The following is a 128,460-nucleotide window of genomic DNA, read 5'->3' on the forward strand; positions in this document are numbered from 1 at the left end:
CTCAATAATAAAAACATATTTCTCACTCATTTTCAAATAGTGGGAACAAAGTGTAACTTTTGGTATTTGCTACCCAGTAGTGCTTGGAAATAAAAAAAAAATTCATTCAGAAATATAACTGTGTAAAAAAGCCAATCTTATGAATCACGTTGAACTGATTACTAAAACACATCAATTTGGATAAAATTTTGAAATTGCATCATAAACCAACTGCCAAATACTTAGAGATTCCTGCATTCCTTAATATCAAAAGAACAGTCTGCTATATGCGAAGATATATTTCAACAGAACTTGTACCTTGGATATTCACTGGCTATTTTAATGCTAACATAAATTACTGAGGACATTCCATATTTTTATTAGGAACAGCATCTTGAGCATGTTTGCTATAACTGGAGATGGTGAAACTAATTCAAACAATAAACAGATCAGCTTTCTCAAAGAAAGCAGTGGGAGCTTCATAGCCCTAATATTTAAAGTCGGACTGAATAAAGCCATATAAAATGTGCTTTAGGGAACAAATCCTTCCCTGCCAACTGCATAGATTAGATGACATAATAGGTGTTTTAGTTCTCAAATTTCTGTTATTTCTATTAACATAAGAATCTACACAGTCGTTAGTCAAAGGTTATACTGAAGCTAACATTTTTCTGCACTCTGCTTCAGTCTTTGGGGGAGAGTAGGGGGGTGGGTTGTATGACTTTGGTCTTCCTGGTCTTGACTGTGAATGGAAGCAAAAGGATTAGAGTATCATTAGAGAAGTTGTTCTTTTCATATCTCTGCCTTGGCAGGATCCAAGAAAGCCTGGAATTATTCCAAGAAACCCATAGTCTTTTGAGATTTCCACATCGACGGCAGTTGGATAATAAGGAGGAGTTTATCCTTGCTGTGTAACATCTTTGATTTAAGGCTCTTAATGTGTTTTAAAAATATTAGTGCGTTAGCTTCAAAATACCTCTCTTTCCTGTTCTGCACATTTTCTGTGATCTCATGCAATTTTGGGTCAAGGGTTTTCCCTTAGAGCAGGAGGGACAGGAAAATAGGGCTCATGGTGCTGAAAGAAAGAGCAAGAGCAAGGGTGAAAAACACTTGTTTTCCAGCTCTTCAGGGAACTCTATTATCTTTTCTATGGTGTCTGCATATGAGAGAAGCTCCTTGTTCATTATTTATATGAATGTTGTATTAACTGCGATTAACTGGACTGGATCTCTCTGTAACTTTGAATTCTCCTTTACTAAGAAAATGACCCAGTCCAGTCCTTTGGTCTCTAGCTTCTAGTCCCTTAAAATACGTGTGGCTGGTTCATTATTTTGTTCTATACTAAAATCAGCTCCAAAAACTAGATGCTGATGCTTACTGTAATCCTCTGGCAGAAACTATTCCAACATTATTTTTACACCACTACAAAGCACATAGGTAATTTATACTGTATATACTGTACAGTATATTGTAAATGTTTACAAAGACCTGGTTTCCAGAAAATGTTTATACTGCTGTAATTTGTGGAATAAGAATAATCCTTATCAATAACTTCTGAGGTTTTTTTTCACTTACATGCAGTGTAATAAAGTATAGAAACAGCATGTTCTGCGGCTTCTAGCCATTATAAGTTTTTGGCAGAGACTCTTGTCCTCGTGAAAAGATACACTAACAAGTATTTTCTAGCAAAAAATAACCATCAGTGTAATGCCCTTACATGGCTTCTCTTTTCTTTCTTTTCTTTCCTTTTTTTGTTTTCCTTTCCTGGATGCTCAAAATATTCGGTTTTACCAAGTACAAGCAAATATGTCTTCATATTATGGTAATGCATTATTTTTTTCCTATTTGTGAGTTCTATCTTACTCTCTTTATCCTGTGGCTTCAATATAGTATGTTCTGAACAGGTATATTTGTGTTTTGCATGGGTATACCTGGTGTTTGCACCTTTTCAATTAGTGTCTGTAGAAAAGGTACCAAATTAGAATATACAAAGAGGAAGCAACTTACTCAGTAAACAAGAAAAAAATTATGTACCCGTGGGTAGCCTAGAAAGCAGTAGATTTTAGCTGCTTAGAAGCTTGTAAAAAGAGGATATTTTCTGCCTTTATTTGTAGTGGCCTTCAAATGGGTCCAAATTTTTATTATCTTTATACTGTGTGTAGGGAATAAACAGATGTATGGGAATCTTTGCCAGGTTTATGTTGAATTGTGCACTGCAATTACAATGAATGTACATTATATATCATTATTGCTAGTGATAGCTTAATTGTAAATTAATGTAGCGTATTAATTTAATGAATGACAGTTTATTCCTGTGGTGTAGGAGGAAGGTGGGCAGGGAAGAGACAATGCAGTCATCCTTTGCTTCTTGCTTTAGGAAAAGGCTGGAATGTAAAAACACAGTGCCAGAAGAAGACCCCGAAATCACGGTCTGTTTCTTGATTGCCCCTTGCCCTAATGGCAAAGTTTACTGCAACTTCTGCAAAGCTACATATAGTTCATAGCCATGGGCATCCTGTTGGTGATGTGGCTAAAGGTATTTTCTGCCTATGTGCTTGCTTCTACCTCTTCCTGTGTGGCTTTAATGGCTTTGGTAAATACCCAAAGATATTGCATAGTTGTGTGTTGGTTTAAACCATTGGTAGTTTTTTTAAATGGCAGTACCTTAGAAAAGCTAACTTGTAGATTGGAATGAGGAAGAGGTTGATGTAAAAAAGTAATAACCAAAAAAATTGGGCTGTGGGGGGAAGATCAAGAGGTCAGGAGCGTCTGCTCCTAGCCTGATAAGAAGCTATGAAAAAAGAATTTGAAGCAGTAAGCGAAGATATTTTTGAGGAGTATGCAGAACATTATGAATGGTGTAAAAAGTTCTTAGGAATTCAGCCTAATAAATTACACTGGTTTTGAGAACCATGGCACTTCCAGAAGATGGTGGAAAGGAAGATAAAATGTTAAAGCAGTACATCAAAAAATTTGGGCAGTAGGTGGCATTTTGTAAATTAAGGAAGCAGGAGAGACAGAACAGTAGATTAAGTAGGAGGAAAGCATGGAGAATCCAATTTAAAGACAGATAATACACATTTATTCAATAAGTAGATTGAAAGGAGGCAGAACCAAGTACATTAGAAATGCAAAAGAAAAGGAGCAAATGTCTTATATTTGAACAGTTGTCCAAATGTTTGTATTCAACCCCTTAATCGTACCAGAAGAAGGTGAATAAATACATTTTAGAAATTTCAGCAAGAAAAAAACCTGATTGAGAAACTAAATGAATTGGTAATACGTTATAGCACAGCATGCTCTGTAACATAGGTAGTTTGGCCATAACTAGATTGAGATGGGAAATTAGAAGAATGTTTATAGCCATCCCAGTAGTGGTAGTCTACATGTCTATTGCAATGATGGAGAAAAGCCTGACTGGTTTTAAGAACGGACTTGTGAAAAGGACCATTTGTTCTGGTACTTTCAACACCTGAAAACAAAAGCTTTTGATGGATAAGAACTATGGCATTTTTTATAATTTAGTCTACTAAACTTCATAACTTAAGGCAGTTCATTAATGAGGCATGCTTATTTATTTAAGTGAAAGGCCTTTTGTTTTACGTTGTTGTGTATCCAGTTTTGTTGTGTGCTGGGTTACACTCTCTAGGGAACATACCATATGAAAACCAATATTGCCTACGTATCTCAAGCTTTTTCTTAGAACTTTCTCTTTACTTTGTCCCTACTTTATCAAGAACTGGTTTAACACTAGCTTTGATTGTAGACTTCTGGAGAGGAAATGTTAGGTGAGAATTGACGTGCATTTAGTGATTAACATTTTCATCTCTAAGGATTACTTTTAGTTGGAATTAAAGTGTCATTTGCACAGTTTGGAAGGACATTCTCAGGGAAATCAGGTTGTGCCTCAACCAGGATCAAAAGGAGGCAATTTTTCACATAGCAGAAGAGCAGCAGCAGGTCAGGCATTGTTTGTTACTTTTCAGTGGAGTTAAGAGGGGAAGAGTGGAACTTCTCCTATTATCCCTGAAGAAATAGGAGTGATGAGCAGTGACTGTACAGCTGTCACCTGGCTTTAGGGCAATATTCCTTCAAGAGGAGAAAGCAGTGAAGGAGGTACAAGAGAAAGTTCAAAAGAAGACAATGAATTTTTTGCACATCCTAGAAAATAGAGAGCACAATAGGCAGCAAAGAAATTGAATTCTCTTCAGATCTGAGGCTGAATTAATTTTTAACTTGGTGAGGAAATTTTTTTTTCTGTTTTTCTCTGAAAAATCAGGAGTGAAAATCTAATTCATTCTGAGGTGGAATTAACTTATTCTGGAGGCAGACTGAAGAATTATATGTGCAAGTATTTGGGGTCTTGGCATTATGAAACATTGTACTGGAAATATGTTTTGTCAGACCTAATAGCTATAGAAAACTGCTGTTATGCTGCATTCTTCACTTTCTTGAGACAAGGCTAAAGACCGAAGAAGAAACACTGTAAATGGATATGGTGAAAGAAAGCACTGGCCCACCCCATAGATTAGCAGTGATTTATATTTTCAAAAAAAGTCATAGGTTTAAATCACCTGGTATAATATAAGAATGCTCATTTCTGCTTTCCTGATGTGTTAGTTCCTGCAGTTCCCACAGAGTACGTGGTACCTGTCTTGTCTCAGGTTAGTATACTGCGTATCTGTGTAACAAAGCCCATGATGAAACCTGTAGCTTGTCCAGTGCAGCAGCTCCACCAAGAAAACGTAATGAGTTAGCAAAGGCAATACGCCCTGTCTTGCACATTTAAGTAATAGACGGGTTTTACATGTTGTAAAGGCAGAGCTTTTAATTTGTCTCTGCGGAGGTGAGAAGGATGCATTGGAGCATGGCTTAGCACGCAGCAGGGGTCAGGGACTGGGATGAAGGTAGGTCTCTTGCCTCCGTATCTGGGAGTGGAGATTAGTGGAGGAGGGAGGGGAGGCTGACTCCAGCTAGAAGCAGCAGCAAAGAGGGAAAGTGAACTTCTTTTATGCAGTTTTTAAACAGCTTTTTCTATCAAACCATGCTGAATATCTTCCAGTATAATCCTGGCTATATCACAGCCATCTCGTGACCTTTGGTTTAAAAACCAGACTAGGATGACTTTTTGGGTTTCCAATTTGCCTGTGTGCACATAAATGCACTCAAAGCAAAAGACATCCTCGTTCATCCATGTAGCGGAACCATGTGTGTTGGGGCTAATCACAGTGTGGAGGGCTCAATAGCATTTGTTCATTAATCTGCTTGGAAATTATCTTCATTAAATAGGAGAATGAGAACAGGGTATGTCAGGAAGACATGACATTTAGAGTATTTCTTTCAATTTTTTTCCTGTCATAGACTTAATATTTCAATGTATTCTGTGTTTATAATATTTTGGCTTGCCCTTAAGAACCTATTAGCTAATGTCATTAAAAATTGATTTCCAAACCAGGAGAGAACAGTAAAGAACAATCCAAGCCAATATTCTGTTTCTTCCTGGATATTACAGGAATCTTGACTTCTGAAATGTTTAATTTTCCATTAAACAAGCTTACACTTCCAAGCATTCATTTTAATTCTTCAAAAGTTCTTCTTTTATGTACATAAAAAGGCAGATAATAGCAAAAATGACAGAAACTGTCTACCCACCTAAGTATGATAACTATGTTGATTTACTTTTTAAATTAATCTGAACGTGAAAACAGGATTTGGAAAGGCATTAAAAAGAGCTTATACTTTAAATATTTCTAACTTTTTGATGACTATGATGCCAATGAGGCAATAATGACAAAGTCATGAAAATTAACAAAGCCAAAAGAGGGACTGGGAAATGGTTTACATAAACCTTTGGAACTGTTATCCCAAAGTATTTTCTGAATTCTGCTCTCAAAAATTATTTTAAATTTGTTTTAAAAATATGAATTTTGATGATCTATATAGACAACTGCATAGGCTGCATTGGCATAAACCTGTGGTTTTCTGAGCTCTGCTGCTAGAGAGCAAAAACGGACTTATTGGTATGTTCTCTGATAAGAACTTAGCTGGCCATTGCAACACTACATTTAAAACTATATCACTTACTTTAATGTTCTTTTCTGGCAATCTAGTTTTATTCAGAGTTTGGAAACTTGAAATTCAGCAGGAAAGAGGGGAGAATACAAAGAACTTGAAAGTTTCATGTATAATACAGGTTCATCTAGAAATAATAACTTGACTAGTACAAGAAGTTTGGTTATGTTAGCCTTAATTAGTATCTTAACTTGTATACATAAACTTGTATGTAGCCTTAAATACTCTGTGTCTTCATTTATATATTGTGATCTCAGTGTAAAATTAGCCTGCCCAATGTAAAGCTAACCAGAAAAATGTAGTTTTTCTTCTAGTATCAAGCATAACTCATTTTCAGCTTCCCTATGTGTCTCTGCAAGGCATTATGTTGTGTTGTGGAGACATAACAAATTTTTTATTTTTAACAAGAAGCGTGTATGGAAATGTAGAAAAAGAAATATTTTCCATTACTTCATCTTTAAGTTTTGAAATTATTACTGTAATACTAGGAGACGTAAGTCAGGAATGTTGGATGATTACAAAAAAGAGCAAGCAAAAAAATTGCAAATCATAGAAACATGATTTACTGATCAAATATTTGTAAAAATTATGTCCATGGTGAACTACTATAACAGGTGCTTTCTAAGCATGGATATTTATAGATCATTGTACTATTATGAAAAAGCCCGCCCTCAATTTATTAATCTTGAAGATCATGCTTTACCATAAGAAGAAGAAATCCAACATTGTCTGTTACTACTTTTTGCACTCTGTTGCCATTTAGTAGGCTCAGTCCGAACTGAGACCCTTTTATGCTAAGTGGTGTGCTGATGGAGGCTTTGAGTGCACTTTGGTAGATTCATAAAAAGTTAAAAATATTAGAAATCTCATCAAAAGGAGAGGATGACTCGGGGATGGCTGTGGATGGATGTTCAGTGAGTTAAGGAGAGGGAAAGCCAGGCATGCAGTTGATGCTGGAGGTGGAGATCTGTTCATAGTTAAGAGTGGAGAAGGAGTCAAGCCGTGCTGTTTTTAAATGGAGAAGATCACTGCATACTGGTAGTGGGAGGGGGAAGAGACCTGGATTTTGGGAAAGGTTGAAGAAAGAGCTGGTGACTGTGAGTGGGAGAGTATGTAGGAAAAGGGACAAGTAGGAGCATTGGGCACAGTGTAAGCAAGTTAGGCTACGTTTACATTGCAAATTAAGTCTGGAAAATCTCGTTCCCTTACCTCCACACACCTTGCAATGGAGACATGGTTTCTCCAGCGCTATGTGTGCCCGTTGCTGCTCCGGGAGCTGCTGAGGTGTCCCACAAGCTCGTGCCAATGCAAGGGCTTGCAATGACTGCATGGTGACTTCTGGCAGCGTCAAAGCAGGTTTTGAGTGTTGCTGTTTCCGCTCCAAGGTCTTTCCGTGATGTTTCAAATTTCTGTGCTTCCCCTATGCTTTTTTTCCAAGCCGACGCCTTTGTTTCAGAAGTCTCTTCATAATTCCCCAGTTTATGTTTAATGTGGCTGATGGTTATCTTCCTCTTTAAAAAAGAGAAAGCACCCTTTTGGAAAGTATGGTGTATCCCATTCACACACACTATTTACACTCATGCTTGTATTTTAACTGATGGTATCTGGCCCTTTCACCATAGATGGACCCTGCAGACACCCCCACAGATGCAGATGAAGAGTCAGGATTTTAAATATAGGATGTCAGCACCAGAACTGAACTTGATGATGATTGGGTTGAATATGTAAATATATAAAACAATGCCAAAGGCAGAGGAACACTGAGAAGTTGAATAGGAATTTGTGGAAGTGAGAAAATGAGGATAATGAGAAACTTTACAGAGATGATGTGAAGCAAAAAAAAAACCCCAGAGAACAATCGATAGTAAAGAAGTTAAAATTAACAGAGGAAGAGAATGAGTAACAGAATAGAGTAACGTGGAAATGTAAAGAAAGATAAGCAAGTGATGAGGTGACAAAGAAATTAATGCGAATATGATTATTTGCAGTTTTACATGCTTACTCATCCCTTAATGCACTAAAACATAAATTGTGTTAATTACTCCATGTTGTCTGTAGGTAGACTACAGATAGAAACACTGGTAAAATATAATAAAATTTAATGTTAGCCTGATGGTCTATTTGGGATGCTGCTGGTGTGCTGTTTTGTACTATTCCCAGGCAAACTTTTCCAAGGTTAATGATGAATTCAAGAGACATTACAAGATCAGTTGTTGAGTCATTTTCCAAATGATGAGTGAGCTTTGTAATGTTTCTTGTTAAAAATATCTGACTTCTTAAGGTACTTCAGGGGATCTGAAAAATCCACTCAGGAAGCAGATCCTAGTGGGTGTGATTTGTTTTGTTTTTTTTTTTAATTTTGCAAAAATGAAGTAAAGCAATTTCCTGATCCCTAGAAATGTTGACATCCAGTTTCCTCCAGGCCTACAACTAGTATCTGAAACATTGTCCAACACAGAGAAATTGTCTGCTTTATTCTTCTGTACTGCCATTCTGCTTGTTGGAGCTCAAAGGTTTTCAGTCCATGTTCAGACCTTAAAGAATGCTTCTCTTGCCATGTCATGGTGGTTGTTATAGACTTTATGGGTAAATATTTTAGTTTTTGAGGAAATCAGTTTGGTTTTCTGGTGGTTATCAACTGAGAAGCATTTTGTGCTGAGCTGATCTTTTTAAAATTATTAATTCCCTAACTTTAGAAAACGCAGTTTTCAGCGCAAGAATAACAGGTCCTGTTAACCACTCATTGAAAAACTAATCATGTGTTTTCTTGGGGCTTTGGATAGACACGGACTGGAACTTTTGTTTTATGTTAAACAGGTAAAATGCATTGGTGTGAAACTAATGCATTGCAGTAACCTTCTCTATTGATAATGGACAATTACAAGGAATTGTTTAAACATTGTTGTGAACCAAATTAATAGCTTCCTTAATGCTAGAGAAAGGATTTCAGTGCTATAACATGCTTCATAAAAAGTAAAATTAAAATAATATTGTACCTGAATAACTGAGATGTTGTTTCTAAATAATTAGCAGTATTTTCTTGTTGTTTTGAACAAAAACAAATTACTGAGTGCTTGTAAAAATGCATATAGATTTTAAACAATTTTCAGCAAGACTGATCTAGCCAGAATGATTGCCCCTTCAGGGCCCAAATTAAAATGTACTGTTGCGTTACCAGGTCTCCCCTTTTACATTCCATCCTCTTGGAATGTAAAAAACAGCTTTAATGACTTTATTACCTGATGTAAAACCAGACTACATAAAGGTTTTGTTAGGAATCCTGAAGTCTATGTCTTAGTGCAGGCTAAGCTCCATTCTGTTCCTGGCTGATTCCACAACCTGACCTAGCTTTTTTGCATATTCTCTCAATATCTGTGCACTACAATGAGATATGCTGTAAAAAACATGCCCAGTTTGAAAAGTTTTTTTCCTCAATGTATGGAGGAATAGTTTGTCATCAACTTCTTAATAAGAACTTTTTCCATATGAACTTCTCTGGCTTTCACTCATGTCTTTGCTTGAGAAAACTAATCCAGTTCTTCAATATTTCCATTCAGGTGGTGTTTCCTAAATTTCTGGGGTTTATTTTTGTTTTACTTTCAGTCTGCAGTATGTCTACAGCTTTCTTCAAACTGTGATTCCTCCAAATGGGCAGATTATTCCAGCAATAAGTTGTTTAGGGCTTAGTTGATAGAAAAATTGTATGTCTTATTGTACACACAACTCTCTCTTCTGTCACCTCACCAAGACTTGCTTTTTTATGTTATCATCCATTCTTATTCATGTTATCAATCCCAATATAGTTTCCAGATAATTTTCTGCATTGCTGCTGCCTCATCAATTGTCTCCATCTCCTTTCTATAACATTTTTCAATTGTCTATATTAAGTATTATTTTGCATAATGAGGAACATTTCTCCAAATGAAACTTTTACCTAATCTCCTAGGTAGGTACTTGCAACTTTACCCATTCTGGTGGCTTTCACAAGCTCTTATCACTGAGCTTTATTTCTTCATCCAGGAGAATATGCAATAGATCTGAGCTGGTATCTTCTGATAACCAGCTTGAAATGTGCTCTTTCTCTGACGGTGAACCATAGCTGATTATTTATTCAACCAGATAGATCCTCATCTCATCAAAGTTATATTTCCTTACTTCCTTTATGAGAATGTCTCATTACAACAGCAGGAAAGACTTTATTAAAATCAATATATTACATAAACACTTCCTTCTTACACACTAGACCAGTTAGTTTAGCAAAGAAGAAAATTAAAGAGATTTGACATGATTGCTTTGGGCAAATTAATTTTGGCTGTATTTTATTACTTTTTTAACATGTACGCTCTTATAAATGGGTTTATTAACTATGAGATTTGTTCCTTTCTGTGAATCTCAGTTAAATGGATGGATGTATTTCCCAGGTTCTTCTTTACCTCCCCAAAGATAGGTACTATGTGCCTTTCCTCAGCCCTGTAATACCCCCTCCCTATTTGTTTGTGAAGCTATAACTAATGACTGAGAGCAAGATTCAGCTAGTTCCTTAAGTATGTAACGGTGAATTTCATCAGGCTTTGCCTATGTGAATCCGTGTTAGTTTAATTAGTTTTATGCCTCAGCCTTTCTGGTTTCATTCCCATTCATACTGTATTTCTTCTGTTCCTTCCTTTTTCCTTCCTTTTCCTATAACTGTGACCTCCAAAGAGTTCATCATTTTAAGCAAAATCTGTTTGCACTTTCCTGTCATAGCATATTTCTGTTATTATGCATAAAACTGAAATAATGACCCATCATCCCCTCTCCTTCTGTAAATATCTCTGCTTCTTGAAACAATTAGTTTTCCCCAACTCCTTCCTGTATACTTTGTGCTCTCTGCCATATTATTTTACAAAAAAACCCGCTCAGAGCTCTTGTCTCATTATCTTTGTGTGCTTTTGGTCCTCATCTTGGTAATTTTCTGTAAATTTGCTTCATTATTTGATCCCTGTGGTAGTCATTTAATAAAGCTACTTCTTCCAAAAGGCCCTGTATCTTTCCAGCCTTTTTACTTGACACCATTTCTCTACATATTTATTTCTGATATATAGTTATATCTTTTGGGCCATTAGCTTCAGCTGAAAGTAAGAGTTAGAATGCTTGCTCTGCCACTGATTTCTTCACTGCTCTGAGGACTGTGTCTGGCAGTGTCATCCGTGACCATGGATGAGCAGCAGCAAGCAGAGAACTGATTACGTGCCTCAGGCAGAAGAACAATTTTTGACCCCTATCTTTCACTGACTCCTCCTAGCAGAAGAGTGAGGTGTGAATTCTCTCACCAGCAGGAATCACTTCTCTTAATAGGAGATTTGGGATCTTGATGGATAGAAGACTTGCAATAAAGGCAGAATGCTGTCTGGCATGTGAGTAGGCAGTGGCTGTTCTTATGCAACTGCTGATGTAGCTGCAGTCTTCACTATTTAGCTAATTTCCTCAATCCATGCACTATGTTCATCTTGTTGATGAAGTCCCTTGTTCCAGGAAGTTTCACACTCAAACCATGCCCTCCTGTCGTTCTCCTGAACTATGGAGGGACTTCGTTGGCAGACATCCCCCAGACTGAGTGGTGCTTCTGCCCAGCTTTCTTTGGCAGGAATACAGAGTCTAGTTATTAGCACCAGGGTGGATGTCCCCAGTGTCAAGATCATTTTGTGGGCCAAGGCTTACCAGATGCAGACTGAAGAGGAGATGGTGGTGTTGACATAATTTTGCTTTCCACCGATTCTCGTTCTTCTCCTCTGTAGCATCTGAAATAGCAACGGAAAGACCTACTTCTGTGACTATTACCAATAGGTGAATTCAGCAGGCCAATTCAGTTTGTCTCCCAGCTTCATTAGAGTACTTCTACACAGCCAGATTGGTATGACATCAAGACTGTAGTAAAGACCGTAGTAACGCCTAATAGTACCTTATAGCACACGTTACGAACTAGTACATGTTAAAGCTTGCCTACCAGGTTGAGAAACTAGATCAGAGCTGCAGGACTGTGTATAAGCAAAAAGGTAGAACCAGGGCTCTAGTCAAAAGATTGGGAAGACTACATGGTCATTACTGTGTCTTAGCTGTTAAGAATCAGCTCCCAGAGGAAGCGCAGTAGCAGCAACTTCTCCTTCGTTCTAGTGCAGTCAAAGAAATCAGTCTAAATAATTGCCAAAGGAGGCTGAAAATAATCTGACTTGGCACTGAAAGAACTGCTCACATGGGCAATAAAGCCATGAGATACCACCTCTCATTTAAAGATGGAATGTGACTCCAACTCAACTTAGCATGGGCTAACACACCAAATGCAAATTTATATCTATTGTGCTGGTAAATAAGCTGTGAACAAATTCAGGAATGAAAACAAAATTAATTAACCATGCTGAAAACTCTCTAGAGAAGTGTCCAGTTTAGTTTCTCTTATGAAAGTAAGTGAAATCCTAAACAGTAGACAAACAGCATGGATTACATACATTACAAATTCTTCTCGTTTAAATGTTTAAAAGCACACCCGCTGTTCTACAAGGGTTCATTTAAAGTAAGGGTTTTTTTCATACAATAAACTCTCCTTATTTTGTATAGTGAAAAATCACAGAGTAAATAGTGACTAGATGAATTGAATTGCTATCATCACTGTCCCAAGATGTTGTATAGATGCTGAACAGATCCATTAATGTGGTATTTTTTAGACTGCAGCACAGATGTTTGAAACTTCCATGTGAAGCAGCCTTCTGAGATTGCCAAGTATGCACTTACAGAAACTTGCAAACTGGTTTGGTAAAAGGGATTGATTTCATTATATCCATATTTTTTCCTGATTATCCTTTGATGGCATTTCTTTACTAAGTAAAGATGTGATCCTGCAAATAATTGTGCCCGTGGGTAGTCATAAGTCTAATGAAATCAATGAAACTGCACATAAGAAAACACTGTACTTGACAGTTAGGATTTCACAGTATCAGCCTGTAGAAGGTAAACAAACAATCTACCCAACACTGATTTGGATTGAACACAAAGTTATTTTTAATTCCATTCTCCTACTACTGAAAAGTAAAACATTAAGACTTCTGTACTACATGGAGTGATGACCAAATTGCATTTACATAAAAAGAATCGTATTTGTAAGAAGTTAGAATGTAAAGAAAATGTCAGCAACCTGGACATAATCGTAAACTTTTCTCTTTAAGGGAATTTAGTCAAAAGTTTGAGTAAGTGTGGTATACAAAACTGTTGTTTATTCAGTTCTCAAGATAATATTTCTTTAATGCTATTATTTTAATTTTAAAGCTCTATCATGTAACTTCAGAGAAGCTGTCCAACTGCTGAGGCAGATGCTACATATCTCTCAAGATTGATGCTGCTCTCTGTGAAGACCAGTTGAGAAACAGTCCATACACTATGGTTAATGTTATCTTTATCATTTACATGGTACAGTACTTCAATATCAGATGATGTACTGCAGAAGGAAACTGGATATTACGGTTTCACAGTATGCAGGAAATTTAAAAAATGGAAAATGGATTTAGAGATTGTTTGCTGCTCCAAGTGCAAGATTCAGTTATTTCAGATACCCTTTTTGCAACTGAACAAAGCAGGCAAATGACAATTAGGAATGGTTTAATGATCATATATTCATTTCTTTATTTTTACATAAATACTGTTTTTTTTTAATTTATGCATTAATGGGTTTTGCAAACAAGAAGGGTTTACTGTATTTACCTATGTTGACTTCATGCTTCATAGAGTACATATAGTTACTCACAATAAATCTCTGCTTCAAATTCAGTGACATTTATTAGATAAATCATATCTTTTAGGAAAAAAAATGGTAAAATGATCAGTGGTAGAGGTTCTAGCATACTTTTTGTAGATTAATGCTTAATTACTTTCATTGTTAAGACAACTCTAGTGTTATTTTCTCTAATTTAAGCTTCATTCGATCCACTTCTATAACCTTTCTAGATTGAAATACTTACCTTTCTAAGTTTTTGTCCCTTACTTAGGTATTGTAGAGTGTGTGCTAGGAACTCTTGAAACTGGCACTATTTCTATATAGATAGAACTCTAGAAGTTTTACTGTAAGGCATTCAATCCCTATGTTAATGGCTTTTCTCTCCGGTTTTATGTTCAGTTTTCAAAATATTTCTTGAATTGTAAACACCTGTATGGACTGCAGTACTCCAATGCTGATCTCACCAGTGCCAAACACAGAGGTATATCACTTCTACATCTACTTAAGATTCCCTTATTGTACCTCCAAAATTGTAATTTACTCCTTTTAGGTACAGTGTTCAGATAACTCATATTTGGCTGGTTATCCCTCATGATACCTATGTAAGATTACATGTGTATATGTATCTTTATCTGTTTATTTAAGAGCCCCCCCCCAAAAAGTTAAATTTATGACATTCAGTCACTCAAATATGACTTAGTTCAAATTATCTGACCTGATATAAAGATACCTAATCACTGGATCAGAAGGTATGCTGGGCTTAGCCTCATAGTGTCTTCTTTTTATATTTTACCACTTTATATTAAATATCTGCAAGGATAGAAACCAATTCCAGTTTTATGGCTCCCATGCTAACATCTTAATTACTGAGTTAAATAACTGTTTTCAAACTTAGCCCAGTGACTATTTCAGTACTCAGGCAAGGAGTGACTGAAGATCTACTTTATGATTGTCTCATGGCATGGCAATTAGGACACTTCCACAAGGTATCAGAGACCCCTTCCATAAATCAGACAGAGGGTAGATTTGGACAATTGCAAACCGTAATGATCAGGTGTGGATTAAACTGCATTGATTGTCCTCAGTACTTTGTGAAATCTTCTATAATTTCAATTATGGTAATATTTTAATTATATTTTATTAATTAAAATAATTAAAATTAATTTATTAATTAAAAGCAAATACATGCTTATCAATTAACAATTCCAGTTCAAGTTATTATCCAGCCTTCTGACACTAGGTGACAGTCAACAGAGATTTGTTACACACAGTGTTATTGGATTCCCCTATGTAGTTTCTTGTTGCCTACCTTGGTACCCTCCAAAGGGTCTAGGTTTTATTTCAATACTGTACCATGCTTAAAAGGAGTATTCTTCTTAATCATCAGATTTGCAAGGCAACAGAGAGACTTTCCACTCCAAACCACATGGATCATGTCTCTCTGAAGTTCCCTGCACCAGACATTCTTAATTTCCTGCTTACAAGGATCCTTCTGTCTCTGGGCCTCAGCTTTTCAAATGTTACCTCTTTTTTGTCACCATGGGGTATCTCAAAACTCCGTAAGGTTTCACCGCAAAGACCATGAAAGATATATTTATTCCTCCTATTGCTCAGTCTGTTACTGATCTGGTTCCCTTGGAAAAGAACTTTCAGGAGGAGGGATAGCAGATGCCAGCGTATTTGTCAGCACCAGCTGAGCCAGCCATCCTTTAATCATACTCTTTTATCCCAGATGATTACAAATCCTTTCAAGATCTTATGAGAAAAGTTGTTTGACATGTATGTGGAAGCAGTCCAGGAAAATCATTACAGTGTTGGATATATTGCACACAGCTGTGCCTAGATGCGTAGCTTTAACCATCAGTGAAGAATTGTTGGACATGGCCAAATTTCTTTGGCAAACAGTAGATTCTTTACCACGAATCTCCAAGAGAGCAGATTGTCATTAGTGTGGGCCTTCATGTGAGCAGCTCTTTACTTGTCCTTTGCTGGACTTTCTGGTGGTAGAAGCAGTGGGCAAAAAAGTCTGAACAGCAATAGTTTTAATCTCTTCCATATGTAAAAGTCCAACTTTAGTTGTTTTATGAACTCCAACACAGGATTCCCAGACCCTCTTTAGAGACTAATTTCATTAGGGCCTGAGGGAGTTTTAAGTCCTTTATTGACGATGCTCAGATTATAAACAGAATATCACTGAAGGCACTTTGTGCTGATTCAGTAGATTCTCACATCCATTGCAAAAAGTATCAGGCATTCTTCAGCATTTGAGACAGTTCTTTGAGGATTGCAGTTTTTACTGAAAAAATTTATGAAGCTTTACAACTTGCCTTAAAGATTCCAGTGTAATGGTAAGGATATCGGAAGTCAGATCTCCACCATCAAGAGGCAATTGGGAACATGGTATCAGAAATATCTTAGGTAGGCTCTGCATCTGTCCTTGTGTAAGAAATGCTTCAGTCCCTTAATCATCTCTGTGGCCCTTCGCTGGACTCATGGAGTAGTCTTATTCCATTGGTGTGAAAGTATCAAGCACCTACTCAGGTTAGTAACATAAATACCAGTTCCCGTGGGCTGTTCCATTGTGTCAGTTACCAGGTATTAACTATATCAATGATACAGTTCTGTATGAAATGTTTCTGGCAAAGTGATAAACAACTCTTACAAGGACTGTTAATTACAGAACAATTTTATGAAAATCCAGAATGTTTTGGTATTTTATATATATTTCCGAGATATATATATATATATCCAAAACCTGGATTTTGACCAGACAGATCCAAATTGCATCAAGAAATACCATGTATGCAACATCAGATCCGAACAGGGACATACTGTGTTTGGCATACCTTTTTGCAAATATGCAAACAATGTTTTGTGGTGAGTAAAACTTCTCTCTTAGGTCCCAAACCTCTGTCTGACAGCATGAAACAGGTTATTGCAGCTTCAGAAATCTAGATTTACTTTTTTGTAGCTCTAGCCCAATGTTTCTACTGAGCTGTGAGAATTATTAGTATAGGATTTTCAAAGGTGCAAAGGAAAAACATTCCTTACGGAACTTTGAAAATGTTTCCTTAAAATTAATTGTAGAACGATGAATTTCAAGGTGCTGAAAAACATTTCAGGATCTAATACTGGCATCAGATACAAGATACAAGATACAAGATGTGAGGAAGCAGATACAAGAGAGCCAGCAGTCTTTTGTAATGAAAACCTGGGAGGCATAGGAATTCTGAGGTTTTAAAATTTTTCTTTAGTCTTGACAGATCTACTGGAGGCAGTTGAAGAAATGTTCACAGTCATTATTTGTAGATATTTGATTATAAACATGTGGATAGCCATATGGAAAACATGAACAAGGTATAAGAGTGGTGCGCTGTTGACCATGAGTGAGGAGAATGAAACTACAGAAAATTGAAAGTGGAGCAGTAAATATGTTCATATAAAGGAGCTACTTGCTCAGCCCTCATTTAACCTCTGAGACCTCTAGGATTACCTCAGTTAGAGTCATACTCTTAAAATAGCAGAGGAAGCTGACAGGAGATTTCTGTGAGGACCTTCTGACTATTGAATTTAGTTCACAGTTCCTTCCAAAATAAGCCTCTACTGGCTACCCCTCAGCAATTCCTACAAAACTTTGTGTCACTGGCAGCAAATAATGGTGGTAAAGCAGCTTTACAAAGAAACTGTAGACCTTTAGAACATCTTCAGAAGGTGAACTTCATATACATGTATGTATTATTGAGAATAATAGATTATTTTTATCACTGTATTTTAATTTAAAACGCATCAAATCATACCTAAAAGAAGTAATCTCAGTCTGGAGTTACGGTTAGAGTTGGTTAGGAAAATGTGTAGTCTTTCTTTTCGGAGATTTGTTTTTCCTTTTGAATACCTCTCAACACAAAGAAATACCCTCACTTTTTGTTGCCCTTTCTGGGAAGGGCATCTCAAAACATTTTTCTTATTTAAGCTGGAGTCACAATATGGAAATCTTTGACAATATCTGACCTCGGGCAAAGTGTTTCTTGATGGGGTAAGTGAATAAGTAAAGAAATATATAAAAAAATTTCTTATATTTAAAGTATTATCTGTTATCTTTTCCTTGATGGTTTCTTATCCATGAGTTTTAAGTACTACACAGATATAATTAAGTTGCTTTTCTTTTCACTATTAATGGAACGTTATGCAAAGTACAGTGATTTCTGGCTGTGATAAACAGTGATTGAAGTGGACGGGAAAAATCTTGGCTCATTTAAGGGGTATACAGGCTGCTGTCTCTATTCTGCTTTAGAGATGAGTGCTCTGTCTTCTAGTCAAAATATTTCACAATAAAAATTTAACAGGCTGGAGAGCATTTCCAGAAACAAACTGTTAATGTGAGTATGAGCTAGAATAGCACAGGAAAACAAGCTGTGAAGAAATGACGTTTAAAGGGAAATGAAAAATATCTTAACTAAACAAATTTATATCCTGTGAATGCCATTTCTTGAATGGGAGGTCATAGTCTACTAAGACAATGATGCACCATCTGCAGCCCTAATAGGAGCCAAATACTATGGCTGTGCTCTGTTCAGTGCTAATGCAGTGTTTTTAGCATGTGCTGTAGCAGGTGGTTCCAGGAGGAGACAGGGGAGAGTGAGCATTTCGGAGGGAGAATAAACTTTTACATGCAGACAGGCCTCTGGGCCGTAATACAATTCAAGTGGGAAATAAAGACAATAAAGATACAAATGTAGTAGAAATAATGGAAATTGCAAAACGCAGTTGGGCAAAAGTTGCCTGACACTTTGATTGTAAAGACCTGTTTCTTTCATTTATAACCTTGTCAAACCTACACTAAAATTTTCCATGCTAGGTGTCTTTCCCAGGCTGGTATTTTTTTTTCTGAAGCTAGGCAAAAAATATTGTTTTCCACTGGAACAAAATCCTGGTGATTTTACATTAGAGCAGCTCTTGGCTTCCCTCGCTCTTGAAATGTGACAGAGAGGTCATTTTGTCTTCTGCATTATACCTTTCACTGACTGCATGAAGTTTTATCTCAAATCGATAGTAATAACCTTCTACTAAATTTGAGTTTTAATAGACTGGGTTTTAGCTTTCTAGGGTTGTTAAGCACAGTCCTCAGGGGGTTCTGTCCAACTCAGAGAGTCTGTGTTGTCACAGCTCCTCTGTGTTGTTGGGTTTGAAATGACAAAGCAGCTATGCTAGGGGACTTTCCAGGATGGTCACATTGTTCTCCAGAGTGCTTTTGTTAGCAATTTTGCTATGAGATTCCTGGTTCCTGCATACTTGAAGCTCAGAGTAAAAATTCAAGGTTGTCAAAATGATTAAAGCTACAAGTGCTATATAAAACTGAGTAAGAATCTGCTCAGTAAAGCAAATCAAAAGCCCTCATACATCCTGGGTTTTATTTACATTTATTTACATTCGTGTGAAAAAAATAAAGGGAAAAATATCTTTATTTTGATGCCAGCACAATTTCAGCATGTATTCGGGTTGCTTTCTTCCTGACAGCTCCGTGTACAATACAGTGCAGTTAGTCCAGAAGGCAGAAAGTTGAAATGCTGGCCCAGTTTTTGGGCCATATTTTTCTTCTTTGATACCCTACAAGCGAAGTCCTGCCATGCACATCTTTCATAAAGCAGTAGTTACCTAGTTACTTTTGCTGCAGAAGCAAACTTCTCTCCTTTTTTATTTTCTTTTTAGAAACCTTTGTAGAAATAGGACAAAGTGAAACATAAACCAGTGCTATTAAACATTTCCACGATCTGTTCTGGCCATGCCAAAAAGGGTATTACAAAATTTGCTGTTAAAGAGAAACAAAAGAAAAACATTAAATTTATCTAGGGATTTCTGCTGAACAATGAAAATATCATACATTCTCAGGGAGTACGTGAATCAGAAATATATGGTGAAATACTTGATTCTGCTTTTAGTATTTGTTTTAGTTATGCTTCTCTCTGCACTAGCTCATAAAGCTTGTTCTCTCTCTTGATCACTACTGCAAAGAAAACTTCTAAAATCTATTTTACTATGAGAATGCAGTACCATCATCTAGGGAACAAGAGTGCATAAACAGTGTCATTGCTTGGCAAAGTCACTTACTATCCTACCCCCACTTCACTTGGTAATATTTGGTATGATGTGACCATCTGAGTTTTCTCAGATGAGAAGGTTTATAGCATGCAGGGAGCAAAAAGCTCATGGGAAAATTCCTTTTGTAACCTTTTCGCTGTTATTTTTCTTGACTGTTAGTTCTCTATTCTCATTTGTGTAAAATGTGTCTGCTGTAGTACAACTGTTAATTACTTAGCTGCTGTCTTGATATGAAAGTAGAGTAGGATTATTCATAAAATTACTTCAATACAGTTTCTGACTGATGAAAAAAGGGAACTTGGATCTCTTTTAAAAAAATCTAATAATAAAAAAGGGATATGAACTTAAGATATTTTAGCCCTGGAATCTGGGAATTCATTTCTGTCTGACACAGAACTGGTGATCAGCCTACAGTTTGTTTAGATCATGCTACTTTTTTGATTAAAAAAGAAAGATTTCATTTTCCTTCCTCCCAATAAAGTTATCTTAAACCACATTCTATAAAAAGGGTTTGATAGACTGACGTATGTAATTCTGTGAAACTGTGTATTTTAAAGAGAAATCACAAAGCTTTTGAAGTTTGGGCTGTTGCTTGCCATCTTTATATTGTGTTTATTATTCAGATTTGAGTGTGCCCAGGGTATTTTAGGATTCTGATAGAGTCTGAAAAAGGAGGGCAAAACATTTATTTTGTGGGTTCGAAATAACACTTCAGTAGAACTGTAATTTTGTTTAAAGCTGCTGATTGCTCAGGTCAAGGAATACTCGAAAAATAGTGAATGAACAGTTGTGGAGTGTGAGCTGTCCGCTATCTCTAAGTCTTATCTGTCTGGGTTAAGGTTGTGACCTAAAAACTGAATAACCTGAAAAAGTGCCTGAAACTCTATTCTTTGCTTCTTATTCTGTGTTAACCATGGATGTTCATGTTCAATGGTCAGTTTGTTATCGAGATATTCCGTGCAAGCATTGATCGTGTCCCCAGATATGCTTTTAGAAATAAGGGCTATCATTTACTACTTTATGAACAAAATTATAATAAACAAAGTAAAAAGTAGTTATTTTCCGACTTTAAAATTATTTTCTAAAGAGTGGCATTCTTCTGCCTTCACTGTTTTTATTTAAGATTTGCTCATGAGTGGGTGAAAGATTGCAAATAGTTCATATAACATTTGTCTGTAGTGCTATGCAACCCTCTTCAAAGAAATGTGGGCAAGAACTCTGTTTGATCATTAGTGCATGCACAGGTAAGAAAACAGTTGCATGAGAAACTGTACAAAGTAATGATTTTCCATGCTGGGCCTGTCAGCAGTTTTGAAATTTTCCCAGGATAGAGGAGAAAGGTACAAAATGGAAAAAAAAAATTAGATTTACTTGTAGATTTACTAACACTTCAAAACACCCTCTCCTCATGACACTTGGTTAGGATACTGCATATACTAAAATATGGAAAATATGGGAAAATCAGTACTACAAGCTGCTTCTGCTGTTTCTGACATAATTCATATTAACTTCTTTGCTGAAAGCGTCCCTTTGATCTCATTGATTTTAATCAGTTTTCTGTTTATCTTTTAAGTCTTTGTTGCTCTCCTTAATTAAGATTTTGTATACTTTGTTAATATTGGTTTTCTTCCTTACAGTTTAGCTATTTTACCAGCTTCTCTGTGTCTTTCTACTATATTTCTCAGTGTTGCCTTTTTTTTTTTTCCAGACAGAATTGGCTTAATAGCTAGTCTAAACTACAGCATACACAGAGACAGTTCTGCATGTGAGCTCATCTCAGGGCGCTAATGTTTAGTTAAACCATCTTTCTACAAATATAGGTATGGAAAAGAAATATGTCAAGACTAGCATTGAAAACGTTCACTGGCAAGGTTTTCCTTTACTGAGATCACAAAGATTACTCAGCTAATGCAGTGTTTTCTCATTCTGACGTTAGGTATGACCTTGTGCAAAGGCCTTTTCAAAGAGTGTGTTTCCTTTCAAGATACAGTTTCTGACTGCATCTAAACTTGTTGTCGTCTTCTCTCTGAGTGCTTGTGTAAAGAACTGAACAAAAACCCACAGTAATTTGGACCTGTTGCTGGAAGTAAACAGACTTATGAGGGTATATACAAGGTTGTTGTAATGGACAAGGGTGAAGATGATCAGGTATCAAACTGGGTGGCCCATAAGCCAGAAACACCCCCCAGCTTCTTAGTGTGTCAGTTTGTACTGTCATATGAATGTAGAAGGAACACAATTCCCCAAAATAAAACAATTATTTGGTCCCAACAGCTGTGGGACCTTCATTGTACACACACACAAGAACTCCTAGGATGCTGAGTGAGCTTCTTACCTGTGAAGTAACTAGAGGTCATGCTGTGCTCAGAAAAACATAGCCTATCTGTATGCTGTTATAGAGAGAACTTTGGTAAGAAACAGCCTGTTTTATGTTCCACTGAGATTGGAATAACACCCTTCAGTGTTATTAAGAGTAAAGTTTCACACTACACTTACACTGCTCTTGGCTGCATGTTGCCTTCCTCTTTCTGTCACAGCAGGATGCAGCAGCAGCCAAGAGGTGAGTCAGTTTAGGCAGGTGAGCTGGGTGAAGCCCCATTCCCTTTCTTGTTTACCTAGATTGCAGAGAGTGCTTTCATTTTCTTCAGCTCAGGTTGCTGAACTGACTCATCTTGTGACCACCCTACCAGGTCCCTTCTGGAGAAACTGGAAGGAGCATGTGGATGACAAGAGAGAATAGAGCATGGTCACTGCACTGGATATCAGTCACAGTTACCCCCATTTGATGGAATATGAAGTTAGGTCTGGCAGAGTGGATAGAGAGCTGTTCTATGTAAAACACTGGTGCAAAGGTTGGCCGTGATATACCAGATTCACCATTATAGTCAATAATTCACATAGATACACCATATTTTTAATAGTAAAGGCTATGAAATATTGATCTCAAGGATGGATCCTTATAGATATGTTTTACCACTTCTGCATCAGTGATTTAATTCCCCTTGTGTATTTCATTATGCTGACATCTCTGAATATAATGCCAATTTGCAGTGAAATTAGGACCAGTAGTAGACCTTTTACCATTTAAATTCTGCTTTCACTCCTAAATGACAGTTTAAGTTTATGTTGCCTTCTGCAAAGAGGTGCATGTTCCTTGTACAGCAAAAGAAATCCAGAAGATGGACTGCACATTTCTTAGCCGTTCAGGGGACATGACCCTGTAATGGCAGTATCACAGAATAGTTGTTCACAGTATAGCCTATTTCCCCCTGGTTCCATTACTGCATGTTTTTTTAGCTGAAGAAAGTTTGCATAGTGTATTGGAAATATAAACAGAGCTCTAAAAGCCACAAGGCGTCCTTAACTACAGTGCCACCAAACCTTCTGTTTCACAAATAAGTATCATGTTTTCCTTGGATTTATTAGCACTTTCTCACTGTTACTTTTTCCATCAGTAATACTATCTCAGGATGTCACAATTCATTGCAACAGTTTTAAAAGGTAAAAAATTACTGTAGTGCAACAACGCTCTGCCTCCTAATTGTCCTCAGAATGAAAAGCTCTTTCTTATTAAATAACTTTTTTTTTTGTAAGGAATAAATATTCCTGTTATGAGATTTGTTTTCTCTGTAATCCTGTTTCATGATAGTTGCTGAACACTGCTTCAAATATTTTGCCAGTTCAGATTTGTTTCTCAAACAAACAGGAGGTTTTTATAACTAACCCTGAATCAACGACCTAATTTTGGAAAGCAAAATGTTTCCATGTTACAAAGATTAGCCAGTAAATGAATATTAACTTTTGTTTCTTTGTGACATAAATAACATGCAGAACAACTTTTCTCCAGGCAATATTTTTTTTTCCCATTTAGGGCACACGAGGCAAGTTTGTTTCTTAGTAGTTAACTCGAAGACTTAAATCAGGAAAGTAAGTATCTGCAAAGATATATCAATAAACTGTGCAACTTGTTAAAACATTCTGAACTGGAATAATCACAATGTTTAATGGCAGATTAGTACATAGCATCATACTTTTTAATTCACTACAGCTACCTTTGAGTTTCTGCTCTGTTGACAGTTACACCTGTGCATTCTTGCTGACGTCAGTTGGGTTTATATGGAAGTTAAGCAAGACCAGGAATTGGCACTACACATAAAATGTTCTGTTTGTGAATAAAACAATGTGTGCAGAAAGGAATGAGTATCAAGAGGGTTTAAAAAGTTTTTGGCATATTATTAAGAGGAAATATTTAACAGAATGGTTGAACTTTAAACTAAAAATATTTTCCTGTTGGCTTTATTAAAAATATCTCTCTAGATTTTAAATGAGAAAAAGACACCTATAGACCAACTGTAGTCACCATGACAACTTAAACTCACAAAACACATAACAGTATTACTTGGCGGCATAGTTAGCTTACAAGCTAGTACATCAAATCAGCAGAACGTAGGCTATCCCGCTTCACCTAAAATCATATATTTTTATTCTGTCTTAATACATGAGCAAACCATAGCACACGCGAACATGAACTCAGGCTCTGCCATATGTATTGAATAATTTTTGTGAATTTTGTTTGAATAACTAAACCCTTTTCTTTTAAAGACAGGTCTTTTCTTTTTTTTTTGGGAACTGGGATTGACTGCAATTTTTGCTAATGTTTGTGGAAACAGAGCCAGATAATTTTCTTGACTGTGCAGCTGGGGGGGGTTATGTATTTCTTTGCAGAATTATGGAAACCAGAGATGGCAATGACCTACCAGTATCAAGTCATGCAGTCATATCTTTTGCCAATGCAAAAATATTCCCCAAACTACAGTGAGTGTTATTGTCTAGTCTAGTTTTAAAAGTTTAAAGCTATGTAGATTCCATTGTTTCCCTTGGGAGCCCAGTTTGTTTCACTGCCAGGAAGCTTTCCTGATACTCAGCCTCAATTTTTCCATGTTTAATTTCAGGCTATTAATATGAGAGTCTCATACTAAATAACTATTCTACTTTTTGTTTATGATCTCAAAATATTTGTAGATGCTGTCAGTCTAGTCATATGTGAAGCAATCTATACTTAATTATTTTTAACTTTCCTCTTTAATTGAATCTTTCAAGCTCCCAGTTAATGCTCTCCTTGAGCAATTTCTACTTTTTATTTGCTTGGTTATAGGAAAACTTAATTCCATTTTTTCTTATACCAAAGTTGTATGAGAAGTAATGCTCTCTTTCTTTTCCAAAATGTAGTTAAACATCTCTAAATCACAGGATTCTTTTTAGTGACATGCTAGCATGAGTATTTAGTCCTCTGAAGTCTCTCTCAGTAATGCTCATTTTCAGCTCGCTGTCCCCTTGAAATGCATATTGAAATATGTTCTCACATTTTGCTTGGCCTCCAGTGCCATGAGATTATTTTCATAATGTTGTTTTCTGTGCATTTGCAGTACCTTTTAAACCCTCTTTGTTCTCACCTGTCTTGAAATCTGAAAATGTCATTAATGTTTTTCCATTAATAAATAATAAGTAAAAAAAAAAAGTTTTGGTCCTGGGTATTAGCAAAGATACAGCATCTCATCTTGATGTTGCTGTGTTTATGATTTTCATGCCAATTTTCAATTATCAAAACTACCTTCCATTGTGACCCAATTTGAATTACATTTTCAGGTATTCCAGTGTCCAAATTTTTCTGGAAATAGGTGATATAATTTCTATGCTACTTAATTCATCTGGTTGTTTTACTGCTCCATCAAGAAGGCACTTGAGATTACTTGGTTCAGTCCTTATAAAAACCAAAAAACTAAATTGTTCCTGATTCCATAATTCCCCAGCTGATCAGTATGCTATTCTCTTATAATGTATGTTCTGAATTACTAGGGAGGTACAAATTCAAGTGACTTGTTGATAGCTGCCAGCATCACAGTTTACGTCCCTCGGTTCTACATTTACTTTTCACAGGTCTCCAGTTCCTATTAGATATGTGTATTGTCAGTATACTGCCAAGCTTTTGGGGGTTTTGTTTTTTTTTTCTAATTCCTTCTAGATAGGCATGTTTGGAGCACTCATCGATACATGTGAAATTCTTCCCAATGTAAATCTGTTTGTGATGATTATTGTGTTTAAGAAGAAAGAATCTCTGAACACCTTGCTTATAGGAAGTGCTTATAGGAGAGTGACTTCCATTATCAGCACAGTTTAAAGGTGGTGGTGGACTTCAGGGACTATTTGAATACATCTATTTGTATCCTGGCAGATTCATAGTAATCAGCTAACTTAAGCCGTGCCTTTAACAGCTACATTTAGACCACCTCAATGTCTAGAAGGAACTTTGTAAATCTTACCTCCAGAGCACACAGAGCAGTTAATTATCTGAATACTGGAGTAGTTCAAGCAGCTGTGCTGTGGGATTCGTTGTCTCCATAGTTCTTGGACCTACTGAGCTTGTGTAAATGAACTAAGGGTTTTGTGCAAATGTCTATCTGAAGTATTTGATCAGTTGCTGAAGTATTTGATTCATTTCTTATTAGACATGCATACATTTATCTCACTCCTCAGTCAATACTTCTTTGGAGGCAGAAGAAATACCTTCTGACTAGATTCTTAATTCTTAACCTGATGAAAGTGCATAGCACTGAGGGATTCCCTCAGCAGGGCACTGGCTGTAGCAGTGACCAGAGTGCCTGCATGGACAACTACATAGTTTCTTTAAGAAAATGGCAGCTGAAAGTAAATATCAGGGAACTATTTTGGGAATAAAGGAGGCAGGTAAATGAAAGGCAGACTTATAAGAGCAACTAAGTCTTTATGGAAGAGGTGTTCCTGACACATGCAAGACAGACAAAGATAAAAGCTTATTTTTTTAAGGGTATCCTAACTCACTTCTTGTATTGGAAAGGAACATACAATTTTCTGTTAGGAATCCAGTTTGCATGATGGAATAGTGAGCTTTATACCCTTTCCTGAAAGCTAAGTGTTAAAAAAAAGTTTTAAATGTATTGCACGCAGTTCTGTAATCTGTAGATAAAACCTTTTGATGACTTGCATAGGTGACTGTGGGTTAAAAAGGACGAGTATTTTGCTGACGCATATAGTGCCAACAGGGTTTCAAATTGTGAATTATAAATATGTTAAGAATGACTAGAGGCAAGAAACAAAACGAGCGAGAAATACAAAGGAGATCATCATGGCATTTTATAAATAAAGTATAAATGGTTCTTTACACAACATAACATTATACTGAGTGACTTCTTTGCCGAAGGACATTGTGGATGCCAGAAGTTTACGTGGGTGCAGAAGGAGACTGAACAACTTCATAGAAGAGTAATATATTTCTAGATACATAGAAACCATCTCTGTGTCAGGGAGTCCTTGATCCCCACATAGCTGGAGGCTGGGAGAGTATCCAATATCACTGTATACTACTTATGCTATTTTTCTGTTCCCTGGACATCTGCTTTTGGCTGTTTTCAAAACTGCACACTGAGCTAGATGGACTTTTATTGTGACCCAGTGTAGATGTGCTTATGTTACCAAGATCAAAAATAAAAGCATATGATGTCAGGTTTTGCTGAAAAGCTCATAAACTAATAAGATTTCACTAAAAAGGCTGAAGAAAGGAAAAAAGAAAGGGAAGAGACCAATGTTGCTTGAGTTAGGAAGATATGCTTGATTTAACGTCTAGAACTAATAAAGACCCAAGGTGTTTAACCGGCAGCTTAATCAGGTGGGCAAAATTCATACCTCTTTCTTTAAAGTCTGCAGAAGCTGGTAAGAACCACAAGGTGATTAAAGGAGGTCCACTGTGTTTAATAACTCAAAATTGACTCGTACTCTTAGTTATCAGTAGCAAAGACTACTTTAACTTCATTCAATTAAGTAGATAAGCAGCTGTTTCATATCTTCTTTTTTCAAGATCCCAAGTTTACTCTAGTTATTATAGCTTATTGTAATGATTTTCCCTCAGTAAAGGTAACTTTATAGTGTGAGAAAGGAAAATTTAGCAACTGATCTGATATCATGACAAAAGATTTTTTTAATGGCCTTTACTGGTTTGCAGATCGTAGAATTGTAGAATAATTCAGGTTGGAAGAAACTCCGGAGGTCTTCTCTACCCCTACCCCCAAAGCAGGGCCCACTTTGATCAGATTTTTGCAGAATATTTTTCAACTGAGTTTGGAAGAAGGGAGTCCATCCTTGGAGTCCAAAGGTGGAGATAATAATTTAATTTAGTGTTGTTCTTTTTAAAAAAATCTATCATTAGCTAAAGAACTCTGGCTTTATCACCTGTTTCATGATGAATAATATGCATACTTTAGCTGATATGTTGCCATGAAACATGCTTATCAAAGAGAATACGTCATACTTACTGAATTCTGGGGCATAAACATCTGGGGAAGTACAGTAGTTCTCTTTCTGGAAAATAATGTAACATTGTGTTGAGAAAGCTTGGCTATTTCTTGTGTAGTAATGAAAAAAAACCCCACAATTAGGCAAATGCCATTGCACCATAAAGCATAAATCAATGAAGTTAAAACACTGCAGTATTGAAGTTTTTGAAATAAATCCTCCAAAACTTTAAGTCGTACAAAAAGACTGGAAGAATTAAAAATATTTCCCAATCTGCGTGTAGTTCCTCCATCGTATTCTGAATAATCTATTCTAATGTTGTGTGGTTACAGGATGATATTTTTAAACTTCAGAAAGAGATTTAAAATAACAATCACCATTTATTTTTATTGGGTAACTCTCAAAATTAAGGTCCTCATGTGTCAAGCTACTTGGTTATGTATATCCTTTTATTTGGGGATATAGTGAAAGGACACTGAGGTATACTTTTAATATGCAAAGGAACTGGCAAACAGACAAGTTTTTCTGTAAAGATGTCCTGACATGCCCCCAGGAATATCTGTGTGCCAGCGCGCACGTTGCAGCCCCTGGTCTGTAGCTGGTGAGATTCTGTGCTCTGCCTTCCACGGGTCTGCGGAAAGTAACCAAGAAAATCCATGTGATATCTCCGCTTGAAAAATATCGTGGGGGGGGAGGAATCAAATTGGAAAGAGTTGGTGATCATTGTTTAGTTTGAGCAAGAGCAGCTGCAAAGTTTTATGCAAGTCATCAGAATAGGTGATCTCGGCTCAGTTCTGACACTCAAATCTGTGAAGTTTAAATGTGGAAATAGGCTGTTGAGTTAAATGGGCTGGTCATGACCTTAGAGTTATACACAAGCTTAAATAGCCTGCTGACTGAAGGACTAGTTTGGTCTTTTGTTTGCTGATAACTGATCCGATTTACACATCAGAAAAAACAGTTATGGATGTAAATTGTACATTTGGTAATCAGACATTTGAATTCCTCTGTCAAACAATATACACCTCTGACATGATAGGAAAAATGTGTTTAGCGTCTGGGCAGACTGAATTAGAGAAAATAAGGCGAGGGAAATCTACTTTTAAGTACTTCATCTGTTCCTCCTTAGGCACATGGGGGGCTTACGATAGTTTGAGGAAACTACTTCTTCCACTAGTGGCTTCATATGCCTTTACCATCCCTTGTGGATGGAGTTTCCCCCATCTGCATGGCAGATGAGGATTTTGGACAAGCAGTCATCACAAGAGTTCTTAACTGAGCTGAAAAATATCATATTTCAGGTACAAAAGATTTTCAAGATCATAGTGAAATAAGATACATATTTCAGTTTGGTTCTGTGGACTTTATTTATAGATGAGGACAAGATTTGATAGCAATAAATTGTGGAGACTTTACAAAAGAAAAATGTAGCTAAATAATCAGAGTTTCTTCATCAGTACCTTTCAGTGGGGTGCCTATCATTGGCCCGTAAATACTAAAAGAAGAGTGTATGTTTTTAAAAGTATGTCTTGAGAATACTTCTGAGGTTAGTAGTAAATAATTGTAAATACTGTAAATATTGCACATGGGAAGCACCACCCATTCATTCTCTGCTGTACAGCAGGGAACATCTAATGCAAAATATGGCAACCTGTTCAAGTACTTAATAAATAAAAGGCAGTAACTGTGCCCTAGTGTTGCAGTTTGCTAAGAAGCAGTAGAACTGGCGATGGGGATTCAATCATTGTGTAAAAGAGACAAATATCGAAAGGGACATTAAACAAAATTAGGATATGTGTCATTTAATGGTACTGAAGTATTTATCTCATCCTGTGCAAGAACTTTGAAAACATCAGACAATTATTCTCATGTGGTTTGAGAAAAATGAAACATTGAGCATTATTGTGTTCTTGAGCATACCACTTATAAAATGATTTGTAGATGAAAAAAAATCCTGTTATGCTTGCTTATTTTACTAGCAAAAAAAGTCACTTTTGTAACAAAAAGCAGCACTGACTTATATAGCTAAATGTCACTTGGAAACAAGAGTGGTCTCCAGTCACTAGCTCTGTATGTGCACATATATTCAAAGGACCCCAGCTTTCAGGAGTGTAATTTGCATTTTACAGTACTGGAGAGTTATCATTACTTCCATGAATTTGTTGAGAACTGAAGTACCACATCATGATAATTTTGAACATGATGCAGCTGAAAATCAATACTTTTTTTGTCAGACTGATTATGGTTTCTGGCACTCTAGAATCATCTGTCTTTAATTTAAGAATTAGGAAAGATAATAAGGGTAAGTTTCTTAGAGTGAAAAGATTGACTTCACAGATTTATGACAGGTTGATGGTTATATGTGGCTTACCTATTTTATTCTTCAATATTATAAATATATTGCATGAAAATATACCATAGTTTCCAATAGGATTATTGCCATGTACATTTGATATCCTTCAAATTCCTTTGCATTGAGTAATAAATTTGTCTTTCTTGGATTACTTTAGGTACTGCATTTTAAAGAAAAGGCAGAACACTAATGAGCACAGTCGAAGAAAAAAATGACAATTTTTTTTTTTTGCAAGTTGTTGCACTTTCTATATTCCTTGATCCTCGATTTAATTACAAGAAATCTGCATTAAATAACTCCCTTTTGAATGAAATGATTATTGTAATCAAGAACCTTACTCAACATTTCAGCCTTTTTTTCAATTTTTCGTAATTTTATTGTAGTTTCTTCAGTGGATATGTTAGTTACTTGCAAATATTATGGATCCACTGTATTGTAGCAGCTACAATGTAATCTGTTTTTTGTTATTTGCTTGTGCTATTCAGTAAGGAAAGAGAATATGTAAATTATGTAACTGAATTTTGTTTGAATTTTGCAATGAAATGTGGCATTTTAAGTTAACTCTTCATTCATATTTAACCTGACAGGTTAAATGATAGGTTTGGCACAATCAACTCCTCTGCAACCATTATTATTTTTCTTTTAAGCTAGAGAGTGGTATGACCATGTTAAGCAAAACAGAGATAATTTATCGGAGATTATGGCAGAAAGGTGATTTAAAGACTGGAATGCAAACATCAGGACTGGACCTTATAGGAAACATTTTGAACTTAATTTAAAAGTTGGATTTGGCCAGGCAGGTAGTTTTCAGTAGTCAGTCACTGTGGTGTCTTGGGGCTGTACTTTTGGGCAATGTAGCTAACTCCCTGCTGTTTTTTCAGCACATGGAGTAACACAGGGCACAGAGTGGCAAGAATAAGCCTGTGAGCCAAGAGAGTTGTGTCCTATTTCCCATGACCCCTGGCACCTATCTTCTCATGTTCCTCAATATCCCTATTTGTAGAAGAGAGAGAAAATTTGGTGTGTAAGTCTCAACTTGTTTATAAAATGTCACAATATCCTTGGATAGAAAGTGGTATGAAAATATAATCTATTCTGGCAAATACAACCCCATGCTACCAGTCTCTTCCACTCTGCATCTTAATGTTTTAGCACAGCTAATTTCTATGAAACAAACGGTCTTGACAAAAATGAAGAAGTTAACTCAAAAGAAAATAAGTACATTGTCACAATGACAAAAATTCACGCAGCTCTTTGGCAAACAAGTTTCTACATAATTTACTCCCAGGTTAGTTTCCAAATAAGATGACTGGGGATTCAAACACTTTTAATAGACTTTTTTTTTTTTTTTTTAAAAAATTTCCAACAATTGAAAGGAAAATAGATTAGGAAATGCAGATAACCTACTGGTTATGTCTGTACAGCATAGAAACTCTTAATCATGTATTCATTATAAAATGTGAAGAACCACTCATTACATTTATATGAATTGATGCTTTTTGTTCAAGACTGAATGAAGAAACCAAATGAATACGCAACATTTAAATTTCTTTAACCAGGAGTAAGAAATTGGTAGGATTTTGTAGAATTTTTAAGAAACTTTTAATTGAGATGTGACTAACTTGGAATAGCTTTTTAGATTTTATTAGCAATAGAGCAACGCTTTCCAAGGTAGCAGTTAGGGTGATGGCAGAGCAGAATATGCAGGTTATAAAAGATGATCAAATAGACTGATTCTGTAGGGCATTTTACTTGTAATTCTAAATGATCAAATATGACAAACTGACTGCAGATTTCTTCTGAAAGTATTTCTTTCAAGCCATTTAATGGTTGTTAGATTTCTATTTTTATGAAAGATTTCCACAAAATGGTTACTTTCACATAACATATGTTTTCTATGTGAGCATGTGCTTTTTTCTGAAAACCATCTTTTAAGTCAGAACTTATTTTTGATTTTGGAAAATTCAAAAATCAGACTTGACATTCTCCGTAAAATTCTAGACTATTTCTAAAAGTGCTAAGTAACCTAAAAACTACCGTCACTGAGTCAGGCTCATAGTTTTAATGGCATGGCCCGTCCTTGTTGAAAAGGATAAAAATTAAAGGATGAGGTTTTATTTTATACTTTGAAGTTCAGATTAAGACATAATTTAAACTATCAGCATCTGGACATAATGTATCTCCCAGTTTGAAAGAAGAGTAAGCGAGTTATATAAATATTACATGATGTGAAGATGAGAAGGAGAAAAATTTCTCTTGCACTGAATATCCTTGCTTAGTTACTACATGAACAGTAGGGTTTTTTCTCTTGTTTCCAATCTCATTTTTTTGTGTTTTACCTTCCTGTGAAGAAATTCTTCTGGCTGGGGAATGTGCAGGGCATGAGTGTCCCTGACCTTGAAGGGAATTCCTCTGTCAGGACTCATGAGACTTCAGCACTTTCAGGCCTTTGCAGCTGCCCTGTCCCAGCGTACGCTGAACTGAATGGTTTTCTAGGCAGTCCAACAGGCTCAATCACAGTAAGTGAATAAATGCATCTCTCAGCAGAAAGTATGTAAAAAGTGGCAGGGCAGTTAACTATTAATTAACCACTGGCAGTTACTCCTGTCTCAGGAAACAGTAGGATGAGACTGTGATCTTTTCAGGTTTTCCATAGAAAATAGTCAGGAAGGGTCAAGGAGCTGGGAACTTTCATACAGTTTTACTACTGTTATACTCCTCTGCTGATGCACCAGTTCTTTTTCGGTCTCTTGCTTCTATTTTCTTTTGGTAGTTGTTATTATGACAACATTTCAGTAATGTTGGTAGCATCAAGTACTTAAGCAAAGCTATAATAAAATGAATATGTCAGACTGATGGATGGGCCCTGACATAAAAAGGGTGAGACCCTTTGATCTTATTTGGGGCTTTTTGACCAACGAGAACTCTGAAGTATTTTGTCCAACTGAAGGTATGGTCGTAGAGCTGACAAATGACTTGCTAACCTCTAGAAACACATTCAGAGCCATATTGCTATGGAGAATCTTCTTCAGACGTCACTGGATGGCTAAGAAGCCTTTGTATAATTGTTGAGAGTTTGGTGCCAAGGGAGAATCACAAGTGAAGAAAATAATATCCTTGTAACCTTTAGCTCTACTTTTCAGCTGACATTCAGTGAGATGCAGCTCATGTGATCCATAGAGAAAACATATTTTTCCACGTTGTTTCTTATGTTTACTCCAAACATACAGTCTTTTTCAAAATCAGTTTGACTATAGGAATTAATAGCCAAATTTAGATAAAACCATTTGCTTGGAATAACTTTGGAATTTCTTAAAATTAGTATTATAGGGCACTTGGGTTTCTGGGAAGGTTTTATTTTAGTCTCTAGTGACGTGATATGGTATGCTGTGCAATTCTGCAGCAAAATAGCTGGCACTATTTGAAAAGTACAGTTTAGTAGTATTTTCCATTGTTCACAAATGAGGCTTTCTGATTTAACAAATAGGACTTATTTCCTTTGGAGGACTGTAAATACTACAGTTATAGATTTGCAGCAGAGACAATTCAAATGTTCTCAGAAGTGCAGGCTAAACTTAATTTTGTCTCAACATTGGGACAGCCGTGTTCAGGTCCCTACTATGCAGCCAGCCCAGGTGCTGTGCTCCGTGAGGCCAGTGGCATTTCTGACATCTTTAAGCAGGAAAGAAGTATGAGAGGGTCACTGGGATCTTAGAAGGTCTGAAGCAGGTGTCTGAATTATTGCCAGGCCGGTATTTGGCTCTGTCTTATAGACCCTTTATATGTTTTGATGGTTTCCTAAAAAATATAGCAAGCGGTCTAATTTTAGTGGAATAGATTGTATAAAGATAGAAGGATGTGTTTATTTATATTACTTTTATAATCACTTTTTAGGAGAAAAGTTCTTCTATATAGCAATAGTAGTGCCACAGGCCAGAAACAAAGTCACATAACTTGTAGTAGCTGGAAGCTCTCTAAAGCAGTGTAAGATGGTTATATCTCACGTTTTAGTGTTGAGTGAATTGTGGTAAAAGAACAGAACTGCTGTCTTCTTTGATGAGAACCTCAAAATCAGAATAATGTCTCAATTTGAACATATAAAGCTACTAAATTAATCACTTGTGTACATAATACAGATGTTTTCCACAGTCTGAACACATTCATTTTCTGGTTTGTAGTAGATAAAATGGCATTGTATTAGTAAATGCTGTTTTCTTTAAAAAAAGAAAAAGATACTAAAAGTTTATGTATAAGGATATTGTGTACAGTGGCCCTGAATCCATTCATACCTGCACAATTGTATTTGTGCATTTTTAATGATTTTCAGAACTCATGAAATGGAAAGGTCATAAGTATTATTGATCATCCCTTTAAGGATGGTATTTGTACCATGATCATGGCAAATATCAGAGAGACTGTTGAGGTGGCTCTAAATTCTACACAAAGAAACTGCCTACCTAGGAAAGCTACTTTGATTGGTTTAATAAATTCCTCTTATTGGCCTGTGGTATAAAGTATTGTGCATAAATTATAGTCTATAAACTTGTATAAATGAAACAGTGGAGCTAAGGAGAGCTAAGACATGTACCTCCCGTCAGATAAGCTTTTTGAACTCCCTGTGGTCCTAGTTAGAGTGGGAATACAAAAGATACTGATTCACTAGATCCACCCAGGATATTCTGGTAATTATCAATTTAGACTATCGTTCAGTTTTTTCTTGTCAGCTGCTGATTCCTCTTCTCCAACTGTAAGTATTAGCTTGACATAAAAATATATGTCTCTAATGTGCAGTATCCATCTTGCTTGTACAATTTGAACTCTCTCAAAACATAATTGTTTTGCAAATTAAGTAAGTTTTGGACCTCACATACAGCCATAGAGCCTAAAAAGTGTGATTGAACATGATAAATTGTATTTTTAAATTATTGTGGTTTTTTAAAATAGGATAAGGTGATAAGCTATTTTTTAAGATACTATAATTTTATGTAGCCTTTTATTATTAGCTTATTTCTGAAAATTGTCTTTAAGATAACCATCACTTTTAAACAGGTTTGTCCTTTAGTTCCTTTCCTTGCCTCACATAAAAATATCTGGATGTGATTTGGAGGGATTTTAAGGTCAAATGAGCAGACACATGAGAAGGACAGGTGAGAGACTGGATGCCAGCTTCATTCGTGATGAGCAGCAATGTCAGTCCTGTTCCTTGGGGGCAGATACCATCTCACACAGCTGACTGAAAAAAAAAATCTCAGCCAATCTCTTCCCAGGGAACTACAGCATATGTCCTCGGTTAGGAGGGGTGAGGGGAGTAACTGGAAAGATTTAGTACGGGGAGACAGGAAAGGGGAGGAGCGAGATCCTTACACTGGAGCACTCGCATGTTCCCTGGGTAACCTGGTAGTGAGACCTAGTAACTGATTAATCACATTAGAAGGATAGAGTCCAAGCTACGACTACAGAGCATAGTTGATCTCAAAAGAGAACAACAACAAAATCACTGTACATTTTATCTGATGGGTTTGGTTCCCATTTACGTTATGACCATTATTTGCACATCAGCGGAGGTGGATTTAATCTGTGCTCCTTTAATACCATGCTGGTCGTGTAAAAATATTTTGGTGTTAAGAATGTATGCTGCTTTCCAATGCATGTTACTCAGGCGTCACGCTTGACTGAGAAGCAAGTAAAACCTGGGCACAGTAGTAAATGACGAGGCCTCCTTTGTTAAAACAGGTTATAATCAATCGCAAAAGATGAAAAATCGTACAAAAGAAGGGATAATTGTGCTCCGGACGTCTCAGAACACTGCAGTATATATGCACTTTCTCTGTCTCCGTCTCTCTGGCTTTCTCTCTCTTTTTTTCTGTTCTCCTCACAACTCATGTACGAGACCAGGCTTTTTATGTCATACTGCAGCAGTCGCACCATCCCACACACTCTCTGTCTCTGAAGAAATGTAACTCTTCTCCTGTTTATCTTCAAGTACATTTCAGTGATTTCTGAGCTGAATATCTTCTGTGTGAAGGAGCGTATATCTGCTTAACCTGTAAAGAAATGACAGCCTAGGCTTGAGTCAGTCGCTCAAATACAGGCATCTAGTGCCATTTGAGACACCTGAGGGTGCCCCAGACATCCACCCAAGGCTGGCAGATATGACACAGGACCTTCAGGACACCTGCGCTCTTCTGGAGCAGCAGCTGGGGACCAGGTGAGATACTCCAGGGCATCTACAATGGCACAAGATGCCTGCATTAGATAACTGATTTGAACCTCCTGTTTCAGGGCATAATGTATATTTAATGTATAAGATGACTGATCAGAAATTAAGTTCCTGGTTTTGTTTTTGTTTCGTTCTGAGGCCAAGTTGTGCAAATCTATAATTACATCGTCTCCCTCTTGATGCTAATGGAACTGCTTATACACGTAATTGCTACTGTTGTGGGTAAAGTGTACATGACTGACCTCTCCAGTCTCCAGTTCTGGCTATGCAGCAGCTGTTCTTGAAGGGAACTTTGATAAATGACAGACCATTCAAAATCTATCTTGTTCATAATGCTAAATGAGCAAAGCCACACAACTTTTAGAGCTAATAACTAAAAATGAACATGTATATTTACACAGAAGGCTTTGCACTTTAGGGCTTGTAAAATCTTCTGTCAATTCTGGCAGTGTACAATTTGTGAAAGAAGCAAAAGATGAGATTATATAGCATCTCTCTCTGAGACCAGATTTATGTTTTGTGTGCCAGAACAACATTAAGCAAATCCTCTTCTTCCTGCTAAAGAAGCTAGCCGGTTTGTAGCGCTCAAGAATTTTCTTTTTTTAGTGATAAACATTACTTTGAAAAGTTTTCCATGCACCTGGGTACTGACCAAAGACAACAAATAACGGAACAGGAAACCATAATTCAATTTTTTACTATATAGAAAGCTTTGCAGATGACTTAAGCAGCTGCATTATTTATATGCACTGGCTTTTTAAAGAGGTTGATATGTTTCTTTGGCTGATGGAAATGGAAAATCTGTCTCTTTTGGTGTCTTCTGTGTACATTTAATGGGCTTTTAATCCTCTCCATAGTTACGTGCCTATATTACTTTTCCCTCAATTTCAGTGAACAAGACAGAAAAGCAGGCATAAAGTATTCTCAGAGAGATGCCTGTAACGTACAAATATTGCAGACCAAACTGGCTGCACAGCTTTAAATGCTGAGGATTTAGAGCAAAATCAGTATAAGAGGGACCTGTTATTACTTAAACATTTCCTTGCTTGAGATTGTAGCAGTATTGGTATATTATAGTTTTATTATGAATGCTGCTTTTTTTTTTTTTCTGTATCTAAGGTTGATTACCCATTTCTTTAATACTTTTTCAAGTCTGATTTAAGGTTTTCTTAATAATTGAAATTTTAACATGATATCAGAGCTGAAACTTATGCCAAACCTCAAATCTGAAGACAGACTGGATTGCTCTGTAGACTGCCTCCTTCCCTTTGACCTAGCTTGAGAAAGCATGAAGGCAGCAAAGCGACTTCTGGCACTATTGGTTGAGTCATGGAAGGAAGCCAGTTCCTCCAGTACATCAGGTATATGCAATTCCTTGGAAGTGTGTCCTTTACAGTGATACGTAGAAATACATCTCAAAGAAAAGAGATGTAGTTTTCCTTCATTTTTTTTTTATTTGGGCAGGTCCCAGACATTTTGGGCTACATGACCTCTCCAGCTGATACCGATGGCCAGCTATCTGTACTATCTGTATTGATAGGCAGGTTAAAGTTCAAGAGATCTTTTGGCATTTTGCCAGGTATGATTCCTCAAGCAATTGCATGCAGTGTTTCTCTCTGACATTTGTAGATATTTTCAGTTGTGATGTGTGTCTCTCTAGAGATAAAGAACTGAAGCTGAAATTTTCTATCATTCTGTCAAAAATGGACAAAACAGGAAGAAAAAAAAATCTACATTCTGCCTTCAGGAGCTTTAAAAATTTCTGTATAGGAGATACAATATGCTTCAGGTCTTGAGAACATTTATCTTTTTTTAATCCATCCAATAATCCGGTCTAGAAAATTTGTCTTCTAAACATACGTTGGTAGTATGGGACCAAAACCTGCTAAATATCATAAATTAATATTTATTGCAGCTCCTGGCAAGAGGAATAGAATGCAAAAATCCAACTCTGTTGGGGTGAGCAGATCTTTAGATCAGGTACTTTTGAACACGACAAAAGTCTCCCGCACAAGATATCTCTCCTGTTCTAGAGAGATGACAATTATGTGTCCAGCCTAGCTGGCTCCATAGGGTCAATTGGATCACTAGATTAAATTTTGAATATATTGAAATAAGTGGATAATTACTCCTGTTCTGTTGGAAGTGGAGCTAGCTTAGGTATTATAGTTATAATATGTATATTTATGTGCAAGTAGCTCTTACTAGGTGGTCCGAGCTTAAAATACAGATTTTGTCACCCTTTGATGGAGCTGAAAACATGTCCACAGTGGTATAAAATAATGTTGATAATAATTTATTGATTAGCTATAAGAGGAAATCTAATTTTGTTAAAAGGAACATGAATGGGAACTTAATAAGTTAATTTATTTCCTTATGAATTTATATATATATGATTTTTGTTCTTCCTTCTCTGTCGATGCTTTACTACCTGCTCCTCTCTGAAAAGATGAGTCAATTGCCTTAAGTATGCACATGAAGAAACTACAGAATCATGAATTAATATGCTTATTTTCATAGCTGGACATCATGGCTCTTATTCCATCCTGGTGTCCTAGTCTGAGTGGCCATGAGTGAACTGGATTATAAAATCATTCAGACTAGGAACTGGGACCAGACTGCTGTTTGTTGTTGGGGTGCTGAGAGTTCCCCTGATAAAACAGACATTCAGGAATTGGCTGATATATATTTACGTCAGCTAAGCAGAGGTCTTAATGTACTTACTGATTTAGAGGAGCGGAACGATCCTTATCAGATGGCCTAGAGGCTGATGCATGTGAGAATCAACTGCCGAAGACATAAAGCTGTTCTGTCATGCACCACTGCGAACATTCAGAAAAAAGCAAAGTAACTGCAAAATGCTTCCACTGTTCTGTGCTCTACTGATAAGAGGTTTTTGTCAAATACAGGCTTGCTTTTCACAAGAAAATGCTAATTATTCAAACCCAAAAGCTTTTCTGATAGTGTATAATTTTCGGTGAAATTTTGGTTGAGAAAAAGATCCCTATTCATAGCCTACGTGATAAACTCTACGTTATTCGGAAACAGTTTTTTTGTTTTCTTTCTGGGATATATTGAAAGGTCTGAGGAAGTTCTTCTGCTTTTGTTTAATGTGTTAAGTGATATGAATGCCTATAGCACTAAATGTAAACATAAATGTCAAATATTGAGATTATGTCAAATCTGAATGTGGAATAGAACACGTGACTTTAGGAGAACCACTGTAACATATTGGTTTACTGTGATTACTACAAAACAGACATTCTCATTTAAATTTTAGAATGATGGCTAAATCTAGCAGCTAAATAAAAACAGTCCAATTCTATAGAAGGATGCTGGTAAATGATCTTGCAGATCACATAATTATACCATCTAATCCAACAGTAGGGGAATTACAGGAACTTTTTTTTATTAATAGAGAGAACGCACTACCACGAATCCATCTTACAACAGTGTTTATCTTTTTAATAATTATGAGCAGCTAGTTAAATGCAATGACAGGTCTAATAAATAGAGATTCTATAGGCGTTGTGAATAGGATTATCATGATATATTTATCTTAGTTTCTTTTTAAAACTCAAAATCTCTAAAAGGTATGAAAAACATCTTAACTGACTTTTATGGCGTTCCTATAATCCTGTATATAAAAGAAAAGTTTCTGTGTTCATTCACTGATGTAGGTCCACAAAATACTGTTTAAAGATTTTTCTGTTTAAATAAGATTTATGAGACAATACGTTTTGGAAAAGTGCCACAGTTTTACAAATGTGGGATTGGGAAGTGCTGACAAGATTCAGAAAGGCAACTCAAAAAATGCCTTATTCATCACAAGAAAACATTGGAGCAAATCTGAAGAAAAAGTAATTATAATTTCCAAAGCAAACTTATGCCTCTTTAGCTTAGAGAAGAGGAGACTGAGGGGTGACCTCATTAATGTTTATAACTATGTAAAGGGCAAGTGTCATGAGGATGGAGCCAGGCTTTTCTCAGTGACATCCCTTGACAGGACAAGGGGCAATGGGTGCAAGCTGGAACACAGGAGGTTCCACATAAATATGAGGAAAAACTTCTCTACAGTGGGGGTGACCGAACACTGGAACAGGCTGCCCAGAGAGGTTGTGGAGTCTCCTTCTCTGGAGACATTCAAAACCCGCCTGGACGCGTTCCTGTGTGATATGATCTAGGTAATCCTTCTCCGCAGGGGGATTGGACTAGGTGATCTTTCGAGGTCCCTTCCAATCCCTAACATACTGTGATTCTGTGATTCTGTATTAAATTTGCAGTATTGTAAGGGATGCTACTGAAAAACACAGTGATGCTTAAGGCATCATTTATTCCACCACCACCAAATAAAGGAAAATTTAGATTGCTTTATTAGACACCTAAAATTGTTAGTTTAAGACATTATTTTTAAGCCTTCTGCTAGGAGAAAACCGGTGGAGTCAAACAGAGTGTGCATAAAAGAATTGCAAAATCAAATAATTATTTTATTAAAGATGATGTGTTTTCCTCTTACAATATTTCATGCCATTTCAAAATCATTCTGCCATGTACCCAGTTTATAATTTGGAGCTTGGAAGGGGCTACATTGCTGAAAAAAAAAACAACCCAGCATTTCAACAGAAACCAGGTATCCCGATCAAGTAGATTCTTGGTATGTCGCAAGAAAAGCGGTGAGGAAAGGTTGTTCTCAATGAAGTTTAGTGCTGAGTCACAATGTTCCAATAATCTGGATATGTAGATGTGGATGTAGTAAGAGACAGCTTGGTACTTGTGGTGTTTGAGAAATGCTTGTATAATGAATCCTCCTTCCATGCGTGGGAGAGCTGTTCTGTCTCGCGAGTCCCAGAGTCCCACCTTGGTGACCCCAGTCGCTTGGCTCAGCTGCCTGCTGCTTTAGCTCTGTGGGACACCAGTGTAGCTCTGCTTGTGCTGGGGATTTTCAGAGGAGTCCATCTTCAATTCTGTCAGCTAGGCCTGTAGTGAAAAGAAGATATACTATAGGATTTACTATCTCAAACCGATATAATTTATGATTTTATGTATTTTCAGGACAGAAATGTTGCTGGAGAGAATTGCAAATGAATTAAGTGCGTTTGAAGCGCTAATTGTGCTTCATTGGTGACAGCAGTAAAATATCTTTCATGAACTGTTAATCCATGTATCTTTAGTATATGCATGAGGTGTTCATGTGTTTCTAAACAAGTCTTCTTATCTGTCTTCATAATTGAAGTTGTTCAATCGCTTTGTAAAGAGACTTTGAATATAGGCTGAACTAAAAAAAAATCAGTGCAGATAGTCTTCACCTAGAAAACATTGATTTTGTTTCTTCATGCCATTATACCAAAATGCATCGGAAAACGCATGTGCTTATATAAACTGATATAACTCCACTGTGTTCTGTGAGATTCATGGCAACTAAAATTCTGAGCTGTGATGATGAACACTATTACTGATATCAGCATTATATTGCAGAGTGATGAAGATCTAGGAAACAGTTGCCTTCAGTCTTAGAGAACATATGGTGTTTCGTATTTACCTGCTTTGCATCAATTAAATATTGAAAATAAATACCTGTATCATCATTAGAACAGGACTCACGAGAATAGTCTGTAGGAAGCTGCCTTGCCTAGTAACTTGACTGTTATATACTTGCAAGTGTTTTCCTTTCATATTGTTGTAGATAAGCATTTGAAAAAATTTGATCAAATCATACATCTAAACTTAAACTGTAGCTGTGTATTAATAAAATCGCTTACTATGTGAGCTATATAGTTATGTGTAGTATATTTTGTAGATGAAAGGCAAGGTGAGGGAAAATGCAGTCTTAGTGCCGATACACCTCAGTTCACCTCTTTGGCATGGCCGTTTGATGCAGGAAAGAAAAAACACCAAGAAACAAAACTGGAAAGGACCAGGCTCAGTTTAGAGCAAAGGTGTCGAGGGACCTAAGTGAAGTAAGGCCTGCAGGGGCAAAGTTTGTCTTTCACATGCCTCCCTGAAGATTAGAGGGAACACTAAATAGGTTAAGGATCACAACTGGAACATGAAAGTGGACAGTGGGCACCCCCGAGCCCTGGGAGGAATACATGGAGAGAGCAGGGAAGTGCCTGTGTTCAGTCAGAGGTGGAGGCAATCTGGAATGAATGGAAAGACGAGTGGCAAAGCAGAGGAAAAGATACAGGTTTTATTGCTGTAAGCTTTGCACTTGTATTTATGTATCTTTGGGATAAATTGAACAAGTGCTGGTGTTTAAAAAAATCTGAGTCACTTTACTCAGCAGCTTTCATAGGCTTCTGAAAGAAAAGGATCTGTAGGCGCACAATGCAGTTAGACTTTTGAGGTTAGTGTAATTAACGAAAAAGAATTGCATCCTGGATTTTCATCCTTAAAATGTTAGGACAGTCTGGTTGTAACCAGAGGTGATAAGCCACAGGGGTAAACCTCAGAAATCTGCCTCACAAAGGAATTATTCCCACGATTAAATTATATGTTGTCAGATTTGGGGGCTCACATCAATCTATGATCAAATATGTATCTGCATGTCAAGCTATTCTGCTTCTGAGTGGAATTAATTAATTCCTCCTACTGCAAAAATAATTGAAATCCATGTCATACAACTAGATAGTATAAATGAGGTCATAAAAGTTTAGTAAATTTTTATGTCATTTCTGTAATCATGTTTGTGTTTGAGGTGCCAAGATCTCTTTCTTCAATATATCAGAATCTAGCAGAATAGCTGTGGTTGAGTAAGCACCTCCAACTCTATTAGCACAAAATAATTAGATCTTCTTTTGATTAATCCTTTTCAAGAGTTATTGTTGTAATTTTGTGAGATCAATTTTGAAAAGGCTTATTTCTTTGTACTGTAAGAATATCTTACTCTGCTGCTTTGGGCTTGTTCATTTAATGGTGCTCTCATTTGAACTTTAGTAAGAGTATTCCGGAACAGAGTCTGAGATTAACTGTTCTGGATTAAAATTTAAGATAAATGCAGCTGACATGACCTCAAAATAATAATCATAGTGAATGAAAAGCTTGAACAAGTATTTATATACTAGTACATTTTGAAAACAAGAGTAGAAACCAGTTATTTTATGGCAAAGCACACTTCAAATTACTCCCTGGATTAACTTCACATTAAATCCAATTTACCATGATAGAAATGCCTTTCTTTAATACCTGATCTAGGATCTACAGGAGGAAAATTATTACATTGATTTTACTTACATTTCTTCTTCATGTAAAAATACATTAACATGTATCCGACAGTGGAGTATTAGCAGTATGTTAAGATATATACTGATCTATGCAAAGTTAGAATCACATTTGTCAGACAGCGAATTTCAAAGATAATAAAAACTGAAGATTAATAGAAAAATGATACAAAATACTTATAGTCCTTTTTTCTCCAAACAGTTATGCCATGGATCCTATCTTTTTCTTTTGGGTGCACATATACCTGCTTTTTCGTAACTGTTAGCTGTTCCCACATGTCTCACTTTAATGTCATGTTATGGAGCCTTAGGCAAGTTTCTTCATAAAAATACATAAACAGTTTTGCTAGTTTAGTTACAGTATTAAATGTCAGTGTCTCTACTCTGGCTTGTTCACATTTCATTCATATTCCTTGGCTGACTATGGTAGAGGAGGGCTTTAACCTGACTTTCTTGCATATTCTCAGTTAAATCAATCAGGCATTTCCACTCAGGTTTCCTAAAAAGGAAGCAAATCCATCTTTTAACAACTGTTGCATTTGCCTTAAATGTTAAAAAGCTGGATTTAGATTTCTTCATTTCTTGATTTGATCCCCCAGCTTCATGGTGATTGCACCTTTTCTACTTCAATGTGTATTTAATTTGTTTATATATGGGAATACCTGTAACAACTTTGGCACTACAAAGTTTTTAATAAGCTGGAGTAAAGTTTCCAACTCTGTATTTACCCTCTGGTTGAGTGTTTTGCAATCCTTTTGCTTTTTGACAATTTTTTTTGGAGGTGTATTCTTGCTATGGTAAGAAATGTAGTTGTTTTTTTTATCTCCCTTTCTTTGTATGTGTATCACTGCACGAAATGGAAATCTCTGGCCAAAGTTTACACTGGAATCTCTCACACATCTTTCAGAATTACATCCTTGAATCAACTTAAAAATCGCTTAGAATCCACAAGTTCCTTTAATGTTCCTTACAATCGAATTTCTAGTTATCAATAATCATAAAATATGGCACTAAGAAAATCCCAAAAGCCACAGAAATAATGAGCTGAGATAGATATAAAATGGCTTAGAAGACTCATTTCTTAGCATGGTCGAATATAGTGTTATTGAACACTGCATAGCAGATAGCCAACCAGGGTCCTGACCTTGGTATTCAAGCCGTATAAGCACATAGACAGTCTTTAGCAGTTACTGTCATTTGCTGACCTGGCAAAGGGTGGTGGCTGCCCAAAAAGGTGATACCCGTCTGATTCAGTCATTTTCACATTATCTTTGCAGAGTGAAATTGCACTCTAACATGACTATTCTCAATCTGTAATGGCAATAAAATCTTAGAGACTTTTTATCCCAATGATCACAATCAAACAGGCTGTAAACACTCCCATTAACCCTGACCTCTTGTTTTTGCAATTTGCTTGATCAAGGCACACATGCAAAACCACATTCACCAGAACTGAACTGTTAATTAGCACTGAGCTTAGTTTTCCTTTCATCATTATTCATTCAAGAACATCCTGCATCGCATACTCAAGACATTATGTAGATATCTGCAGGTGAAAGCAATATATTGATAGGAGACTGCTGAACAAGGCACTTTCTCATTTGCATTTATTTTATGAATTTTAACTCCTCTATACTTTGCTCTAGTATTTCTGGTCTTTTTTCAGGTAAGCACTCCCTCACGATCAATGCCTGGATTGATCACTACTGTATCTAAGCTGGCTTGTTTTTTTGGGCAAACTACTGGCTTACTTGTCTGAGTAATGTTGTTTTAGATTAAAGCAAATACTTTGATTTCAAAACTGAGTATTCTAGTAAAAAATATGCTGCTGTGAATCTGAAAAGCAATGGAATAGAAAACAATGTATTGTTTGAGAATATGACAGGCAAATCGCAGAATGTAGTTACACTTTCTAACAAACTGTTTTACTGCCTATTTTGGTTTTTTTTGTACAAACAAGCTTTTCCTAAATCTTTAGTGAGTGTGTAAACAAACATTGTCTTCTAAAATTCAATCAAGAATTTACTAGTTTTCTATTTTGAAATTAAAATGTAGCCAGGTTCCTACTTGAAAGGAATGTCAAGGCTTTGCAGAGAGACTGAAGGATAGTGATTCATTCAGTAGAGCTATGAAAAATTAAGCACAATTTAGCAATTATGTTAGTCATGACCATAAGAGAGCTGAACTTTTCAGGTTAGATTTCACGTCCCTAGAGGAGTACATTTAGGGATGTTGTACTGTCATCACCTTGCAGAATTCAGATTTTAATTTCTGAGTCCTAGAAAGGCACAGACATTAAGAACAGAATTTTATGTTATTAAAAGCTGGGTTTGAAATTTTCTTATAAACCACTGCTTGCCTAGAAACCCGGTAATTTTCCAGCTGAAAGCTCCTTCTGGTATAGTATTTGTGGAGATAACAAACAGAACATTTCTAAGCAATTTCACAAGTAATTAAATATAACTGGATGAATTTAGTTAAGTGGTTCATTTTGAAATCAGTGTAGGACTTTTTAGAAAGTAATGGAGCGATGTATCATTTAGCAACTAAGAAAGATGGTAATTGTGTTGGACAGAAAGCCTGAGAATTACTTTTAGTGTTTTTTTGCTATAAGAGCATAAGAGGTGCTTTATAAGGCACAGTGCATGTACTTTGCCTTAGGAAAGGATGCTGGATCTGATGCTCTAGTTAGCAGGGGCAGTTGTACAATGGTGTAGCTCCTTAGAACTGAGTGATAATTAATTAAAGAACATTCTTTCTAAAATAAAGAAGCAAACACATCTCTTCTGTAGGAAACATGGCACATCCTGAAAAATTCTGCTGTAATCTGTTCGGGCTGAGAGATATTTTTTGTGTTATGTTTTCTTTCACCTGGAGATACAGAGATATTAAGTGAAATGTTATCTGCTGCAAAACTCTTGATGAACGAGTGTAATTTCCATGCTATTCTAATCATGAATGTTCTCTGAATATTGTCATGATCAGTTTGAGCACTAGATTCTGAATTTTCAATCTAGTCTGCTTATAATATGTGTGAAGTGTATATAAACAGGCAAATTACAGGCAAATTACAGTCAGCTACATATATGATGAGCAACAAAAGATTAAAATAATATCTTGGAAGTGAATTAGAGTTTATGTTTGCTAAATTTTCTGAGTTTTAATGAAACCAGACAAAAGTAACACTTTTGGTGATAGATTCTGGACTACACCTTCTGAGGGATGCTCCACTTCAGACCCAGAACATTGACAAATTGAAAGCTATGAAAATATTGTCACTTTTTAATGAATAGGCTGATAATCAGGTTAGTTTAGTAGCACGTTTTCAAATCAGGCAAGACAATGTGAACAGCAGTTGGGGTTAGTGTGTCTTGTCAGGATGGATGAGTTAAAGCACTTTGTGGGATGTGTAAGAAGAGAGACTCAAACTCATCAAAGTCCTGAGTGCAATAGAGAAAAACCTAGGCAGTTCTGTGGTAAGGATAGTGGCGTCTTCCATCATGGTGTCCTCTAAAGTAGAGCAAGGCTGCAGTTTGATACTTTCTGCATAATGCTTTCACAGTCGATTAGTCTGTTTTTATTAAATGTGGAAAGAATAGGGTGAACTCTTATGGGTAGCATGAATTAAGGCAAAGGAAACACCAGCAACGAAGGGACGGTCTCTAATCCAGTTTTCCTTCCCAGACCTACAAAGCCTGAATCCTGTATATTGAGGTGTCAGGCACTTTGCAGGCCGAGGAAGATGGCAGCCAGTATACCAAGCATTGACTACAAATGATTTTTTATTTTGTTTGCTACAATTCCTGTCACAACTGTTTCCAGAACCAAAACCAATATGCATATAGCCCAGATATACTATATGCTAGATAATGGGTTTAACGTTCTATTGTTCAAGAATAACTTTTTTTTGAAATATTCTTCCTGATGGGCTCCAGGGACTTATTTCTGTTTAATTCTACTCATCCTGAAGTATTCAGAGATGGAGCTATTCAAGGACAGATAGTGAATTTCAGTTTCTTACCTGACCTTAATTCAAATTTAGTTTCTCATGTAGACAAATCCTAGATCAAGCTCACATGTGTAAATAAGAATGGTCATGTTGCATTTCATCCTGTTTATGATCATTCTTTAAGACTATAGGGAAAAAGTTCACCTGCTTGATTCTTTCCTCTTTTAAACATTTATACAGCTCTCAAGTGTGTTTAAGCTTTTCTAATGTTCTACTTCTCATTACCAAGACCTGCTTTGAAGATCTGGCAATTCTTCAGCAGAACATTTATTTTTATCAATTCCAAATGCCAGAAGTTAGTTTCACACACAACATAGAGTGCTGGGTTCTAGCATCTCCTAATTTTTTCTTTTTTCTTCATTTTAATTGCAGTATTGTGATTTTAAATAAAAGCTCTATTCATATTTTTACATTGTCATATACATTACATGTACTATATCCTTTCTTCAGAACCACTGAGATGGTAATGATTTTACAGCAAAATTGTACTGTAATTACTACAGCTGTTGTGCTAAAGCATTTATGTCTTGCTCTGTCTTTTGAATGAAAAATTATTTTAGTGAGAATAGGCTTGTTGAAGCTGTTAATTATTCAGTAAAAAAGACATCTGAATTGAGGTGGCGGTATTTTTTCTATAACATTTTAGGCAGACTAAGGCAACTCTGAAATTATTTTAATATTTTATTCAATAGTTTGTAATAGTTCATAATGCAAATATTTGTATTTTTTGCATTTTGCAATTTTATCCCAACAAACAGAGATCTGTACTTTGTTCCTCAGAACTTATGATACACTTTAAAAACAAAATTCCAGATAAATTTGCTCTGTCATCCCATCTGGAAGGTGTGATTGTATATTAAAACTTTTATATTCTGGTACTTCAAGCATTTAAATTTAATTATAAGTAGGAATGTAGGACTTCTAAACCAAATGACAAGTTAGAGCTTGGATTCAAGGAGGATTATCTTGGTTGTTATGTCGGTTGTTAATGTTGACCTGTTAGGCCAGCTGAAGCAACTACCTTGATTCATCTGATTGTTTTGACAGTATCAGGTTGAAGACATATTGTTACACATGCACTTGTCCTGTCAGATATCGAGGGGGCAATAATTTCTAGAAAAAAGGGGATGGAATGGGATGCAGAGAGCTGGGGCACTGTGTCTGACCATGTTCTTAGACTGAATATGAGGGACTGCCATTTCAAAAAACTTTTCTTCTGTAATATATTTTTATATAGGTCCTTCTGTAACCTCTGTTGACTTAATATAATGTCAGTGGTAAGTTGTATGTATGTTGAGAGAAATGCAATGGAAGATGGCATACCAAGAAACCAAATGGTACTATATTTCATGCTCTGCCCATGGAAGTCAACAGGTCAGAAATAAAAATAAAATCATTTGTAAACAAGCACAGAGGACCCAGATTACTTACCAGGACCCAGATTCTACAGCTTAATGCCTCAAAAATCTGTAACTATTCGTGAAACAAATTTAAAAATTGTCAGAAGTGTTAGCTGTAAAGGTTTGGCCACATTTATATATGTTGACCTGTGGTATGCAGCAAGGAAATTCTGTCCTGGTTCTAATTTCTATCTTGGTGAAATCAAAATGTTAATTATATACAGAAGATATAGTATTTAATGTAGTTTGATTCCACAGAGAAAACACAGAACAAAGTGTCATTAATTTAATGTTAATGAAGAACATTTCCTGGGTTGTTTGCTCATATGTGACGTTATCAAGTAGAGGAAAGGATACTCGTGGTATGTGGCATAGATGAAGATTCTTTGATCATTGGCACTGTCATTCTTTTTAGTGCCGAACACTTACCAATCTTCTGTCCTTAACAATCACAGAAATTGAACCAAAAAGGCTTTCAAAAGCCTTCACAGTGACAGCAACATATTTTCTTAGCAATAGTCTAGAAAATATTTTCAGTACAAAGTTACCAGTTCTGGTTAATGGAGTCTTAAATGAAAGAACATCAGTTGACTTTTTATATGATAGCTTGTTCTTAAGGTTTCTAAAAGGACTTTCTACCTCTTTGCATGCTGTTTTCAAAGGATAAGTATCAACATTCTTCAGCCCAGATTTCCTCATCCCAAGGAATGAAAGAGAAATTCAGCATGTTAATTCAGGATGGGTATACCAATGACTTCAGGGTGAATGAGAGGAGAGACAAAAGAAAGAGTAATGAGAGATCCATTTCCAAACCCTTATTGTTCTGTGATAACTGATAAGTTCATAAGATACCACTGCATGGGAAGACACACTCTCATCTATGCGTTTCAAGAGCAGCTAAAGCAAAATGTAGTTTCTAGCAGTACTAGGCAGCAGAGGGAACATGAGAAGGAGAAGACAAACATTTTCAGACCATTAAATTTGTCTAGTTGCTGACAAGAGAGACTCTGTTTGCTGGGTTGTGTGACGAAATCAAATATTCAGTGCATCACAATCATATTAAAACAGCCTGGATCATGTGAAGGGGAGAGGGATTGTGGCGTAATACTGTCATCTGGATAAATGCCTTCTAGCAGGAACTCTTTTAAAACAGCAAACATCTTCCACAACTCTGTGACCATCCTTGGGGCAGAAGTAGGTCATGATCTTTCGTACAAGTATGGGAGATGCAGTTGTGATAATTGGGAGCTGTGAGGTAGGGCTAAGAGAGTTCCTCTGAAGTACGGGCAGTAAGATGTGCCAGTCTGTACTCTTCTGATAATTTCCAGTGACACAGCGGTTTGGATACAAGTTTCTTCCTTCAATGTAGAGCCAACGCTCAAATGTGAGTGTGAGGTGATCTATTTAGAAATATCCTAAATATCCTTCTTTTGCCATGGCATATTTTTTTTTAATAATGGAGGGGACTGCTTTGAATGATTTAAATGCTTAACTTCTGCCTTTTAGCACCTTCTTCCATCGCTGTGCTTAAAGCTGCTGTCTGCAGGAAAAAGAAAGCTTTTAAAATGCCTGTGGGGATTAAGGGCTATGTGCCTTTTCTGCGTGTTTATTGCATTAGCTCCAGCAAGTAAGACGTACTGAAAGTCTTCCATCATCTTCAAGCATGATCTTTGCAGGTGATGAGTTTACGTTTGATTTCCCAGCTTGTTGTCGATAGTGAATTTAGGTAAATTATGATGAAGACACTGAGACATACAGACTGTTCAAGTTTTTGGCAACTTCAAGATAAAATAGCTTTTGCTAGCACTCTCTATAATGTGTATACAATTCACGGTTGATAAGGTTGATCAAATCAACCTTATAGATTAAATATCAATCTTCAGACAAAAATAAATATTCAGCAAAAGCCATTAGAAGGGTAATTTACAATTTACAGATCAGTCCTATAGATTAAGCATTATTTGTCTTTGATTTCCTGATTGTGAAATGGGCATATCGGATAATGAAAATGGACATTGAGGCAATAGAAACAGTCGTAGAGTTTAGGGTAAGGAAAGACTAGTTGGTTACTTGTTGGATCTAACAGAAGACAGATAAAATATCTGAATATATGTACATAGTAAGTAATTTGAACTTTGAGGATTTTTTCATTAAGCTTCAACCTGGAAAGCAATTGAACAGAGGAATGAAATTAGCAGTGATGATGGTTCATTAGCAGAAGTGAGAGAAAAGTTTGAAAGACACTTGAAGCTTGGCTGAAATAGCCTTCATTCTGTATCTTGGATGTGCGCAAAGGAAGCTGAGAGAAATTCACATGTGTGAGAATTTGTGCTGATGGCATACATTCACTCTAATGCTGAAAGTTACTTTTGGGTAAGGATGAGTAACTGGGGGAGGCGAGAGAGACAGCAGTGAAGAGCAGCAACGACATGATCCCAGATGATCATCTCCTTTGGGTTGTCTCTCCAGAGCAGCAGGTGGTGACGATGGAGACGATGGTGAAATGTTAGAGAGCTGCAAACAGCAGACCTTTAGTGTTACTGAGGTTAAGGCACTAAGGCTTCTCAAGCACTTGCAATTTGTTTGATCAGGTTTGTTGAGAATTATGCAAAAATTCAAAAATGTTTTAGAGAGCTTGGATCAGTTTGTGGTTTCAGGTGGAAACTGTGTAAGACTCCATGGCTTTCTGTGGTTTCAGTTAGGTTATAAAGAAAACTAAGGAATTTTGACTAAATTTTGAACCTGTCACTAAATGAGACCTAAAGGATAATATTTTTACAGTATTAGAGTGCTAAATAATAAATTTTATTTATAGGATAAGTAAGGTAAAATGAATGGAAGTCTAACAGAGAATGCCTGCCTGAAGGAAAATCACTTCATCTTGCATAAATATGATCAATATTTAAACAGCCAAGGCAATTCCATCACCATGCAAATGAAGAGTTTTATCATTAAGAAAGTGTAAATTTCAGTGTGTGTTACATAGCTGCACAACTTCTATTTTAATTCTTCAACGTGAGATTGAAGTTTTGGTATATCAAAATGTTGGCTGAATTACCAGCATATTCAATATTTATTTTCTAATGACTGAATCATAATTACAGATCAGTGTGTACCACTCATATGCTTAAAATAATCATGGAATGAATGTGATTCGTGAAACCTATAGCAACCACAAGGCTTCCTGTGCATATGCTCAGACACAGCAGTGACTGAGAAGTAATGTAATAAAACACATTTGCAGCACTGAAAAGGTGATATAATCTTTCTTGCATTTCTCAGTATCAGAATTTATTGAGAAACAGCACCTCTAATTAGAAGAAATATTAGGTAACTGCATTTGAAACTGCAATTTTTATGGTTTCAGGGAAGTGAAATGCACATCAAGGTCTGAGTCCAGAGCTGTCCCTTCTAATCCTTGCTCTCCATTGATATGCTGGCCTTGCCTTGACTGGCAAAATGTCCCTGTATCAGCATGTTTTTCCCTACCATGATGTAAAGAACCTTGAAGTACAGATTAGCCATTTTGAAGCCCTGTTATCTGGCCACTTTGTAACTGCAGGCAGGAGCAGGGGAACAGGAGTGGCTACACAAAGTGGTCACTCCTGAATCTTTATTACCATATTCTGAATATTTCTCCAGTATCTCTCATCCTTTTGTATGATCAGGTCTAGTCTTTTATAGCCATGTATTACAAATATTACAACTGTATCTGGGATTTTCCTTTTTCATAGTCAGTATTTTTCTTCCATCTTGCAGAAAACACCAAAAAGGTATTATATCCTTTATCATAATAAAAGATTTCTAGTAATCTGTATATTATAATTTTTTACTTGAAAAAGTGAGAGCATGGACTTTGTGCATGGTGGATTTTTATTATTACAATTTCTTTTTTATTTCTGATCTACGTTATTTTGAAGTATTTGTTGGAGAGAATGAAGTATTTAGATAAAGATTTATTTTATACATGCATGTTCTTAATAGAAAAGTGTAAAAATCAAATGATACCAATACACTTAAAAAATAATTGGTATTTGGGAAATTTCTGTAGGCAATTTTAGAATTCAAGTGAAATAGTGATACATTTTATTTGTTGTGACTTTTCCAAGATGAAGTTTTGCCATTCCCATTTTGGATTTCTCCTAATTAAAATATTTTCCTGAATCTCAAATGTGTAGGTATGTAAAACAACTTGGATTCTGGGATTAGGCTATTTTAAATAGATGAGATGAACTTACCATTTTTAATGATTTGGAATTGCTGGATATTGGCCCTTTTTCAGAGTGTTCATGTTTGAGTGAGGATGTAATTCTGCCTTTGAAAACCAAGGAACTACTGGGTGAGCAATGCTTTCTACATGTTGTGAAAATTATTCAACTGATTATTACAAGAATCACTACAGGTAGCAAAATTGGTTTCCAGTTTTAATTCTAAATAGTTTTAGAGGAAAATTTCTCACTTCCCCAAAGTATTTAAAACCTACTGGTGTCTAAACTGTAACTAAGAATATTGTCAGAATACGGTTACCGTTCTCCTCTTTACGTTTAACTTCACATTACATATCAGCCCATTTTTAGTTTGTAATGTTCATTTAGAGGGTCAAGTCACTTGTATAATAAAGATTACAATTATCCACTTAATTTTCTTATTCAATATTAAGTAGTCCAAACAAAACATGAAACAACTGTTTACAGAAAATAACAGGTTTTTCTGTCCTTAAACTTTTCAACATGTTGTCAGTATTTGCTCATGATCTTTTCAAGGAATTAATACATTTGGCACACAGGTGGGCTTTTCTCAACCTGTTCATGGGAACATAATGATTTACAACTTATAATCGGAGTTGACTTAACCAACGTAGATAATCACAATGCCAGTTTAAAAATTATTGAATATTAGTATGAATAACTATTTCTCTGTAATTAACATTAGCATGTGTTTATTGTTTTCAAAGAGTTACCCATGTGTTCGTTGCCCATCTTCAACAGTGACTTCCATTAATTTCAAAATATAATGGGACGCAGGGCTAGTTTACACTTTACTTTTTACAGTTTATTTCACTTCCCCTTTAATAAGATCTGTGGCAAACGCCAGCTGTTTTTGTACAAAGTTTCCAAAACTGTTTTAAGTGAAGTCCAGATGTGTAAGTTAGAGAGCTGTTTCTTTGCAGTGCTCGATGGTGGGGAGACTCAGATGGCAGATAAAGGCAGTGTTTGCGAAAGCAGACACAGGGTCTTTTTCTCAGGTTCAGAAGTTAACTTCAGGCTGAATTTTTCTCTTCTGGTTCTTGAAGACTGTTAAGCTGAACCTTTATCTCTCATTTTTTCTCAGCAATCACTGGTAATTTATTTTCCCTTAGGAAAGGAAGAGGCAGTCTTTAAAATCTGAAATTGAAATTGTCCAACTCCTCTGCCTCTCTACCTTACAATCTTCCTTCTTAAGTAATCCCACCCTTGACACCTTTCTTTGTTATCTTTTTAAATCTGTGTTTAGGACAATTATTCAGTATTTTCAAACATATTTCTCTTGTTGAACTTTGCTTGATTCCATAAAAGAAAACATTTTCTCATGACGACATTGCAAAAAGTCTTTTTTAATCACTGATTCCTTATCTTCCGTTTTTTTCTGTAGTTACTGAATCGGTCGTAGGAAGCCTTCTCAAATAACCTAAAATCTATCCTCAGTTAATTTGGTACAATGCCTGAAAGTTACAATAGATTTATCAAAACTTTAATTCAAACATGGGAAAATTTTAATGAGGAAGGAGGGAACAATTAAGTAATGATTTTGATATTGTTAATCAAGAACATGCTACTTCAGCTAGCTCCTAGTAAAATCCTTGTTTTCTCCTGGTTTGCCTGCGTTGCTGGGTGGGCCTCAAAGCTTATTGCCCACAGTTGGACATAGGCATCAGCTGCACGGGAAGGTGAGAACCAGGGGAACGCTGATCCTGGTAACCTCACAGATAGCACTGTTACAGATAGGCAGCAGAGCACATTTGGATTGTCTGTTAAAACATTTAAGACCACAGCGCTGTTCATGGTGTTTACCCAATATGACAGAAGATGGTTCTCCACCCACTCTCTTTATTAATTGCAGATGTCTCTTTCTCCCTTAGAAACTGGGGATGCTAGTTTTAAAATGCATTTTTCAGTTGTCCTGAGAGAAATAATCTGTTGCTTTTTCTCTATAAATCTCTTTCTTTCATGTTGTGTCATATTAACTCTGCATACAATTTTCTCTGCCACTTAAAACAGTTCAAACAGTTCATTTTTTTATTTCACAAATAGCCCCTCCAGTTTTTTCTTGTTGCTGTCTATTATTTCTTAGTAGCACAGTTCACAGGCAAGACAATACACTTAGCTCCAATTTTAAGTAGCATTTCAGGTTTTCTAATGGTATTTCTCATGTTTGTTTTCTATTTATTACAATTAAAAGAAACAAGTAAATAAAAATCCTGCCCAATACAACTGGAGTAATAATTCTTTTTTTTACTTGTCCTTTTTACAATTTGCTTTGTCTTGTGGAATGCTGGGCTACGAGTATTTTAACACTTGTTGGTTTGTCTTATAAATGGACATATTTATTCTTTACTAAAATGTTAGTTTCATTGCTGAAATGTCAGCTCTTAAATTCTGTGGTGTTTCACTTTAATGCATAATATGTTGGATATATGCAGACCATTCATACACTGTTATAACCCACTTAATTTTGCTGCATTGGAAGTCCATTTTTCTAACTTCTGGGGTAGACCTCATGATTATCACCTGACAAGTGTCTGATCAGCTACACTACAGAGGGATTTTATTGCAGTGTCTAGCTTCCTATTGGGAAGTTGTGCCGTAGAATGAGACAGATTTTTCTTGGAAGTACACAGCAAAGGTTAGGGGCCACTGAGCACAAGTTGCCACAAAGGACATTCCAATTAGATATTGGAGAAAAATAATCCACTGTGAGGCTGGTTAAACATTGAAACTCGTTGCCCAGAGAGTTTGTGTAATCTCCATGCATTCAAAACTCGAATGGAAATGCCTCTGAGAAATTTGATCTAACTTTGCAGTTATACCTAACTTTGAGGTTGGCCCTGCTTTGAGCAAGAGCTTGGATCAGATGGAGATCCCTTCCAACCAAAAGCTGCAGACACTCTTGAGGACATCTCCACAAAGTATGGATGCATGAGATGACAAGGTCACTGTTCATCATTGAATTATAGGGATTTTGGCCTTTTGTGATTCTATAACCTCTTCAGAATCACTTTAACTTTTCCTGAGTAGCTTTTCCAAATTTCCCCATCTGTTATTGTGTTCTACATTCCTCCTAAAATACAAACTATAACTACAGGGCAAGTTACATCAGTTGGCTGCCACCTATACTGTGAGGTATTGCAAGGTCATTGTGGCTTAAAGGGTCCCCCAGGGACTCCTTTTCTCCTGCAAGCATAAGAATCATTCCACGTATCTGTTATCTAGTGTATGACCTGAGAACAGGTAGAACCACTGGAAATCACAGGACTTGAAGCCATTTTGAGCTAATATTGTTCTACCATAGCCTGCCCCTCTGCTGTGAAGTGTTGCATTTTTAAATTAATTTATGCTTCCACTTTGGAAAGTGCGATTTGGAGACCTGCTCAGTCAAACACAGAGGGAACAATGCAAGGGGTAGAACTGCCCTACGGCTATTGGCAATGGTGCTGCCAGTCTCACCTGGGCATTTTGGCGCTGGTGCTCAGGAGGGGTTGTATGTTTGTTTGTGTGCATTACTGAGGAGCAGACATCCAAGGGGAGTTACAGTGCATGTGTTGGGTACTGCAAGGTGAGTGTCTATTTATGAATTAGCTTCTTCAGTCTATAAGTGCCTCTGAAGTGGAAGGAGTTATGCACTGGAACTGCCTCCCCATGCATAAGGTTATTTCTGGGTAGGAGATGCGCTCCCACAGTATTTCATCCACCCACTTCACATCTCAAAGAAAATTTTCTAACACTAACTCTTCAATTCCATTGATATGCAATGCACTGTGTAAAATACCAAGTAAATATGGTTGCTAAGAGCCTTGTTTGTGTCATGTTCTATGCTAATTTGAATTGAATTAAGACTTTGGAGAACTGAGAAGGCTGGTCTTAAAACTCAGTTTGCTAAAATTATTCTTGCAGGCTTGGACATAATTATACTTAGGTCCAAATAAATATAAAGAGAAAACATGAAAGTGGTTTTATGATGGAACAGTACTTTCCAAGTTTGTGAGGGATTTGTTTTGAATATCACTGCATTTTTTTAATTAATACATTTTAATTAGGTCCAATAAAATATTGTACATGCCCAATAAAATAAAATATAGTATATATAAAATATTATTATGTAACGTATTATATATGTTTTTATATATGCTCTTTCACATCATAAATATGATTTTTTTCTGAAAGTAAAGTCAGCTTAGTGCTCGCTCAATTTCAATCCACTTTTTAACTAAATGCTTGTTTCACACAGTTTTTTCACATTTCATGCATATAAAAAAGTATTTCATGAAAGTTATGTTAAAATAATGATGTATCTTTAATTACAGAATCTTTGTCTTAAATGATACAAAACTATAGATTGTTTCAACTCAGAGATATAACACAGAAAGAAGGAAAATACCCATACTTCTTTAAGCATCCATTTCGTCACAGCTCTACACAGTTGCTGATAAGGTTTTCATTTCACTCCAGTGCTGTGACTACTCTATATGGTTAAGTTGAGCAGTGTCAGAAGTGTTGTCATCAGAGAGTTTAAGAAAAATCTGGTATTCAAGTAGTTTATCTGTATAAGTACGGAGGCATGCGTTGATGCATTACAAAATCCCCTTTGGGCGTATCCGTGTTTGTAATGTAAAAGAATGTTCTCAAAACTAAAAGTAAAAGCACTCTTAGGAAAATACTTGGATTTTTCTAATACCATGGGCACCACCTTTTGTCCGGTATAATGATGAATTGTCTGTAAACACAGAAGCAATGGAGCTCCAATTTAGCTCATGCTAATAAGAAATACAAATCCTACAGCAAAAGCATACTGGAGGCCTAAATAAAAATTAAAGATGTTTAAATGAAGCAAAATCAGTCTATAGTGGATATTGAAAAATTATAATCAACCTTCTAAGCACAGAAAAATTATAGTAAGACAACTTGCAAAATTTTATTTAGTATTTAAACAAAATTAGAGACAGGCACAATAGTAATGCCACAAATTAATATAAAATAGCTCTGATGGTAGTTACTGAGTCCTCTCTGACTTACTGGAATGTATATGCCATTTCTTAAGAGATCTTACAAATTTAGCAAGCTGTAGAAACATACAACTGGTCATTGTTATGTGTGTTGTAAAACCAGATTTTTATTAAAAAAGACAAAACGTGTAGTGATAGTCTCTTGCCTCTACATTGGCTATTGTGTTGCTTCCAGTATTTCAAATAGAAAATGCAGTCACTAAAATTTGTTATAAGCAACGCACTGATATTTTTATTTTGTTTTTCACAGATTAAGATGCTTGGTAAAGCAGCTGGACAAAGGTGACATTAATGTGGTGGATTTAAAAAAGAATATTGAATATGCAGCATCTGTGCTGGAGGCAGTTTATATTGATGAAACCAGGTAAGTCTGAGGGAAGAAAAAAAGGGAAGGATGGTGGGAATCACATTTTAGAAATTTGGTCTTTGTGTTCAATTGTAACTGACATGAGCTGAAGGTCTCTGCACATCAGAAGAATCCTATGTAGCTCTTAGGTCTTTTTAACCTGTCACTAGATAAGGTTAAAACAAGTAAGATTCCAAAGGTCAGATGTAACCATCATCTGGAGAATTTTCATAGTTCTTGTCTCCCTCACTTGTCAAATGTCCACAGTATAAAGTCATAAGAATTTTCTGAAGGACGGATTTTCTTTCCACTACAGGCCACATACTGATAATCATGCTGAGGTGTTCTGGTGGACAAGAAGTTCACCATGAGCCAGCAATGTGCCCTTGTGGCCAGGAAGGCCAATGTTATTCTGGGGTGCATTAGGAAGAGTGTGGCCAACAGATCAAGGGAGGTTATCCTGCCCCTCTATAACGGCCCTGGTGAGGCCGCATCTGGAGTACTGTGTCCAGTTCTGGGCCCCCCAGTTCAAGAAAGATAAGGAATTACTGGAGAGAGTCCAGCGAAGGGCTACAAAGATGATCAGAGGACTGGAGCATCTCTCTCATGAGGAGAGGCTGAGAGAGCTGGGTCTGTTCAGCTTGGAGAAGAGAGGACTGAGAGGGGATCTTATCAACACTTACAAATACCTTAGGGGTGGGTGTCAAGAGGAGGGGACCAGATTCTTCTCAGTGGTGCCCAGTGACAGGACAAGGGGCAATGGGCACAAGCTGAAACATGGGAAGTTCCATCTGAATATGAGGAGGAACTTCTTTACTTTGAGGGTGACAGAGCACTGGAACAGGCTGCCCAGGGAGGTTGTGGAGTCTCCTTCTCTGGAGATATTCCAAACCTGCCTGGATGCGACCCTGTGCAACATACTCTAGGTGAACCTGCTTTGGCAGGGGGTTGGACTAGATGATCTCCAGAGGTCCCTTCCAACCCTTAACCATTCTGTGATTCTGTGATTCTGTGACTGTATCACTGAAAAAAATGAGCTGTTGTGGAATGAAATGCTCATGGAGATGAGTCAGAATATCATAATCTGGCCTGTAAATACATAAATTCATGAAAAGCTGTGATTTATTTTATAATGTTTGATGCTTTGTTTATGATTATTGTTACTGGCAGTATTACTGGCAATCATCTTTAATGGGGGTTGACTTCAATTAAATTAGAAGTTCTAAGTATTTCGCTTCTTGAAAGAATTTTAAGATATGTACTATATTGAAGTTAACTGGCTAACTTACAGTTCTTATTTCAGTGTGCTGGCCTCTTAAATTTTTTTTCTGAGCAGAATGGTCTTGTAAAGATATCTGCCACAACTTCTTCAATACTGCTGGAGTATGCAGTGTATGTCTAATCTCAATTCCATACTACGTTTAAGAAGTCTGCCATCATACTGATTATTTCATGGACCTAACCTCTTTCTCTCTCTGTCTCCATCCCTCCCCCCTGCCCTTGAAAATCCGCATATTTGATACGTGCTTAAAGTACTGCTCTTAAGTTTTTTCTGTTTCCCTTTCTTTGATGCGTGTGATTCACACACCAGATCTTACCAGTTGGGAGTTTGGAGCATCTACTGTTGGGCAATAGAAAGCCTAGCCATTTGGAAACAGAAGAATGAAAACAAATGAAGCTGGTACCAATGGTCCGTTTTTCAGAGATTGTATTACAGACTAGGTTGGCGGGATCACTTATACTGGTGTCTCGCTCTTAGAGAGCATGCATGTTCACTTGTGTAAAAAGATGACCTGAGCAGCCTCTCGGCCACAATACAGTTCTTAGGGACACTTTCAAAAGCATTGTTAGTGATCCCAAGTTAAATACACCACTTGGAAAGCATTAGGGATCTCAGTGACTTCAAAAGGGCTCACGTGTCTTGAAGATCTTTTTAGATTCAGTTAAATTAAGCTTAACTGAGCAGACTTGGGCAAAGCATCTTGTGTGACTTCCAAGGGACCTGGGCTTTATAAGAAAACTGAATGAGTTTAAATTAAATATTTTAAAATACTGGTAGTTCATATACCACTGTTGATATATTTATATTAGGTTTTTATCAGATTTTCATAGTTGTCAGACTATTTTCTTAATCCTAGGGGCATTATGACCTCATAATGGTGACTGTTTATTTTCAAAAATTCTACTTCAGTGTATGGATAAAGCTTTTGCTCTTCCCTAGCTCAATGCACAACAACGTTTAATCTTATTTATTTATTGCATCCAGTATTTTGCAGAATAATCTGATTTTTCACTGTACTAAGTCAGAAAGGAAATACCTGAGACAGGTATCTTGTTTTGCTCTTATAGAATGACACAGGCTTTCCAATCAATCAACTTAATTCAAGTAACAATATACAGGTAAAAAAAATGTGTATCTCCTACTGTAAGAAATTGGAACTGATGACTGAAAAAAGCTCAGGCTTATAAAGAGAAAAGTGGTTTTGCTAGACTAATGCCCGAGATTTAAGTTTTAAGTAGTACAAATCGTTCCCCAGAGCTGTGGAACAGGCCAGGCTCTTCCTTGACTCTTGGCTACATTATTGAACACGCTCTGTGAGATACCTCATACTTGGATCTCTTTATTGACCTTAGCTTTGATTTTTCTTTTTGCTTTTTCCATCTCTATGCCTGTGAAGAATTGCAGAAGGTCCTTCTGCAATAGGTGTGGGAACATTGGCGGGACCCTTTTATTATGCTGTTTAATAGGATGTATACCATAACACAAAGATGAGTTAGGAGGATGCTCCTAACCAGCTCTCTGTTAGTTGCTATTCCTAATCTGACTGCAGAGATATTTAAGTGGGCTTTCTCTCAGCTGGTGTTGTAGTCTGTCTCCCAGAAATGTGGGGAAGAAGACAATATCACAGACAGAATTCAGTTTTAGGTGTCTGGTTGAAGCTGAGGCCTTCCTCTGCTTGGATACGTAAGCAATGGGTCAGTAAATTCATGAGGACAAAATCCAGGGCTCAAGCGTGGGCTTAAAATAGAAAGCATGGGTATTTTCACGTGAGTTGGAGAAACTCTGTGCTGAACCTTTGGTCCTAAGCCTACAATACTTTGTACCTTGTAGAACCAAGCATCATTAAATTTTCTGTCTTATAAGCCAGATCTCAGGAACTATTATATCCTGTAAAGCACACAACTTCTTCCTGGGACTTAGTTAATGAAAGTAATCTGCACTCAGGTGGTTTTCTCACTGCTTTACTTGGTGCATTAATTGTTATTGATCTATAGTACAGCATAATTGTTATTGCTCTATAGTACAGCAATTACTTTTATCCATACAGCAATTCATATGTAAGAAACTTACTGAAGTCATTTGAACTTTGTGATGTATAAAAGCGCATGTTCAGGCTCAGCAGGAATGGGCCATTCTGCTTATGATCTAAACTACTATTTCTAATCTACTAATGAGTTCAGTTAACTCAGTTCCAGACTCCCAACAGCAGTAGTTCTGTGCAGGACAAAAGAACCTGTATTCTTTGGTGGGAACAAGGACAAATGTAACCACACAAGCTAATTCCAGCCTACACTGCCATTTGACTCAGTGATACACTGCTGCTGTTCCTTAAGAAATAGCTTCCCAGAAGCTGAAGAGACCTTCTTTGTGTGTTTATCTTTAAATGTTTTAGTGCAGATTCAGACTACAGTCATGTTATTTAAAATGTGGTTATCATCTCTGCAGTTTGCCATGCAAAAGAGTTTACCATGAAAGTACCAGTGGTGACTATAGTCTCTCTCTGCCACACAATAAATACCTTAATTTGCAAATTGTTTTTAATGGGGAAGTGTCAAAATTTAAAACAGCACTAGACATAATATTTTCGAACTAAGAAGTGGAGGCTATATTTTTAGCATAAATTTAACACAAAGACCATCAGGTTCAAAAAATGCATCACTGACTCAGAATTTCTGAAACTGCATTAGTCCAAGGAAGAGAAACTAAAAACAAAATCGAACACTATAAATCAAAATGAAGAATATGAGGTGTAAAATGCAAACCACTAAAAATAAGAGAATAAAAGTTGAAAAGTAGTTTTCATTAAAGTAATTTCATTTCTGACTATTACTTATAGCATAAGTAACATGGGCAAGAAAATGTGTTTTATGTCTACATACATATACTTCAGAAATATAGCTATAGGTATGGAAAGATATACATAAGCCATATGCTTAACACATATTTATATAAGGAATGCTACCAAAATTTGGTAGGTTTACAAACTCTGAGTTTGCATTGGAGAACAGAAGTCATTCTATAAAGTTGCGTGTGCACATAGAAGTACGTGCAAATGTGTAAGCTGACAGCACTTTGAGTCTTATAGTGCAACAATCAGCTGGAAATGGGCTGTAGAATTCAAACCCTTTAGCAGAGTATGAATTATTTTTCTCATGTCCTTTTACTTTCCTTTTGTCTGCTCCTCTGTTGCTCTACACTATAGCCTTTTATCTGAGAAAAAGAGCATTTTTTAAAACTATGTACACATACTCATTTCCATACATGCTCTTTCTAAAACTATATGCAGCTGGGTTTAGGAAAAGGCAGAGAAATAACACAACAGGTTTTATTTATGGAGTTCTGAGAGGAGACTCCTTAGAAACAGGGATAGGCAGTAGGGATAACCTTCCAAAATTACGAAAAATTGGTTTAGGGCAATAGCTGTCAAGATCCCATGTAAAAGGTCCTGCGCTGATGGAAAGTTGGAAAGCACAGAGAAATCAGACATATGTAAGTGCTGCTTTCCTATGAGCATAATTATCTGTTGCTCCCTGTCAATTAATAAGCTTGTTTAACAAGCCCTTTTCAGGACTGCTGCATCTCTCAGTGCTGAATAATTATAAGCTGCACTAAACACTTCCTTGAAAGAGATCTAGCGCTTTGGTAGCTGAAGCGGAGGTTCACTGTCAGCTGAAAATAGTCAGTGAAACTCTCACAGTTCCAGCCCCTCAGCGGATCTCCTCTGTGGAAGAAGTTCAAACTTACTCAATAGGTGTTATAAATAATTCTGACAAATCTTGCAGAATTTTCTCCATTAGTACCTGCCACTTGGCTCAAGGTAGTGGAAGAAGGATATTTAGAGTCAAACAGGAAATAAATACAGCGTGATAATTCAGTCATGACAGCTGTTCCGTTCCTTGTAAACACAGCTCTTTATTCATGCTAGCTGAGGAGAAAATACGTCAAATAAAATCTGGGTGGAAATTACAAGATTAAAAAAAATATATATCCAAAGCCAAATAAAACAAAAAATTTAAACTTCTTGTGGAGAACATTTTTAAGTTATTCTGGATAAAATCAGAATATTTTATTCCGGTTATGGTCTTATTACATTTTTTAAATGTCTTAATATTTTAGAAAATACACTTGATTTCAGGAGGATATTTATCTGTGCAGTTTCAATTCCATACATGGTTTTTAGTTTGTTTTAGGCTGTATAATGCCCTTTTAAAAGGGTTTAACCTCTTGAGAACTTTTGACCTAGAAGAGACCATGTTTCAGTAATGTGTGAAGTAGATCCATTGTATATAGCTGGCAATTGCTTTGAGCATCTTTAATTCAATGTGACAAAATAACAAATGCAGGTTATTGCTACATTCATGAAGCAAAAGGAAATCTCATTAAAGCTAAGTGGCGTTATAACAATATATGTTTGCATGAGAGCTCTGGAAATAGTGAAGTTATTTCAATGATATTGTAATGGTAAACACAGTCCTTGAGAAAAAGCTCTTATTTTACAAAAAGTACACATTCCGATATGTATAATCTTAGCTAAAAAAGAGGTTGTTAAACCCAAACTTTGTGACTGCTGTTGTAATAAACACTTTGGACCATACTGAATTTCCAGTGCACTACTCCAGTAATGCACCAAATATTTCTGTGGTTTCTGGACTTAAAGCAGGGACAAACATATCTTCAAATTGTGGACAAAAAGGAAGTAGTTTAAACTGTGATCATGTCACTTGCAAGGGAAAGAGTTTCATCATTTCATCTCACCAAGCATCCATGTGACCCTTTAAGTGTGCCATAGAAGTACTTGTGATAGGAACATGCATGTGTGTATCTTTGTCTCATGGAGTCTAAGGAAGAAGAAAGGAGCAAACACTTGACTAGATGCTGGTGCTCACAGAGCTGTGTGTCATGGAACGTGAATGGAGCTTAGCAACAATTCAGTAACTAAATGAAATTCTCCTGTTTCCAGGAGATCCCGAGGTGAGGAACGGTCAGTGTAGCCTGTTCTCGGGCAGCTTTCAGTACGCAGTTTTGGTTATGGTTGCGAGCAGGAGCAGGCTGTTTTCTGCTGCTTTCAAGTTTTGCAGTACTGCGACAGAACCCAAGTCCATGACAGCTGCTCCGTCTGAGACTAGTAATTAATATCTCAAAAAAATAATTAACTGGGGAACTTATTTGATACTCATGTGCCTTCTTTCTCTCTCATCTAGCCATCAATATAGGTTTAGCAGCTTCTCTGTATTTTAAATGAGACCAAAGTCAGTGAAGGCTTCATCTTTTATGTTTCTTGGATTACTTCATTTTCAGAAGCCATATTTTAGTATCAGTGTTGCAAGGCTCTAAGCTGGCGCTACATCAGCTGATGCTGAGCATCTCACAGCAGGAGTCTGTTGCTTGACATTACAGACCATTTGCATTCCGTTCCCACCAGCACGTAGCATACATCTAGCTGACTGTGAATCACATAGTTTCACTGACTGTAAGGCTCTGGTTGTGGAACAACTTGTGCTAATTTAGACACCATTATCCATTCAGGGTAACCAGCAAATCTCTTTGCAGGTGCAAGGGTTGAGAAAGTTATTCTCTTACATCAAAGAGAGGTAGATATTTGTTAAAATTTTTAAAAGGATATATTTCCAATCTCTCTACCTGAAAAGACAGATTAATTTGTTCATTTATACATGAAGGTAACTAAGTGTTTCATTCACAGAACAATGGGGAATTCAGTCAATTATGTAACTTGTTTTGAAGGATCTAGTCAGTATTTCTCCTCAAAAATAGTTTTTTTTGAAAAAATCTGGGAATATTAAAGAAAATAATCTGCCTAATGATACAAGGGTAAAACAAGTGGAATGGGATGCCCTCTTTGGTAATTATTTGCCAGATGAAAAAAATGGTCTATATAATTCCTCTCTGAGCTAACTTAGTTGAGATTAGAAGTGGCAATTATTTAAGCATGCAGTTAAATCATAATCTTGAATATTCAGTCCAGTTTGCTATGAGTGTGTATTGCTGTCCTCTATAGCCAACCCATGGTTAAATGCACTTTGCCTGAAGTTGCTTTGTCAGCAACAAATGTGCCATTTGGAGAAAATCATTCGGTTCATCCATTAAGGTAATCTACAAATGATACTTCTGAAAAAAGCTGCTGTTAAGAAAAAGCTTATTGTGTTGAGATTAATTCAGTACATTCCACCCTTATAAAAGCTTAAAATAAGTCTTTAAAATCTTTTGTAATAAGCCAAAGGTTTTTTCTGAGAGGGAAGATTACAACAGCATCAAAGTTATGCACTTAATCACCAAAAATCTGTTAAATTCTGACTAAAACTTTTCAGTTCAGTTAAGATATTTTATAAATGGCCCACATCCTTCTTCCAAAGTTATTGAATTTTTCTGTCTCAGTTATTGCTGTTTATTTACTTACGTCATGCCCTGAGATAGTCCCTGCCCTGTAGATCTTCCAGAATACCACATTAAAGCGATTGAATTAAAAGAAGGAAAATACATTAGCTCACAGCTGTACTCCTGAAAAATGCTATTTTTAAATCTTGAATATCCTGACCTGAATCTTAAGATTGTTGATGGCCTTTGGTATGTCTGTCTATATTTCTGAATAGGCAGTACATATCCACAAGTGAATGTTTCCAGTGACAGTGGTCCTTACTCCATTACCTATCTGCTGTTGTAATAACTGTATTTCATCCAGAGTCTTTGCCATTTATTGTAATTAATTAGTAGTTCTTAATATGAGGACAATTCTTCTGAGAATGTGCTAAATTTTAAGAGTGCAATGTGTTGGTAAATTCATAATTTCCTTTAGAAAGACCTTTATGTACTAAAAATGCACCTCAATCATTTTTGCAATTTGTTTATCCTCAGTGGGAGTCAAGAGAATCTTTTAGTGAATGTTAGTGGAAACTGTAGTGGACTGTAGAGGATGTAAATATTGATTGTATATAATGATTCATGCTCATTCAGGAAGATAGTGAGACACTAGAACACAAATAATTGATGAAAATGTGCTCATGTGATGAAATTGGCTATTTGGACTATAAATTCTTTGCCCTCTGCATTCTAGACCTAGAAGAGGACTTTGATCAATTCATGCTTATAGGGCTGATCATCAGCTTGATTAATTCACTAACTGGTAAAGAGCTAATACCTCCTTCTCAATCCCTCCTCTGGAAATCTTTCACCATCTCTATTAGGCAGCATGACTGATCAGCACTGATGGATTTTTTTCCCCATACCTATTATCTAATTTCATTTTTTTTTCCATTTTCTTTTCTTCTCCTCTGTGGTACATCTGATATATTCCTAAGGGAAAAGAAATATACTTCTGACTAGTCCATTACTATATTTAAAATTCTGATTAAATGGAAAGAGAGCTAGAAGCTATCACTACTTTGATTTTGAAAAATTATTCTTGGCAAAAAACACAGTACTGTGACAAGAAGATCAGGTTATTAGTTACTATTACTGCAAAATTAATTGATTGCTAAGCTGAAATGCTATGGGCCATATCTTACTTATTCCCACATCTGTCAATGGGAGTTCCACTCATGGAACGAATAGAATTAAATAACCCAAGCCTCCCCCTCTCCTTCCCACGTGTATCTCTTCCTCGTATTGCATCTACTTAATAGGCTAATGACATATGAGCAAAATAAGTCTATGTAACCCTGAAATTCTGACTTTGTGCTGAAAAAAAGTACTTTCTGTGGCACATTGTGTCAGAGCTTTTTTGCTTCGTTTATTAACATTTTTTAGGTGTTGCATAGCTTTAGAGAAGAAAAAAAATTAAAGTGTGTGCCTTGGTATATTAACATTTATTTAATTCAACTAGGATATTGGAGTTCATGCCTCCCAGTTGAATGGAATTGATCTCAGTAGAGTTTTACTTTAAAGCTGACTTTGTGGAAATATGTAGCTTTAAAATAGAAAGTAAATGCCTGCCATCTCTCATCTTCAGTGTGGTTGATTTGGAGGGTGAGACTATGGATCTTGCAGTCGCTCCACTCCAAATATTTTCTACGCCAGAGGTTCTAGCCTTGTGTTTGACAGCTATGGTCACTTGTTATTTTGCTCATTAATTTATCCAATGGCATTTTTGAACCTAAGCAAAAGTTTGCGTATTGCAAAACGTTGCAAAATTATATTACAATTTACAAAATACATTTTACAATTTACAATTACAAGTTATGTTGCAAAATCTTACAAAAATCACTGTAATATTCAATAGAAAGTTCAGTAGTTTAACTATGTTTGTTTTGACCCTGTCTTCTGATACTATTTCACCTTTTCCTCTTTTTTTTTTTTAATTTAAAGGTATCCTGAATAATCACCTATATTAATAATTTACCTATTCACATGTGATTCATAAAGTGAGAAGTTAGAGCAAGAATGTTATGTCTACATAACACTAGAATTACAGAATGCAGAATTTATAAATATATTTTGCATTTACCTGGGAAATAATAGCTTTCATTAGGCAAAAACCAAACACCAATAACTTCCTATTGATTCACTGATTTTACTGAGGCTTTTGAAAGTTGTCAGTTCTAAGTAGACATAAATTAAAATAGCATAGTATAAACACTCAGGAATAAAAATGTTCTGAATATACACTTCAGACTGTTAAGGTTTTTCCCAGTAATTATAAACAGTGTTATATTGTAGAATTTATGCAAATAAATGATGATGCTCAGTGATTGCATCAGAGTGACTCATAATACGTCTGCTCAGAGTCAGTTAGAGTTACATAACATAGTGACAGTTAAGACCTGAGCAACGGAGGTAGTAACAGCAAGAAGGGCAGGCGCGTAGGGGCTCTCTGATTTACTTGATGCATTCGCTGCAGTGAGGTACATCAATAGACTAGGGGCCAGCAAAAAAGCTGCAAAATGGTTCAACATAACATGAAAAAGACCCGTGTAAAAAAAAATTGTGGCGGCGGATCAAAAACTCGTTCTCGTTGGGTGAAAAAGAAAATTTCAGCTATTATTATAATGTAAGTACTGAAGTGTTGGTAGTGCTTCTGGTTAATGTGAGCAAGTTCTGATAGTTCTGAAGATTCTTTTTGTTAAATTTAGCAAAATTTATATATATATGTGCATTTTGTAAATAGTAAGTAAAACTACTGATATAACAATTTGATGGTTTTATGTCTCAAGGTATAAATTTGCCTTATTTGGGTTATTTTAAAGAAGTGTTTTCACAATCAGTGAGTAAAAGGTGGACAATTAGATGTATTTCACAGAATCCACAATATTGTGTATGTATACATATATATGGACACCCATGGAAATATAATGGAAACAGTACATTTTATAATCAAGGTATAAACAGATGAATAAAAGTAGACAAAAGTTACAAGCTAAGAAATGAGTCAAATACTGGGTTCTAAGAATTTGTGATAATTAAGCATAGTTTCTATGGTGCAATGTATAGCCTAATTTATTTCCCTTCCTAAATAAAATTACCATCAAATTATAGATCCATGTAACCCTCCATTTATTCAGATGTGTAGACCCATATATAAGCCCTGTCCCTGTAATTACAGAAGAATGGCAGTCATTAGTGAATTTATTCAAAGGCCATTCCTAGCAATGCATATGCCATGAGTAATTTTCCCCGATATGAATCTTATTCTTCAAAAGGTCAGGGAAATGTAAAAAATAGACACAAGATGAATAACTAGCCCTTGTTTCCTCTCCTTAAATGTTGTTTCAGTTAGGCTTCTGAAAGAAACTAATTCTTTTTGAGAAGTTACTACAGTTATGCGTTGAGGGATCTGTAAGAGCTTGTACTTACAAAGGATTGTGTTTACAACGTAATCTGTGTTGCAGTTGCTTTCGTAGTTATTTAAGTAGGAACCAGAGACACTGAAACTCTCTCTCCCGTAGCACGGTGTTCACTCACCTCTCATCAGAGAGCAGTGGTACCCTGAAAATTACTGGTTAAATAAACACTTTTTTCAAATTCTGTTTTCTCTGTTCTGTCTTCATAAAGTTACTCCTATTAGTACCGTTTACAGACTGAATGGTCCTCCTATTTTACAGAAGAATGGTTAAAAAGATTAGAGAAACCGCAGTGTGTCTTGCAAGCCTTAATTTGTACTCCAGTGCCTCATATCTGCAGAGCTCAGGACTTGGTCCCAAATAGAGATCTGCATCAGACTCTAGCAAACCGATGCAGAGCTCCGCTGCATGCTGCACAGGGCATGTGGAATATCACTGCTGTGTGCTCTGAGGCAGCCTAATGCCCATGGTCCTTTTATCGCTGGAATAATTTCATCTCATTTGAGTAACAGTTGGAATAGTTACAAAAATATGGTTTAGGGATTATAAGGTTTCTTCCTGATTATACTACAAGTACATCAAATGTCAAATATTCCTCAGAAATATAAATGTACTGATCTCTTCAGGGATATTTAATAACAGTATTAGACTAGTAGGAGTTTAAGTGGACTATAACATAGTTTTTAATTTAGGGAATAAAATCAATTTATAGCCTTTGACCTGTGGCCAGTCTCAGCCTTGGTTCAGTTTTGCAAGATAATTTGCCCAAATCCTTTCTTCTACACAAGTCCTGCTCCTCCAAAATAAATGACTGACTTTTGGCTTGTGTCCCACTGTCAGAAAATCTCGTTAATTCTTGTCCATTCTGCTCCTTTTGCACTCTGTGTTAAAGAGCCTTCCTAGTGTGGTAATTCTATGTCCCTAAAACCCAGGAACATTCCTGCTGTTTTTTTCAGTAAGCAGTGTTGTTGTTGGGAGCATTTTATGGATTTTTTTTTTTTAAACCCAGTTGAAAAGTCTCACAAAATATGCTGCCAGCCATATGAGCTGCTGAAACTTGAGAACAGGGCAGATGAGCACAAATATACTGTGCTCACTGTTCAGAAATAATTTATATGATGCTTCTGTCATCATGCTTCCTACTAGGCCTCTTCCTATAATCGCTCAGGTAGTATTAGATTTACATGGGGATTCCTTTGAACTGTACTGTATTCAGGCTTTTTTGCATCATCCATGTTGCTGCTCCATTCCTCTATATGCCAGAAAAGACCTGGATTAGGCAAAGTTTTGAAAACGTTGAAGAAGAGAAACAGAGAAAGTGAAAGGTGTGAAAGAGCCACTGAATATATATGAGGAGAGGTGCACAAATAAGGTGAAAAATCAACAGTTATGCTAAGAGTAGAAAGAAAAGACAGCAACAGAGGTGACAACATGAAAATGGAAAAGGAAGTGATAATTTTCCTCTCCCAAATACACATCTGCAAATGCTGTTAGCTGAATTCTCACTGAATATATTTCCCAGGAATCCTGTTCACTCAGGAGAAGAGACCAAGTTTTAACTTGACAAATGGATTGTCTGATAAGGAAATCACACTTAAAAATACTTTGTCCTTCATTGCTTTGTGTCCAATTCATGCAAACTCGAGCAGTTTCAGAAAGACATCACCAGAGAAATAGGTCTATAATCAAATAATGCTTGCAGTTCAATTGGTACCACTTTTAATAAAACATTTTAAAAGGGTGGCATGCTTTACATATGTTTAGATCATCTGAACTCTGGGGTTTCTTGCATAACTGCATGAAGGAAAACTTGTTATCTGACTAAATAAGGGATTTGGTTCTTGGAAAACCCCAGCAGGCTGAGTGATATGGGCAAATAACAGCAAGACAAACATTGTGTTCCTATATCTGATAGGTTTATAGAAGTGTAGAATTGAATTTAAGTGTTGAGTCTGTTTTAAGAAAATATTTAATTACATGTTTCTTCTAAATAAACTGATGTCCAATTCAGTTGTGTTGAAGTGAAGATGCTTTTTAATATTTTTTCTATTTTGCGAGAGGTATACATAGCTTCTCTAACTTTTTGAACAACTAAGAACTGTGAAAGCTGGCTTCTATGATTTTGTCACCCTGCCTTCAATAGGAATACAGGTCTCCACATGGAAGGAATTAATTCTCTTTAATACTCTTATTGCACTGAAATAATATGATGAACATGTATACGGGATGCTCATTGAAACACATTCTCCATAGCATTGCTATGTTACAATTTACTTGCATGTAAGTGTCAAAGCATTTTTTTGTACCATTTTGGAGAACAGATCAGATGGACCACTGGTGTTCTCAGTTATAGCGGCAACTCCTCTTTATATAGGTGCTCATGTCAGCCACTGTTTTAGACCTCTCCTCAGGATTTTATAACTTATTGATTACACTTCATTCCACCAAAGCTGTGACATCTTTGTAGAAAAATCTTCACTTGCCTTTACTTGAATATCTTCCATTTGAGTATTGTTTACCTTCTGGAACGTGAACAGGGGGAGAGAGGGAAGATACCTGCTGTGCCCAGCTTCCTGGTGGCTTCAGTATCTCTACCAGAGCAGACATTTAGTGACGTGCTGAGTCATTTCTACAGACTAATTCCGTTCCTGTTAAATTAAGTTTTGATAGCAGTTCACCTGTCCGTACTCCTTTTGCTTCAGTCTACCATCTTCTCTGTTACCTGTTATTAATTTTGTTGTAGGAAGCTTTTGGACACTGAGGATGAGCTCTCTGACATCCAGTCAGATTCGGTCCCGCTGGAAGTGCGGGACTGGTTAGCTTCTACATTCACGAGGGAAATGGGAACAGTGAAGAGGAGACCTGAAGAAAAGCCCAAATTCCGAAGCATTGTGCACGTTGTACAGGCTGGGATTTTTGTAGAAAGGTGAGACCTTTGTTTTCTTATTATAGCAAGTACTGCATTTAACCACAGTGTCTGTTGTTGAAGATCCCTTAAGTGGTGGGATGAACCTGAAGCAAATCTTTGAGCCAGAATTTAGGTTTCAATTTCTGCAGTCGCTGTATTTTTCTATACAGAAATCCAGATGAAATCTCTAAATTTGCAATGAAATTTCCTGGACTTTGGAAAATTCTGGGAATGAACTTTACAGCTTGGAAACTTCTACATGAAAATGTACCAGAGGCTTCACTAACATAAAAGAATAGTACACCAGCAGAGGGGCTTTTCTCATAAGTTCATAAAAAGACTTAGGTCATCTCTAGGATCAAACCCTAATAGCTTAGTGTTATTTCACAAACTGTGAAAGATGAATTAAAAAAAGAGAAATTGTTCCAGTACTTTTTAAAGGAATACTATTACTTAATATTTTATTTGTTCTTTTAGGATGTACCGAAGAACTTCTAGCATGGTTGGTTTGGCTTACCCAGCAGAAGTGATAGTAACATTTAAGGTGAAATAAGTTTAATCATTGTGGAATTTGCATGTATTTCTACCTATGTTTAGTGACTTTTGGGGTGAAATGAATATAGTTTTCTACTGAACATACCCTAGCCATATTTAATACTACAGAACTGAGCACAAAGAACAGATAAGTTCATAGTTAAAAATTCACAAATAGCATATGATTCTGTTTATTGTTTCACTGATTAGTTGTGATTTCATTTAGATGGTATTAGAGCAATAAGAAGAAATTTGTATAGACATTTTTATAGAAATGTAAGACCTGGTTTTATCAGCTCCCAGTGGTATGGTAATCAGTGTCTCCGCAGAATTTGTTTCCTTTTTTTGGAAAGAAAAGGGAGAAATAGTATTGGGATAGAGCTAACAAAAGGAGCTGCAGCTTATGGAACAAGTACAGTATTTGCTGTGAATTTAAGGCTTTACTCTAGTTCACCCAAAAGGCGATCTTTATAGTAGTAAAGTTCCTACGGCTATGTATGCAATTGAAAAATGGTATTTCTTGAGAATGTAGTGCCTCACCTTTTCCCCTGGAAGTCAAACACTGTTATGTTATTCTCAAATTGCTACATGGCTTTAGTGTTAATGACATTGCATAATAGCCTATTTAAAGGATGGGTATTCACATTAGCTCCATGAGATTCTATAGACAATTTGTACATAAAAAAGTTATATTTGAAAGATGAAGGCCTTTGATTCAAAGCATACAAAGCTGCATAGGTCATGTTACAAGTATTTTATTCATAACTGTACAACTATTTTCATCATTAATATTAAAATAGTCATGAATGTGTTATCTACAGGAAGAGTTTGAAAGATCTGGACAATAAAAAAACACCAAACTCTCCCCCTTGCCCCCAAAAAACCCCAAACTATCTTTTCCAGTGATTAACTGGAAACCTGCTTAAACAGATGGAAACTTTATGTTCTTTTCTTTTTCCCCTCATCTACAGGATGTTGATAAATGGTCTTTTGACGTATTTGCTCTAAATGAAGCAAGTGGAGAGCACGGTCTGAAATTTATGATGTATGAGCTGTTTACCCGATATGACCTTTTGAGCCGTTTCAAGGTCAGAAACTAGCCACAAATAAAAATATGTATGCAAAAATAAGTATGTCAAATTTAAAATACAAGAAATCCGGGATATATTTGAAAAGGCATTTTATTGTACAGTGCAGTACAGAATTTCAAAGAATATGGCAAATCAAACATTGTAATGTGCCAATAGTTCTACCAAATGGAACTTCACCCACATCATGCAAATTTTTCTGCAACCCACAAAATGGGAAGCTACGTAGACCCATGTCAAGTCAGTTTGGGAAGGGGTGTTGCTAGTGAGCAGCTAAATGCTGTAAGCATTAAACAGACAGATTATGTATACAGCCTACTTACTCCGCAGTACTGAATCAGTGTCCCAGCTTCTTGGAACAAGGATTCCTAATAAGGCAGAAAACTGCAGTTAGTCCTAAGTACTTTTTTCATGGTCTAGATCATAGTATGTTGCCTGACACTGTGCAGGGGTCTCAGCTGAACCTTCTTCTCCTAACTAACTTGGGGGATATATAAAGAGAAGCATGCTTTTCTGTGGTGATTGCAGGGTGTTGCAATACAATATGGAGTATTTATAACCAACTTTGAAAGGCTGAGATAAAAAAAGGATCAAAGTGCCAAATTTATGATGATAATAGTAGTGAATAAAAGTTTCATTACAGTTTCAAAATCTGTCCACTGCAAAACTCCATGCTCCATTCGAAAGGGCTGTCTCACCCTGAAGCTGGTTTGAGTATTTTAATTTTAACCCATAACACAGACTCAACATTTCCCATCAAGCTTTTCCCTTCAAGCTCTGGGTGCTTGAAGTCAGAACCACACCAGGGCTACCATTAGCAACACAGTCAGAAAGTACACAATGTTACTGGCCCAGTGGGCTTAAGCCCGTTCTCAGTCCCCACTATTTACCTTGCAGGGGATTTAAATAAAGCAAAAAATCTTAAGGAAAATGTAATTTCATTATATGGGAAAAAAATGGGACTAGCTAGATAGTACCTGTACTTCATACACTGCCCGGAAAAAGAGAAGGAAGGGAAGGCAGACTATCAGATTCAAGAAAACCTTGTCTCAGGCAAGGTAAAACTGACGAAGAAAAAGAGGTAATCCTATTGTTAGACTCCTATCTGTCACGCCTTGATTATATGAGCAATCTATGCATTCCTGGTACAGACAGACAGACAGACATGTCTTGAAAACTGTTTGGTAGCTCTGCAGTCTCTTGTACATTAACCATATGCTGTGCATGGTATATGCAGAGGGATATAACAAGAATTGGGTGAAGACTCCATGATGCATGTAAGATACTAAATCTTTACGTTTTAAATTTTACTTTTGTTGTTTTTTTTAACTAAATTCTATGGTATATTTATTTGTGGTTTATTTATCGCATGATTAACTCTGCAGCTGTTGCAGGAAAAAACCATTTATTTTAATTTTTGCTTCCCCCCAGATCCCTGTTCCCAATCTTATTTCATTTGCTGAGGCTCTCGAAGTTGGTTACAGCAAATACAAAAATCCGTATCACAATTTGATCCATGCAGCTGATGTTACTCAAACTGTGCATTGCATAATGATTCACACTGGTATCATGGTAAGAAATACTGCAAACTTCTATTTACTTCTTTCCTCAGCCTCTGCTGTTTTGGATACATGTGTATGTTTGTCTTTTCTTAAGGAAAAAGCTCTCTTGAAAATTGTGCAGAGATAGATTCAAAACTACCATTCAGGCTGTGAACTTTTATGTCATTTTAACAGTTCTTCCAGTCTGGAACTCTCCTGATGCGGAGGAAAAAAGAGAAAAAAAAATCCTCCTTAAATCATTTTTGCTTTTCATTGCCTGGGCTTGGGCATTATATATCATACTAAAAGGGATACATTTGCAGGAGTGGGCAGGTGAGAATCTTTCGCTTCCACATCAGAGCCTGGGAGGTGTGATCAGGCAAGGAAGCTTTAGTATCTGCTGAGGTCCTGGCCATTGAAAGATACACTGAATTAGCGCAGGCTTACTCAAATACTCTGCAGTTACTTTTTCTTCACTATAAACATACTTGCTTCAAAAAAAAAAAAAAAAAGGTGGGAAGTGATAGTGTCTGAATTCTGGGTTTAGGGCTGACTAAATGTTTGTGCTCCAATATATACATAATAAATGACAGTCGTTGACTTACGTTAAGCCTTTCCTCACTGGAAGCTTTGCCTCTGGCTTCAGCAGAGGGAGAACAAGTCGCTAGGCATTGCGGGGTTTAATTCTACTGTTTGAAGGAAGTGCTTTTCTTCTAAACATCAAGTTTTTAAAGCTACATTTTAACACAACTACTACTTGCAGCGTGAAGCCTGGAGTCTTCAGCAGCCAAAATTCCTTTTCTCATTGAGATGTTTTCTTGAGAAAGGACTTCCATACCACATAAAGAATAGGCTAGACAGCTCTTGCCAAGATCACTCCAGACCAAAGTTGTTGTATAAGATATTCACCTACCAAATAGAGGAAAATCCCTTTATTGTATTATGCATTATAAACATCCCTTTGGCCCGTTGTAACTGTGCCCCTCTGCCCTTCAAAAAAGACAGTAGCATCCATATTTTCTTTGTAGTGCCACGACAAGGTCCCATCTTTCAGAGCTATCCCAGTCAATTTGGGATGTTTAGCCATTGGTTAAACAACTTTGCAACACACTGTGGGCATCTCTGAACACTGAATGAATGAACCTGTTTCGTATAATCTGCTATTCCATCGGGTGCACATGAGAATGAGAAAGGCCTCTCCAACTGAAGTTTTGCAATATTAGCATCTTAACCTTCTAAATGCACTTTGATGTGATTTGGACAACTGTTTTCAGAAAAGCTTAGACATTATTGCTGTTATTTTGCTGTAAAACCTCATTAATGTTGCAACGCTGCTACAAAATATTCCTATAAAATTGGGTCAGGTTTTAAATATTCACATTTGAATTGCTGAATTATGATATTGGAAAGTTCCTGGAAAGATGTCTAACTAGGACAACACTTATTCAAGAGTGCCTTCAAACAGATGTAGCTTGCCAGGCAGAAGGAACGTTTATAGAAATGAGTGTTTGAAAGAAGGCCTAGTGATTCTGCAGCTTGCAAAGTATTTCTGTCCCAAATGTCATTTGCAGTTTGAGAACATATCAGTATCATGCAAATGTTCTATTTAACTTGAATTTTTTTCCTGTTGCCTGGTTAACCTACAGAACCCTACTCAAAAACAATTTGAAGTTTGCTTCTCAAGCTAATAGTTTTCAGAGTATGTCCATTGTAATGCCTCTTTTAACTCTGCTGTATCTTCTAACAAATACCTGGATTGGAGTCAATTTGATGCAATTCTATATCAAATTCCTGTGTGGTTTTTGCAGATCGGCATGCGATTTGGAGTTCTTTGTGCTTTCATTATATCTTAAGGAACTGATACTGACTCCCAAATCTTGCAAAGAATTGCTGTCTTCCATGTTTACTTCTGAAAGGCATACTGAAGCAAATGTTTCAAAAAGCTGGATTTTAGAAAACCCTTTTCACGATTCCTGTGGTTGAGGTCATACATTTTGTATCATTTATAGGCACCTAGAAAACAGCCATATTTCAGCATTTGCCAAAACATTTGCCTGGTCAGAGTTTATGCTTCTCCACAAGCCTTTAGAGAGATTCCAGTGAAGAATAACACATATTCAGAGAGGCATTTAAAGAAATAAAATTATCATTGTATTTTCCAAAAGTTACTGTCTATCTTAAGAAACAAGATTCAGCCATCTCAGATCAATGTGTTAGAAAGATATCACAGATGGCACACAATCTATTAACCTTCCCAAGAGATTAAACCCCAGATGATATGACTGAAATATATAACTCAAGCTTGCATTTATGAAGTCTTCATCTTTATAAAGATTTAAAAATCCATGTCCCAGGGAATACAACTTGTAAAGAACTTTTGAGTCATCGATCATCTTCCCACCATCCCTTTTCTCCTCCCACGTACCTATATTGCTCAAACGAAAGGAAAAAATGTCTTTACTGTCAATAAGTGCATTGTGAGACTCCCTTTCTTACTCATTTTTTAATCCATGATTGTTTAAAAAAATAGTTTGAACCAGAGCTCACGAAAATTTGAAATGTATCTATTTACTTATAAGCAATTTATAATACTGGAAAACATCTCTCAATAGAAGAGATCTTTTCCAGGAGGTGTTACACCTGCATGGCATAGTATCTTCCAGGAGGAAAGCAGGTTCCAGCTTTTCGCTGTCTTGCAGACCTCCAGATACCTGCTTTTCCCTCTCCCTTTGAGAAAAACACTTGTTAACTGTCTCTCTAAGAGCTTACTCCTGCTTTTTTAGAAATCCTTCAGCTAAAGTAGTTCTCTGGTTCTCTGATTTGACTACTGATCTGAATTTTGTCTGTACAGCTACAGCCCTAGAATATTGTTTGTAAGGAATGCTCTTCTACTTATAAATGTATTGTCTAGCAACTATTCTAGTTACTAAAATAGCTGATATTTGAAAAGGCATCTTAAAGAAAAAGTTTATGTTTAGCTTCAATTACTAATAATTTCTGGGTTTCTATTCTGTTTGGTATGTTGAAAACATTGTGAAAGCCAGGACTGGTCATGGCCTGGTTTCTTGTGACACACGATACGATGAAGGTCATTGTTTCCATTTTTAGAACTGCTTACAGTACATTCTCATTCCTCTGTTGTGACCTTTTTTAATCTATACTGCTTCATGAACAGCCAGTACTTGTTGTTCCTCAGTAGTCTTATTTTGTCGCTGAATGACCTATTTCATTATTCTCACATTACTTACGAATCTTGACTGTTTCCTTTCTTCTTTCAAAGAAGTAGCTGCCACTGCTATTGGCAGCTTATACATCTTATATCCATTCATACACATGTATGTGCATATACGGGTACATAAGGGTGAGATCATTCTTCAGTCCTTTAGTACAGAAGTTTACTTCTACACTAAAAAAACCTGAAATATGTGTGGAAATCCTTGACTGGCATTTGACTTAATCAGTCCTATGACTGCGGGGGTTAATTATATGATTTTTCGGCACCCATTTTTAGATAGAGTAAATTTTCTCCTCAAGGTTGATTTATCATTCAAGAAATAGAACTTGAAAGATAAAATAACTTGCCTCAGTTAGCAAGAGGTATAAAAGTGCACAAAACTCTAGGGTTTGCATTATTTTGTATACATGACCTGTATTACCTTTTGTTCTGTGTAACTGTATACTGGCCTTATGCACCCTTTTTTTGCATTAGTACAAAGTATGATAAAATTTAGAACAGAAAAAACTCCCATGGGCCTAATTTTAGTGCTGTGTACACTGGTAAAATGTGGTTAATGCTGATCTTGTACCCAGAATTTATTATGAACTGTATATATTGTTTACTAAAAGACAAATTATAACCTTAACTTCATATCAAGATTTTAGATGAATATACCATAATTTGGAAAGTGCCATGTATAGTCTAGCAGATTAGATACTTCCTACTCAAAACAGGTGCAAAGTATACCATGTAATTATCTTAATAACTTCTTATATTTTTGTCTGCCAATATTTACTTTGCTAGTGGCCATAAGGACGTTAACTTGGTCTTAGAGAAATCACAATAAGTACAAGGAGTTATTTTACTCTATAATACTGAAGTGTGATGGATATATAATTATCTGGAATAAGACAATAATGTTTACTTAAGTTGAAGGTAATGCAAAACATATCCAGTAATGTAGTGTTTAATCTGAAATAGGCTATTGTAGAAAATATGACTAAGATCTGGTTTTTGTATACCAGCACTGGCTCACAGAACTGGAAATTTTAGCGATGATTTTTGCAGCTGCCATCCACGATTATGAACATACTGGGACCACAAACAATTTTCATGTTCAGACAAGGTAAGTGAAGTGGTTTCTTAAGTGTCAGATCTGGAGTTTGCTGTTCATTGGTCTGAAGTGTTTCATACCTCTTACGGATACAGCCAGGAAGTAGCCAGGTGATTCCTCATTTTACAAATTGCTTCTTTGACCTCTGTACAGTTAATGGGACTGCTCACATGAACAAAGACTGTGGAAAAGTAAGGAGTTAGCTCCATACGGTTTGAAATCATTATGTTTTGGAGCTGATATGTCAAGAGAGACTTCAAAAAGATTCAGAATATGGACTTGAAAACCCCTCACCCCTCTATTTGCTCGCTTAAATTCTCATCCTTTTGACTCAAAAATTTCTTCCGCACTGTCCCCAGAAAAATACCACTTCACTTTCAGCAATGTGTCTGCATTTTGTTTCAAGTAGTGTATTAAACTTACAGGGTCCTAGTACAGATGGAGAAACCTTCAAGCACAGCTTTAGAAATCCTCACCAAGAGTCCTCTCCTGGCATGTTTTGACAGCATCTGCAGTAGTTACAAAAAAGAAATCTAGAAAGAAATCCAGTTTGAAAGTCAGGCTAACTACTCTCATGCAGGCACAGTGTGTCATCCTAGCCTCTGTTCCAGAACAACAGCATATACTTCTCTCCCTTAAGATATTTTCAGCTTATCAAAGGAAAACACTGACCAATCCATTTACTGGGTGATAAACGGTACACCTGATACTTACCTTAGTACAAAGCATCTTATTGTTCCATCACACTGGGCTATACTTTGGTTTTACTATCTTCAGTTGAGGAGTCTGCTTTACCTGCTCTTGAAAAAAAATTTCAGCAAAGCACTAGCATATTCTAACAAAACAGCTCTGTGCTAGAAATACTACTACTTTGAACAGAAGAATCCTCGCAGTTACCTATACGGATAAAGTGCACAATGATTGCATTTAAATTAAATCTGTAACATACTTGTGCCCCAGGATGTGCCCTTCAGTAATGAACAAATTCTAGATCTGCAGCTGAAATAAAGACATAATTCTTTTATCCCTCAGCATAGTCAAGCTAAAAATAAGCTTCAGTTTCTTGTTCCAAGTTTATATTACTTTTCTATTTTTGTCCTTAATATTTTGCTCTGAGGTATTGCAAAAGTGGAAAATCAATTAAGCTGTTAGCCTTTGAATTTTACTTGGGCATACTTGCAAACAGGTATTTGTTTGGTGATGGAGCTCATTCTTCCCTCCTAGTGGAACTTGGCCCTGATGTGGCATCCCAGGGCCATGATTCCAGGCTTCTTTTGCTTGAGAAAAACTGATGAAATGGCTGTCAGTCATAATCACAGCAAATCTTAGCACTGTTTAAAACTAGCCATAAGTAGCTATGTGGGTCAAAGTGTGCTTCATAAGCATACGCAATTGGCAAATCACAGATTTTCCCATGATTTTAGTAGGATTATGGCTGTAAACGTATTCATTATTTAGGTAGGTTATGGTTTGTTCCCTCTAAATAAAGTTTCTAATTGTATTTTAATTTTTAGATTCCTTGGTATCATACCGTACACATGGGTGGTTACACTAAATATTGCTCAACAGAACAAGAGGTTGAATTTACGTTATTAGTATCATAGTAAGCTGTGCTGCTAAATCATCACATCTTTCTTCTAGTACAGACTTTTCAGGTGACCAAATTGAAATACTCAGGAATAGTTTTATCAGAACAAAAGTGTAGCAAAGAGAGGAGACACGAGGTTGCTTAGCAAGTCAGATCAGGTCTTGGGAAAACAAATTCCTCAAGAATTAATGAAATTTGAGGCTAAGTATGATAAATCCATACCGCATGAAAATTTGTGAAAATCTATATGTAATTTTGGTATTGTAGGTTAGTCTTTAATTAAGAGGGAAAATATACTGTCAAGGGTGCTAACATTATGGTAAGGGTCTGGCTTTAGGAAGCACTTGAATGCAATCAAATTTCAGCTTAGCATCTCTTCCATTCCTTTATTATGAGGCTCAAGGTTCGGCTGGTTTTCTGACAAAAGATGTCATTCATTTAAAACATATGACATTGAAGTTTTTTAATAGTTCATTATTTACAGCTCCTTCTGATTATGAGTGACATGGACCAAAGCACATCTCTTTCAGAACAGGGGTAGTAACTTCTTGATACCCATGCTGTGTGTGGAGCCCACTGTGTTTGTTAATGGATTGCATTTTAAATGGTTGTATTGCCAACGAATACTCTTGAGTAGCCTAATTAAAGCATTTCTGTTGCTCTATGATCCTATCTACAGTCTAGAAGCTCAAAGATCTCGTCACAAATTTTTGTCACAGTTATATCAATAAAACATTATGTATTTAAAAATATGACTTTCCCACAAGCAGTCTATACAATGGTATAAGATAATTTTTTATGCATTTAAGGTGGAAACTTCACCAGTATTTGATACAATAGGAACAAATAAACATAGTTTGATATATATAGTCAATAGTTCTCATAGAGAATAAACAGTCCTACCTTCCCCAGTGCCATGCCATCCCATTTGCTGTTGCAAATTCTGCCTTTTTTTTTTTAACACTAGGTCAGATGTTGCAATATTGTACAACGATCGTTCTGTTCTTGAAAATCATCATGTAAGTGCTGCTTATAGACTCATGCAAGAAGAAGAGATGAACATCCTGGCAAATTTAACCAAAGATGACTGGAGGTAAGACCTACTCTGACATTCAAACTTAATTCCAGTATTTAAAAACAATAAAAACCACCAGGCCTTCCCTGTGGGGTCTATTTTACGAGTTCAAATTACAGGAAAAAACTTTGGCACTGGAAGGAGAAATGGATATTTAGAGCTTAGGGAAGGCTGCTGTGGTGTAAAGAAATACTGTTTGGGAGACTCCATATAATTTTCCAAGTGAGGTTGTGCATTTAGGAGGCACAGTGTTGGACTGTGTGGACAGTGTCTCAGGTGAGATAGCTCTTCAGGAAAACCACAGTGCTGCCTCTCTTGAGCTAGGTTACCTTTGTCTAACAGTGGGTTAACACCTTGGTGCAGAGTCACACTCTGCCGCCAGCTTGAACACTACAGCCTCTGGGATTTCTGCTGTGTAACATAGAACAGCATAGTCACATCTTGGCTAAGCATTAAAAACTGAATTATCCGGAGAGTCCAAAAATAATAAAGGCCCAGAAGCACTACAGAAATCTCTCTTTTTCTTCTTCTTAATTTTAGTGTAATTCCTGAAGAAAATTTGACCAGCTGAAAGAATCAGGATCATAACTGATACGTCACAAATACTAAGACCTGTAAAACCAAAATGAACAAGTGTTAGAGAGAAGACTTTCTCCGTTATTAGAAAGGACACGTTATCTTTGTATATCTTTGATAGCTACATACAGCACTTAAAATATGAGTCTTCTGTGTGTTTCTGTAAACATAGTTATTATTCAGAGATCCTAAAAATGACTTTTAAATAGGTGAACTGTGAAGTCAGAGAGAGATGTTGCCCTTCCAGGAAAGTCTCCCACTGTGAATGACGCCACCATGAATAACAAAGCTATACTCTGCTTTGTTTATATTTTCACAAAACTATGCATTTATGAAGGAATACATGAATGCTGGATCAAATTTTGGGGTGGTGTATATTTACAGATGAAGGACCATTTTACATGGTAGATTTACATGGTTTTACTTACCTACACGATCAGAACACCCCTAAATAAAGCATGTATTGAATGTAAGTCTGCTGACCCTTTTGGTTTTCAATTCATTATTGTTCTGTAGCTACTCCAAAACACTTAATATTAAAGTATTTTTAATTTTTTATTCAATACAAAGTGAGAGAGGAAGCATATACTTTTTCATTCTCGTAAAAGATTTCTTCTCAGAGGATACTCATTTGGATTTAGTTATCATAAAGTTTGTGTTGTAAATTTAGTTCTGGAGAAAGATCTCTCAAAGTAAATTGTAAACTTCAGCAATAATTGTCATATACACCTAGATTTTCATTGCCAACATGAGTCAGCCTTGCTCTGCTTGAAACTATTTTGGGCCTGTTAGTTTCGGAGCTGATAGGTCTCTGACCCTATTTTCGCTTGTCCTAGCTAGTTAGTATGGAGAAAATGATTGTGCCAGTAGACAGCCATCAGAGGCTGGTATTCTGTCTTTTAAAACCATCATTGTAGAGAGGTAATGGTTTTCAAATCTTCAGGCTTGTTGCCTTGACTACATTTTTTGAAGTATTGTGTCATGTATTTTGATCATATTGTGTCCTACCAGAGAATGCTTCCAGGTAGAAAGGGGCAGATCTTCAGTTGAATTTCAGTTCAGGACTAGATCAAGGATGGCTTGAAGACACGTATGTGCTTCCTCAGTCCTGGCTCCTTCATCACTGCAGACCACCATAAATGAGTATAGTTTGGGAATCCTTGCAGCAACATGCAGTTGCTCTAACTGACAGAAATCTGACTGCCAGCTAGTACAGTGCATCCCAGCTGTTCCCTTTTGATATGTCACTGGGGAAGAGTGATAGGATGGAAACTCCAGTGAAAAAAAATATTTCCCAATGGAAAGAGGAGCCTATGGTTTCCAAGTGTGTGGTGTTTATACATAGTGCTCCTATGGACTGCAACAGAATAAAGGGAAAAGTGTGATAGATTGTCTTCACATTTCTGAAGCACACTCTTCTCTGCGTAGATTTCTCGGTCTGGTCTTCCCACAGTTCTTTTTCTTTATATTACGGACCCTTTGCTCTAACTTCTGTTGTATTTCATTTCTCCATGGCTTTTGAACCTATGATAAACTACCACGTTCCTTCGGAAGTTGCTCAATCAAAGACTAGGTGTGTTTGCACCTGCTTTTCAGTCTCCTCTCACTGTAAACCAGTTTGGATTTCCTGGAGGATTTGATTTTAGATTTGTGAATTTTGTGTGTATACAGTGGCTGCACAGATCCAGTCCACTATTATATGCAGCCAGTTTGAAGCTGGTAGTATTTGGCAACTAGAGAAAGTAGAATTTATGTTCTCCTGTTGGAGCTATTCATTACAACTTAGAAGAGATATAGGAACTGACTAATAAGCTCAAGCAACTAAACGAGGACACTCAGTTCTGTGTTTTGTCACTTAGCTAGGCAATTACAGTCTGTACTTTCAAACAAACTGGTAACTTGCAACGTGCCAGTCTGAGAACCTGCACAACCTGTTGAAATCTGATACTTAATTTAGAGAGTCAGTCATGGAAATGATGGTTTCCTGGTATTCGTTTCTAATATCCAAAAATACCTGTTACTCTGTCATCAGATACAGTTGTTCCTTGGTGCAATGACAGATCTGCTAGGCACTTAAAAGAGGTTCTTCAATTTTCTGATTATTACTAGAGTGGACGTCTTAGATCTATACTGAAATTCATGCTGTTGGACTAACAGTTTTGAAGTTTGCACTGAACCAAATTGGCAGTAAATTGAAACGATAATTTGTTCAAGTACATTAAAAAGTACTTCCTGGCACTGATTAATTTTTTGACTACTATCTGATCTCTTTTCTAGAGTTGCAGCAATTTCATTTTTTAAAGTTTAATACCCCATCCTATTTAAACTGTGGTTCTGCTAATTATTTCATCAAGATGAAGCAAAATGACTGAGAATGACTTTATAGTATTACATTTTCTTTTCTACTTGTTAATGTTAAGAAGATACATGCACTAATAAACTGTCAGCTTCAATTAAGTTTAACATAGGGCTTGGAGCTGAGCAGGGAAACACTGCCAGCATTCTGATGAGGGTGTCCTTTGTGGATAACGCATGTGACATTCATAGCCATTTCTCACTCTTTTCTCAACTCTGAAAATATATTCCAGTCTTCCATATTGTCTTGTTTCTCTCACTTAGCACCCCTAAATAACCAAATAGGGATCCCTTTTTGTCTCCCTTTCTCCTTTGATTTACAAGGCTTCTGGTGTTTAGCACCCCATGTGTTAGTCAACAGTTATAGGTGGTCAGGTGGTATTAGTGTCTCAAACCATTCCAGTCATAAGGCATACAATGAGATATTGCCTGATTATATAAAAAAGGCTAACAAAACAATATGCATTATATACAATGCATAATGAACACCTTTTCTTTCACAAATTCCCTTGGGAGTCTTCTGTCTGAGGAAAGCAGGATTGCTATAACTTGCAAGATGAACCTTATGTCTTTGGTTCCCAACTTGCTTTTGCTCACCTTAGCCTGTTCCTTCATTTTTTCATTAGTTTCCAGCTGACTAAATGTCTCTGTTGTGGACAAACCCAGGTAAAGCTGGTTTCTGTTTATTGGTTAACTACTTTTCTGAGAAATTCATGTGCCACTCCTGGTTTCTTGTTTATTACAGCATTATTCATGTCATTTTTTCACATCATCTTGCATCTGTTTTTTTACAGTATCCTATCCATAGGACATATGGATATAGGAGGGTTAAGAAAGGATGACAGCACAGAACATGACAGTTTATTTAAGAAAAATGGAGATTGTATACTCAAAACCAGTAATCTTCCAATTGTGGGCCCCAAAAAACGGCTATGTGCTGTATGTGAATGCTATTACCACTTCCCGTCATAGAACTAAAGACAACACCACTTACGTCTCTTTTTGCTGTGGTAGCATGAGCAATCCTAACTGTATTATCCTGATGCCTGTAGCTGTGGACTGCTTAATGAAGTGGGCAGAGATTTCTGTCCAGGAGTTACCTATGAGACTGGCTGAGGTCACCTTCGATACGGAAGTTGGGAATGGTTTAAGTCCAAGACTAATCTTCTGTGCAATGGTAGTAGACTGAGCATTCGTAGCTCTATTTAATGTTTACCTGCCAGTTCTCAATTTTCCATCCCTGTGTTGGTGATGGATGGGGGCACAGGCAGGAAACAACTGTGGACTGTAGTTGGAGAGCCTCTTCTTTGCTGTTAAGCAGCTTTTTAGTGGCCTGAAATCTTCAGAAGTGTGTGAGGAGGACAGTGCTACATTGTTTGATCCTTATTCAGGTGATGGAGGTAAGAACTAGGGTTTGTCTGCTGCTGCGACAGTGTGAGTAAACTGGAAACAGCATTTTGCTTCTCTGTGTGTCTTGTGTAGTAGGGATGAGCTGATTTCTGATTACTCTTAATAGTTCAGACATGGAAAGTTCCTAGGAAAATCCTCCGTAAAAAGGGAAGTGATAATTAATTCAGTCTCACAAACAACAGGGTTTAACAATGCAGAGCCTTCAGTTTTCATGCAGTGTTAGCTGTTCTTTTTCTTTTTTTTTTTTCAATGGGCTTGACTGTGTTTGAAGGTACAGTTTCAAAGCAATGTGGAGGAGGAACAGTTGGGATGCAAATTAATTAGTATCTTATTATGAGGTCAGATAAGGTAAGACATTTTCTAAACACAAGTTGCTATGGCTGCATATTATTGAGTAGAAGTGAGAGGACTGAGTCTTTATCCAGTTACATCGAAGCAAACCAGGAATAAGTACACAAAAATCAATGAGGAGTATCAGCTTAAATGTGCAATTAATTTGGCTTAAAAGCAGTCTTGATAGTTTTTATAACAAACTGTTCTAACGGCCCTAAAGAAAACTGCAACCTACCTCTTTAAAACATAGTCCTTTGAAAAAAATGCATTGTTAAGTAAATCAAAGATATGAATACAATATGAAAGATCAGTGAGAATGACTAAAGTAGGATTCTACTGTTGTAATTGATACTTAGATGTCCTTAAGATTAGGGGTATGCTCATGAAGATATATGCTACATAGTCAAAGATTTAATGTGGTGAATTATCCCCAATAGACATATAAGCAACACTTGCACAGAAGTCCTCGTAGGCCATTTAAAAAGCGTCTAAATAAAGACCCAGTAGACTCCTACATGGTCTATATACAATCTTTCTACATCAAGGAAACAGAATTTTCCAAATCAGTAATTTTTCTTGACAAAATTAATATACTTTCATATACAATGAGAATTAATACACTTTCTTACATGATTCATGTTTTACTATTTTCATATTCATTTAATAGAAAGTTGTTGGACAAGCCAACATCTCTGACCATAATACCAAGATGTAGATAAATTATAAATCCCGAACTTGTTCTGATTCATGAAATAAGCATTAAGGTATTTTTGAGATGAAGAGTAGTTTGTCATAGTGTTCATATATTGGTATAATGTTGATAGTGTTTTGGATGTAATACCTCTTGCTCTTCTGAGTGTTTCCACAGCCTTCTTCCTAGGTTTGGTGTTATGCCTGCTCTGCACTAATAAGAGGGTGGTAATAAAAGACAAATATATCCTCTTGTGTGCTGGCAAGCCCAGAGACCAACTGGTTTTTGAATACTCTACTGCTGGAAAAATAAGGAAAGACTTACAATGAGTGACAGAACTGCATGCAATTTTAGTTTATACACTAGAAAAGAGGAATTACAAAACAGTGTGACTCTGAAATAATGATTGCAGAGTGCATTTTCTGAATTACGTTGCGTTCACAGAATCCCTTTAGGATACAACGTTCAAGTTGTTAATAATTTATTTAAATGCTTTTTAAAATGTAATAAAACCTGTGATGTTGTTTAGAAAGTCATAAATTAACCAAGTACTGCTTAAACAAATGTACCATACGTAGAATAAATGAATTGTAATTAGTCATTTTACTTTTAATTATTCTCAGGGAGTTGCGTAGCTTGGTCATTGAGATGGTCTTGTCTACAGATATGTCGGGTCACTTTCAACAACTTAAAACGATGCGACATACTCTACAGCAGACAGAGGGGTAGGTTATTTTCCATTCTGTTCATTATCTATCGTCTTTTAATGAGCTCATGTACAAGAAAAGAATTTAAATAGTTGCTTTTGTTTTGAGATAATTGGAGCATGTCCTTGAATTGACAGGGTAGACAAAGCCAAAGCCATGTCTTTGATTCTACATGCAGCAGACATAAGCCATCCAGCAAAATCCTGGGAACTGCACTACCGGTGGACCACGGCCCTGATGGAAGAATTCTTTCGACAGGTGCCATTTTTAAAATCTTTTAATAAATGTAGTTCAAGAAGCAATGGTTACACTATTAAATCTTTTCGTAAGTCTACCAGCAAGGATGCTGTTGGTTGTGACTGACAAGCATAGTCAGTAGTATATGTGCCTTACTCTTCATACATACCACTGACATTAATTCAACTTTTATGTGCGTGAATAAGATGAAATTGTTATAGCTCTATATCTATTTCAGCTGATACTAGGATTCTGAGTGTTGTAGTGTTTTTTTTCTTTCAATAATGATATAAGTTGTCAAGCTGTTTTCATTCTGTAAATAAAGATCTATATATGCTTTGAGTTAAAAAGAAGCACTAGCATGGTAAGATGAAGGACTTGAAAACAGGAAGATTTCATGTTCAGCAAAGGAGGCAAAAAGTTGTCTCCATTTCACGTCTCAGAAAGCCTTCCTATTTCTTTTCCTTGCCAGTTCTTGCCATGCATACGCCTCATAGATCTGAAGGTTTTGCTTTCATAACAGCCTGATCCAAAGCCAGAGGTTAGACGGTATTATCCTGTTAATGCTGTGGCCATATATCCTAAAACAAAAATGAAGACACATCTTCATGAAAGTCTTTTAATTTCTGTGAGATATTGAATTCAAAGAGAAAACCCAGTGGGTGCTGGTGTCACTGCTGCCATTTTTTCACTCACCTCAACAGATGAAAAAAAATAATTTCTCCAGAGGGGGAATACTCTCACAGTAATGAATATTTGTGACCATGTGCATTTTTAACATAACAGTTACTGAAATACGATTGATAACCAAACAGGTTTTGAAAATGGTTGATACAGATGACGGAACAGTGTATGTCTTGCTCATCTTGATGGTCATTATTTTGCTATATGCTGACATTTTCAAATCAGTTGGGTCACACTGGAAAAGGGGTTAGAGAGTGAGAAAGTCAGTATGTTAAACCATGAGGTTGTTAGGCCCATCTGCCCTGGAAAATTCTTGCTCAGTTCCTAGAGGTTCTTTATACGAATTCACAGTAGGGAGCATCAAGACATCCTTGACTCTGGGCTTTGCACTGGGGAGACATATTGGAGAGCTGGTGCTTTAATCTAAATAATGAATGAACTAAGTTTTGTGGAAATACTGAGTAGAGTAATGAGTTTGTGTCTGCTTCTGTAAGTGGAAATGGTGAGGATTTTGAACTTGAGAGGAAAAAGGAGGAGCAGATTACCCCAGATATACATGACTTGAAAAGGTCATAAATGGCCAACTGTAAAAACATTTTAGACACAGAGAGACAGACTAGACAGAGCCCATGGGACAGTGAGGCAATGTGTTCAGTCAAGTGGATGTAACATTAGCACTAAACAGTTCCACACTGTTTGCTGAGTGCCTAGAATCAGCTCATGTTTTAGTTATTCCTTTATGCTTTCATTAGAAGAAGTAACTGGATCCCAAATAAGCTGCTCAAAGAGTTGAGAAGGCATTTAACAATAGAATCAAATCACCTGTATTTCTGCAACTCAGCAGTATAAAATGTGAAAGTCTCTCAGGCTGTAGAGGAGTATGCAAGGAACTGAATCCCTCTTTATACGTACAACCAGGAACAGCATGTGTGGAGTAGTTCTAAGATGTTTAAAGTGTGATGAAGTAACTGGTCGTATGTAAATAGCACTGAGCAGGGCAGACACACTAGGTCTCCTGCTTCCTAGATGCAGTGGCTTGGTTGTGCGTCCTCTGGTCTGGTGATCTGAGTGTGTGTGGTGGAAATCTCTGGGATTTCCAAATCTGTGTCAGCCAAGATGAAGTAGTCCAGTTATACAAAACCCACTGATTCCTCCTCTTCTTTTCCTTAAAAATAGTAATTCAACTACTTCTACTGCCTTACAGGAAAAAGCAACAGAGCCTGAAACCGCCGATGCAAAAACTATGCTTTAACAGACAGCTTTCAAAGTAGTGAGCACCAGCAAAAAATGAACATTCACCTAGGCAAAAAACTTTAACTGCAACTAACGGTTAAAATATGTGCCAGTGTTAACTTCAGGGAAAAAGTCAAACAACACTTTAGGTTTAAAAGCAACAACTACAGAAAGTGTGTATTATAATGCCAAGGAAAATCTGAGCTACTTGTTTAAAATAGAAATACACCCACTCATCTCAAAACCTTAAAAATAAAGAAATACATAGTTCAAGTCACTCAAAGATGTATCACAGCTCCTACAACATTCTGCTCTCAGTCTGAATAGATCCAAAAGCACAGAAAGATAATTTATCCAGTGAGTTCAGCACCTGGGCAAAGAAGTTTTTTTACTGGTTTGATCTTTATCTTGATGTTAAATCTCATGAAATTCTAATGAACAATTTAAATATCAATGCTGTGTCCGTTATTACAATTTACTATAGACTTAGACTTATATGACATTTAAGTATTCATTATATATATATTCATTAATTGCAAAGTAATTAATAATTGGGTAAAGAGCCGCTTGAAAACATTGAAAAATCCAAACTGATTCTTTGCAAGTGTGGAATTTTCTCTTTTTTAATACCTCGTTAGGGGTAGATTACAAAATTAATATTGCTTTAGAAATCCTGTATTCGACAATGGCTGAAATTGTTAGAACTACTCCAGTTTATATTATATTACAATCTGGTTCCTACATTTACATGGAGGTACCATTAGCACTGCTCCTAGTAGTAAGTGTTCATATGTTCTTCTACACTCTGAAGTCAAATTATGAACACTTGGGCGTAGAATTTAAAGGCCATAGTGATAAAACTCCCCACTTCCACACGAAACAATCTGCGAGCTACATATGTTCCTGTGGCTGAAGTGGTTTTATTGGTATTATAGTTCTAAACTTTTCCCAAATCTAGTTCAATGATATATGATAAAAAGACTAAGGAAGGTTGATACTGCCCCCTTCATCCATCAGCTTCTGATGAGATCTTTGGGAAAACAGTACGTTCATGTACTGCTCCCCAGTGAATGATCATGAAACAGCACTCTGCGTGACTAATGTAATATGTAGAGCAATTTTACTTGGAAAGACTAGGTTTTCCTGTATCTATGATGTCAGTGCATCTGGGGGCCAGATTTGTCCAGCAACACAAATTATAGCCTCCTTTGAAAGATGTCCCTTCAGGTTTTTTTGCACCACTAGACTTTCTTTTTGAGCTTTTGCAAGGCAGTTGGTCTACCATGCTGAAAATGGAGATAACACCCCCCTGTCTGTTAAGACTGTCATGACAAAAAAACCTCTTTTAATGTGTTTAATGTGTTGAAATATTTTCAGAACTAGGTTGTACAAATCATTGTTGTAATGAAATTGAGCTTGTGCTTCTTTATGGCTTCAGCAGCAGAGAGACATGCCTGCTAGCGAGGCTGGGTTCAAATCAGATTGTGCCCTTGACCTACGTAAAACCACTGGAGAAATTTTACATGTTAAGTAAACCAATGTAATAGAAGGAAACACTTAGCATTTGGCATACTGTTACAAACAAGTCTAAATATCTCCAATCCCATTACATCTGGGATCAGCAGGACTAAACTGTGAATATTGAAGGACTTCATATATGTTAAATCTCATTGGCAGATGCCTTGCTCTTGAGGAGAACTTGCTTGCAATAAGTTCCTTTATATAAAAATTGTCAAATAAAAGTTAGAATTTTGACTTGTATTTTCCTGAAAATTTAAAGATAAGTAATGAGGATTGTTTTGCCTGTGGCTTTTTATTTAGGAATATAAGTGAACAAAGTAATCTGTTGAATAAATACTAAGAATGTTCAGATTCCTTTGTCTCTCTGTGTCTCTATCAAATATGTGCTTATAATATTAAACATTGTTGTTTGCAGGGAGACAAGGAGGCTGCTTTAGGTCTTCAATTTTCCCCACTCTGTGACCGCAAATCTACTTTGGTAGCTCAGTCCCAAATAGGTAATGACAAGTTGTGGTTTTCTTTTTCTTGTTTGTGTAGGAGCATGTAAAATCATGTGGACATTTCTTACACACATTTTGAATTTTAGATGTTCCAAATGCCATCATATAGAAGGTATTTCTTTGCACCTATCTGTTCACCAAACTCATATGCTCCTACAGCAGAAATGTGCTGGTCTCAAAAGAACATGAAGTAATTTCAGCATATGTGATGCCAAGTAGGGGTGGGAGCGAGATTAACCAAAGTACTGGACATGAGCCCAACTTTTACTGTACACACTTTAGAGTTTGGTAGATCATGTCTTCAGACTGATTGACTCTTGCTCAAGAACTCACAGGTCTGTCTCTACTACAATCCGAAAGCCTGGTACCATTTTGCAGATGCATCTCAACTTAAAGCTAATTCATACATCAGATCTCCAGACTGCAGTTAAGGCTGTCAGTGTGGCAGGGTCAAACTACACAGGGTCAAGCCTCCTTGGGTTGACAAGGACCACTGCATTCTGTTCCCATCAATCTTCATTGCATTTTGGTCAACATGGCCAAACTTCAGCTTCCCATTTTCAGAAATGAGTGTCTCTGCTCTCTCTATCCCTGTTTCCATCAGCAGTAATAAGGAAATAAAAATTGGTAAAGATCACTGGGGCTAGTTACAAGGAGATACCCTAGAAGCATACTGAATAAAGCAGTATGTCCTGCCAACAGCTGTACCTTTATGTGAGTGAACACAGTACTCAGCGAGAAATTCTGTAGGTGACAGTGTCTTGAAGTGAAGCATGCCATCCTGCCTGATCTTGTCACTCAAAACGTCCTTTATTCCATTTCACTGGGACTTGAAAGGCAACGTGCTTGAGCGTCATACCTACTGCAGGAGGGAAGCTGGATCCTAGGCTGAAGCACTGTTGCTCACCATTGTGCTGTGTTGCATGGTTAAAGTATGAAGACATCTGGAAATCCATTGCTAGCTCAAGTTTTAGCTTTTTTTTTTTTCTGTTAAGTGCTCAGCAGAGAATAATGCTTCATTCTCTTACTGTGTCATTCCATACCTTGATGAGCACTTTAAAATGCAAAAGACATTGTTCAGAGCTGACATCTCAGAACTGTGGGATGAATGCTGTCTCCTAAGGATATTACTTGTTCTCTTCACTGATTTGACAGAACACGCCTACACACTATGAAATAACACTTTACCTCCACAGAATAATAAACAGCAGTTTGAAATATTAACTCCTTGGCAAGAAGCTCCAAATGGTAAAAGAGACAATATGACTTCTAGCCTTCTGGCTCAACAGTAGCTTCCCTTCTATTCAATAATTAATATTCATTTCAAATGGTAGGTGTGTTCTGCAGTGCATAAAATTTACAAGAAAAAGGAATGAAAAGCTGTAATTATTAATATCTAGTTATATCTGTACAGCTTCAGGTGGTTTTGGGTTTAGTTGTGCTTTTTTTCCTCAAGATTATACTAGTGGTATCTAGTATATTGAATCAGGACTACAGTCAGAAAATCAGCCTGATATCAAGTATTTATTTTTAGGTTTGAGAGCTGTGGAAATGTAAAATCTTATTTTCTCTCTTTTTCTTCTTTAGGTTTCATTGATTTCATAGTAGAACCAACATTTTCTCTTCTTACGGACTCAATGGAGAAAATTGTTATGCCTCTTATAGGGGAAGCGTCAAAATCTGAAAGTCCTGCATTCGGGACACCCAGGTATGAATATACTGTTTAAGTTAGTTTATGTTAGTTCAATAACTAATAATGTCATTCTCAGAATTATCGAAATTATTTTAACAGTTGGAAAAGTAACATAAATAGCTGTACAGTATTGCCACCATGTGGTACTGTGTTGTATTTGCAGTATGCTATTACTCCATTGATGGTGAACAATCGTGCATAGAAAAGGCAAAAACACAATAACAAGCAGAACACACATGTATAAAATATAAAGTTGATTTTCTACAGCATATCTAATAACAGGGTTTTTTTCCATTTACTTTAATCTTTGCAATAGATTATTGAAGTTCCTAGTTCTCTTATCTTGAGCCATTTCCAGTATAATTTTAATTGATGGTACCAAAAGTAATTCTTTCCTTTCTGAGAGCCAATTGGAAGTGGAGGTGGTTTTTTTTCTGTTTTTTTTTTCCTGTTTTTTATTATGCTGTAGGTCACTTTCCTTCCTCACCTTTCCATTTTAGTATCATTTGATATATACACTTGAGACAAAATTGATTCCACTTATGTTCCACTTGAGATATGTAAATACTGTAGAAGTGAGATGCAGGGGGGAGTTTGTCCATCAAGCTCTTGATTTTTGCATCATGATAGAAGTTGTCTATAAAACAAACTAGCTATGACAGACAATGTTATCTGAGTGACTCCACACTGAAAGCATGGTTCAACAATCAGATGCTGCTTTTACAAATATTGCCTTTAGATCCACTTTACCACATTTTTTTTTCACTTTAAAAACGTAATTTGAGCTTTCACTGAGGCTATTATGATAACGCTGCAGGGCAATTTTTCAATTGCTGTGCATTAGTTAGATTTTAATATCAAAATGATGAAGATTGCTCTTTTCTAATCATAAGTTTACTTTACATGTATTTTGGTTGCTAGAAGCAAGTAGAAGTTACTAGAAGTAGGTATTTATGACAGTGTTCTTAGTGTTTTGGGGAACAATGCTAAACTAAGGCGTTCACAGAATCACAGAATGCTGGGGATTGGAAGGGACCTCGAAAGATCATCTAGTCCAATCCCCCTGCCGGAGCAGGATTACCTAGATCATATCACACAGGAACGCGTCCAGGCGGGTTTTGAATGTCTCCAGAAAAGGAGACTCCACAACCTCTCTGGGCAGCCTGTTCCAGTGTTCAGTTACCCTCACCGTAAAGAAGCTTTTCCTCATATTTATGTGGAACCTCCTGTGTTCCAGCTTGCACCCATTGCCCCTTGGCATTATTGATAACAAGCTTGTTTACCTACTCACTTCTTCACAAATGTGTGATTAGCAGCTGCAAATCTTTAGTAGCCCCAGGCTTCATTTTCGGTTGATGTTCATGACCGAGTCGTAGATGAACAAAAGCTTATGATCCAGCAAAGCTTCCTCATGTGAGGTGGAGGATAAAGGGATTTTTTCTTAGTGTGGAATCGAGAACTACACTTACAAAGAGAGTGCAGAGCCTATAGCCTGATACAGAAATGTCTGAGCCAGCAGAGTTGCACAAACACTATGGGTGGACACCATGAGTATATGGTGTGACATTCACTGTGGTGCCTGGAAAACATTAGAATTATAGCCTATTCTTTCCATTCTATCCCATTCAACATCTCTGGAGCACACAGAAATTGCAGTTAACTCTTCTTGTGCGGTTCTCACTGATATGTTCACTGCAACTATGTTTTCTGATTAATGGAAACCCATTTGTATGCATATTAACATCTGTGTTTGGTACCAATAAGATAAACTATGCAGCATAATTGAGTAAACAAAACCTGGTATGACATGATTACCTGTACAAGGCTAGAAATAGGTCTGATTTTTTAATCCTAAGGAATAAAGAGAGTTCATTTGTTTTTTCCCACCTTTACATGTATCTGCATGTTCACGTACAAATAATCAATTTGACTTCTACCTTACTTTAGGTGTAAGGTAGCTGCAGTAGCTCTTAAGTAGATTTTAAAGCCACTGTTCTAAAACCTGCTTTGACTACATGTAAAGGCATGTACCTTGAAGAGAATTTTCAGCTGAAGCTAAACTTACTTACCTGTCATATACTTTCATGTCTTCCTATTTTTAAAAAACAATTAGATATCTTTCCAGGGAGCCACAAAGATACCATTCACTGTTCAAAAACACAGCTAAGAAGCTGCTCCAAAATGGCTACATAAACATTCTTTCAAGAACCAACTTACAAGTAGTGTATTTTCATCATCTGTCACATTTTTTTTCAAGAATACCCTGGAAAAAGGTCCGGTAAGAATTAGTCCCAGGTTACAGCTTCATGAGTTGAAGAAATGTCTTGTATCTTAGGCACTCTTTGGTGAAAACTATTATTTCGAGTTAGTGATTGCAGGTGGGTCCTAAGGAATTTGATTCAAATTAGCTGTTTGTGTATTATTAAAATTGCCTGACTGTGTTCATAATTTAGGGTTTTTTTCCCTTCTGCAGCCAAAATAGTTTGGGAGCAGTAAGCAATGCTGAAGCACAAAGACGACCCAGTTTTAAAAGTACAAGTGATGGAGGGACTCACACAGAAAATTCTCTAGCAACTGCAGACCTAACAAGCTTTAAGGACAACTTGATGAAGATCATTCAAGCAAACAAAGAAAGGTGGAAAGAATTAGCAGTAGAAGGTATGGTATACTAAGGTGGAATGTTTTTATAGGTTACTCCCTCAAATGTCCTCTACTTTCATTTTTTAATTTCCTTCAACATATAAAAATACGTAGTTGTCTTGTATTCATATATTTTAATGTTTATTTAGATGGTGCTGTTTTGCACTTCCAGGAGGCATAAAGAGATGTAGGTGGTCAGGGGATGAGAGGAAATCTTAAAGCCTGTACAATAAAACTCTGTGCTGCTCAGCTTATCTTTAGAGGTGTGGTTTAGAAATGTGCATTCTTGCACATTTAATCATAACTGATACTGACATCTGCTTTAAATGCCAAAATCAACAATTCAAAATAGTATGTGCTGCCACATTTCTTAAGAAGCGTAAAAGTTGTACTTTGCTATTAGAAATGCTGTTTGTTCCCCACTGTATGGAACAAAATTCAGTATTGCATGCTTCTTGTGACTATGCTGTAGGCAATTATTTAAATGAGTCAGTGGATCTAAAGATTTGGGCAATCACAGCATGTATTAGACTTAAACAAGGCAAAAAGTGACTCTTCATTTGCCGGTTGATAGTTAATAAAGCCAAACCTGCAACAAGCATCTTAGTTCATAAGCCATACCTGAAAATTGTCTGGGGTTACAGCTACCTGAGTGAAATGATTTGTGATAATTGTTGAACACAATTGATAACCTTGATCCAGATTAAGTGAATGGCATTTGGGAATATTTTGTCCACAATCTGTGTTGTTTCTGAGTAAGCACCTGGAATATTTCAGTATAGCGTTTCACTGCTGGGACTGGTCTTGCTGTACATGACCTGATACTGACTGCAGGGAATGGTATCCTGGAACCCAGTGCCAGCCTTGTCTTTCATCCCATCATCCAAAGCAGCATCTTTTTTCTCAAAGACGTGTCAGACAAGACAGAAAAACACTGCTGAGCAGTGCTAAAATCTCATTTACTGCTAAACTGCAAATTAATATTCTCATTAGGAGAGTATTAAGTAAGAAAAAACTTCCATAATCTATTGTGACAATGACTTGAGAGTTAGGTAGAAGTGGTAGCTGAGGAGGAAATTTAACTAATATTGTCTCTTCTTCATGAGCAGCTTCATATGATTGATTGCTTCTTTTGGTATTGTCCAACTAATATTGACTGGTCAAAAGGACAAAGCTGCTAATTGGCGATGATCAGTAGTAATAGCAGACCATCAGGGTGCCCAAGACCACTTAGCTACAGCCTGCAGAAATCAAGCAGCCCTACATGCAAGGTCCTTCAATATAGAGGAATGGAGAACTTGCTATCTGGAAGTTTGCCGTTTCCAGTTGCATCTAACTAACCAGTTTGATTTTGGTACATCAACTTTTTGGTATATTGCTTTGGAGGTGTACAGTGCTATCAAAAGATAATTTCCCCTTCATTTCCAGTGCTTTGTAGTGCTCTATAAATTACTGATAGATTTAGTCTAGTTTTACTGGGCTGTTGACAGCCATTGAAAATACAAAGCTTCTCACAGCAGGATATTTAAGAATTATTTCTCTATACAGTCAATATTAATGTGAGGCCCAGCAAGATCCAGGAAACTCTGGACATGCTTTCTACTGTGAAAAACAGAGCTGTTAATGTTCAAGACTCCATGGACTTTGTTGAAATTGTAGTTGTCTATATTCTAGGATGCCCTTCTTTTCTTCCATCACCTTGACTAATGAAGTATGTCTAAGTATTTCCTGAACAGAGTTATGGAATTGCAGTAGAATGTACATTAGGAAAACTGATGGGTAAGTGGAAATAGCTGGTATTGAGGCTGGAGCTCCATGAACAGTATCTGCTTTGTGTGATTGTGACTGAATCTGTTTTGCAAAACTTCTGTGAGAGCAAGGAAAAGATTTATAGAAAACTGTGCCCATAAAGAGACTACTTGCAGCAACATCTGCAGTTGACTGGAACATGGCATGGAGACTGTCAGGGTGCCTAGTTAGAATCTAGGGGAACCTTGTGACTACTGCAAATACTTTTGACTACAGATTTCTATTAGTACACAGTAAGTTTTTTAATAGAAGTTGTGGGGGGATTATATAGGGTTTGTGAAAATTAAGATATTTACCATTCATTTTTTGCAAGCAATGTTTGGGTACTTACTCCATATGTGGGCACTAAGGGCTGAATGTAGCCCTCTATAGAGGCAGCACATAAGTTCCTTGTCACACAATGGGAGAAGGAATCTTCCCCAACCGGTCTAGATCAGTAGTATATCTGCTCTGAAGCTGCACCCTGCAAAGGCTGAAAATCCTTTATCAGACTGTGCAACATTAACATCTAGTAAAGAATGGAAAATATTGAAATACATCCCCTTTCCAATTGAAATTCCCTTCAGATTGCACTGAAGTTTGACCTTGTAAATGAATAACCTGAGACCTTGAACCTCAGATAATTTGTTCCATCCTGTCTGGATCTCCTGTTACCTTCTCTGACTCTGTTCCTTGATGAAAAGTCTTCAGGTTGCTCTGGGCATATGTATGAAGTTGTGCTTTATTCATATGTTAGTAGGAGAACATACCAAGGGAAGAAATACCAGGGGTAAATGACTGCCAGCTGAAAGGAGTGTTCTTATTACTATCATTATTCCTAGCTAGATAATTTGTGACAAACCGCAAAGAGCTGAGTGCACTGAGGAGGGCACGTGTATGAGGGCAGTATGCCATGGTAGTAAGCAGGCTGGCTATTAGCATAGATCTCCAAACACACTTTCTGAGCTAACTGTGACAAGCAGTACTTATGCTGTTAAAAGAACCATCTGCATTCTTGTCTGTGCGCTCCGCAAACACTAGACGTTGTACCCAGATTAGTTCATAGACTCAGGAGAAGTTGTCTCTATAAAATGTAGTAATACAGATGCACAAGTAATGTAGAAAGGAAACTAGCGACAATCTATATAATTTCCTGAGCATGACTTGGACTTGTTCCAGCTTCTCACCTTTTCAGGATAAGGCTACACAGGTAGCACTGGTTGGGGGGCAGTTGAACCAGAGGTGAGTGAGGGCTGAGGAACATGGTCTGACTCCTACCGACCAAGACATGCTGACAGTGCTGTTGACAAGGCAGCTTTCCTGGAGATGTGGCAGGCCCAGCTGCTGGTGCTACCCCTCCCTGAAAAGGTAGTTGTTGGTGAGACTTGATTCAGAACAAGCAGCTTGTGCAAGGAACAGCATGCTTTGTTTTGGAAAGGCTTGTGTTAGTAAGGAAAGTGTTTACCTACCTAGGCAGCTGTTTGAGAGCTTCCTTAACAGAAGGCTCACTGAAAAAGATGGCTCCATTTTGCTTAAAAGGCCATGTCTTGTATAATTGATGCAGACTAGCTCAGTGCTTGATAGCCTAAGGGTCCTCAACCTTTCACCACCAGAGAATTAGGGAATGTTTCTCGGGCCTTTCAGGGAATGCTGCTAACAGGGAATTACCATAATGATCAAACATCTGGGATTCTAATTTGAAAGCCTTGATGTTTAATTAATATTCCAAACCCCTAGTCACCAGATAATCTGTCTTTGTTCAACTCAGCCCAGTGATAAAGAGACCATTCTGTCCTGTGCTTTTTTCAACACATGGCGGTGATGGCTGCTGCTATTTGCAATTGTGGTAGTTGTAGCAAATAGACAGTAAAGACGCTCAGATGAGTCTGAGAAGTTGTTTCATTAGAGAAAATGTTTGCTAAATAGATTTTAAAGTCTGGAAGTTACTGACCTACTGAGAAAACTGTAAGAAACACACAACTTGTTGGGAAAGATTTAAATATCATTTAAGATCCTTTGTGATGAAGTCTTAGAACACAGAGAAATTGTAACACAATGATTTAATATTTAAAAAATACAATGTTTATTCCTTATGCCTACAACGTTTATTCCTTCATGCTTATTTTGTTCTATAAAAATGTTCTAACGATTTACTAATCAAGTTGGTCAGTGGTTGGCAAGCTCGGGTACTCTTAAGAGTAAAAGGGTGTGGACTAGTAATCATGCTTGCCATCTGTTCAGTAGACATCATTGTAAATAAAGTTACAGGGATAAATAAGTATCATTATCTTCACTTTACAATTAAGCAAAAAGACACCCAGACAGCTTAGGACACTCACCTCAGGTGGTATAATAACATGAGGGAATGCAGCATACAGACCAAGGGTCCAGCTGCCAGTCCAATGGGCCCATCACTGAAGCATGCTAACATTGTTCAGCTCCAGGGTGATAAAACAGCAGTGTTACTTGTGGTTCCCATTTTATGCTTATGTAACTCTTCTGAAGAATTAACTGTTAAAGGACCTGAAAAAAGGTTTCATTATTTGTATGGAAAGTGATGAGTGACAAACCTTGTCCTCCACACCTTTTGGCAGTGCACTGTGCTGCATGGCTCAAAGGTATGTGTCTGGGATGACTGACTGCATCAGGATGGGATGAAAAATCATGTGAGGCTGAACGAGGTTCTCGCACTGTCCTGTGCTTAATTTTGATAGTAAAAATATGAAAAAATGACAACTATTGCATCTTTGGAGTAGAGATCAGCTTTTTTTTTTTTTCTTTTCCCCTCATGGGCAGGAATATGAATAACAAATGTCTCTTCTGAAAGACCTCTGCATGGTACCTGCAGGCCCCCCTCGGGCACTTTTAGTCCTGCATACTTCCAGTCACAATAACCACAGGGTTCAGTTCCATTTTGTCTGAAAGATTTTCTCTGCAGACTCACTAATAAGAAGAGAGGAGCAGCTGCTGAGATGTGAAAATCTAAGAGTGATGATCTGATAGCATGTTAATGTGATTTAGCAGCCGCTAGAAAGGGCAGGCAGTGGGAGGACATGTGTGACAGTTGCAGAAACCGACTGACAGTTTGGCACATGAAATCTACCCTAATGGGCTGTTTTAATCTGTTGGAGAAAAATAAATTCAGGGGGCTAAAGGAGTCCCATCTAGGACCAGCAACAGTGATTTTAATTGCAGTGCTGAAATGTTTAGGTCATAAGCAGTTTTTGAACTAATCCAGAAAAGTGTTAAGAACCGTGGGAAAAGGAGAGTTTTTCACCATGGTCTGAGGGAGTGCAATGAATGGGTTGGGCTAAGAGTAGCAAGAAACATTTTGTATTGGCAGTACCTCCTAAATCACAGACTACGGAATAACTGAACCTGGTAGTGGAACCTGTTATGTATATCCCTGGAGTATACACTAGAGAGCTGGCCTGCCTCTGCACATGGCAAACTACATGACTTAAAACACATTTTCCCTCTAGTAGGCTCAGAGCAGCATGTTCCTCCCTTCGCCAGTCCCAAAAGTCCCAGCATTCAAGCCCCTGTGCTTACAGCTAAACAGCAAAAGGGAAGTAAAAGGCAAAGGTAGCCACCCTAGGAAACCATAAACTCACAACTTATTTTTAACCAAATCTTTTAGTAAAGTAGCCTTCGCTATGTTCTCTATGTGACGTAATGCTGTGACATCAAGTGCCACTGGATTACGTGGTTTGCAGTGGTTTTATGTACTCCTATATCTGTGACGAAATTTGTGTGAGGAGTTGGAAGTGGAAGGAATCACTGTCAAAATAACTCTGGGTTACTGCAATGTATTCTTGGGTTTGAAAGTGGCAGGTTGGTTGGGAAAGATCACGGTTGTTTGGGAACACTTGGACATGTCTTTAAACTTACTTGGGAGTCCCAGAGGCACCAGGATCAGTCCTCTTGTTTTCTGCAAAGTTTTGATGCTTATTGCTGGCCTCTTCCTCTTCTCTTTAAAATGGCTGATGTCGGAACATGTCTTTTAGAAAGGTGCAGTTCCTTCCCATGTTGTCCTGGTTTTGCTCTTTTGTCACTGCTTTGTGGAGTTTTCTTTTCCAGTAAAAAAGAAAGCAGACAAGCCTAGAAATCAAAATTTGTGGTGGTATACACAGGGAGTCCATAACATCCAGCAGCATTCTTCATTACAGATTCCTCACATAATTTAATTCTTAGTGAAGATATACAGCTTTCCTCTCTAATTCAGCAGTTTGCTAATTCTAAATACTTCAACGTCATTATGTCTTTCTGTAAGGGTATTATACTGTCGCTTATTTTCAACACAGTCAATGAAAATAACAATGTGATTCAGCAGACATTTGCTTTACTGGGACTTAGCGCTATGGCAGTCACTGCCATTAGCTGATTCGAGGTGTTCTGCTTACACGTGGCTTTTGTGTTTTTCCTCTCCACTCTTGTTAAGTCGGTACATGCTCAAGTGGTGCAGTTGCTGGAGTCAGAAAGGTATCTTATAAGCCCTGTACTGTGCAGGTGATAGTAGTTGAATGCTCTGTTTCTTATTACAAAAAGGCCAGGAAAAGAAAGTTAATGGACATATACAGAAGAGAAAGTACCAAAATGTAGAAAAGCTTCCTCACCACTTAGTAGACCATGTCCTGAAAGTGTTACTGCATACATAGGCAGTAATGTAGCTGAGTGGGTGGAAATAGGTGTTTGTAGTTGATCATGCAGACTCAGCAGAGCTTCTGCAGTAGCAGAGCAGCGATACTTTGGAGACCACAGAGTGAGTCCTACAGCACGGTGCTAGAGATTGAGTTGGGCGACAGTTTTAGTGTTTCGGAGACAGTTTAGTCCTTCGTTGGGCTGACAGGAATTCAGTGCTCCCATTCACTCCAGCAAACAATTAAAAAAAAACCTTAAAGAACTCGCTTCAATTTTCAGAGACTTATGAAGCCAGGAAAAAAGGTGACTTAATGAAAAAGGAGTAGTATCTGTTGAAAAGGGGAGAGGAAAGAAGTCACCTTCACCAGTTAACACATTTTCTGTAGATGCAATATTACTAAGTTACAAGAATTCTTCAACTGTTCTGAAATTTGGCTATTGCCTTACGACTCATGCCAGTTTTCCAAACAAAACAATGCATTACAATTATTTTGCCAACAGCCCAGCCTAAACACAATGGAAGAAAGATACCACTGCTACCATGTTTACGTATCAAATGCCATTGTTGCTTCTCATGAAGGACAGTGATTTAAGGCAGGAGTTCAGAAACGACACAGAAGTACAGAAGAGAGGGATAAGATTGAGTCACCCCTAACAGACCAGTTAGGAGAAGCCATTTGTTTTACAGGTGAACTCACACAAATTTTGCTGAATAACCCTTGGGTTCTTGTAAAGAAAACAATACCAAACAGTCGAACATATGTAAACAGGCCTGGCTCCAGGCACTTCTACCAAGTTAAAACAGAGAGAGCAAAACCAGTAGCAACAATAACACACACCCTGAGTTCACTGCACTGTACAGCACACTTCTGTGTGCCTTTATCTGCATGGGTATGATAATCCTTATCCAGTGCCTAACTACCCGCCCCCGCTCCAAAAAAAAAAAAAAAAGAGGGGAGTTTTCTAGAGGGCCAAGAAGGTTGTTTAATCTTATTAATCTATTTACACTTATTAAATATTGTCAGTGTTGCAAATGCCAAGTTACATTGCTGATTTAACATACCCCATTCCCATCTCCAGCTGGACATGGCAATGAGTGCCTACAGGGTGAAGGAACTTGCTCTGCCCAGCAGCCCAGTGCAGGGTGAGGGGCAGCAGCCTTGCTTGCTGCTCTCAGAGGGTCCTGGCACTTTGTGGCTGGCTGGAGGCAGAGGCTCTGCTGCAGTATTTATTACAGTTCTTCCTGTCCAGCACTGGGGCTCAAACATCGTTCCAGCTCTGCTTCTCTTATACTAGTGCTATTAACTTAGCAATGCCTTGCTTGAATTTTAGTTATTCTGTTACTGTCCAGTCTTAGCCTCTTTTAAAGCCTGCTAAATATTTCTGTTTCCTCAGAGTGATAGGACAGCAGAAATTATAGAAAATGCTGATTATGATATACAATATAAAGGTCCTATATCAGATAAAGTACAATTATTAGCTGTTACAGAAAGCAGAAATCTGTATTTTTCCAGCACATACAGCATGTTCCACAAGTGGCTGACATACCATAAGAATCCAGTATTTTTCATCTTTTTGGCAGTGGATTTCATAGGGCTTGAAGCCGAGTGGAGCAAAGCAAGTCATAACATAGACTCAGGCATCCAGCAGATGAGAGTCTTAGTACCAAGAAAAAGGATTGGGGGTCTTAATGAAAGTTGTGGTATCATCACAGAGGATTTTGTACTTGAGGCTTCTCAGTCTCAGTCACAACTACCAGCCAGTCCTCCTAGTTGCCCTGAAAAAAATTCCTCCCAAGTGGACAAGATACTTTTCTTCAAGGTTATTTAACTGAGAGTGGCTTTGAAATTTTGTCACCATGGAATGGTAATCACAGATATGATTATCAGCATTAACAGACTTATGTTTAGCAATAGTTTTAACTCCATAGATTTTAAAATTCCACAGTATTTTTCAAACAGGTCATATTTTTCTCACATATTCTTTTCTACTGACCTCTGGAATAAATAGTATTGCACCAGTTTAAATGCAATAGGTATGACATTTAACTAGTATGTTATCAGGTGTAACTTGGTGCAGGGATGCTCCAATTCAAAGCTACATCCATCAGATGTGCATAGACCTGAGTTAGAGTTGGGCTGTGTTTTAGACAACCTTAAACGGACATGCTTGAGATCATCACAAGGGCAGTCATAGAAAAAAGAGACCAGCTTGACAGAAGTTAAGAGCAGTCCGTCAGCATTGTTCTGATTAAACTGTTAATCTTCATTTGCCAGTTAAAGTTTGGTAGGGAGTGAAGGAAAGCCATTTTATGTTTAGATGTTAGCTTTATGAACTACAAAATAATAGTAGGGTTTGCCTATGTGGGTATTCTGAGACTTCTAATAGAATAAAGTGGTCAGCCACCCAGTTACACTGAGAGAAATATGAATTCTAGTTAGCAGTGTCCTAAAACACCATTCTGTAAGAAAAATGCTGTCTGTTCTTACCAGCTTTCAGGTTAAAAAAGCCACCTTTTGTAGTGTGAGCTAAGTTAATATTACAGTTTTATGTGTGATTATAGTTCAGCTTTGCTTTCCTCAACTTACTGATGCATCTGAACAGCATCTGAAATATTTCATCTTGGAATTTCCTTGGCTTTTTTATAAAGTTAGGGAAAAATGTTTGTAGCTCTGCCATATGGAGGCAAATATGGCATGTAAATCAGTTTCTTGGGAGAAAAGCCATAGATAGGTAGATTATACCATGAGTGACAGATGCTTTTATTAACATATCTGGATTGAACATCAGATTGATTCAAGTTGCATATACATATTTCTTAATGTCTTTAGCTCAACCACTTCTTTGTAAGAGCTGCATTGAAGTCTGTAGAAAAAGAGTACCTGTCCAAGTTTCAGAAGATTTGGAGTCCAAAACAACCAGGTCTCTAAAGTTTGTAAAAAAAACTGGCTTAACAATTTAGAAATTGATTTTTTTAAAGTATGACAGGAAGAATAAGAACTGACAAAAGAAGGAAATTATTTAACTATTCCATACTTCTGCACATCAGTTCAGGTTTGGAGGTGTCCCTTTCCATCATTTCACAGGCCAAATTGTACTTCAGGGGGAACTTTCTTTGGATTCAGAAAAGTGAGGTGATGAAGATGCCAAATGCTGACTGTAGTAGAAATGTGTTTACAGACTGGGCTATCTTTCAGTTGTCATATGCAATCACTTTTGGTCTGGATTTGGACTGAACGTGCACAACCAGAGTTTCTGGGAACTGCCAGTTGAACTCAATAAATATCTCAGTGCTTGATTTCCTTCCTTAATATGTGCACAGCCAAGTTATAAATTTTATGCAATATCACGCAGCTATTTTCTGGAAGTGTTCAAACTGCAATGCTTTCACTTTTTAAATTGATAGTATTTTGTGTCTTCTATAGTAGTATACAGATACTAAAATCTGAATTTACAAAACAGAGATTCTAATAGCAAGAGAAACAGACCCTCCATGAAGATGGTACAGTATTTTTTTATCAGACTTTTCACCCTCCATCACAAGTTTTCCATTCTCTGTTTTTTCATCTTCTAGTTCCTCCTGGTATCACCTCTCTGTGCTGCTCTGTTCTGTCTCCTTTTACTCTGGGCCATTTCATTTATACTGTTCTCCAAGTCTCTGCAATAGAGAAAGGAATAGAGCCTTCTACAAACATTATTTTCTCCTGTAGCTGCTGTCCCCTGGAGCACAATTTCCCCCGTATTTCTTCCTTCCCATCCTATATGTGTCACTTGGTGTAATGGCAGCAGTACTGGATTGCATGTGTGTAACGTTCTGTAACTTGTTCCAGCTGAAGGTCTATATTAGCTGACATTTTGGACTTTTCCAGGCTGACAGGCGAATTTCCTTCAGGGCTTCCCTTCAGTTCTGATGGCTCCCCGATCCCCACCAAGGTGCTCCCCTCCGTGCCCTTTCTCTGTTGCAGAACTGATGAGCTCTGCTCCTCCTAGTCCTGTGGTGGTAAACACCACTGGAGGGGGATGTGCCTGCAGCATGGGGTCCTCCTGCTCCCATCCTTCAGCTTACAGTGTGTCTGATAATGCTTCTTGCTCTGTACTATGGCCAAAAAAAGAAGGTACAAATTAGACGTCAAACCAGAAAGTGGACCACTATGGTTCAGTTGCAATAGTGTAAAAAGGGGCAGAATCTGACCCGTATTAAACACACCAGTGCACATGTCGTCTTGCAGAAAGTCGATGTTCCCATGTGCAGCTCTATCAGTCACTACTCTGAAATCAAACAGTTTTGGCATATCTTATCTAATTCACATATTTTGTTCCCTCTTTGTAGAAGAACTTGTGAAAAATGTTGGTGAACAGGAAAAAGACCAAAGCAGAAATTCCACAGATGCACAGTTACAGGAAGAGACAACAAGGATACAAAATGAGAGTAGTCAGGGAAGCGGTGGTACAACCTCTCCTCCCAGACCCATCGTCCCACAAGTAGTTTCTTTCGACACTCCTCTGAGTGATGAATCCAACTCAGAAAAATGCACTAACTCTGATCCGAACCAGAAAGACCTCACCGATGCCCAGCAAGAAACACAGAATACAGACTCACTGAATGGTAATATTTCATCACAGAGCACCAGTCAATCTAATGAAGCTGTCCAGGGTGAAGCCGCAGCAGTGTCTGGTATCTCCCTATCAAACATCGACAATAATGTGAAATGTTGAAACAAGGTGTCACCAGCGTAAGACAGTTTCTTCAGGCATGTGTAGAAACAGTAGTGTCCTGAAACCATTAAATAAAAGCAGCTTGATATAAACAAATCCCATCTTCTTGATATTAGTTATTTGGTATCTAGTAGAAATTTTTTTACATGAAATACTAAGACCTTTAGTTGAACTGGAAGAATTATTTTAAAGTAATTTAAAGATGCGTATTTGCAATTAAGTAGTTTGTTATTGGAGAAAGACGTAAACTTTCAAAACAGAACTATCTAACTTTTTCTCTTCAAATAGGTAATTATTCTTATGCTATTAAAATGCACCCCCTTTAGTTTAGGCAGCTAATATGATTATTATTTTGTAAACCACATCCTTTGTACTAAATGTAATGTGAATTTTAGAGTTAACTTTGAGTAGATGGAATTTGCTAACTGGAGTAGGCATGGGACTGTGTCATTCTCTTTAAGCAGAAAGCTCAGTCTCCTGACTGTAGTTTGCAGGACAAGCAGAGCAGGCAGAAAATCCCTATAAGGTCAGAATGTTTTTTTTAGAATGTAAGTAATTTATCACAGGCTGACTATGATTTATTTATCTGATGATTGTAAGACAGTATCAAGGGCAAGATATCCAAACAACGGCAATAGATATTATCAAAGTAAGAGAAAGACACTGTGCATTTTCATTTTATTTTGTGAATTTGCTTATTGTTAGAATAAGCTTTGAGGTATTAGGGTAATAAGAATAATCAAGGCATATAATGACAGTTCTTTTCCTCACTTCTCATTAAAACGCTAAACTCATTAGTGCATTTATGACAGTGAGCCTTGCGATATTGTGCCAGAAGTATGGCATTGTCTGAGCAGCAACATTGAAGTGCTTATAAGGCTTAGCTTAGATATAAGTATATGACTTGGCATATTTCTCAAAAATGCTTTTTATGGAGAACTCCCACTTATTTTAGAGTTCCGCATTCCAGCACTCCATGCTTTTATTGTTGGCAGTTTTTTTCCTTCAGAAATAACAGATGGTTAATTTAGGGTCCTAAATCAAAATATTTACATTAAAATTAATTTCACAGCATTTGAAGTTGTCTAATAATTGACATTTTTGTCTTTTGACGTATATTTTTCGCACCAATATTTGTATTAAAGCCCAAGTGGAAATTTAAGTGCCTTAGAAAAGTTTCCCATCTCCTGGATGAGAAACACAGTAAGAAAATCTGTATCTTTTATCTTTCAAACTATGCAGAAGGCAGTTGTGGTGTAGCTGTCCTTGGGGGATCTTTAGATGGCTGACCAACAAAAATGCTGTTGGAGAGGTCAGATACAACTCAGCACGCAGTTAGTGCACTCTTGCATTGTCAGTCTTTACATTCCACCTTTCCTATGAGAAGAGAGATTTCTTACTTTAGAAAAAGATAATTCTAAAAGCTTTGAGAAGACTGAGAGGGGATCTTATCAACACTTACAAATACCTTAGGGATGGGTGTCAAGAAGAGGGGACCAGACTCTTCTCAGTGGTGCCCAGTGACAGGACAAGGGACAATGGGCACAAGCTGAAACATGGGAAGTTCCATCTGAATATGAGGAGGAACTTCTTTACTTTTGAGGGTGGCAGAGCACTGGAACAGGCTGCCCAGGGAGGTTGTGGAGTCTCCTTCTCTGGAGATATTCAAAACCCGCCTGGACACAACCCTGTGCAACATGCTGTAGGTGAACCTGCTTTGGCAGCGGGTTGGACTAGATGATCTAGGGTATGACCTACAAGGAACGGCTGAGGGAGCTGGGGTTGTTTAGCCTGGAGAAAAGGAGGCTCAGAGGTGACTTTATTGCAGTCTACAACTACCTGAAGGGAGGTTGTAGTGGAGTGGGAGTCGGCCTCTTCTCCCAGGCAACTAGTGATAGGACAAGAGGACATAGCCTCAAGCTTCGCCAGGGGAGGTTCAGGTTGGACATTAGGAAGAATTTCTTTTCAGAAAGGGTTATTAGACATTGGAATGGGCTGCCCAGGGAGGTGGTGGAGTCACCATCTCTGGATGTGTTTAAGAAAAGACTGGACATGGCACTCAGTGCCATGGTCTAGTTGACATGGTGGTGTCAGGACAATGGGTGGACTCGATGATCCCAGAGGTCTCTTCCAACCTGGCTGGTTCTGTGATCTCCAGAGGTCCCTTCCAACCCTTAACCATTCTGTGATTCTGTAATTTCATTCATTTTCTAAGGCAGGGAATTTTCTACAGAATGCCTTGTATTTTAACACTTCAAACTGCAAAATTTACAAAAAGGGTAAGAAGTGGTTGAGTTTGTAATAGTGTATTTCGAAAGGCAAACATGATCTGGAAGCTGTTTTTTTCTTGAAGACGGTAAAAAAGATTTAATAATATGAATTCCACCAATCCAAGGATGTTCCTTCACTAGAGATGGCAATATTCAAAAAGAGTTCAGATAAATAATTAAATAGAAATATGAGATTGATTTAATTATTTTGTGGAAATAAATAGTATTGATAAGGTCCTGAAATAAAAGCCAGAGCTCATGTGAGGACATTGCTCAGCTCTTGCATCACTAAAGAGGCAGCGGTACTTAAACCACGGACTAATAACAAGTCATGGAAAAAGAGGAGATATAGCAGGAGACATAACTACATCAAGTGATTAATCACACGGTAAGAGAAGCAGCAAATTATTTTTAAGGCAGCTCCAGAGGCTGAGTGATGAGCCAATACTCCCTTATTGACATTCTCCAACTTACGTCTGAGCCATTGTAGGTTTTGCAGCACACAGCTCAGTTGCTGCTGACTTCCATGGGAAGTTTTGGTATAGAAATGAAGGTTTCTCTTCTGAAAGTAAACATCTGTGCCTAAAAATCTTAAACTGCTGTATAAAGATCTTTGGAAATGAAATGGAACTGAAAGGGTTTTTCTCCAAACCCTCCTTTACTGCAAGCTGTGCCTTTTCCTGCTGGTGGCAGCGTGTAAAAAGCAGAGGCTACTGCTCATGCCAGTGATCGAACACATGCTCAGCCATTGTAAAATTCTGCTCTGAACAGGTCTTCAAATTAGTTTGAAAACTGTTCATCTGATATGGTTTGTGAACAAATGTAGTCATCAATTCTTGCTGTTGTCATGGGAAATTATATTGTCACAGGAAATGATATTGTCAAAATGGTGTTGTCATGGGAAATTCAGAGAATTTATGTGTTCCCAGTTCTTTGGATCTTGCATTCTAGAATAGTAACTTTTCACCTATTTAGACCTGTGAATCCTTAAAGTTTTTCCAATGGAAATGTGCATCCCTGGTCAGCCAACTTAAGCCTACAGAAAGATAAGTTTGCATTTCTTTTAGTCTCATGGACCTTTCATGAATGCCCTCATAAGTAATTTATAGTCACTCAAGTCTGAAAATCACAAGATGAAGCTGGATTGATGATTTGCACTATCACAATTTTTTAGTAGAGTGCTACTATGCATAGAATAAGGATATTGGTTAGGTATTTTTAAATCATCTGATATTTGAAGGCATTTTTAGTTGTCATTTTATGTGACACTTCTATTCACTGTGGTGTGTTGAATTTACTCTCATCCATCTCCTTCAGTGATTATTTGTGTTCATTTTCCAGCACAGATAAATACCCAGGTAAATGGAGAGTTTGATGGATGTTTTGCCTGGTTTCTGTAGCATATTAATGTCAGAGTCCAATGCTCTCTGACCAGGTTCTTTTAGATATTCCACGCATGAAGGGTATAATGTTTAATATCAAATTTACCTATTTGAAGATAGCTGATGTTACATGGGATTTCTGATTTAGCAGAGTGATACAAAACATACTGAAAGCACACTACAATGGAAGTTACACTTAGCAAAATAGAGCAATTGCAATACACTGCTCACTCACAATGCTGATGTGATCCCCATTACTTGTCTCTTGAATATGCTCACCATCACGATGCTGAGTGTCCTCAGTCACCAGTAAGGCATACATGGGTTGAAACCAGCTCAAGCCTATTGCTCTCTTCAGAATTCTTTTACTAGTTGTTTAATTTTTATACTCTGTGTTGTGCTGAGCCAGGTATTCCTCCATGCTGGCCTGGCTAACTCAGGGAGACAGTCACACTCTTCTAATGAACTCAGGCAGAAACATCTACGCAGCTGGTTGATCGCCTCAACTTTGATATAGTCAGTGGATCCACTCAACTGGCATAGGTGCTTACTGAAAAGAAAGGCCACCCTCCGCTCCCCTTTGTGGTGAGATTGTCAGTTTGCTTTGCAACAGCTCTGGTCAGTCACCCCTTGCATTATCTCCTGAACTTGATGGGCACATCCCCCTTGCCCATCTCCACCGAGCCGCCTTCTGTTGTAGGGGTTTATTGGTCAGTCACAATATCAATTACATTCTGGTTTTATGTTATTAAATTGTTTGATTTATACTTTAAATTTAATAACGTTTAATTCTTGCATTTTCTCTATTTTCCCAAAATTGAAATCTGTCATAAAAAATATTTTGAGTATTTATGGTCTTTTGAAATGATTTACAGAGGGACTATGTCATCATAATCTTAAAACTTTATTTCCTAAGGACAGAAGATCAGCCATGTTACTATTCAGTGAGAAATCTGACTATATATTACGTAAATACTGTAATCTTTTAAGTCGACACTGGCTCTTTCACAGAACTTTATGCTTCTAATAAACCTCAGAGGAGACCTAGTATTAATTTCTTGACTATGTCATAGATGATACAAATAAATAACATATATGGTGGGCTTTTTCTGTGCCTGTCAGTTAAACAAGTATGCTGCAGGTATTTACATCACTGTAATGCGTAGGGGCTGGGGCAGCAGACTTTCTACAAACATATAGTGAGATTCAGGTCCTGGCTCTTTCAGACGAAATGAATTAATACTGGGTTTCAGCAGCAGCAGCTTTAAGTACCTCTGCAGAGATTGTGCCTCAATGTTAAAGCTGACTGAAAAGACAATGCAGGCATTTAGTATTGAAAGAGTCTGCAATATTCAGTAGCAAAGGGAAAACTCAGGTTAAAATGTTTCATATTTCTCTTTCACGGTGAAATGATTTAGTACCATTCTAAATGGAGGGAATTGCATTAAACTGTCATTGTCTGAACGTAGACACTTAATATTAGTGTTTTTGCAAGAGTTTTCATTGCTGCAGTGTGTGTAGAAGCCTCATACCTAGAAATAGCACAGCAGTCTTTGCACTCTCCCCTCCTTTTTCTCTGTATGAGCGATGCTTGAGATGGTCAAGAGTGAGTGTGTTGTGTATGGTGCAGTAGCGCTTGGCACAGAAGGGACATATAGCACAGGTAGCATCCCCACTTTTCACTTTTGCACCTCTGTTGATGGCCAGTGGATCTAGACAGGAGTCTCTTTTAACCAAGGTCAGACAGTTTCAGTGGAATGTCACCAAGCAAACAGAAGGTAGCATAGACATGGCCTTACATTTTTTTTCCCCTGCTTCCCAAATTAGAGTTATTTGATTATTCTAAGAAGCACTATACATCTATCAGGACATTATTAGCACTTGCCGTGCTAGATTTTTCTACCTCTGTACTTTCTGTACTGCGGATGGGGGGTAGAAGGCTAAAGCAGTGTCCAGTGTGCTTGCTGACTCTGGGGGCGGAGAAGTAAGCACCTACGGGCGCCGGGGCTGGGAGGATGAGACAGAAAGGAAGAAGAAGAGCAACATAGTTATTCAGATTGAAATTTCACGTTAGATGTCATTGTTCTGTCTTTACAAAAAGCAGAAAACTCAGTTTGGTTTTCTGTGAGTAAGCGATTGATTTATAACAGAGGTGGGGAATAGGGGATGATCTGTCTGCACTCCTGGGAACTGTCACTCAGTGTTTGGGTGTATTATGATGAGGGGGTTCCCCATTAAAAACTGAAAAAAGGGACTGTTTTCCTGTCCTTCTATCACATCTCTTTCTAGGTGTAGCTTGTGTAGACTATCACGTTTTATCAACAGGAGTAGCTCTGCCCTGTGTCCTGGTCAGTGCGGAGGTAGAACCGGAGGGTCGCTGTTACAACAACTCCACTTGTGACTCAGTGTCATTTTTCTCCACAATACCTTTGTCACTTGCATTTAATTGAATGTTACAAGATTAAGTGGAACTATTATAAGGTGATTTTTTTTTTAAGTGATGATTTTCGTTTTCTCCTGAGTGATTTATTAATTAGAACATTAATTTAAAAAACTGCTTATGTTTAATTAAACAACTCCATGTTTCAATGATTTATAAATGCTAATTGGCACACTTTTAACTTTTCAGTCATGATGATAGCCACATTAATCCTTAATATCAAAATGTAAAGGAGATAATAAATCTGTGATAAAACAGGTTATCAGTAACTTCACTCCACATGACAGTAGAGGACTACCCAGTCACATCGAGTTATACAAAGCATTCAACGTCGTCAGCAGTCAGTAACTGAAAGCCTCCGGAGGATAACCAGGTTAAATAGCAGCGGACAGATCCACATCAACAACATGCCGGTTTGATTTATGGTAATGCAAGTGGCATGTATGCCATGGAAATGCTAGTGACCATCCAGTGCCGCGGTGGCCCTGTGGTGCCCAGCTGAGCGTGGAACCCTTTGCAGCCACGCACAGCGGGCGCAGTTCGCTGGGGTGCCTGGTTCGTTCGCATTCCTTGTGCGCACGGCGTGGCTAAACAGAGCACCAGTAAATCGGGATCCTGGTACTACGGGAGGGCATCCGTGTTCATGCTTGGCATGAGGATGGAGGGAAGGTTATTAAAGAGCATTATTATATTATCTTACATTAAAAGAGCAAATGATGTGTTTATAAAAGGGATAGGGATTATACGATAACAGCCGTTAGCAACCATTCAGAGGGTAGAGTTTATAATGTACAAAAATTGATGCATTGACATGAAGAAACTTATGTACAGTTTAGAAGTCAATGTTTAGTTTTTATGAAAATTAAACATACAAAGTTTTTGTTTTAAGACCCCCACAAACCACTCGTATCCCACTCCTAAAACCCTGCTAGCCGCTCTACGTCAAGTATAAAACTTAAATATTTACGTCAATAGATTTTACTTTCATAACCCTCCCCACCCCATTATTTTTTTTATGGATAATAATAAAAGTTTTGCTAAATCCCTCCAAAAACAACTGCAGGCGGAAAGATCTGGAGAAGTTCTTGTTTTAATTCATGTTAGTCCAATTTTGACAGTTCAAAATCCTTTAGAGAACTGGTTGGCTATATTCCACCCACACAAAATTTATGTAAAATAAGGGGGACGGGGAAGAATGCTGCTTGGGGGAATATGGCCCATCCGCCAGTGGCCACATTACAGAGTGGGCAGCACCCACTCTGCCACAATTCATGGCAATGAAACAAGGGTAAAATCAGTAGCAATCCTCACTTGTTTACAGTGAAGCCATGGTGAATTCATAGCTATTAATTTTCTTCTCTCCTCATTCTCAGTTCTCCTGAGCTCCCTTTCCTCTCTTCCCTTTCTCTTTTCTAAACTGCGAGCCACCTCTTCAACTTCAACTTGCTGTCTTTCAGTTTTTGTTTCAGGTCACACATCATCTGCTTTCCCTTTCAGCTGCTTGTACCTTTGTTTTCTGTCTTTCAAAAATCTTTCCCTGCCTATATATTTATTTTTATGACTCTTCTCCTTCTCCCAGCTCATCTTCTCCACTTTTGAGACTTCTGTGCTTTTCCTTTTTCACATTTTCAGCATTATTAATCTCTGGAGAGATCACACAATCAACTGGTTAAAACTGTGAAGTTACTGTATAGTTGGTAAATAACACTGTGAGTTTGTTACACACTCCCCATGCCTACTAGGTCTAATCAGTTCATAATTTCCTCAGCTGTACTTATTCAAAATTACTGAAGGAATAGTTTAAACAACAGCTTAATATTATGATTGGTGGTTTGAAATTAATGTTGTATCACTTAGTTTGAAAGCTACTCGTGTCACTCAGTGTCATTGCTCCTATCTGATTGAATTAATTGAATTCTTAGAACTTGACATTGGCATCTTTCATTATCTGAGAGAAGCTTACTCCCAATTTGAGTGCCCACATTAAAGAGAAATTAAACAGCACTTCTCTGCAAAGGGTGAATTTTGACTTTCAGTAAGTTGGAAGATAAAATAAACCAAAACCAAATCCACTTTATTAACACTTAGTCATGTAAATGTCATCATATTTTTATTTCATGATGTGATCTATTGCTTTCATTCTATCTTTTGCCTTATGGATAAACCATAATGATTAGTTAATTCAATCCTATGCTTACTCTGATGAGAAAGCAATTAAAGAAGGCAGTGCCTGAAACCTCATTTTAACCTTAAAAAAGTCAGGGGGGAAAAGTTCCTGTCTGTCTAGAGCTGTACAGATTCTCTTAACTTGGTTAACTTCCTCACTCAGGTTCCCAGTCACATTTGTTTATCTTCCAGGTGAGCCTAAACACTGTAAGAAGCCAGAAGATATAGTAAAAGCCACTGAGCAAAAAGAAGCACTGATACAGAACTAGATTTTCAGTTTCTTAAAAGCTTCTGACATTTCAGGCAGGACAGGTAATTTTGTCATTTCTTTCTTATAATGGGGAGAGTTTTATGCCATAAACACTCACTTATTGCTATTATTATCCTCTTTGTTCTATTCCAGTTGTGATTTTATTACAAATTTTTTATCTTCTATGTTTTTTTAAAAGCCATTCAATATAAAGAAGGGGAAAAACCAGTATTTTTACATCTCTGAATCCTTAATGTCAGACTAAATGGTCATTCAATAAAACATCCTCAATTCATGTATATTAAATACTGGAAGTAATAGTATTAGAAATCTATTGCTTATGAATTTTCATTTGACCTCTGTTGCAGGAGAAAAGAACATCTCTAGCTGTTCCTACGCCGTGCTCTCAGAGCCTGTTGTCTGTCAACTTGTTCTTGGATCATCCTGTTTCTGTGGAGAGTGATTGGACAAAATGATCAAAAGTGTAAAACGTAAAACCCTGAGCTGGTAACTCAAGGCACTGAACAACTCGCAAGATTTCAGTTGTATTTGTTGTTGCTATTTTCTCTTCTATTCAGCTTTCTTAAACTAGCCAAAATACTTTTTTCAGCCAAAGTTGGACCTCGCATTATTGCATCACTGACACCAGACATTTCCAGTTAACCATGAGACATGTGAAAACATGACATTTATCATCTGCCCAGGATTGCTGTTACATGTCACTGCTACTGACATCCAATGGAAATGGAAAGCCAAAATGGAACATTGTTATAGATACTTGTTCATGCAACCATGCTGCATGCAGCATTAAAGTCCTGCTTGTTAGCTTCCTTAAAATATCTGGAAATAAAAATATGAAGGCTGTGCACGGAAGTTACAGAGTTACGCTGACCAGCCTGCATGGATAATGATTCTTCCCCACTGCAGTGGCTGTCATATGGAGAGAACTGGTGTTTAGTAAATCAGTATTTGAAATATCTCTTTAAAATTAATTAAATAGCATCCAGTATTAAAGATTAAAACATTCTCAGTCCTATAGTATTTTGGAAGACATCAGCAATGGTGTCAGCCCTACCATGAAGCTGGTGCTTATTGTTTTGTAGGGTGCAAGAGACAGCTACAGGAACACATGAAAATTACTTTGATTCAGCTAAAGATTGTGTTGCCTCTCAGAACTGGAAGGTGACGCTGAGGCCTTATATCACAGTTTGTCTCAAATGCAAAGGTGACAACATGGATCCTGCAAAATCCTTGCTAACATTTGTTTCATTAAAAGAAAACACCAGACCACCTTTCCCCGAGGGGCAGCAAAAACTGAGCACGCAGGCAGTTACCTCTGCAAAAAGCCTCAGAATGAGCCCTCCAGCCCGAACTGTGCCCAGAAGGAGACTCCATTTTCATCTCTGCTTCCCATGAGCTGCACGTGACCTCTCCTGGCTTGCCCAGGCATCCCACGCACTGCAGCCAACCTCATTTCCCTCTGCTGGAACCTGCCAGGAAACTTCCATGCTCCTCTTCGCGTTGTAGGCGCTTGGGTCGCTGCACTCCCAGTTCTCCTTTTTTGGACCCTGTGGTTATTACCTCACTGACCAAAAAGTCTTCACAATCAGCCATGGTCCGCTCTGAAGAGGACTCGTGGGGGCAGTGGCACTCCCCTCTATGCAGGGGCTGACGGACAATTGAGACCTGTGTGCTATTCATCTTCTGCTTCAGGGATCTAAGCAGAGCTCAGCAGGCATCAGGCTCAGCCTCAACAAGGGCATCCTTTGTCTCGATTGAAGAAGGATCGTAAAACAGTCACCCTAGACTGAGGGCCCCTTACACATCCATACCTGTTGACTGTCTCTTTTCTGACAGTGGAGCAATTGAAATTGAGCTGGGAACACTGCGAGCTCCGAGCCCTGGGACGAGGGCATGCCAAAAGGTGGAATTCCTGTCATTGAGTATGTAAGCCATACACACGCTATGCATAAGTAGCGTGCATAGTTTTAACTTAAGAAATGTTTGTGCATATAGGATGTAAAAAGTGCATTTAAATTGTTTTGTGCATCTGGTCCAGCGCCTGTATTTAGCATGGACAATTTTCTGTACAGTGCAGTTAACGAATGAAACGTTAACAAATGAAATTGTATCATATATGTTATAACGCAATCGATATTTTTTGCTAAGAGTTAAGAATTTATATATTGTCTGCTAGCATTTGAGCAAATCATTAGTAGCCTATCCACTCCATGAACCTTTGCATCCTATTTGGGAATGTTGAACTCTATTTTTTTTTCCTTTATAATAACATGTAAACCATCTTATGGTTTCTTACTGTCATTATGAGAAGAGAAGAAACATAATGGTCATATGAGACTTTTTTTAAATTTTAAATTGCCATATGCAATGGCAGTGGAAAATCTTCTTGTTTAAGATCTGAGAACTTGGGACCTTATTTCAGGTATGTTGAGCAACTGCAGTTCCCACCAAATTTGAAAAGAACAAAAGATGATTGATATCTTTAAAAACTAGACCAGTTAGGTGTTTGTTTGTTACAGAGCGTTCTTCGACATCGTAGTTTATGGTTCATTGAGACTGAAAGCCTGGAGCGATCAGAATTTAATGTTTTTATTGTATTTTCAATTTCAGACTTTTACCGTAGTTGAACTTGACTTTTTTTTTCTGTGTCTCTGTCCCATCATGATTTATATACTCTGCAAGAATTTTCTCCTGGAAATACAAGCAGAAATTTGAACAGATTCTGCAGAGTGCTCAGAGCATCCTGTGGGGCTCACAGTGTCCTATTGTTATAGCCAGCACCAAGATCTCCCACTGCAGAAACTGGAAGGAGCTCCTGATCTAACAGGAGGCACTCAGTGCCTGCAGAACTCATTCATTAATATAGAAATGTGATTTGTGTATAAATAATCCTATTTGTTCATTTGTATGCAGTTTTAACCACTGTGGTAGACGTTGCTGAAATACAAGAAGAAGAGTCCTCAGTTTTTGTTTAATGCCAGCTGATTCTCTTTCTTTCTTCCTTTATTCTTAGCAAGATTTTACCTGGACATGACCCAAAGCCTAGTGTGTTGTTTGGATGAGGAGAAACTTGCTTTGGTGAAGACCGATATAGCCAACACATGTTAGTTAAGGCTTTGACCTCAGGTGAAATTCATATTTGGATGGCAGAGAGGCTTGAGAGGGCCTCTCCCTGAACACTAATTTCTCTCCAAAACCTGTAAGGCTGCGCTACCAAAACACTGCTTGGGGCCATAAGAAATGGTGTTTGTATATGCATCTCTCCTACAGCATTATGGGCATGTACCCCTGCATTGAGCACACTGTAGCTATAGATTAGCCCTCAAGAGTTTTATTTTGTATTTTTATCTTGAGATATCTGACAGATACATTATGTAATATTGTTATGGGTTATGATCTAGCCAGTATTTTTTTATTTAATTTTCAACAAGGCCATCTACAACTGTGTGTTTTTAGTCTGCTGTATTTATCCGTATTTCCTATGATGATATTTCCAAATAAATTTCATTTGAGGGCAAGGGTTGTGAAGCTCCTGAGTGTTAGTTACAAATTTGCTTTACCGAAGTGTTTGCTCATTTACGTATGGTTGTCTTTGACAAGTGACAGAGCATAAATGGTTGTTTCCAACCCTTACACCTACTTGTGACTCCACGCTTTTTCCATAACTGTGCTGGTTTGCCGTACAAGCTCACTCGCATCCTCATAGCACTCTTGAAAACAATTTCTTTAAGTGAGTCTTGCGGCCTTAGCCTGTACTGCTAAAATAGCCCTCCCATGAAGAAAACTATAACCAATGGAACACTTTTTTATCCCAGAAAATTCTTATGGTGGGTTGGTATTGATGGAGTCACTGGGACTGTTCATGTTAGCAACAATTCTTCAGGAAGGGTGGTATGACTTTCAGGGGCACCTCCATGGCATGGTGTAAATTTAATCAGCCTAGTTCAGTGGAGCAGGGAGTAAACCAAGCCCCCTCTGACTCAATTGGAAATGAATGGAAAGAATCCCATTGACCTAGATGTGTATCAAATCCTGACAAGGTACATGACGGAAATAAATCGAGACAACTCTTTATATCACATTCTTTGCAGTTCCTTTTACCCAGGTGCTCTCCCAGCTACATGCACAAAAGACCTTCTTCTGTTGTGTAGATGCCAGAAGTCAAACAAGCCGGTACTGTGACCAAAATAACTTCAAATTAACAAATAAATCAAGATTCCCAGTGGTAAGTGTCTGAAATGTATATTGTTAACAGACTATAGGGTTATTACGTGAGAAAGAGGAAAATGTAAGTATGACTAACATTCTTCAACAGCAACTTAAAGAGATTTAAATTTACAGTAGTTTAGCAGACAAAGATTTGTCTGAGAGGGGAGTGCATCCACTTTTAAATCATTCTTTGAAAAATCACATCCTTGAAAACTGTTATGGAGAAATGAGTGGAAAAGGCATTAGATACTATGAGGAAAAGAAAGTGTCCTCTGTCAAACACACTATGCAAACATTTAGGTTACTTCCCTGGGATCATTTTACTTTCCTGGTCATTTAATTATTTAATGGGTCTCCAGAGACCCCTTTTCCTTGTCCCAGGACAAACATTCAGAAGTTTGATAAAACTGTGACTAAGTAGTCCCCTGGGAACAAAGAAGCAATTCATAACCACAAAGTTATAACTGTGAAAAATCTCTTACAAAAACTGGGATTTTAACTGTTTTGGGCTGAACTTTACTGCAAAATACTTCTCTTGTGCTTAGGCAAGTCCTTTGCTTATAGCCCTTTTGTGGAGAACTGTAGATAACTTTCCATTAGCTGAGCTTGGATAGATAATATCTTAACCAAATATGCTTTTCTGACAAATTACATAATATATGAACTTTAAAGCTGATGAGTTTTATGCATTTGTAACATCCTGCATAGATCATTATTACAAACCTGAAGTAATATAAAATTATACATAAATAAGGTGGTCAAAATCAAAATGGTAGGAACAAGCTGGGCCTTGAGCTGGAACACGGTTAAGCAGAATAAATGTTTTCTCACTTTTGTTTGGACTGTAGTTATAAAGCTATCCCATTGTCAAGTAGGGCCTGCTGCTGATGCACTCACAAGCAACACTCCTGAACCTGCAAGGAGGACTTTCATTAGAGTAAGACTTTGGGACTTGTATCATAATACGATGAACAAACATCAAATAACATGAAAGTACTTGCTATTTATTTGTATAAAGCCTGATATGATTGCCTTCATCCAAATCCAATGAGCCAAAGGGTCAAATTCACCTGTGATGCAATTCCATGAAAGCCAAGAGAGACAGTGTCATTATACCAGGAATTAATTTGATAATTGCATAGTACTTGGTTGTCTCTTGCTTACTCTGTATTCAGCTGGTTTAATGATTGTTTTCTGCAGCGGAGTGTACTCTAAGGGTCTAATGACTCTGTACAAAGCGCTACTCAACTTTAAGCCATCTTAAATTCTTTTATTGAAATTGTGCTTCCTTTTCATTGAGACCTCTCTCCTTTGAGAGAGAACTGTGTTTTTCTTGCCAGTCAGAAATGAACGTTCAGCTTTATTGTTTGGGATACTCCACTAGTTCACAACTGGAATGAATGGCAGCATATTTGTGTCAAGCATTATGATATGATGCATGATGCATCTTTATTTTAGCATTTCTGTCCAAGAAGGACCCCTCTTCTGTTAGGCAGAAGGTGGTTTGGGGTAGGTCAGAACTGTGACTGCAGCCAGAGTAGTTCTGGGGGACATGTGTGTGTTCTCAAGTAAATAATAGGTACAGGAGCAGGGCTACAGAGTTGTTATTTCCAGTAAATTAGAGAATAAAAATGGCATGAGCAATTTAAATATTATTTATAATTGACCTTCATGTCTGTTTTTAATATTCAATCTGCTGAGTGTTTAAAGAAGCAATTAAAAGTCCCATATAATGTTAAAACCCTTGATAAATGTAATAAACAAATGACATATTCAAAAGAGAGAATCTATGTCCCATTAGGAGAGAAAAAGAAAGATGAGAGCAACATATGGCAGTATAATTAGCATGATTAGGGAAGCACATCAACAGAATGTATGCTGCAGGGAAAATGTAATAAGAAACCAACACACTTCCTCACTGCCTGGAAAACTGCAAATATCGCTCTCTGAAAAGGGGAAGATGCAGAAAGGCTCCCTGACATTTAAAGCTGTAACTTGTGTTCTTCTGTCATTATTCAAGATGCACACAGCCATCTGCAAAGCATTTATTTTTTGCAGAGTTCACATTGTCCCATTGCTTTGATTAATAAAGAGCAATATTACACCTCAGCTGCTTTTCAGAAAGATGCTATTTTGGAACCTAATTAATACTCATTCCACAGTTAGCTTGAGGTGTTCGTTAGTGCCAGATACTGAGTTCTTATTTGTTTCTCATTATGTGGAGAGTATTGCTTCTCAATGCCAACGTTTTTGTTTTGCATTTTGGAAGAACCTTTTGACACCCCTGCTTCCCACAGCCCTCCCTTCGGAAGAGCTAATAACACCTGTCATCATTATTTTAACATGCCTGCTACGTCTGTTGAAGACAATGTGGGCTATTTACATAGATAGACTATCCTGATGCAGAGCAAATATTCCTGCCATTTTCTGAACAGTTGGGCCAGAGAAAAGCAAAATTTGGAAACTGGGCAATGCAATTGAAATCTCAGCTTACCACTAAGGGTCAGTATATACTAAGCAAATGAATCATTACAAAATTGAAGCTGAGTATGTTTGGCCTAGCAGTAGTACAAAATATCCTTTCTACCCTAAAAAGCCCAGATTATTTAATAAACAAAACAAACCAAAAAACCCCTCAGACAAAGCTATGGCAGAAATAGAGACATTGAACTTGTAGAAACTCCATCACTAACTTTGCTGTAACGAGATAGTAGTGTCTTACCAAGTGGCCTGAGGTTTAGTAGAGGGTGCACAAATATCTTGCTTGAGATTTGCCCGAAGTGCTGCTCTCCTCACTGGAGGGTAAAGGAGAGAATACAGCAAAGCGTAGGAGACATTTAGCATCCACTTTGTTGCCAAGTATAATGCTCTGTATGAAACGGTCAAATGTAATTGCACATGTCAGGAGCAAACAGAACAACTGAAACTCTTACTGCAGCTCACCATTGCACTCAGCTACTAAAGAAAAAAAAAGAAAAACAATAAAAAAGAAAAAGAGAACAGCCGTGGGCCTGAGCACCAATGTGGATGCCATAGGAGAGGAAGAAGGGGAGCTTTAGGGACAGCATGTTTTAAATATGCCCTTATGTTGTACCTTAAGGGCTAGGGGATAAATGACGCCTTATGTACTGCAGGAATAAGGTCCCTCATAAAAAACCCTGTGTCTCAATCTGTAAGAGAAAGAAAATGAAGGGGGCACCCTGCACTGAGTAGGGATATTTCATTGTACGGTGCCAGCTGCTAGGCTTGTACCAAAGCAGCCCCGCAGCCTGCAGGAGCCCTGCTTAGGTCCCTCCCCAGCTACCCGCAGCACTGGAGCCTCCCCAGGCCAGCTCTGGAGAGAGCTTGGGCACCCGCTCAACAATTTGCCTTGTGGAATAAAATAAATACAATTTTTTTAAAAAGCAAAAGCAACCACTGACCTGGCCCTCAGTACTGTAGTCTGTTAGAGGAAGTGCAGGCGGACTGGAAGTCCCTTTCATACTGACTGGCCTGGACCCTGGGCACTGTGAGAGTCCCCGGCCCCAGCACGGGCAGCAGGAGTTCTGCCCACAGCCCTGCCTCGCAGTCGGCACAATGGTGGTGGAGTTTTGGTTCAATAACACCAACAGCACGAGAGCTAATGGTGATTTTTTTCAGTTTACGTTAGTGGGGACAAATAATGACATTATGAGAAGACAGTGGGGTAGTCTTTGAACACTTCAACAGCATTTATGGAAATCTTAAAAAAATGCAAGAAAATCAGTAATGAAATTGATTGATAGCAGAATAAGAGAAGCTTTCTGTACGCTTCACGTCATATGTCCCCCAAAAAAAGTATGCTGTTGGCCAAAACCTGTGGCCATTCTCAAGTGAAATTCCTCTGATTTCAATAGAAATTATGCTTTAGAAAGGACTTTTAAATCTTGGCTCTTACTTTGTATCTATTTAAGTATTATCTGGCTTTGCACCTGGAGAATAATAAACATATACCATCCTGTAAGTCAAATCATGGAATTTTTCCAAATAACTTATTAGCACAGTGTCTCAATAAATCTCTCTGAAGGGAAGAACCTGTCATGGACTAACAAGTGTAGCATAAGAAAAAGAAACAAGGCTGTAAAATGCAATAACAAAATGCTTTTAAACCACTGTACATTAATGAGTTAAGGGATACTGGGAAAAGCCTCAAATCAGTCCGAGGAGACAGCTTCCTTTCAATTCTGCAAACAACATTTCCTGCAATACCTTGAAAGCAAGAACAACAGCAAACGTACCACAGCATGGAAAGGCAGTAGATTTAAGAACATGGAGGGGGGAATGGGACAAAGACACAAATCATAGTTGCTCATTAGGAAAGAACTGTGTTCATTACTTGCCTGGGTAGTTTTTTTTTTCTTGCTGTTTCCATCAGCCTGTTTGTGGAAAATGGACTAATACACTCCATCTCTAAAAAATCCTGCTCCCACCAAACCTGTGAGAGTCCCTAGCAGGTGCAGGTATTGTGAGAGGAAAGACCTCAAACAGGGAACATGTCATTGCAATTTTCCTTTAAGATGTTTTCATATCAGTAATTTCTTTGGGACACTTGGTGTTCACTAACTTTTTGACCACTTTCTCAATCCCCTATTGATGCATTTACACTAAACCAAAAGCTGACATTAATCGATTTTTTTGGTTTTGATCTATGCTTTTGGTGACATAAACACATTGGGCAGCAGTGATTGACCACTGAGTCCCACAGAGAGATCTCCATTGTTCAAGTGCACCTATGTGGAGCTCACCATGCTGTGAGACAACCGGAGCTTTCAATTACACGCCAAAGCATACGAGAGGCTCCCTGTCTAAGGCTGCTGTTTTTAAATGTCAGAAGCTGTGCCAAAACCCAGAAAAGACCTAGTTTAGTAAGCAGACTGCTTTTGCTGACCTTCCTTTCTGATTTCCCCACACCCAGACATTTCTGTCATAGGGTTCACTGACAAGCCACTGCAGTGTTTCAGCTCTGCTTCATGACACGCACTTTTTTTGCTGGACTCTGTTTTACTGATTCTTTCCTTATAGCTCCACTTGCTCTATGCCTCACAAGTGGAAGATCAAACAGGGTTTGCTTATCTTTTTCAGCTAAAAATGGCTGATGTATTACAAAATGTGCATCCTGACTTTGTCCTTCAAATGAGGTCCCACCAGCAAATGATGTCAGGGTGGATCTACAACAAAAATCTCTGCAACAAGTCCTGTCCCTTTGCCAGAAAGGAGTCGTCTGTTCCTGTACTCAGACAAGCTGCTTGCATAACCTTGGGTCAAGAAAGAGAGAAAGAAACAGGCTTTTAAAAGGATAAAACACAGCTGGAGTGTGTAGAGATGGGGAGATGATAAGACCTGGATTGAGAGATGCATCTAAATACTGGCGTGGCTATCTGAGACTCTTATCGGACCTTGATGTTTCATCCAGACCATGGCTGTAAAACAGAATTGTTGTCCTCTTGTTGCTGCAGTAACAATCCTGGAAACACTCAGATGCAGTTCAAACTAAACCTATTTTTTTTTTTTATTTTTTTTCCTATTATTTATAAACTGTGATAATCCTCAGGTCCAACAGTCATCCTGAAACGGGTGTTCAGTGATGAATTCTCCAAGCTTTTCTCAGGTGTTTTGTGTTGCCTTTGAAATGTTGAGATTTCAAAGTGTTCAATACCTTGTCTTGGTATCAAGTATTATAAATTGTGCACATTTTTTCATTTGCCCATAAGTCCTAGACAGTCCTCACCTGAAGCCTATAGGTACTAATAACCAGCAAAAAGCCATTAATATCAAAAGCGCTTTATTAGCTAGGGACACAGATAGATGGTGCAAGGTTAAACACCAACATCTGGGAGTACTGTGGCAGCAAGCGACTATGTGAAGAGCCTGGTGCTGTGTGAAAGCAAAGCTGTGGCAAAGCTGGGACCAGAGCCCAGCTCTTCTTGATGCCATTCCAGTCTTAACTTTGGTCCATTCAAATTGTTTCTGAAGGGTCACTTCCTTCTTTTTTGTTGTTTGTGGCATAAAAAGCCCTCAGTCCTCTAAGTCCTATAGCTGCTTTTGTGCAACTGAAGAGTCCTTCTTTTAGTCCATCTTGCGTATCCATGCTGAGCTGGAGTCATGGATCCTGTTTGCAGTGTTTCTACAGAAAATGGCAACAAAGAGGACAGATACAGAGATACAGATGGAGGGCAAAAAGATGGCTCCCAAGTACAAAGAAACACTTGTTGACAGACAGATCCTGTGCGCAGCAGGTCTTCGTGGAAGACCTCAGATTGAGAGTGAAATCACTGTGCAAGGCATGAACAAAAAGCTCTGTGTTTTCATACACTTCATCTCCCCCCCCTTTTTTTTTTGCTAGCTCAGCCTTTAAAAGAGACTTAAAGAAGTGGAGAGTTAAACTGAGGGTAAGACTTTGTATCAAAGGCAAAGAGTTAACACAAAAATGACAGTGAACTGATTTAAAAGTTGGCCATTGATAACAAAAGAAATGATCTTTGAAGAAACACGGTTTTCCTTCTCCGCCTTGTTTCACTTTATGCCACAGAGTTTGCACGGTCTAACAAATGAAGATGTTGGCATGAACCATGCCAAACTTCAACCAAAAACCCTGGGGCTCAGACACATGCTAAATCACTGCAGCTTTGTATGCTGCCATATGACAAATGCAGAGCAGCCTGGCCCTCTTTCTCAGAGCGGGCTGCACCCTGTACGTGCTGCCGGTGAGGAAGGTGAGTACCGGCATTTCCTGTGGCTCAATGGTGCGTGGGACCCTGCTCACGGGCCTTGCACACTCCTGTGTTTCCTCTGACTCCCAAATTGAAACTTTTTCTAATGCC

At 37.3% G+C, this 128,460-nt stretch overlaps 1 protein-coding gene across 3 annotated transcripts; it reads left to right on the plus strand.

Moving 5' to 3' along the window:
• Positions 1-17,481: 17,481 nt before the first annotated feature.
• PDE1A (phosphodiesterase 1A) lies at positions 17,482-120,930 on the plus strand. Of its 3 annotated transcripts, XM_068407230.1 has the most exons (16): positions 17,482-17,523; positions 58,925-59,038; positions 72,837-73,019; positions 73,479-73,545; positions 74,507-74,623; positions 76,055-76,195; positions 80,407-80,507; positions 83,051-83,176; positions 89,147-89,248; positions 89,368-89,488; positions 93,321-93,402; positions 94,993-95,113; positions 97,572-97,756; positions 108,498-108,773; positions 117,334-117,453; positions 117,760-120,930. In XM_068407230.1, exons 3-15 carry the CDS (start codon positions 72,934-72,936, stop codon positions 117,408-117,410), a joined length of 1,602 nt encoding a protein of 533 aa, XP_068263331.1. In that variant the 5' UTR covers positions 17,482-17,523; positions 58,925-59,038; positions 72,837-72,933; the 3' UTR covers positions 117,411-117,453; positions 117,760-120,930. The 3 variants fall into 3 exon arrangements, with proteins under 3 accessions (XP_068263331.1, XP_068263330.1, XP_068263329.1); XM_068407229.1 differs by lacking the exons at positions 117,334-117,453; positions 117,760-120,930 and having other exon boundaries at positions 108,498-108,955; XM_068407228.1 differs by lacking the exons at positions 17,482-17,523; positions 58,925-59,038; positions 108,498-108,773 and having other exon boundaries at positions 72,860-73,019.
• The last annotated feature ends 7,530 nt before the right edge of the window (positions 120,931-128,460 follow it).

Source organism: Nyctibius grandis, chromosome 9, assembly GCF_013368605.1.
Source record: "Nyctibius grandis isolate bNycGra1 chromosome 9, bNycGra1.pri, whole genome shotgun sequence".
Taxonomy (NCBI): domain Eukaryota; kingdom Metazoa; phylum Chordata; class Aves; order Nyctibiiformes; family Nyctibiidae; genus Nyctibius; species Nyctibius grandis.

Coding starts and splice junctions, on each gene's coding strand:
- PDE1A (XM_068407229.1), top strand. CDS start 72,934: ATGGGAACAGTGAAGAGGAGACCTGAAGAAAAGCCCAAATTCCGAAGC. Junction 89,489..93,320: donor TGGAAGAATTCTTTCGACAG/GTGCCATTTTTA, acceptor TGTTGTTTGCAG/GGAGACAAGGAGGCTGCTTT. Junction 95,114..97,571: donor CCTGCATTCGGGACACCCAG/GTATGAATATAC, acceptor TCCCTTCTGCAG/CCAAAATAGTTTGGGAGCAG.